At 33.7% G+C, this 144,179-nt stretch overlaps 4 protein-coding genes, 1 long non-coding RNA gene and 1 pseudogene across 15 annotated transcripts in view; 3 read left to right on the top strand and 3 right to left on the bottom strand.

The window, feature by feature from the left end:
* Positions 1–5,656: 5,656 nt before the first annotated feature.
* Positions 5,657–8,742, top strand: LOC136276532 (uncharacterized). Its single transcript, XR_010715021.1, has 3 exons — positions 5,657–5,881; positions 7,551–7,707; positions 8,318–8,742. It is a non-coding gene; the product is annotated as an uncharacterized lncRNA (long non-coding RNA).
* A 17,240-nt stretch (positions 8,743–25,982) lies between these two features.
* On the top strand, positions 25,983–26,644 carry LOC136276387 (uncharacterized; annotated as a pseudogene).
* A 47,150-nt stretch (positions 26,645–73,794) lies between these two features.
* On the bottom strand, positions 73,795–86,041 carry LOC105318921 (lipoxygenase homology domain-containing protein 1). Of its 3 annotated transcripts, XM_066088877.1 has the most exons (20): positions 85,669–86,041; positions 85,267–85,413; positions 84,875–84,945; positions 84,590–84,748; positions 84,218–84,367; positions 83,797–83,953; positions 83,413–83,614; positions 83,018–83,066; positions 82,743–82,878; positions 81,665–81,685; positions 80,483–80,652; positions 79,994–80,080; positions 79,275–79,587; positions 78,758–78,927; positions 78,388–78,474; positions 76,633–76,918; positions 76,175–76,347; positions 75,935–75,964; positions 75,070–75,156; positions 73,795–74,784 (listed from the first exon to the last, which is right to left on the bottom strand). In XM_066088877.1, the coding sequence occupies exons 1-20, from the start codon at positions 85,916–85,918 to the stop codon at positions 74,605–74,607; spliced, it is 2,925 nt and encodes a 974-aa protein (XP_065944949.1). In that variant the 5' UTR covers positions 85,919–86,041; the 3' UTR covers positions 73,795–74,604. The 3 variants fall into 3 exon arrangements, with proteins under 3 accessions (XP_065944949.1, XP_065944950.1, XP_011414541.3); XM_066088878.1 differs by lacking the exon at positions 75,935–75,964 and having other exon boundaries at positions 85,669–86,040; XM_011416239.4 differs by lacking the exon at positions 81,665–81,685 and having other exon boundaries at positions 85,669–86,040.
* A 221-nt stretch (positions 86,042–86,262) lies between these two features.
* Positions 86,263–134,383, top strand: LOC105318922 (steroid hormone receptor ERR2). Of its 8 annotated transcripts, XM_020063577.3 has the most exons (8): positions 86,263–86,390; positions 95,278–95,343; positions 113,514–114,050; positions 121,644–121,760; positions 128,083–128,205; positions 128,344–128,529; positions 128,705–128,977; positions 129,172–134,383. In XM_020063577.3, exons 3-8 carry the CDS (start codon positions 113,651–113,653, stop codon positions 129,411–129,413), a joined length of 1,341 nt encoding a protein of 446 aa, XP_019919136.1. In that variant the 5' UTR covers positions 86,263–86,390; positions 95,278–95,343; positions 113,514–113,650; the 3' UTR covers positions 129,414–134,383. The 8 variants fall into 8 exon arrangements, with proteins under 8 accessions (XP_019919136.1, XP_011414545.1, XP_034325410.1 ...); XM_011416243.4 differs by lacking the exons at positions 86,263–86,390; positions 95,278–95,343 and adding an exon at positions 101,677–101,917; XM_034469519.2 differs by lacking the exons at positions 86,263–86,390; positions 95,278–95,343 and adding an exon at positions 105,463–105,764.
* Positions 134,384–136,928: 2,545 nt separating this feature from the next.
* LOC105318924 (phytanoyl-CoA dioxygenase domain-containing protein 1) lies at positions 136,929–140,466 on the bottom strand. The gene is made up of 9 exons (XM_034469524.2): positions 140,248–140,466; positions 140,039–140,156; positions 139,834–139,934; positions 139,188–139,329; positions 138,799–138,893; positions 138,265–138,370; positions 137,921–138,005; positions 137,575–137,782; positions 136,929–137,356 (listed from the first exon to the last, which is right to left on the bottom strand). Exons 1-9 carry the CDS (start codon positions 140,392–140,394, stop codon positions 137,216–137,218), a joined length of 1,143 nt encoding a protein of 380 aa, XP_034325415.2. The 5' UTR covers positions 140,395–140,466; the 3' UTR covers positions 136,929–137,215.
* Positions 140,467–141,908: 1,442 nt separating this feature from the next.
* Positions 141,909–144,179, bottom strand: part of LOC105318925 (1-deoxypentalenic acid 11-beta-hydroxylase) — a 10,160-nt gene continuing 7,889 nt past the window's right edge. For both annotated transcript variants that reach the window (XM_011416248.4, XM_011416249.4), the window contains exons 9-10: positions 143,866–144,076; positions 141,909–143,296 (exon numbers count right to left, since the gene is read on the bottom strand). In XM_011416248.4, coding sequence (XP_011414550.3) covers positions 143,159–143,296; positions 143,866–144,076 — 349 coding nt within the window. In that variant the 3' untranslated portion in view covers positions 141,909–143,158. The remainder of the gene's footprint in view (positions 143,297–143,865; positions 144,077–144,179) is intronic.

Below are 144,179 nucleotides of genomic sequence, written 5' to 3'. Positions count from 1 at the left end.
CAACTCCTATCAGTTGGATATTTATATATCCAACACCTGCTGGTTGAATAATGAAAATAAACGTTGACTAAATACAATGGGTGACGTCATAGAAGTTTTTTAAATGAATTTTACAACGCCGTGAACACGCCGTGGGGACGCAGCTTGGTGTGACAGGGCCTTTAATTTCATACACAGCCATATGCTATGTTATTAACATCTGGTAAACTAATATAAAACCTAGTTAATTGAAAGTCACTGCAAGATGGCTTTTTATTAAAGTCTGAGAACCATTATATCAAAGGTAAAGACAAATTAAAAGAGTCCAGAGAAGGATTTTCCATTATGTGTCGTTTGACAAGGCACTTTATCTCCATTGTCTTAGTCCACCTAGCTAAAATTTGGTAGTACCGGCTTGTACTGGGACCAGGCTGAAGCTATCAGCCACTAAGCCCGTAGAAGCTAGCAGCCAATAAGGAAATTCATCAAACTACTGAGAATACTCAAACAGAAAATTATATTTTACTTTATCATCGACATATTTTAATTAATATCAAAATGATTAATGCTCAATAATTTGTACGAGCTTTGACGACTCCGGAGACAGTAATGCTTATTTGGACAAGACATATAAATGCGTCTTTGCTAAAAAGAAATCAAATCTATATTCACTTGACATTTGTCTATACGGGTAAACGTTATGAAAATAATTTTATCCTAAGCGTAGTCTTATTAATAAAATGGTAAAACTAAATGCATCTTATAAACTGATATGCGAAACGTATTATTTAATATAAACATGATAAATTAAAAGTAAAAAAGAAGGTAAGATGCTACAATTAAACGCGCTAGTCAAATCTCCGTACTGATTTTGCAGCATTCCAGCATCCATTAATTGCACAATTGTCTTTTTACATTCAAAATTTATATCAATAACCGATTAAACCACAGGGACCAAACCCGTTTAACATTAATTCCAATGTAACCATAAATAAATGAAGGGGTCGAACTCTGACCCAGATAAAAAAAACTACCAGCTCGTTTCAAAAGCCTAAATCAATTATTTTTTACAACACTTGCAATATGCATGTATGTTTCAAAAAAGTAATGTCTAAGATACACTCATGCCGAATTTCAAGTTGATGGGTCTTAAAATAGCGGAGATATACGTCATTATTCTCTCGAAGTTGCCAGTTTATTTCTACTCGGACATTTACCGGTCCAGGGCTCACGATCGGATTTTGCCTATGACAATGTCAAGGGGTAGCTTCTGTGCTACATTTGGGAACAATTAAGAACTCCAAGGCCTTTTGTGGAAACGACGCTTTAGATATTTATTGTTGTATTTGTGAATCAAATAAATCTTTCCACATGAACATCTAGGTGATCTATAATCATATACAATTATAATATTACTAAAACACTCTCTTTCTCTACATTCACTCATTAAATTTATCTTTAGTTAAATAATATTTAAATTACATATATTTGATTAAAATGACTCACCAAGTATAACAGGAAAATGAACTAATATATAGTCGGGTTGAAAAACTATGAAGTTAATATTTCAACCGTCTGTCTGGGTGGCGTCGTGATTCTGAATCAAAGTTCGTGCTCAAAGTTAGATTAAGCAACCAGACATGCGCACTCACTCACTCAAACCCGAACAAGTGAAAAGCTGTCAATGTGACAGCAAACCGGGTTTTCTTTTATGTGAACTGTATCCATGTCAACCCATATCCAGTGAAATGGTGTACCCTATATGCAATATTTTGCCAAAAAATGACTAAGTTCAAAAGCTGGTATTTTTTTCATAAATTATCAGAAATCAAAATCCTAGCCATATGCACACCTCTGATATATGTACAATTGATCTGCAAAAGAACAACTTCCTACTTTGAAAACTGTAGGAGGAGTTATCCGTACAATGAGGGTACCCTATATGCAAGATTTTGCCAAAAAATGACTAAGTTCAAAAGCTGGTATTTTTTTCATAAATTATCAGAAATCAAACTCCTAGCAATATGCATATCTTTAATATATGTACAATTGATCTGCAAAAGAACAACTTCCTATCTTGAAAACTGTAGGAGGAGTTATCCGTACAATGAGGGTACCCTATATGCCAGATTTTGCCAAAAAATGACTAAGTTCAAAAGCTGGTATTTTTTTTATAAATTATCAGAAATCAAAATCCTAGCAATATGCACACCTCTGATATATGTACAATTGATCTGCAAAAGAACAATTTCCTATCTTGAAAACTGTAGGAGAAGTTATCCCTACAATGAGGGTACCCTATATGCCAGATTTTGCCAAAAAATGACTAAGTTCAAAAGCTGGTATTTTTTTTATAAATTATCAGAAAACAAAATCCTAGCAATATGCACACCTCTGATATATGTACAATTGATCTGCAAAAGAACAACTTCCTATCTTGAAAACTGTAGGAGGAGTTATCCGTACAATGAGGGTACCCTATATGCCAGATTTTGCCAAAAAATGACTAAGTTCAAAAGCTGGTATTTTTTTCATAAATTATCAGAAATCAAAATCCTAGCAATATGCACACCTCTGATATATGTACAATTGATCTGCAAAAGAACAACTTCCTATCTTGAAAACTGTAGGAGGAGTTATCAGTACAATGAGGGTACCCTTTTGGCAGCCGCCCGCCCGCCCGCCCGCCATTTTCACCATTTTAATAACCGGATTTTTCCTTCGGAAAACCCGGTTAAAAACCAGTCTAACACACCCATTCATTCACTGATCCACCCGCCAAACGTAACCACGTGACCTCTCGTACTACTATCATACGATGAATGAATGAAGCGGTGTGAACGTAAACAAATGAACAATGGGAAATGAAAACATCATGAACGCAAATATGATTACTAATTAACTAAAATAATTAATCCTGTGACATTCTCCCCTGTCTGGAGAAAAAATATCTCCTGACATTTTGCTTCAGATCAATGTGGACACCAATTCTGAAAACAATATAGCGACTGAAAAATAATAAACAGAAAACTATACATTTTCTGTGACATTCTCCCTATGTCAGACATACCAAACTTCAACTGGCTGGGACCCCATAACCCATTCTCCGTATCTGTCAGGTTTATTTCTTCTCATGGACCTGCGTGGAATAAAAACATTAGTATCTGGCAACACATCATCATCTATATTTGGTAAAGACAAATTAGAATTATGTGATAAACCAGATCTGGATAAATCAACAGAATGGATAGGAAATCCATGATCTGATTCTACAGTCGAAGAATCGAACTGTGTTGTTATCGAGTTTCCACGACCAACGTCGATATTATCTGCGCCTGATATATCGAAATTATGATTGCCCGTTGCACCGAAAGATTCACTAGAATCATTCCCATGGTAAATACGTGAAGTATTAGGCGTACCCTTGGGTATATTTTCCTTACCTGACCTTTTCTTTACCATATAGGTAAACTCTGAATCATCATCATCATCCTCACTTGAATCAGATGATGTCGACTCTGATTCTATTAACACCTTTTGACGTCTGTCTCTCCTCTTATGTTGTCTGTCTGATTCTTTGGGAAATTCTGTATCTAAAGTATCTGAAATGGACATGAAAGGTAAAAGTAAATTTCTATGTAAAGTTCTTATTGCACCTTTTCTGGACTCTTTCTGCACCTTGTATACCGGAATGTCTAGATTGATTATGTCCACAATAACATATGGATCTCTTTCCCATTTGTCTGATAATTGGCTTCTACCGGTTTTGTGCAAAAGTCTTATCAAAACTATGTCCCCAATTTCTAATTTTGAATTTCTCACTCTAAAATCATAATGTCTTTTTGATCTTTCAGAATTCCTTTCTGTATTTGATCTTGCTACTTTGTAAGCATAGTCTAGTCTCTTTTTCAGTTTATCAACATTATTCTCTTTGTTCTTTGACTTCTCCTTAACTGTATGTATTCCGAGATAAGCATCAATGGCAAGCTTAGGGTGCCAACCAAACATAAGGTAATGAGGGGAATACCCTGTGGTATCTTGCTTGGTAGCATTATATGTTTGAACAAGAGGTGGCACATAGGACTTCCAGTCCTCTTGTTGGTGATACTCCAAAGTTCCCAACATCTTTATTAGTGTTTGGTTGAATCGCTCCACTACGCCATTTCCCATGGGGTGGTAGGGTGTCGTCCTACTCTTACTTACCCCAGCGACGTTACATTGCTCTTTGATCAGTCGACTCTCAAAATTCCGTCCCTGATCTGAGTGAATTCTCTCGGGAAAACCATAGTAGCAAATAAACTTTTCGTACAATGCTCTCGCTGTTGTTAATGCTTTCTGGTTCCGAGTAGGGATAGCTATTGCATACTTAGTAAAATGATCTGTAATTACTAGTATGTCTTCAATGTTGCCTTTGGACTTTTCAAGTGATAGGAAATCAATACAAATCAACTCCATTGGTCCGGATGTTACAATGTTGACAAGTTCTGATTAAGGATTTTCTCTGGTCTTGCTCCTTATACAACGACCACATTGCCCTACCTTGTCCTTGATATCTGCATCCATACCGACCCAGTAGAATCTTTGTTTCACAAGCCAACTGGTTTTCTCACGACCTTGATGACCTACATCATCAAGTAATCCTTTTAAAACTAAAGCTTTCATACTCTCAGGTAGTACTATTTGTTGTACCTTGATTCCATCAATCACAGTATTTCTGACTAGTATACCTTTCCTCAATTCAAAATTTTTCTTTTCTCTCCAAAACTTTTGAATCGCTAAACTTTCTTGCTGTAAACTATCAAAATCTATCTTGTAATCTGATTCAAGTAAAATCTTGAGCCTACCAATAACTGGATCATCATCTTGCTCTTGTTGCCAGTTGACTGTGGACAACTCTTGTGATTCTAGTTCAGGTAACTCTTCACCTAATTGTCCAGTATCTGTAATGACCAAACTCTCAGCAAGTGGCAGAATTTCCCGGTCAATCTGAGCTGCTTGACATACTGCTTTGACAGCCTCTGGAAATATCTGTAGATTGTATGGACGCCTGGACAATCCATCTGCGTCTTGATTTGATTTTCCAGATCTGTAATATATCTTAAAATTGTAATTGCTCAAAGCAGCAAGCCAGCGGTGACCTGTAGCATCGAGTTTTGCAGAAGTTGTGACATAAGTCAACGGATTATTGTCCGTTCTAACTTCAAAAGAATTGTTGTACAGATAGTCTTTAAACTTATCTACCACTGCCCACTTTAAACACAAAAACTCTAGTTTATGTGCTGGGTACAACTTTTCACTAGGTTTAAAACTACAACTGCCTTATGCAATTACATGCTCTAAACCATTCTGGTTCTGATAGAGAACAGCACCTAAACCTTCAGTGGAGGCATCAATATTCAAGATGAATGGTTTAGAAAAATCTGCATAGCTGAGAATAGGTGGATTGGTCAACTTACTGATAAGTGTCTCAAATGCACTTTGTTGCTCCTTATCCCATACCCAGGGTACGCAGCACAGTTAAGGCTGGAATTTGGAGGCGGGGCTTATTTTGATCAACTTTGAACTCATGAATATTCATTAGATATGTAATTTAACGTAAACATGGTAAATAGCATCTATTAATGGTAGTTGATTAGTTTTTGGATTTAATTTCTTGTTGAAGAGAGTTAAATCAAATATTAAACCCCTCATTGTGCAATAATGATCTTTATTTACTTATTTTCAATGAAAACATTAATTGTCGTTTGGTTCCGATCCGCTCCCTTCCGACGCTTGTATCGATCCGTGACGTGTCGACTATTTTTAGCTGGTAGCAAAATGGCAGACATGGATGTAAACATGTGCGCCGAGATGTTGTGGATTGATACTATGCGTGTGGATGTCGAACTATGCAGGAGATATGGTAAGTATTGGTCAAATCATTTCATAAACTAACGCAAACAGTATGATAAAGAATGTAAACGCAGTACTTATTGTGTGCTGAAACAACAAAGTGATGTACGGATCGATAACGTTATGTGTTTTCATACGACCACATGTTGTAAATAATTATGAAGTTTTATTACTTTTCAAAGCACTAGCATGTCATTTTGTTACACAAATGATTATGTATATCTATACTTTAATTGCATATAACTTATTATTTTAAAAAATATTTAAAGAGTATTTAAATCCAACTTGTTGAAAACGTCTTGGACAAATAAATGTCGATGGCGATTTATCAGCTTTTCCCCATGACATCAGATTTTACCTGAATGCACAACCTTCCAGTTCCACATTGATTATTTATCAGCGACGCCTTACATGTATCAATGTAGATGATAAGTAGTGCCACTGTTTTAGACTGTGTTGGTATATTTACATGGACTAGTATATAATCAATATTTTAATTTTTGCATGTGTACCAATTAATTAAAAGAAATCATTTTTACTCTGACAAATTGCCATAAAGTATCACCTCAGGCTTCAGGATCATGAAGGAATATTAGACTAAGTCAAAATTTCAGGCAACCATAATATTATTGTTCATCATAAAATATCGATTAAAATTTGTAATTGACAAATCTATATCAAGACAATGTTAGTAGCATTTCAATTTTGTCAGTGATTTCAATCTAGAGGCGTTAAGACAGTGTACAATTTTTGACTTAAGTCTAAGATTGCTTCATGATCCTGAAGCCTGACTGCTGATCCATGTGGCTTCAAATGAAAATGTCACTGCTTAGCTTGTTTACATTGAAATTAAATAGTCTTAATATTTATTTAGAATTAATTTCAATATAACAGTGTGTCATAATTTATATTACCAGTATATGTAAAATTATGGTCTAGAATAAAAAAAAAGATGATACAAGATAGGTTAATTGTTGTGAGAATTATTACCTCTGAGTCTCTAATATTGTATTGTTTTGCTGACCAGTCTTAACTATCAACATGATCATGCAGGTTGTTTAACATGTTTAATTTATCAGAACAATTTTAAATGAAAGGTGCGGGGTACCCGTGTCATCTTAAATATCAACATGATCAGGTTTTTTAACATCAGAACAATTTTTAAATGAAATTATTTGTCAGGCGCATTGACTGTCCTTGCAGACAATTAAAGATTTTTTTCAAAGCAATACAGTTATCTTTGTTAGGTAACATTACATTGTTAATAGCTACAACTAGATTGTCATCCCCTTCATTCAACTCGCATCATGCAATTACTGTACACCCTGCTTTCAATGACAGGGGTCAGTCAAAACATTTGGTTGAGACTTATCTGAAGTTAAGGCGGCTATGTCGATTCAAAGCTTTTATGTAGTGCACTGTAAAATTTTGACTTTATTTGTTTTAATTGACCGGAATACATAATCTAGAAAGAAAAAGAGTGATAGCCTTGAGGTTTCAAAATAAGAGGTGCTATTTTTTGTTTTTCACACTTTTATTAGCTGATCGCCAGCCTCAAAGACTTCATACTAATCAACTATTACTTGTATCGCTGCATAAAATTTGAGTTCAAGTCTAAATAACTGGTAATTTTTATGATTTCATTTACGCTGTACCTTATACATGTATTTCATTTGTAGACTCCTATACTACTTGTGTTGTGTAGAAGAGGTGAAAGATGCGGGGTACCTGTGTCATGGTGTTTGATTCCATATGATGTATGCTCCAGTGACTCATTACAATCAACTGCTTCAGCCCCTAAGTTGAATTTATCCAATTGCATTTAACATGTTTTTGGTAAGATTTAAAAATACAGTGCCTTACATATATATTTTCTGTGGGTGGAGACTACACTGTATGTATTTGTGTGTTTTCATTCTGCTGGAAATGTAATTAAACTTGCTTTGAGAGTATGCACTATATCGCAAACATTGATTGCTTAGCATTATCCCTTGACGATAAAGATTGTTTTAATAGGAGGGGGGGGGGGGGGGGTTCTTTCTGCTATTGTAAACATTTATATCTAAGTCATCTTGGAGTATTAAGTTCTCTTGATTTTATTTAGTATATTGGGAACATTTGTTAATTGCCACAAGAAAATCTGTAATGTTAATAATAATATATATTTATATTTAATATATAAAGAAATCAAAATTTAGGAAGAAAGAACATAAAATATATGTACATGTAAATGTCCAAGTGGCATTTCCAATTATTCTTCTATGTAACGGTGTGTTTTTTCACAGAGGCTACATGCAACTCTTTGCTCATAGGGTTGTATTTTATCAAAAAAGATTTCTCAGGGTGAAAGTTCATTTTTCGTCATTTGACATTGTTTAGTTTATACTGTTGTAAAGTGCAAGTGCTAAAATATATAATGTTAATACCGGTATGTTCAACTTTGTAGGCTTATGCGTGAGACCATCTGTATCAATTGGTGAATTGGCTGGTTCTACCTCCCTATGTTCCTGCCTGTTACCCAGCTTTTCCTATGTGGAGACCATCGGCATAATTTTGTATGAGGAAAACAATTATGTGCATTGATAACCTCCAAACAGAAATATCAACATGATTATATATGTTAATTATACATATACAAACCTAATCTTAGAACATGTATTTATATGTTGAATCTGAGCTAAGGATTTTGCAACTCTTGGTGTTTTTTTTAAAATTATTAGCAATGATATTTAAAACTTAAACAGTCAAAATTAATGTTCATATGCAAATATTATTTATTTAAACCATTATTTATTTGTTTACAGTTTCCTGACTATGAGTTATTTTTTCAATATTCCCTTGAAAAATGAATAATAAATGTTTGAAAATCTATGTATTTGTTGTTGTGATCAACACTCAAAATCTAGGAATTTACATTTTTGTTCATGTATTGTTGTTTGAGTATTTGTTTATTAAGAAGGGGGTGAGGGTAAGAGTTTTGTGCTTGTCCTTTCTTAAAAACTAACAGCAATGTTGAGGAATACTTTCAAAAAAATAAACAGCAATTTTGAAAGAGAATGTGTTTTAAAATATATTTCATTTACCAATTATTGATTTAGGTAAAAAATAAAATGAAAAAATGCACGGCTTTGATTGTCGCCGATTACATGCATGGATCTTTTTTTTTGGGGGGGGGGGTGTCAGCTAGGGGGATCCAGATCCCCCCTGCAAAATTCAAATTTATTTAAATTACATTACAAAATTATACCTTGGACCACCCCCTTCCTGGCAAACTCAAATAACTGTCGGACCCCCCCCCCCCCGGAAAAACTTTCTGGATCCGCGCATGGAATATTAAGAGGTAATGCATGTCGTAGTTATCTCTCATGTTTTTTTTCTTTTGATGAATTACTGACCCACGCTGTCACTTGAAATTTATAAATGTATAATATTTATTTCTACTAAAGTTACAATTTTGCCTCCAGCAATACAACCAAGGGAAAATATCGCAAAATGCTCGTAATGTAATTCACATTTCCCGCAACACTATATCCACAGAGTTATTTCCCTTAGCCGAAATCTAGATCGGCATTGCGTTTGAAAAGGGGGTTAAGTTAAGGAAAATACATGTACATCATCTTCAACGCATTTTCGCAAGGGCATAACCTGCATGGATACTTTTGATATTTTACACAGTGATCAAGAAGGTTTTGAGGTAACTGAAAAATGCTGCTGCTTTGTTTCATTCTCCGGATTTGTCTTATTCGTTGATGAAAAATGACGTGATATCCCCGTAAATGATGGATTGTCGAGTGTATTTTTGGAAATGGCGTTGTAATTAACTCGATTCCATTAAAGCAGCAGTGATTTTTGGGTGAAGGAAATCACATTTTACTTATACATGCAAAACAAATAAATGTACAACGGGGATATGCCCTTGCGATATTGAAAAATATGTGTGACATAGAAAAATGTCTATAAATATCGATGTCACGTGATAGGCACGTGATGACGGTAAATGCACATGTGTGTCGTAACACATGGGTCACTTGAGTTAAGCTAATATTATTATGGGAAAAGCTGTATGCGAGTTTTGATTAATACGACCATCATATTTGTAGCTCGTTTTTGATGACATATTTCTTGGTAATTTAAGCATATGCAACCTTAACAGTTACTGTTTCTCTGGTTCTTTCCTTTTGCTGTGGAGTGTCCTGCCAACAACTCTGTCAGAGGGTGAACAACGTAGTCTTTAATAAAACGCCTGTAAAAACCAGTGAAACCTAAAAAAGAGCGTAATTCTTTAATATTCCTTGGTACTGGCCATGACTTGAGTGCTTCAATTTTATCGGGGTCGGTTTTTACACCTTCTTCAGACACAATATGACCTAAGTATTTCACTTCACTCATAAAGAATTCACACTTGGATGGTTTAAGTTTTAAATTATGTTTTTCCAGTTTTTCAAACGCACCTTCCAATCTCTTCAAATGATCATCAAAAGATTGAGAAAAGACCAAAATGTCATCTAAAAATATAAGACACTCTCTGAGATGTAAATCACCCATACAAGTCTCCATTAACCGCTGAAACGTGGCAGGGGCATTGGTTAAGCCAAATGCCATACGGTTGCACTCATAAAACCCTAAAGGGCCTAAGAAAAAAGCCGTCTTATGCTTATCCTCTTCCTTTATCTCAACCTGCCAATAACCAGATCGTAAATCTAATTTTGTGAAATACTTACTGCCAATCAAAGTGTCAATTGTTTCTTCAACCCTTGGTAAAGTGTAAGCATCTTTGATAGTTTTGTTGTTAAGTTTCCTAAGATCAATACAGAATCTCAAAGACCCGTCAGATTTCTTAACTAGCACTACATTTGAACAGTAAGAACTCTGTGATTTTCTTATAGCAACAGCTTCCAACATTTCTTTTAGATGTTGCCTTACCTCTTCATACATTCCTGGTGGAATTCTTCTGTAGGGGGAATATTGTCTGTAAGCTTGATTTCATGCTTTACTAAGTTTGTTCTTCCTATATCAGTAAAGGATGTTGAGAAGATATGTTTCCACCTATTCAGTACCTCTGATGTTCTTACCAATTCATTCTCTGTCAGATTCTGTCTGTTTATTTTAGCACCAAGAGTTTCAACAAAAATATCCGAGTTCTCACCTTTTGTCACTGAGGACACCTCCTCTGTTTCAGGTTCCCATGAATCTATGACCTTTACAGGACTAACAGAGCATATAACAGATTTCGGGAGAATCTTAATTGACTGTGCTGATAGATTACACACTCTCACGGGGATTCTGGACACTTTCCCTACACTAGACTTAAGACGAATGACTCTAGAACAAATGACCAAACTCCCTGATTGTGAAGTATCTGACTGTTCAGTCAATGCTGTTTCTAAGTCATAAGATTTTCTGACCAAACCATGTAGAGTCTTAACCTCATTAGGACCAATGCTTATGGGAATGTTGACCTTACCTTCAAATCTTTCTTGCACATGCTCTTGAAAGCTAAGTTCCAAACTTCAGGAATGTTTGAACTACAGTCTAATTCACTTACCATTTCCTTGCAACTCCTTATAACATTGGTACCAATAATAACTGGTATTTCTGAGTCACTGTCACTGTTAGATAACTTTCTTACCAACACTGGAACAAAGAAAGGATTTTCTGTCAGACAGGGAATTCTAACTTCAGCTTCTATGTATCCTAAAAATGGAAGTACATTACCTCCAGCACCATAAACATTGAGCTGAAAGTCTTGTAAATGTCTAATCACAGGCTTATGTTCTAGTGATTCATAAAAATTTTCAGATATGCAAGTCACCATTGACCCTGTATCAATCAATGCATTTGTCTTTTGACCACATATATACAATACACAATCATTAGAATGCCCAACCATTCTTTTGAGTAAGTTTTCTGAGTTAGGACTACAAACATCACCCTCTCCTGTCCGTCCTACAACACGAGAGGTTACTCTTTTGGTTGAAACTTTTGAGATCTTTGACTCTGATCATATTGTGTCATCTGACCACTGCCTGAATTACATTGGCCTCTGAAATTGCCTTGACCTCTGTAATTGTTTTCCTGGAATCCTCTACCTTGGCTTCTCCTGAACCCTCTATATCTACCTCTAAAAGGTCTGTGTAACCCTCTTTCTACATTAGAAGGAACAGTATTCTCTTTGCTTTCTTGCAATTCAAAGTTATTTAACTTCCTTGTTAACTCTTGGTAATTGTACTGCTGAGAATTAATATTCTGTTCTAACCTGTCAATCTTGGACACTAATTCCTTCAATTCTTTCTTCCAGTCTTCATTTTCTGCTGTGTCAGCATTCGCCGCTGCCGCGCGCACTTTCGTTTTCTGTTGACCTTGGTCTTCCTGTTGAACCTTCCTGATTTCCTTCAGAAGAATTTGAAAATCTTTAATAGAATCATACAAATGTCTAGTCGAATTTTTCAAAGTTTGACTAGAGAGACCTGTCCAAAACTTATTTCTAAGCATTGCATCTTTTGCAACTTGATCAATAAAACCAAACTGAATAGCCTTAGAAATGGTTTCCTCTAATCTTGATGCATAAACAACAATAGATTCTGATTCTTTTTGATAATCGCTATAAAAAGCTTGCATTAAATTCTCATTAGTGGAAACACTTCCAAAGAACCCATCAAACTTATTAATGATATCTGTCAAACAAACATCTTCACCTAATGGTACCAACATAGATCTAGCTAATCCCTTAAGTGAATTCCTCACTGCTTGAAGAAGTGTATATTCAGGATATTGACCACTCTTTTTCAAACACTTCCAATTCAAAACTCCACACCTCATCAGGTACCTCACCTTTCTGGGGCTCATCCGTTCCACTAAATAAAGGTAATTTAGGGGGGTTGATTGGGTTTACGCAGGTACTCGTAGAAGTATTTAAATTAGGACTGGGAGTACTCAGGATTGGTCTTGAGTGTTCAACCTTTGGTGTTGTACCTGACAATGTGTTTAACAGAGTTTGCACTCTAGGTCCTATGTTTTTAATTGGAGAACCTAAAGCAAGTTTTGGTTTAGGGGGTTCTACTTTCTTAGGAGTACTGGACACTTGAAGTAACTTATTATACTCCTCTACTGTTAACACCATGTAACCAGGATATTTATTGACCTTGTCAATGTACTTAGAGATATCTGTCTCTTTCTTTTCTAACTCTTTCTTATCTAACACCTTCTTTTCTAACTCTTTCTTTCCTTCTTCCTCACCACCTGAGGCCATGATTGGGTTGTTAAAATACAGAGTAAAAATAATTGATATATACACAAATGCAATACTCACCATGTGCTGAAGATAACTGATGGATAATCTTTTGAAATAAGGCTACGGTAGATCGAACTGCAAACACCGCACGACAATACACAACACAGTTCGACTTTTTCTGTACCAGATGAAATAATAAATCATACACTGATTAACACTGGATACTTTGATACCTTGTAAGAAAATAAACAAAATAAATAAATGTCAATATTTTCTAAGCTATGAGATAAATTTCACTGAAATACAAACATATGAAATTATAAACACTTAAACAGTCTCTCTGGTATCACATTCCTAAATATCAAGTCAGAACTAAGAAATAATCTGAACAAGTCTGAAAAAAATGACAGGTAATTATTATTTCTGCTGAATTATATCCATCTACTCTTATGTCATGAGCATTACGCAGCGCATGGTAAATGATGATATGAATTCATAAAATGACAAAAAATGGAATGATAGAAAAACAATGATCGGCTTTCTTACTCCCGCTCGAATTTCCTCGCTGTCAATCTGCTATGCCAAAGGTTAGTATAAACAACTGAACAACATGCAGTGTAGCGGTTAGCAAGGACAAATGATGTCTTAAGGTCTTGAAATTTTACAAATTAAATAAACTTTGGAATGTTACGCAGGTTTAATACACTTACCAGTGTATCGATCACTTTCACACCATGCAACTCTACATGTATACAACAAACATATAAAACAATACAAATGAAATTGAACACATCAAGTATGAGTCACAAATGCACACTGGAGGTATCTGTTTAAGTATTCCTCGGATCCTAGTAATGTCAAGTTAATTGCATGCACTCTATAACGAATCGCGATAACGTTGGAGCTCACTGGAACTTCGTAAACATTACCACGGGCGCAGCCATTTTGATTGTGACGTCATCGAATCGGAAGTAGCTAAATAAGGAATTTCCACGGTGGCGTGATGAGGTTTCCGGATATATATTGGATCCGCTCCTGTCGAAAATTCTCCTCGCTAGGTGAATACTTTTCACAGGTCGCCTTGAGAATTCTTTTCACAGGTCGCTAGCTGAATTCTTCTCACAAATCACTAACTGAATATTTTACATAGGCTTTAAATAAACCCTCACACACAGGATAATACGATGTGCACAAATATATTAATAATTTATGGAAAATTTTGGCGGTATAGGAAATCACAACAGGCATACATTCATCACCGGAAATTTTTCCTAAACGGCGCTCTGGAGTCCCAACGTGGGCGCCATTGTCAAGGGGTAGCTGATATATTTTATATTCTGGGCTACATTTGGGAACAATTAAGAACTCCAAGGCCTTTAGTGGAAACGACGCTTTAGATATTTATTGTTGTATTTGTGAATCAAATAAATCTTTCCACATGAACATCTAGGTGATCTATAATCATATACAATTATAATATTACTAAAACACTCTCTTTCTCTACATTCACTCATTAAATTTATCTTTAGTTAAATAATATTTAAATTACATATATTTGATTAAAATGACTCACCAAGTATAACAGGAAAATGAACTAATATATAGTCGGGTTGAAAAACTATGAAGTTAATATTTCAACCGTCTGTCTGGGTGGCGTCGTGATTCTGAATTAAAGTTCGTGCTCAAAGTTAGATTAAGCAAACGGACATGCGCACTCACTCACTCAAACCCGAAAAACCAGTCTAACACACCCATTCATTCACTGATCCACCCGCCAAACGTAACCACGTGACCTCTCGTACTACTATCATACTATATATGAATGAAGCGGTGTGAACGTAAACAAATGAACAATGGGAAATGAAAACAACATGAACGCAAATATGATTACTAATTAACTAAAATAATTAATCCTGTGACAACAACACCAGTATTGCAACAAGTCGAGAAACATTCGGACCAATGTTTTAAAATCTCACATCAAACGCACGCTACTTACATCATTAAATTCCGATAAAATTCCTTAAATACTCTCCAAACTGAACTTTTATTCTGCAGCCACATTGACTTCTGACAGGGCCAGCCATTTTGACGTCTTCGAGAAAGACTGATTCTGATTGGACAATTAGAAATATTATCCTATGAAATTGAGTTTAACAATTTCTATCACAATGGCCGGTCTGGTCAGAAGTTGAATTTCTTTCTTTATTTATGGTTACATTGAAAGTAACGTTAAAACGGGCTTGGCCCCTGTGGATTAAACAAAAAAACGTTTATTATAACTATTTGTTTATACTGGTTAAATAGCGTGTACCTGCTCTAATGGAGAGATAACTTGTGTTACGAACGATAACTCAAGGTTATGAAAATCCCGAATAAAACACTAAAATAGAAAAATGAAATTTGACCAAAATCGTGACCATGCCCTTTTAAAACAACATTGTGCAATTATCTGTTTTCGTGTCTAGGATATCAAAGACTCGTTGATTTTTTGTCCCCCGCCGCAACGCGGAGCGGGGACATAGAAATGCCGGGCGTCCGTCCGTGTGTCCGTCCGTCACACTTTTTTGTAAGCGCTCTCATGCCTACAAATTTTGACGGATTTTCATTAAATTTATACCAAATGTTTATACCACTATTACCAAGGTCAAGTTCGAAAATCAGCATTGGTCAATATACTTTTTATTGGAGTTATGGGACTTTGACCACAATAATGACTCTGTTTTATCCAAAAATTGACCTTGTAAGCGCTCTCATGCCTACAAATTTTGACGGATTTTCATTAAATTTATACCAAATATTTATACTACTAATACTTTGGTCAAGTTCGAAAATCAGCATTGGTCGATACTCTTGGTTAGAGTTATGGGACTGTGACCACAATAATGACTCCGTTTTATCCAAAAATTGACCTTGTAAGCGCTCTCATGCCTACAAATTTTAACGGATTTTCATTAAATTTATACCAAATGTTTATACTACTAATACTTTGGTCAAGTTCGAAAATCAGCATTGGTCGATACTCTTGGTTGGAGTTATGGGACTTCGACCACAATAATGACTCTGTTTTATCCAAAAATTGACCTTGTAAGCGCTCTCATGCCTACAAATTTTGACGGATTTACATGAAATTTATACCAAATGTTTATACCACTAGTACCTTGGTCAAGTACCTAAATCAGCCTTGGTCGATAATAGTATACTGCTTGACCGGCGGGGGACCCAGGAATTCTATTCTTGTTAAAATTTAACTTAATGTTCAGATTCCTATATACAGTTGTGTACAGTTAACGTTGTCAATGGGCAGTCCGGAATACAGCGGCCAACCTCGGCCACGACCGATTCACCCGGAGTCTTGAGTCCGGATGCCACTACTGGCCATATCCGACTTGTTTGTAACATGACTGTTAAATTATTATGGTCATTGGTGCTTGTGCTGACATATAGACAGCTAGAGTTCAGCATCGACTGAGCCCCACGGAGTGGACGTATACTTGGCTATTTTTAAACCTGAAACTAAAACTATAGCATTTTTTGTTGATCCCCGAATCAATATCAAATTGTACGACTTTAATCAAGTCGATGTACTGTTTTTTTTTCAGTGCGGAACATGAAGGATAGGACTTTCGGATACGCTTAAAAGGGGAGTAGGATAACTGGTATTGAAATCTAAAGGGACCGCTATTGGTTAGCGTTAGCATACCTGACGTGGATGGAGATGCGTCGCTTTGATTCCCGGGGATGACCCAGAAGCAGAACTTGATGGGATCCCAGAGGCAGGAACATGTGAGAATCCTGAAGCAACGCTAGAGGGCGAGGATTGTGGCATTGGAACTACATTGGTTGCGTGGTCAAATAATGGCGCGGATCCTAAGGCAACCGCATGACGAGAGCCAGAGGCAACATTGGTGGGCCCTGTTTGCGTCGCTGTCACAGAACTAACTGGTTGCGGGAACGCTGGGTATTGTTACTGTTGCATTGTTGAAAGTGGGTCGGGTACCAAGCGCTCTGGACGGGCGGACATATGGCGACGTAGACTTTGCGTTTAGCTCTCAACATTATGTCTTAAGGGGAAAAAAACGGAAAATTAAATATTTTCCACGTACGTGTAACTGTTAATTTAATCTATTTATATCATTTATACTTTTATTATGTCAGTAAGTAAATTAGCGATTATTCAATTGTGCACGGCCGAGATTATAAAAATAAGATAGGCCTTAAATAAGCAGATATTGCATCGAGATTTTTGAGAGAAAAAATTACTCTATAAGTAAGGCAAATAAAAATACGCCAAATGAAAATATAAGAAAAAGAAATATGATATAAACTTAGAAATTGCCCTTAACTGATGATTCCGTTAGATTGGATAAGCGATCAGATTATGCGTCTTATCCCAACCAGTGAAAGCAGCAAAAGGAGGTCGTAAGGCGGATTATTTGTGCATGTTCTCACCGAAATTTCCTAATATGGACAAAAGGGTTATTACAAGGGTCCTAACAACATGAGTTATCTTTCCTGGACTGGCTTACTCTGTTTGTCTCCATAAAGGGACTTAACACATTGTGAGTTAAGTCTGATTAGTTCATAACAAATATTTGTTACGATTAATCGATCGCGATGAAAACTTTCAAATTGTTTTATAGCTTCTTATTCCTTTTATAACACGAAACTTTCGCTAATAAAACGGAAAACATCTGCGATTATATTGTAAGTTTAAAATATACGTGAACGTTCGCTACATATTGCAAAACTCTCGCGTTATATCGCTACAATTAAGCAATTTATTTACCATTCACTTAACAGCTTATTTCCAAAAACAATATATTAAAGATAAAAAGTCAAATTATTGCTGTTATTAATATCTTTTTATCACGTGCATACAAATAGTGTGTTAAAATTTCAAGCATCTGCGATAAATAGCTGCTGAGAAATCTTTGACGAATATTTGTTTGAAAATTTTTGCTAAAAATAAACAAAGTCTTAATTTAACAGGAAGTTGACATCCGATTGATACAAGAATATATCCCACAATATGACATACCAAAACAAATGGTGTTTTAAAATTTCAAGCATCTGCAATAAATAGTTGCTGAGAAATCTTTGACGGAAATTTGTTTGAAAATGTTGGCAAAAAATAAACAAAGTACTTATTAAACAGGAAGTTGACGTCCGATTGGTACAAAAATATATCCCACGATATAGCATGCCTATACAAATACTGTGTAAAAATTTCAAGCATCTGCGATAAACAGTTGCTGAGAATTCTTTGACAAAAATTTGTTTGAAAATGTTTGCTAAATATAAACAAAGTTTTCATTTAACAGGAAGTTGACGTCTGATTGGTACAAAAATATATCCCACGATATGGCAGGCCTATACAAATACTGTGTAAAAATTTCAAGCATCTGCGATAAACAGTTGCTGAGAATTCTTTGAGGAAAATTTTGGTTAAAAAATAAGCAAAGACGTCATTTAACAGGAAGTTGACGTCCGAGTGGTACAAAAATATATCCCACGATGTGGCATGCCTTAACAAACACTGTTAAAAATTTCAAGCATCTGCGATAAATAGTTGCTGAGATAAATGCGACAGAAATTTTTGTTACGGACAGACAGACAGACACACACACAAGGGTAAAACAGTATACCCCCTCTCCTTCGGAGCGGGGGTATAAATATAGGGAATTGGAAGTTAACAACTTATCAGTGTACCCCTACCAAATGTTTAGTTTTATATCTTGGATTTTCTTATTCTGGTAAAAAATAGTATTTCATGAAGGTACAATGTCAAAGATTACGTGTATGCAAAAATAAGTGTAAAATTCGAATACTTTACAATATTTATTTTTTGTTATTCTACCGAGGGACCATACGGCACAATATCTTTTGAACGCCCATTGTTGCTCAGGTGAGCGATGTGGCCCCATGGGCCTCTCGTTTTACGAGGCTTCATTAAGGTAGTTCTAATGGGCAGATTTGTATTGCATTTTCGAAGTAAAGCAGCCCAATAACAGAGCTTACAAATCTCTGTAATGTTGTTTTTGTGCACATTGCTTTAATAACTATTAACCGTTCCGTTTCAAGCAGATTTTATCAATTTGCTGGTTTGTTATGAACACGAAAAAAAAAGTTTGTAAGGTTTGCCTGAATTAATTTTGTAAACCTGTTTATTTTCTACTGAGCAATTAAAGTGGCTTAAGATGTGTTTACGTAACAAAGAGTTGAGGTCTGTTTCTCGCTCTAACTCGATGACAAACGCTCATATTTTGATATGTTTGACCATTAGAAAAACCCTAATGTAGCACTGTATAAATTTTTTAAAATGCAATTCTCATATCAAATCATCAAAATATCCCCTTGAATTATGATGGTTAAACCTAAACAAACAATAAATGCTTTAAATTGTGCTCAATTTTACATTACTTTCATATGTTTACATTATGTAACGATTGCCTAGATAAGTTGTTAGAAAGATCATGTCGATAACAAGTATTGTCTTTAAACTATCGAATTACGCATTTTTTAACATAAAAGAATGATTAATTGAACGTCTTTGTTGTTTTGCCTGAAGTGTTAAATTGTGTGAAAACTGGTTATGGCGTACTAAATAAGTTCGGAATCTTAGACACAGAAATGGTGACCACCGCAAACACGCATATTAAGTATTGGAATGTAGATAGAAATCAGAATTTTTTATCGGCTAATTAAGCTTTTTATCTCAATTCTCGATCAATTAACCGTTTAATTGAATCCAACAATCTTTTAACTTGAATTGTGGTTTTAATTTAACAGGTCATCTCTAACAACAAATCTCTTTTTTGATATATCGCCTATGTTTTGTGTGTATTTTATTAAATTGTAATTTAAAACAAAACTTCTGGACATCAGTGAGATTATGGCAATCCGATATTGCCCCGTTCTAATAAAGGGCAGAAGAGTGATGAACCTTTAAAAAGACTTGCTTAATCTTGGCCTACGGCTCATATATTTAATCGAAGAACATTATATATATTTACCCAACAAACACATACAGGGGTCTTTTACAAGGCAAAAGGGACTAAGAGGAGAAAAAAGTATAGTATAGACAAGGGTATCCCATTAACTTGAGAAATGGAATAAAACATTAATTCAAAATAACTGCAAAGCTTTTAAGAGTATGTATAGTCTTTCGGAAAAGTCCAATAATGCTTGGGCGAGGGATAGAAAAGATATTGTCAGAAGAAAGATTTTTCATTACATTTTACTATTTATGATGAGGTTTACAAGAAGTCAGTACATGTACATGTTTTTTTCATTAATCGGACAGGTTACATTGTACATATGCTATTTGGATTTAAAGCATAAGACGCCTACCCGTGATTTTTAAATTTGCTGAAAGGTTTGTTGTAAATGCAAAAAGTGGAGGGAAAACAAGTGTTATCAGCGTAAACGCAACATCAAGCGTCTTAAATAACATTTTGTCAGTATGACTTGCAGACCTATATTAAAACCAAAACTTTGTCAAATTTGACCCCGCAATTTCTGCTTGTCCAACAGATACTTTGAGAAGAATACCCATGATACTTGATTTTTTCTGAAAAGGAAACTAGAATCGCTGAATAGAAGTGGAACTGTTGATGGTGTAAGAGCAATATGTTGTGCCGTGAATGACTTGCTTTCAGCACTGCGTGCCTTGCAGACTTAACATATTTTGCAAATGTTTTCATGAAACAAAGAAAATTCTTAATGACGTTGTGGCTTCAAGAGTAGTAGGTATAAATGTTAGTTGGATCTCCAGTTAGAAAAAAGTAGAAAAATGCTCAACGGGAAAAGGTTTTTAATTTAAACAAAGAATCAATAGCTATATACTAAATCAATTGTAAACAAGGGCACCGCTAAGCGGAGCATCCCCTCGCAACATGACTTGTTGTAGGGGGAAATGCATTATTTAGGAAAATACAAGTAAATTTGTCAGATCAAAATAATTATGACACAAATTCTTTCTTAAAACCGCTTTGAATTCATAATATATATTTTATCCTAATCTCCAAGCTTTGTGGTGTATAAATTGGGGGAGGTGCTACATTTGCGTGGTTGCACAGTTTTCCTATTCCTAGCAGAAACTCAACACATATGCTTAATAGTTTAATAATTTAGATTCATTTAAAGATCTTTTAAGTTTTATAAAAGCATACATAAACGATCTGTAAACATTATGAAACATAGCTGAAGGTTTAGCGATCTGTAGTCTGCTCTGATGGACAATTCTAGTTGCTTGTCGTATGTCAACCCATAATAGTAGATATGCAACTATTACTAATATGAAACAATTTTCACGTGATAAATGTGCGATATCTGTCAAAGTCTCTTCTGAATTTTGGACTAGTTCTATTTTAAGTAATACGGGAAAATTTGTCCGAAAGTCGACTGCTTGTTTCGATGTAAATCGGATGACTTTAATTTCTTGACCGCTTCAACTTTTCACTCTTCTAACCATCCAATACCACAAACGTTTGTTTTTTACCTTATTATTTTATTAGATTTAAATTCCCAAAAATGTCAAGTTGTTGATTTGGATTGCATACAGTAACGATTTACTTCAAGTCGTACATAAAATTACCGGAAATGTCTATTGTCAAGTCGTACATAAAATTCCTGTTTTAGCTTCGGTTTTACGATAATATAAAAAATACTGAATAAATTGACTTGGAAATCAATAGGGTTTGTCCTTTTACCATGCCAAAGAAGTATACAAAGTTTAATGAATATTCATGCGATGGTTTTCTTTGAATTTTGCTAAAGAGCTGACAATGGACATGCCTACATACATACACACACACGCACGCACGGCAGCGATGTTTTATGCCCCTCGCAACAAGTTGCGCGAGGGGATAACAATTTTCAATGTATCGAAAATAAAAAAACGTGGGAATTTTATGCATGTATTGAAACAGACTCCTCCGCTGAACAGTAAAAGCATTTCAAATTTAACATCATAAATTGGCTGACAACATGTTTTATCATAATGACCATCTAAAGAAGTTTAAAACTGCTATCTTGCAAGCAGGCACGAAGCATCAGGGGGGCCTGCCCCACCCCCCACCCCCCCCCCCTCCTTTTTCTCGCAGCAACAAATTCTTTAAAATTTACATATAAAAAATTGAATAATAATGGAGTTGCCCCCCCCCCCCCACTTTTTTGGGAGTATGTAAAAAATTGATATGAAAATAAGTAAATGAGGAGTAAAATTGAAGTTATATACTACGCCAGCCCCCCCCCCCCCCCTCCCGCCCCCCCCCCCCCCCCCCCTTCAGAGTAGGATTTTGAAGATTTTGGGAAACATTAAATTTCCTTTTTTTATTTTTTGCTTGTCAAGATTTTTTGGATGAGTCTGGCCCCCCCCCCCCCCCCCCCCCCCGTCAAAAACGATGCTACGTGCCTGGCAAGCACATGTAAAAATACGATAAATATTTAACAAACTGCATAAAAGGAGAATCGGTAAAACCAAAACATGATCATGAATTGCTTAGGAAATTACTTGCATTTATTTCAAATTTGCTTTTTTTGCGTATCTTTTTTTGACAGATGACATAGTATCACAAGTGAAATCACGTGCTACTGAAGTGACGTCATTCCTTTTCTCCGTTTGAAGGTGAGAGCAGACAGCTGATCGAGAGGAAGGTAATATTAGTTTTTACATTTTATGCCGTTGGAGACTTGAGTGAAATTAATGGTTTCAAGATTGTTGGATATCTTGAGAGAACATTTGAGTTAGTGGGACTGTTGGATGTCGCAGATTTGAACTGGATTGAATTTGACAAAAATATGGTAGGGGCCATGACATGATATGAGATATGCCGTAAAGCGGCAATTTGTGTGAAATTTGAATATCTTAGCTGGGTTTTCATTCAAATGAATTTTATATATGATTAGAGAAGAAAGTGGATATTGACTGAAATGTAGGAAGCGTGAAATTATTCTTGACCTGTATATTTTCTACTTCGTTTATTATCCGGACTGTTAAGGTCGGATTGAGAATAAATGCCAACGTCATGATTGTTTATATTTAAGATGGTTCAGCCGGTAATTTAAAAGAAGAGACATAGTCTGAGGGGGCTTACTTTGTAGCCTGTGAAAGTAAAGAATGGGTGGTTAAAGAATGTGATGGAGTTGGCGAGGATAAGTGTTGGAAAGCGCACGGAAACGATACAGTTGAGGGATATCACCAAAGCAGTGATTGAGATTATAAGGAAACCTATGGTTTTAAATTAAGATGGTAGAATTTAATCCCATGAAAAAGTTCCTCGTTAGAAGGGAGAATGGGTAACAATCAGCGGTGGGACTCCTTCCCTTGCAACCCACCAACAAGTTAGTGCCGAATCTGTAATTGAAGGTTCTGATTTTGATATGAACCAACTGTGTTTAAAAGGAGTGGAGTGAATGAAGATACCATATTGGGTGTGAGGAAGTGGCTTACAAAGGGAGTGGATGTGACAGACTTTTTTACTTGTTGTAAAGGGAATTTTCGTGGAAAGTCGTTTGATTCTGAGTGGCCCCCAAGTGCTGTATTCCTTAACTCTGCTTTATGTAAAAAGTACCATGCTTTTATTTGTGATGTTTTGTATGAAAAGATAAGGTCAGGTGCTACTAGAGTGCTTGGTAAAGTCGGTGAGCGTGAGATGCCCCATAATTTTATGCCTTTGACAATTGAACCAAGTAAACCAAGACTTTGTCATTATGACAGATTTTTTAACCTCTGGGTGAAGGATCTTCCCTTTCAGTTGAAGACTTTGAGAGATGTTCATAGGCTTGAAGGGTGTAATGCATTTTTGATAGCAACTGATGAAAAATCTAGATATGACTCTCGGGGATATTTTGGGCTGATTTATGGTAATTATGTTATGGGGTATACGGTAATTCCTTTGGGTTAAAGGCATCACATTTTATTTACCAGACCATTGGGATGGTTGTTACGTCATACCTTCGGAGTCGGTCAATAAGTACCGTACAGTATATTGATGATAGGTTGGCTATTTAGTATGTCTCTGGTGCTGTATGTAGAAGGGTGTAAGGTCGCATACATATTAGTAGAAGTGTTGAAAAGGTTAGGTTATACTTTGTCCTTAGGGAAATGCTCGCTTGTTCCATCGACATGTGTCAAGTTTCTCGGTTTTTTGGTTGATTCCAAAAAACAAGCTTATATTTTGCCCAAGTGCAAGACGTTGAAAATTGCTGATTTGAGAGAAGTATTCTTGGTTCAAAAGAACTTACTGTGAAAACTCTTCAGCGATTTGCTGTTAAATGTATATCAATGGGCCTTGCATTTCCTGGTTGTAGGCTGTTTTGTAGGGAGTTTAACTAGAGCTGTGAAAAGCAGTAAGCATGTGTGTTTGACTGATGAGCTGAGGGAGGAATTAGAACATTGGGGTTTTCTAGATTCTTGGGAAGGTTGTTGTCAGTGGAGAAGTGAGTGAGTGTCATCAGCAGGTTACATGTATGTTGTCTTCAGATGCGTCCTTGTACAAGTACGGAGCATAGGTAGAACAGGGTAGGAATAGGTATGAGATAAGTGATTTTTGGGAAGAGAATGATCAAAGACCTATTCATTTAAAGGAGGCAGATGCTGTTTATAAGGTGTTATTGGCTCTTGGAGAGAACCTAGACGATCAGTGCACCTAGACGATCAGTGCACCCAACGACGCGAACTTCTATTTCAATAGTGACATTCCATCCGTATTGGAGGGGGGAGGCGTTAGAGTGCATTCTGATCCAAAACGACACGTGGCATGCGGCGAAGTCTATGGAGAGGGATATCAACAGAGTGGGGAAAGGACCTAGACGACAGCATAGACAAACATGGCATAAGGAAATATCCGATAAGATTCACTCCGTACGCGTCCATGTCTACTAAGCCATCAGAAACTGTTACAATGACCCGGATATTTTGCGACAAAAACTGGGCAATGTGGTGGAACATTACAAGAACTTTCGTGGAAATTGTTCCGAGAAAAGTAGGTGCCGACAGGATTCAAACTAGGAACTAAGTAAACTGCTGATCAGAGATTCCAGAGCCGGGGAACTTGAGGACGGCCATCAGAAAAACAGTCGTGTATTTTTCGGGAGTACTCTGTGCACGCTATGGACACATACTATGTCCTTCAACAATGTTCTGAGCATTTTCCTTGACAAACGCATCCTATTTGTGATGAGTCTTACAAGATGCAGACTTCGCTTGCCATTTGCCATTGGAATGAAAACGTGGATCGGCAAGCGACTATTACATATCAGTCCGTAACCGGCCGTTCGAAACGCACCTTTGGTCCAAGGACGTACAGCTACAGAAGGAGGATCTGGAGAAGATTTATTGATCTTTTCTTGTGTGAAGAGTATGTGAATGTCTTAATTCTTCTTGAATATATGTGTATATGAACGTGTGCACATGTAAATGTGTTTTATTATTCAATTGTTAAAAAACCAAAGAAACGAAAAAAAAAAGTGAAAAGAAAATAATTCAATGACATGACTCTACATTGAGGAGACCTCTACGTGGCTAGAGCTAGAAACATTGACAAATTATGCAGTAATTGAATATTATCAATGAATAAATCAGTAACTGCATGATTTGTCAATGGCTAACGTCCTCAACCTAAAAAATAAATAAAAATAGTTTGATATAAAATTTATTCAAAGTGATAATGATTTTACTATTTAGTTACGATAACCAATATTACGATTGCTTTTATTACAGGTAATATATTTTAACATTCTGTGTAACTATATAGCTTGAATCCACACTCGCGCGTGTTTCACTCGGGGCTTTTACGCCTGTATGAAATAAGCTCTGCCCTCACCTAAACTTACCTGAGGTAAACCACCCGGTTAAAAACCTCGGCCTTTAAGGATGAGTTCTGTGTCAGTTAGAGCGAGGTATATCTTATTGTGAGACCAGGCTTTGTTTAAATTGAAGTTTTTTGCTGGAGATAGGGCAGGAGATCTTGCAAATGTGGTGGCTCAAGAAGTTAAGTGGCTTAGAGATTATTCAGGTTTTGTGTTTAATCACACTTTTGGAAAGACTCTTCGATGAGGTAATAGGAAGAGTAATACATTTGTTGTAAAGAGGTGTGATGATAAGGCTATTTGTCCTGTAGACGGATTACATGATTTTGTTTCAGGATGTAAAGACTTAGGAGTTGATCTGTCTTATGGTTGTCTCTTTCGAATTGTTACAGAGGATACGCGGGTTTTGGATCAGCCTGTTTCCTATTCGGTTGTTTATGATATGTTGCGTGTGTGTTTGCGGAAACTTGGTGTTGATTAAGGTGAGACTCCACGCAGTTTCCGGGCAGGTTGTTCTGTTGCGTTGGCTATGTCAGACTCACTGAGTGAGGTGGGTCAGATAATGAGACACGTTGGTTGGTTTGAGGAAGGCAGTGCCGAGTATTATAGTAGACTCCAAGCCTTTGTAGAATCAGATTTTGTAGCTTGAAGATTGGTAACAAGTGTGACAAATGCGGGAATGATGGAAGAGAAGTATCGAGAGTGCATGCAGTATGATAGTCTTTTTTCGGCCTTTGTAGAGAGAGTGAGTGATGAGATAGAGATTTAATTGTACATCATGTATATGCACATGTTGTCTGAATATGATTTATGATTTTAATTACTTTTGATAACATATAAAGGGTTTGATGAGTTGTATATACTAGGTTAATGTGTTAAATGTTTATATATTTGATAGTAGTGAGTGTTGGGAAGAGGCACTAGATATTGAGATAAGAATCGAAAGTTGGATACCTAGATAAAGACTTTTACACCCAATACTTTATACTTTAGGAACTGAGGTTGAAATGTGATTCAACATGTGATATGGGAAAAACATAACAAGGCACCTTCAAACAGATACAGCAGAATGAGAGTTGTTACAGTTTGGTTTAATAAGTAAATTGTTCTCTAAGACCTGTTTAATCTTGCGATATATGCTTGCTGCATTCATTCACCATATGAAGAGAGTAACATATATGCATATAGGAACGATCTGCAATTCACTTAAAGATTACTTATCAAAATTTATTTGATCTTGCATATAGATTAAAGACTGAGTTTTCATTAAGATACTGATTTTGTTTCCTTCTATTGATGTAAAATCTGCCAATTCAAGCTAGCACATGTACCAACATCATATATAGTCCAGCTGTAATAAATCTCAAAATTCTATGGATTCACTGTTCATTCCCATAGCAACTTGAGCTCTCATGCGTTGCTGAAGTTTTTGCTAATTCACATATATTCCACAACTGCTATCATCAGTCTGCACAGGAAAGTCTGACCGTGTACAAAATTCTTCTTCTTCCAGTACAGTTCATCCCTCGGTCGGCCGAGTATTGTCGAGTATTATTCTACACATATCTAATCTAGCTTCATGCCATGCCTCATTTTGTATTTAAATGAAAGATATCGTGATATCTGCAGTAGAATCAACTGTGGATATTCGCCTTTTGGATCGCAGAAATACAGAACGTTGATTATTAATTAGCGAAGCTAAGTTGAGAAAAAATTAAAACAAATTGATAATCTTTAAGTACCAATGATGGTTAAAATATATAAAACAAAAGACAGTACTCTTCCGATTTATCGGTATTAAAGCCCAAAAATTCGAGTCCATAATTTTAATATAGTAGTATAGATTGCTCAGACGACGATTAGCCGTGTGTAAACATAATTATATTTGATATTATTCACATTAAAGACAGTATTAACATATCTTGCGATTAAAACACTTAGCTATAAATGTATACTGGACGACTCCATACCTGGTTTATAATGTTTAGGCCAGTTGGGCTATTGACTCAACAAGTCCAATTTCTAGACGATTATATATTCTAAGTTGGTATCAATATATACGGACAGTATTTGTAAAACACCGATACCCTGTTTGGCATCAGAGACTTGAAAAACATTTGAGTTTATGTTATTTATGTCTCTGTTGGCTTTTAATGCCAAGATTAGTCTTATAAATGTATACTGGACTCCAGGATCAATGTCATATTAAATATGTCTAAAGGTAAAAAATGTTATAGGTGATGTCCAAAGAAAATAAAAACAAAAGCTCTAACCGATCAAAGTTATAGCAAAACAAACAATATCCATTGTAAAATCATGAATTAAAAATGAAAATGAAAACAACTTTGGTTTGTGTCACTAAAGAATAAATCTGCGATTTATAAAAAAGCTGTACTAAGTACCGCCTACCGTTATAAAAGTGAATCAAAACTATTAGTCAAGGTAATTACTATCTGGGTCGAAATTTCTTGACATGACTGTAAGCGATAATCCTTTAAAATAAATTTGAGTGTTTTACTACGGGAAGATTTTACTTCGAATAAAAGAGACGAGATGGGCGCGCCGACGCGCTGAATACAATTAGCCCTTCTTGCATAGGCGTCGGAACTGGGGGGCTGAGCCCCCACTTTTTTTGCCAAATTAGACCTAACCATAAGGCACATAGCAGCATAGAGGGTTCAACCCCCCCCCCCCTCCCACACTTTTTCTGGCAGGAAATATAATTATTCCTAAAAAGGTTGGAATATGGAGAAGTTGAAGAGTCATAGGTAAACTAGCACCCCCCCCCCCCCCCCCCCCCCCACGGATTAGGAATTTCATGATTTGGGGGGGGGGGATTTGGTGGGTAAGATTTTTTTTAACTAATGGTATACCCCCCCCCCACCCCCCCCCCCCCCCAACCCCACCCCGGATTAGGATTTTCATGATTTTAGGAATTATTTTTTTTTCAATATTTCTAAGGATTAGTCAAGCCCCCCCCCCCCCACTTTCAATTTGCTTCCTACGCCAGTGTCTTGGATACAACTCTCCAGTACCATTCACACAGTGCTTTTGAAACACTTTGTCTGGTATACGCATCGGTAGATAGTCATTTCCAGTCAGTCTAATGTTTGTCATTACTTTTACAGAAGCAGCTTTTTGTTTCAAGTCGTAAAAGGCAGTCATGATATTGGTTTTTTCAGCATCTTTTAGGTTTGCCAGAGGGTTGTTTGAGCTTTCTGAGGAGCAATTTATTTTCCCTTTTATTTATTTTTTTCGTCTCTGACCAAAACGCATGGCACACAGTATTCCCTGCGTAACATTGGGAATGCTGACTTTATGCGTGTATCCAAGTCAAATATGACTAGACATTGTTGCTGTGGACACCGAATAATCGATTTAGGTAGGCAGCAATAAATGATTTTAAGAATGTAAAGATGGAGCTTTAAAATCCTCAATCTTTAAAAAGGGTCAAGAAAGCAATCAAATATATCTTCTTTTTTTTCAATTTTCCACAATTTATTTCAATTTTCAACAGCAATACAATATCAAATATAGCTTAAACAATAGTATTACACAAGGTATAACGTATATATATATACGATCTTTTCCACAAAGACGAGGGATTTACATACATAGTCCAATCCGTAGTCCATTGAACCCCTTGTCTTCCAACTAGAGGACTGTACCCCCCAGAATGTGGAATAAAAATTGATGAATGCATAAAGTTACATAATATAATTACTTAAAGTAAAGTACATATCATCAGTACATGTAATACTTCCAGCTTTTTTAAGAACACAATTTTCCACAATTAAGTTATTTTTCACAAAATGTTTTAAATTTTCTTTTGACATTCTTTCTTGATTTATTCTACAAGACATTTTGTATTTATAAATTAAAAAGGAGATAAATGACAAAATATTATTCAACCTTCTAGTTTTGACATTATTTTCATAATGGAACCCCAATACTATTATCTTCCATGATATTCCAAAATTAAAGAAATTTCCCACCTCTTGCCATATATGTTTTACTAATTTACAACTAAATAAAAGATGTTCACAGTCTTCGACTGTTTGACAACATTCACATTCGGCTGATACATCTTTGTTCCACTTACTAACACTTGAATTATTGTTAAGTACACTGTTTAATAACTTATAATTGAATTCAGCAACTTTCTTATCATACATGCATTTTATTTATTGATTATATATATTTTTCCAGATAATTCCAGCCGACATACCAAACAATTTGTTCCATCTGTTTTCATATACAGATCTCTTAAATTTCATATTCACAAAAATGGAATAATAAAAGTTACTCTTCAAACATTCTATATTTCTTCTAAGGCCATCTTTAAAGATAAACCTAGCATCTGTGGTATATTAAAGTATTTTGCATATGAACAATCAAATATTTCTATGTAATTCTTAAAACACGTTCTAAGCATAATATACTCACAAAAAATATTATTTTTCTTTTTCATGATGCTAGAAAAATAATTTATGTCATACAAATTCCCATCTGCATTAAAAATATCTTTCACATATAAAATACCACTTTTGATCCAATTTTCAAAGCACAATGGTTTTGATTTGTAAGTAAAAAGATTATTATTCCAGATAAATTTTGTTAAAAATTCATCTCTCTTCAGGTGATTTACTTGTCTCAATTTTTTACATTTGTTTAGAGCAATAAAAACTTCAACATAAAAGTGTGGAAGTTTTGTCATTATAAAAAAGTCTGATTTACTATGTTTACAATCACTTGTTTTTAATACATCATAGATTGAGAGATTTGTTTTATCAAGAATATCAGACAGGGTTCTGAATGTGATGCTTCTGTCGTCTAAAATACGTGAAATCCAAGATGCTTTAGCAGCTAGAAATTTACTCTCTTTATCTACAATCCCAATACCCCCTTCTTCAATTTCGCCAATAAGGGTGTTTCTTTTAATTCTATCTTTTTTCTTCCACAAAAAGTTGAAAATGAGTTTTGTCACATCTTTAAAAAAAAACATTATCTGGGTTAGATAATATAAAGGCATTATATACAAGTTTTGATATTGCTAATGTGTTAACAACTGTGCATTTACCAAATATTGTTAAATTTCTTCTTTTCCAAACGCTTAGAATTCGTTCTAGCTTTTCTAATTTGCTGGTCCAATTTTTTTCATAGCAATCTTTATAGTTATGACCAAGATATATTCCCAAAGACTTAACACAATTTTTTATTAATTTTAACTCCATGTATTGAATTATCATTCGAATATATTTCAATAAAAGACCCTGTTAAAAGACATTCCGTTTTTCCTAAGTTTAATTTCGGTCCAGCCATTTTACTGAGTTCATTTCAACATATTTGTGCAGTCGTCAGCGTGTTGAACTATTTTAATTATCTTACCACTATATTCATTAAATGTCAGACCATTTATATCTTCACATTTTCTAATCTGAGCAGCTAATATTTCAATAACAAGTACAAACAAAAGTGCTGACACAGGGCATCCCTGCCGAATGCCTCTTTGCATTTTACAAGATTTTGACAGCCATCCATTATTCTTTATCTTAAAAATAGGTTCATTGTATAGTGTTTTTATCATTTTAATAAACTGTTCTCCAAAGCAAATTTTTGTTTTAAACATAAAATTGTATTCAACGGAATCGAACGCCTTTTCAAAATCTAGAAAAAGTAAGATACCATCTAATTCGTTCTTCATATAATATTCAAATATATCTAGTATCAAGCGCGCATTTACGCCTATATATCTACCTTTAATGTACGCACTTAATTTGTTCTTGTCCAATTATTCTGTTACACACTTTTTGAAGACGCTTAGCTAACACATGAGCAAATATTTTATAATCAACGTTAGTAATAATAAGAGTTATAATAAAAGTTAGTTCTTTTTCGAGCTTTCGTTTGTTTAACATATCTATCTCAGAATGATGTGCTAGTTCTATAGATTTAAGCTGGGCTTCTATGAATTTAATTCGCTTTTTACTCTTCATTGTCTTTTGTTTTGAGTATTGAGAACAATAAGTCCTAATGGTCTTTTGATATGTTCCCATTTTTGTATAGGATCAAGGTTGTTCTGTTCCACATTTTCGTCTTTTATACGTTTTCTTAATTCGTCACAGAATGTTTTATCCAAAAGAAGAGATGTATTAAATTTCCAGTACCCATTACCTCTCAAATTTTCAGTTGTATTTATATCAAATCTTATTCCAATATGATCACTAAAACGTGTTTCTTCAACATTTGGCGCTCTGCGTAGAAAAATACTATCTAAAGGAAATAACATATTCTTTGTCATAAAAACATAGTCGATCCTGCTCTGAGGAATATTATCGCTATTACACCATGTAGATCCGTTGATATTATCTTTTTCGTCTTTATCCCAACAATCAATTAAGTTAAAATGTTTTAGGGCATTTCTTAGGACACGTATACTTTTGTCATTATTTAAAGAATCTAATTGACAATTAAAGTCACCACACATAATTAGACCATCAGTGTTTCAAGATTTCTGATTTATCCAAGTTAAGAGCTTCTTAAAAAATTCTATTCTTTGTTTTTCTTGATTTGGTGCATATATATTAACAATTGTGAAAATCTTATCGTTATAGCGTACATTTATCAATATCCTTCTACCATCTATTGATTGATGGTGGTTTAAAATTTCAATATTTACGTTTTGCTTAAATAGGACAGAAACTCCCCGGCTATAAACAGAATTAGAAAAACAATGAAATTTTTCACCATGCCATCTTGCATTATAAAACGCTTCTTGTTCTTTAACAAAATGTGTCTCTTGTAAACATATCACATCACAATTAGCATCTCGTAGCCAGTCAAATAATATTATACGCTTTTTACATGTATTCAACCCTCTAACATTCAATGAATAGAAAGAAATGTTTTTGTTTTCCATTGAACATTATTAAAGAGTTCCCTATTATTATATACTAGTAATAGCCACTACTTTCCGTCTTTTTTGTTTGTTTTCTTATTCTTCATTTCGCAGAGAAACTTATCGATTGTTTGTGGGTCTTCGGGTGTGTGTTGACCCCGCCTCGGAACTGACACACTTCTCAATCTCCTCTTGTATTTCTGTGCGACCTTTTTCACAATTTGACCCAATTTGTTTGATCCAGGCCATTTGTTAGGATCAGTGTGTTCCGTTATCTCTGGATCAAGACCGGTTCCCAAGAATACGTCGTGTGTAGCCTCAGCAAAAATTGAGTTGTTTTCGCACTTTTCAATTCGTTCGCGAAAGGCTTTCACTTGTTCTGCTTTTTCGGAGACGATTTCCTCCATCACTTCTAGCTTCTGGGTATCCCAATCATTTGGGTCCTTTATGGTGCTACCGAATCGTTTTGCTTCATGAGCAGATTTCGCATTCCGGATTTTCTCTGCCACATCCAGACTTCCAGCTCGGAGTGCCTTTGAAAGTTGGTAGGCATGCTCAGAGGATTGATGTTTTTCTCCAAATACTGTAATCTCACAGGCGTAAAAATTTCCACATAATGAGGGCAGTCAGCTGATCCAGGATCATGCCCAGGTGTCAGGCACACTCGGCAGCATTTTTTTTTCTTGCAGACACTAGCTTTGTGACCAGAGCCCCAACAATTATAGCACTGCATCTTGGCAGCTTCTGTTTTCTCTCCGTAGTGATAAATTCTACACTTGAGCCCCGCACATGAGACATTCCTCGGAAGTGTGCGATCATTCTCCAGCGGTGCAATATAAAGAAACCTATTGCCATTTAAGACATGTGAGTTACCGGGTGTCTAATATTCTCGTATTTGAGTTCACTTTTCATTTCAACTTCAAGACCGTGCAACATTTCAAAAACTGCGCTGTCATCAACAGAAAGCGGCAAACCAGAAATAGTCATTTTCAATACATTATCTTTGGGGTTTTTTGCTCCAGTTGAGTATGGGTTTGAATCATACACCTGTGCTGTGATATTTCTAATTTCAAACCCTTCTTGGAGCAGTGCTGCCCTACTGCCCATACATTTCAGGTAGACCCTCCATAGATCTCTTTCTAATTGTATGCAGTGAATAGTGTCCCCCACTTTTTCATGTATCGCCTCATACAGTTCAAAGTCAGTTATTTTACTATTTCTGTCAGTCTGAAGTTCTCTGTTCTTTATATATACAGGTTTGATCATTGGTTCCATTTTGATATTCAAAATATTTACAATCAATTTACATTCGATGCGAATCTGAACGCTTACCGTACAGTGAGCTGTAATCACTCGACAGGTAACTCAGGTATGTAAACACAACATTGGCATCGACAAAGTCTTTAAATACGAAAAGTCCACCAAAATCCACCAATACACTTAATAGTCCTTGAATGGAATTTGAGGGTAATGCATATGTACACAAAGAATTAAAGAAAAAACCACTGGTTTATGTCAAAATACGGAGCAGGTTCAAAACACGTCCGTCTACCCTGCCCGTCACGTGACTTTTTTCAATCAAATATATCAGATTCCGACAATGACAGCGGTTGCTAAATACAGTAATCCTGGTCGGTATTGATCTCTTGAAAACAGCAAGGACCTTGAAAACAGGACATTTTAACATTGCTTTAAAGATGAGCGTCATTAATAGAACCAAAGACATGTTGGAAAATAGCTTTGAGTATTTCAACAGAATTTTTCGATTTGCAATTAACAAATGAACTTTTCTGTAAAGTTGCTGCTTTATCTATATCCTCGTTTTTCAAAATGTTTGGTATATACATGTAGGTGTCGGCAGTTGCAAAACGTTTTTGCAAGTAAGAATCAGCTGTCATTGCTGATGTTGCACCAAAGCATTTCAACAATGGATTGACAACCGGATCCAAAAAATAATAATTCTGTAATAGAAAAGGACGTATGCGTTTTTCACTTTCACTTTCAGCCCCAATATTGATATTGGTATCGCTAACATTTATTAGCGATTCGTTATTATCAATATTGGTATTGCAATGACCAGGAAGTCACTTACCTACCGTGATGACATACAACGGTTTTTAAAAAATACCTTGAATTAGTGCACCTTTGACACATTCTGCAAAGTCTAATTCTCAGTCAACCGTAACTTTGTGTCAACTTTGGCGGTTGTTAATTTTAAAGGATTAAATTAAAGCCTATTTAATGTAAGAACAAAAGTGGATGGGATTTTGGCCAGGTTTTGTTGCAAATTTAACAAACCACCACAATTTTGACATTTCTAGCGAATTTCGGGCTCAAAGTACCATTTCAACACCGACTTTAGAGATACATGTACTTCCAATATTTGCTTTACTGGGATAGTGAGACTAAGTGATTTGACGTTGGACTCTTAAATAGTATTGCAATAGTTACAGAAAATGCAAGTACATATCTGTTCAATATGGAATTGTTCACCAACTTCCTCGACCAATGGTGATATAAGTTTGACAAAAAACTCATTTGCATCGTGTTGCTGCCCTACATCCCCCCAATTCGCCGTCATATTCAGCCAAATCTGAAAGACTTGGACGTAACAATTGCCTTTTGACTTTTGTTTTAATTTGCATATTTTCTGCTTTTTTAAGAAGGAAAATTAAAGAAGCTTTCGTTTTATTGAAAGAATCTCTTTCAACTTCGAATCTCTTTCAACTTCTACAATACTCATGCAACTTAACAAAACTTCTAACATACGGCATCCGCTCAAATTTTGTATTATTAAATTAAATTAGTAAGTAGATCCTGAATTATCGATTTGGCAAGCATAAGCTATCATCTCCACTTCTCTTCAGATTGATGCCGATTTTTCACATTGGGCACGGCTATGTTTTGGGGTGGCTTCTGAAAAACGACATTGTCTTGTATATCCACAGGTTTTTGCATCTTAAACAAAGACTCTTTTATGGTGGTAGTTGATCTCGTTCTTTTGACCTGACTCAGAGCTTTAAGTAAGTCTTTGACAACAAGACATCGTATAGCATCAGTATGCTTTTTTTAGCTCTTCTGAGAAATCGTCAATCGTTCTATTCTTTTTTATATTTGTTTCAAAATCCAAAATCTGTTTTCTATCGTTCCTTGGGTCGTACAAATTTCCCCATAATTAAATATTGAAACTTCTTCAAACTTGGTCTCTGTCGGCAATTTGAAAGACCCCCACAATTGAAACTTCAGCATGTACCTGCTTATAATTTGTTGGGAAAAAACACTTCTTAATAGTATGCATTTTTCAGTTTTCTTTCCTTTGATCGACAAGCACCTTTTCAGATACATTATACGTTCATTATTTAATGGAGCTAAAAACGTCTTCCTCTCTAGATCTGTTCAACCCGGGTTTGGCTTCATCCCACGCATTACCGGTATCGTCTTTATCGAAGAATTTGGTTACGCTAGTGGACAAAGCGTTTATTTTCTGGAGCAAACGGTCAAAAAACTTGTTTTCATTTGTAATAATTGTGAAAGCAAATCAACTGATATGTCATAAAAAATCTCAGCAGATGCGCTTAAATCCTTGTAATTTTACAATATACTGATGAAATAGAGACCGAATTTTAGATTTCGTTTGTAATGAAGAAATCTGAATTGTTTAACCTTTTGCGTGAAATAGCTTTTACATAGATGGACAATAGTTTTCTAATTTCGGATTTTTTGGTTCTTTTCCTAAAGCAATGTTCCAAGTTCGGAGCAAGAATCCCTTGAGTGTTTCGGTGTTAAACTCTTTAAGAGCAGCAATAATAAACACCCACAATTCATCGCTTATGAACAGTTTTGGTTGGCAAGTGTTGCTATAACCAAAGAGTTTCTTTTCAAAAATGTCTAAAGCCAGCTTTCCAATTCTGAGAAGAAGGTGGACTGTTAACATATCAGAAACTTGGATTCCCATTTTTCCCTTGACTGGCTGTCTCAGCGCTTGTTCATAATAAAGTAATCGTTTACCCTCCTCGCCTTTTCTTACAACCCTGCTAGTAGCATCCCAAAAAAGAACATCTTTCCCAGCTAAAGCATAATAAAGCCTCAAACCCTCCAGTACTGTAACGTATAAGGTCTAGCAGAATTTTTTTTAATAAAACCAAACCCTTATTCTTTTGTCAGCTTTCAAGGTTTTATCAAAGACTGAATTACGTCTTCATCTTTTCGGCCTTTTTGTCTACTTTCTGAAGAGATCTGTCTAAATACCTGGGTGTCTTTTCCGAGACTCTCTCGCTAAAAAATCTGATAGGCCGTGCATGCTAATCGGTAACCTTGTGTTTTAAATTACCGGAGTAATAAACATGTAATATTTAGGAAACTACCATCTTAAAGTATACTTTCATTGAACAATCTTTAAATTTACAATGGCCTTTGCATTTGAATAGAGGGGTGTTCTTTTTCTTTTTCCTTGCATGTGCACTGCTGATCTGATGCTAATCATACATAATAACGCAATGGTGGTTCGACTGAGCAATTCCATTGCTTAATATGTGTTGCCAATGACCTTTTTGTATAATACCTCCCATTCTGAGACATGTTCAAATGACGGACCTCTTCATTATATAACTTTAAATATTTTGGCAATTTAACATTTAGAATTTCTGCTAGGTCATTTAATTTCAAGTAATAGTGAGTCTCTTGGCCCCTAGATAATGGGGCCAGCCCCTTTTTCTTGATTTCACACGAAAGGTCTCACAAATACTAACTTTTCTTGTTTTTACACCCATCTGAAATTGTTGTTCATTTTTTAGATACAAATGATTGAATATTTTAGGGGTAAGCCCTGTAGATCCTAAATGGGGACAGACTTTAGTGTTTTGATTAATGGACTAGAATTAAATCATTTTTACAAGTATTTCCTCTTCTACAATGCTAAATGTGAGATGAAGGATTGTATATCATATTTTTTTTTAAATATTTTATATATAAGTTTAAAAACTCAAATAAAAAAAAGAGGATCCACTTGGGATTGAACCATGGTCGCTGGAATTGATGACCACTGTCTTGTCCAGTAGGCTACGGACGCTTCTGTAACAAGATGTGTTTTTTATTACATCATAATATCATAATACTGTTAGTTAATCTATAGGAAACTGGTTTGAACACATATGTGAATTAGTATTATTTTGATAATAGTCTAGTCCGATTTAGTCGAAAAAAAACTTTAAACGGCAAATAATTATTATTTGGTCCAGCATGGTTTTTAAACATACTTAAAGTGTGGATTCCAAAAAGATATGCTGGCCCTCATGAAAATGGCGTTAAGTGGCTCAAAATGGCGATTCAAAATGGCGGACAATCAAATTTTATATTTTTTTCTTAAAGTCTTTTTTATTATTTACAAACAATAATGAAATGATCTAGCTTAGTATTTTATCATATCTAAAGGGTGCTAAGTTTGAAAAAAATTGCTGACCTTCCCCAAAAAGCGTTAATAAGGTCAACATGGCGATTCAAAATGGCAGATATTCAGATTTTATAATTTTTTCGCTAAAAAATAAACTAGGGTAAACGCATATAAAACAATAATAATTCAATTCAACAAAGTTTTTTTTTTGCATATTAATTAATGCTTGATTAGTCTGAAAAATATGCTTGCTATGACAAAAATGGCGCTAATAGGTCAAAATGGCGGTCAAAATGGTCGACAGGCAAATTCTGTAATTCTCTTAAGTCTTAAAAATTGAGGTAACAAACGATTATTAATTGTTTCAGCACAGCATTTTATCATAACTAAGGTATGCTGAGTTCAACAAAATATGTTGATCGCGATAAATATTTAAAAATGGTGAACAGCCAGATTTCATCATTTTTCGTCTCACAGTCTCTTTCATGAAAAAAAAATAACAATACAAAATCACAAATTGGTCTAGCAAACATATTTATCATAATTAGGTTGTGCCAAGTTTGATGAAATGTGTTGGTCTTCACGAAAATGACGTTAATTTTGTCAGAATGGCAATTCAAATTGGTGTATACTAGTAGCCAAAATTTCATTTATATCTATATAGACTACTAAAGGCCTCTTAAATGGGGAAAATGTTTGAATATCATAATTCAATACTAATGATGTAACTGACAATCAAATTTGAACACTTGTATTAACAGAAAAAACTCCACCAGCTTTTTATTTGGAAAAAAATTTCTGTTTTCCTTTATTAAGCTACAGTATATAATTTTGTTATTTTTACAATTTTTTTTAATGATAAGATTGTGATTTGAAATTTGCAAATGTCTTTACCCGAGAAGTAGGCACGTTTACATTCACAGATAAAGGTTCTGCAACCTGTTGGGCAGTTGCAAGCTATCAAATCTAAGAAAGCTTTAGGTATAAGATCTTAAGGTCATTAGTTCCAGCAACAAACAACCAGCACTTAATTTTATTATCCAATCTCGGCTGGGCATGGTAATATGGGCATGCTTATATATGCATGTCTCCCTATCATTACCTTGGTGTGTGTTTGTTTCATAAGCAATGTAAGACAAATCCTACTTTGGGACATATTCCCGGGCTTTGATTTTAGGAAGAAAGCAAATTAAACCGTGTCAGTGGGCAATGTGTCTTGGTTATCCATATAACTAAAGAACTTCTGGAACTCTTTGATTTTCTGGTCAGTTAATTCCCCTTTTCATACTTGTTTCTGTTCACTTATTATGTCGATTTTCTCGATATGCTGTAGAAATAAGAAGTTGTGTCACACCATATCAGTGAATGAAATGAACCAAGTGCTAATTCAAAGCTCTATAAGAGGGGAACATTTTCTCTTCAACAACATTAACAGGGATGTTTATTGGCTTTAAAGAGGTTCATACATCCATCAGCAAACTTAGTTGTGAGAATATGTTGCAAATTAACACTGGCATGGTCTAGTATAAAAAGCCTCAACTTTTCCTCTGAATATGGACACGCATTGCTATACTTCCCTCCGCACATTTGGCCAAACACATCTAAATAATTTCGCAAGAGGTTCTTTTATCTTTAACAAAGACATAGACAGCTTGATTCCTTATACAATATATAAATTGTCCCTAGTAATGTTAATAAGAGTAATATTCTTTGGGTTGCCCAAAACATATTGCGCATACTTATTACTATATATAAAGCTGGACGGTATGTTTATCTCGGCTCATTTTGAATCACGAGCTTTTCCAGTGTATATGATGATATATTAGTTAGATTTATTTGCTGGAAAATTATTAAAGGAAGAGACAGATATATTATACTAGAATAGTTCTTCATGTACACTGTTCCAAAGTACCTGATTGTATCTCCGTTATCATATAAGCTTTTGACATCAATGTCTTTAAAGCCTAAAAACACCAGTTTTATAGTGCAGAAATATTTCTCCTCTCTCAAACTTTGCTTTGTAAGCATTTGTTGTATTTCAAGAACTTGCAGGTCGAAGAAATCGGTACATAAAGCATAATTTAAAAAACTCCAGAAAGGTTTAGGAACAAGACGGATATTGAAAAGCATGAACACAGAATGTTTAAATAAGATACGGCTATACACCTTAATAAGACAAAACGGAAAAAATGAACAATTTTTAGTAACATATGGAACTGTTCTGTTTCTTCGTTAAAGTGTTCCAATCTAATTTTTCATGTGCATATTTGTATAATGGAATACTTACACGTTTCATCCATGTAAACGGCTTTAAAAGAGAATTATGAATTCTGGCTGTCGGCCATTTTGAAACGCCTGTTTGACCAAAATAACACCATATTTGTAAAAGTAAGCATATATCGTCAAACTCAGTATACCCTAATTATGAATAAAAACTTTTTGCCGGATTGGACTATAATTGTTTTAATGCTTTGTTTCTTGTTAAAAACCTGATGAAAAGTGATGAAATCTGGCTGTATGCCATTTTAAATGGCCATTTTGACCTATTTTACGGAATTTCTGTCATAGCTAGCATATTTTCGAAGACTCAGCATGTCTTAGTTATATTGAGAAACTTTGCTGGCCCAAATTAAACTTGTTGGTCTAATGCTTTTTTCCGTTTTAGGTAACTTTAAAGAAAAAAATATGAAATCTGCCTGTCCGCCATTTTGACATAAAAAGCATCGCTTTAGTGGAAACCAGCATGATTCCTCAGACTTAGTACGTCTTATTTATGATTTGAAAATTTATTTTAAAAAATATAATTGTTTGTTTCTCGCTTTTTCACCATACAAGAAACTAAAGGGGGAAAATATAAAATCTTGAAGACCACCGTTATGAATCGCTATTTTCATTTTTTAGACAATTTACGACATTTTCTTGAAAATGGCATATTATTTCTGACTATCCACACCTAAGTTATAATTAAAAACTTAGCTGGACTGAATATTCATTGTTTGTCTCACGCTTTATGTCCATTTCAGAAATATAAGACGAATTAACAAAATATTCATTTTAAATCGCTACATTGACCCATATAACCACATTTGTGGAAAGCCAGCATAATTTGTAAGACTCAGCACACATTTGATATGATGAAATACTATTTTGGATCGATTAATTAGTGTTTCTCATTATTTTTTCCCGCAGAAGAGACTTTAAGAGAAAAATTTGAATATTGCCTCTCCGCCATTTTGAATCGCCATTTTGACATACTTAACGCCATTTTCGTTAAGGCCAGCATATTTGTTCAGATTCAGCATACTTTAATTATGATAAAAAAACCATGCTGGACCAAATAATAATTATTTGCCGTTAAAACATATTTCTAGAAATCTTTTTAGAAATTAGACTATAATGATAATTTAAGGTACTTTTCATATAGTGTACGGATATAAATAGTTTTTCTTGAAAGTAATTTTATAAAGAAATTGATTTTGTAAGATGTTCAATTATCATAGAGATTATAAATTTCGGACAATAGCCATTTTGTTTGTGACCATTGCTGAGGCCAGTTGTGAGTTGAGAACATTTTTAACCGGGTTTTCCAACGGAAAAATCCGGTTATTAAAATGGTGAAAATGGCGGGCGGACGGAGGGCTGCCAAAAGGGTACCCTCATTATACGGATAACTCCTCCTACAGTTTTCAAGATAGGACGTTGTTCATTTGCAGATCAATTTTACATATATCAGAAGTGTGCATATTGCTAGGATTTTGATTTCCGATAATTTATGAAAAAGTACCAGCTTTTGAACTTAGTCATTTTTTGGCAAAATATTGCATATAGGGTACCCTTATTGTACGGATAACTCCTCCTACAGTTTTCAAGAGGTGTGCATATTGTTAGGATTTTGATTTATGAAAAAAATACCAGCTTTTGAACTTAGTCTTTTTTTGGCAAAATATTGCATATAGGGTACTCCATTTCACTTGATACGGGATGACATGGATTTTGGATACAGTTCACATAAAAGAAAACCCGGTTTGCTGTCACATTGACAGCTTTTCACTTGTTGTAAGTAAAATAATTGTACTGCTACTATATTGTATTGAATGTGAAGTTAGTTTTATCAGTAATTATGTCAAAGTAATCATTGTATCACAGATGAGAGTATGTTTAAATTATTAAGAAGGTTTACAAAGTTTAAAGGTTTCACAGTGAATTGTACTCATAATTTGAATACAGACTAATGTTTGAAAAGGGTATAGTGATATTGATTTTACATATATTTTTATACAGTTATAAACATGCATATTTTGCATAGTTACATGTCTAAATGGTTTGTTTCAGATAGTACCTACCAGTGCATGTAAGTGTACAGTTGTGTATATACAGTTCCTTTCACCCTTATTTAGGCTAGATACTTGTGTATTTGAGAAATTATTGATTATGGCATTTACATTTTGTCAGAGTATATTTTTAATCTGCAATATTGCAGTATTCAATATTGTAATAGGGTTATTTCTTTTTATGACATCATTTATTAAATATAAGATAAGTAAAAAAACAATATATTGTAATTGAAAATATGTGTCATTATAGTAATTGTGATGCTTTATTATTGTGAAGTTCATATTTGTATTATGTTTTGTAGGAGCGTCACAATAATAATATTAACAATAGTTAATAAACGAAGTACATATACCATACTCGTTTGTTACAATGGTGTCAGAAGTGGGATTTCGATGATGGCTCACCGGACTTCTTCACTGATGTTAAGGAAAGGAACTTACAACATTGTAAGAAGAGCTGGGACATCGAATCAGGATAGAGATATGGTGACGTTGAGGAACATTTCATTACTAAAGTTTATAGTGTATGTGAAATCAGCGATGGATCCTGCAATTGAGGCCGAGTTTAAGAAAATGAATGAGAAGTTTACACTTATGGAGCTTGCCCAAAGTCAACCGAAGCAGAAACAGCCTACAGTATACATCAAATCTGAAAGAAAACTGAGTAAGTTTGCAGGAAGACCTGAAAACGACAGTGATCCGGATGTGGACGATTGGCTAATGGATATGAGAGAACATATACTGAGTATTCCATCAACAGAAGGAAAACTTGAATTCATCAATGACCACCTCATTGGATCTGCTAAAACAGAAGTTCGTCTAAGACCAGCAGAGCTGAAGAAAACCCCAGAGGCTATTCTTAAAATCATTGAAGACACTTATAAAGTGTAACTCAACTTCGTCATAAATTTTACGAGAGAAAACAGCACGGTGGTGAAACATTAGAAACATATTCTCTGGCTCTCATGAAATTAGCGTCATTGATTGCGAAGAATGAGGGTTGTGATATGAAAACCATGGACAAAGTTGTGACAGATAAATTCATAGATGGTATCATGGATTCACAGATCAAGAGAGAAGTGCGTCGATTTGCATTTGAAAACCCTAAATTACCGTTTATTGAATTCAACCAGAGGATGCTACAGTGGGTTGATGATACACCATCAGTTCAAGTCAACAAAGTATCAACTGAAACTCCGCTCAGCGAAGATCTGTTAGAACTTGTGAAATGTCAACAAAACATGTTAGAACATCAACAGAAACAAATAGATATGCTGATGTCCATGACAAAACAGAAACCAAACTATTCCCCAAGATACAGAGACCACAACTACAGGGGTTACTCTATTAGAAGAGGATATCATAAAAGCGGAAGAGGATATTATAATCGTGGAAAAGAAGAAGGACCAATGAATCACCCAAAAGGCACACCCTCTCAGTGGGGAGTCTAACTGATGAGGGGCCACTCAGGAAAGACTCTGAACAGATTTACAACAACAAAGCATTCAAAGTGAAATCAGTATTTCAAAGTGTCCAACAACAAAAGTAAAACTGAATGGACTAGTTAATGTAACATTTTATTAGACACGGGATCAGAAGTCTCTACATTGAGTGAAACTTTATATAGAAAATTCTTTCCAAATGTTGAACTTAGAGATACTCAAAGACTCCTGAAACTAGTTGCTGGAAATAATACTGTCATTCCATACCTAGGCTACGTAGAACTTGACATTGAACTTTTTGGTTGTGTATTTCATAATGTCGGATTTCTTGTATCCAAAAATACTAATTTCAGTTCTGTCCAAGGAATTCTGGGATGCAATATTCGGAAATATGTTAATCGTGTTTTGAAAACTGATAGCACTACACCTGTGTACATTAATAGAGAAGAACAAAACTGGAACAGAATATCAACAGTGTTTGATTTAATAAGGAACAGTGATCGGTTATCATTTGTGAAAGTGGCAGGAAAAGAAGACATTTTAATTCCAGCTTGTTCAATGAAAGTCGTCATTGATTCAACGCGTCAAAATCGGAGAGGAGAAGAAATGGTAGCAGCTGTTCAAGCGATTCAAGGAGCAAATGGATCATTGCCACGAAATATTTCTGTAATAGACACACTTAGTGAGGTAAAGAATGGAAAGATTCCTGTTCGTGTATTAAATTTAGAAAACGAAGATATTTGGCTAAAACCCAAAAGCAGAATTGGAACTTTGCATAAAGTAGAAATAGTAAAGTCAACAGAGGATCATTACGATATCGGTGAAAAAGCAGAAGACAATATGAATGTGAAATCTGATGTAGAATTCCACATTGGTGATGTAGATTTTACTAAAAACAGAAAGCACAGTTTGACGCTTTATTAAAGAAACATTCTGATGCAATTTGTCAAAATGATTCTGATTTGGGACATTCATCTCTTGTTAAACATTCGATCAAATTAACTGACGAAATACCCATTCGTTTGGAATATCTACTCCAGATCAAAACAGCATCGATAAGTATCTTTCCAACCACAAAGAGAGACTTAGAATTGCATTAAATCATGCACGGAAAAATTTAGAGGAAAACGCAGAGAGAAGACAAGAACACTATAATAAAAGTGCAAAAGAAAGTGTTATTCCTGTAGGAACCCGAATTTTAACCCGAAATCGTGTGCAAGGAAGGAATAAGATTCAAGATGTGTGGGACCCTACTCCTTATAAAGTCATTAGTGCATTAAGTGATAACGTATATTCTATTCAATAAGCAGATGGTTCAGGACCAGTGAAAAATGTGAACAGAAGAGAAATTCTTAACACTGGCGAAATTATTACAGAGGAACCAGATGTGAAAATTCTAGTTACAAATTCTGATGACTCCGATGAGGAAGATTCCTATTTTAAGGTGATGCATTTGCGACCAAAATGAAGATATCGAAGAAAAAACAGTAAATTACAGCAAGTGATAAAGAACAGCAAACTGTTCTGCCCAGACGTTACACGCGAGCTGGAAAACATTCGAATCCAAATCGTCTACCTAAATCTGCTGTGTCTGTACAAAGGACTCTGATTCAAGGACTCAGTGATGCAGTTGTTAATTTAGGTGCTGCATTGGCAATAAAGTTGAATGAAGCGTGGGAACAGTATTAATTAAGGTCTTCCGTTTCCAACGGAAGACCTTCTTGTAATTGCTTTGTTTCTTTTTCACTATTATTTTAATTGGGTTTTTTTTCTGTCACGTTTTCTCAAAAATGCTTCAGCCAATTTTCATGAAATTTTCAGATCTTATTCATGACGAAATTTGTAAGAAAAGTACACGGGCTTTTTTTGGTCGTCACTTCCGGTACCGAGCTATTAAAGATTTTACGTTTTTGCTTGTTCACGATTTTTCTCAAAAAGTATTTACGATAGAACCTTCAAATTTTCAGAGAAGGTAGAGAGTGAACGGCCGCAGTGCCCTTCGCATATCTGAACGTCCGCCGTCACTTCCGGTCATCACCGGAAGGAAATGAAAAACCTTAATTTTTCAAATTTTTAGATTTGAATTTTATTTATGTTTTTATTCGATAGAGAAGCTTAAAACACTTCAGAATATGAAATTCGTGTTAAGATCGATGCAGGCATTCCCGAGATTTTGAGTTCAAAAGTTCTGAAGCGAGAGTCCGCGTAGCTCAGTCGTTAGAGTGTTGGACTTGTGCCTAGGCGACCCGGGTTCCATCCCCGAGTGCCGATTATTTTTTCTTCCCTAATTTTGTTTTGTTTAACGATTTTACCTTTAAAATGATGTTTTTTATTGTTTCCGTTTTATTTTTATCATAAATAAAAATAATAACAGCTTATTTAGTACAAATATAGAGCTCGTTTTTGTCAGCAGTTCGCATCGCCGCCATCAAAGACATGCCGCCGAAGCGCCCCTGCAGTACGACCGCATTAGAGTTCACTGGGTCGCTTTGCCGGTGTAATGAAGAATAATGACCCCCTTAGAAAAATGACCGGGGGTCATTTTTCGACGTAGAATAATGACCCCCCTAGCTGAAGAATAATTGGATTTTTCTGAAGAAAAAAGACCCAGGGGTTATTTTTCTTCATGTTAAACATGAAGAAAAATGACCCCCCCCCCCCCCCCACGTAAACATGAATAGAAATTGGTTACACCGTATCCAAGATATGACTTTGAAATTTACTTAATTGTTCACTCTGATCAACTGATTTTGAAGTTATAAACACCGAATTTGTAAATAAATCGCTGTAGACAGTTTTTCATATCCGTAGCAGGCACACACAAAACACCTTTATATTGCCACAAATTGATTGTTAACAGTTACGTCACTTCTCTCATCGACATACGGCGGGAAATGACGCATATAAAGACAGATTCATACACAATGAGGATATTGTGTGATAATTAACGAACAATAATCATGAAAGAATAATTGTTGTAATAATATAAGCAATATTCACTGGTGAATGAATTGTCAATCTTAGAATGATACATGTATATATCTTGATGGAAAAAGACTAAGGGGACAAGTAACGTAGGAATATGAATTCTTCTTATTTACATTTCTTGAGGAAAGTGATTTTTAAAAAAACATTTTGTGTTAGTTTTGTTTTCTTCTACCTGATACATGAACATCAATATTCTAAACATTTGTTGTAATGTTGTTTTTGTGATCATGAATAGACTTTATTCTTTTAGAGCAATTGTGTGAAGAGTACCTGACTATAGTAAATCTTAATACATAATAAGCACTGATCGATTATAACAAGAAAAGATTGTTTCTAAAAGCGTTGATAAGGGGTTAGGGCCCATGTCAGGGGTTTATATCCCCCTTGATTTTGATCACACAATCTTTATTGTATCCAAAGGTACCAATGCTCAAACTATTGATGCATTAATCATCTTGATATTAACTAAACTTACTAAAGTATGCCGACGATAAAGGAAAATATATTTTCTGTACGAGTACTCTCAGTACTTTGACGATTTTCCTTATTGGCCGTTAACCTCTACTGGCGTAACGGCTGCTGTCAGTGCCTACTAACTTCAGCTTGGTTATAATGCCTAACAGTGGAGTAAACTTTTCATAATTTTGGTTTCATTAATTCTGCGTGATGCACTTGCATACCCAGCAGTTTGTAATAGTGGAAATCCTCAATGCAAGTATAATGCATGAACAATAGGAAGAATATAAAAGATGCGACGGCGAAGATGCGAAGACGAAAGTGCCAAGTTGCGAAGGCGAAGAAGTGATACTACTAGGAATCTTCGCGCTTTCGCCTTTTTAGCTCACCGAGACGAAGTCAAGGGGAATTTATGCTATACTCCCGGCGTTGGCGTCCGGAGCTGGTTAAAGTTTTTGGTGCAGGTCCTGTATTTAAGCTATAACTACTTCACCTAACCTGAATGGATGGTGAGTCTTATGATACAGATGCACCTGACAGGCATGGATGCTGCATCAGTGCCATAGGTTGGGGATGCTTGAGGAGGTAAAGGTTTTAATTGCTGGTGCCCTCTTATGATGATATCTTATTTATTACTGGTCCTAACTTCACCAAACTTACATGGATGGTGCATCTTATGATACTGATGCACCTGACAGGCTTGAATGCTGAATCTGAGCCGTGATGCTTGATGAGGTTTAGTTTTTCGGAACAGGTCACATGTTTTATAGATGATAGCTTGCATAGTTGATTTAACTATATTATAAATCACACGCAGAGGTTGCTTCAGATGCAGAGCCTAATCTCCATCATCAAAGATGCTAAAGAAATCTCCTACCTCACTCAAACCTGCTTGATAGATAGATGTAGTTGTTGTTAAATGATATAACATGATGCCTATGATATAGTATTGTATGATATGAGACACTATTGTTTAATAGGATACATATACTACCATATGTTATATTGTAAAACGTTATATGATACAATAAAATATTGTAACATTTTTTTATATTTTATGATATGATATTGTTCTGTATAATATAGTATATTACGACACAATATTGTATAATATTATATTGTTTTATTAATGAATTATTAAATCACATTATACTATTACATATGATATTGCAATATATAATATTGCATCCTATGATATAATATTGTATATTCTATGATGTTGTATCATACAGTATTATTAATATGATATTTGTTTCTGTAATATAGAATTATATCAAATGAAATTGTATATATGATATTGTAATAATATTATTATAAAATATCGTATTATACGATATTGTATAATGTGATATTGGTTTATATGATATATTATCATATTACATAAAATTGTATTTTATGATGTTGTAATATATATTATTGTATGATATGATACAATATGTATAATATTATTGTATTATATAATATTTTATTTAATCCCATGATATTGTATCATTTGATATGATACAATGTTGTATTTAGGTACTAACCACTGTATCATATAAAACAATATCATATTATTTATCAAATATGATACAGTATCATACAATACAATATCATACTATATTATACAATATGATAACACATGTTTCAATGTTATAATGTATCATTGCAATATGATATTGTTTCATATAATTCTTTATTGTATTATGTTTTATGATATAGTATTATTTGATCAAATACAATAATGTATAACACAATAAAATGTCATATTATACGTTACAATATCATATCTCACAATTTTTGTACGATATTTTATGGTATTATATGATATATATTGTAAGTATGATAGGGTGCAATTTTTAAATTTATTTTATTGTATTGATTAACATATGATCTTATGATTGTCATACAATTTTTTAACAGATGATATACGATAATGTGTCAAAACAGAATCCATGAATATTCAAGATCATAAAGGATGGTTTTCATATAATATGATAAATGTGTTCTCATAAAGGTGATGCCTTATAAAGGTGATGCCGCGTCTCGGTGATCTTCGTATTCTGTGAGTACCTATGTTTTATAATTGCGGAGCTCTCTATCGTATTGAATTATATTGAATTTTCCCGGGGGACGGACCCCCTCTCCCCCTCTAGATCCACCTATGAGCAAGGAGTGTCGCAGAATGAAATTAGAATGTTACTATATTTGGTCCACGGTAAACAGACGGCTGGTAAGTGATAGGAGTCTGGAAGTGCATACATGTATGTACACATTATGGTGGACATTAAATGTTGTGTGCAGTATATAATGATTAGGCATAGCCAGCACTGATAAACATATATGTCACATGAACACATTAAAATATTTATAAACATTCATAGTTAGCGCGATGGCCTAGCGCATGCGTACCAATAATAGCCTGGATTAATCTAAAACCGGTGCCTGCATTAAATTCTATGTAATCGACCGAGACTTGTTGAATGCAATAAAAAAAGGCGAAGGCGAAAGTGCGAAGATGCGAAGGCCAGAGTGCGAAGTTGGGAAGGAGCGATAGTAGTATCGCTCCTTCGCCTTCGCAATTTAGGCATCACATCTTCGCACTTCGTCGTCGCATCTTCGCACTTTTGCTCCTTCGCCTTCGCACTATCGCCTTTGCAACTTCGCCTTATATTAAGGTCGGAGTTGCCCTATCGGAACACCATAGATATATGTAAATGTAATTGTTAAAGGGGCATGGTCACGATTTTGGTCAAATTCTATTTTTCTGTTTTCATTATTTACAATGATTAAGGAAAGCATTTCTACTGATCAAATGAAATTTGAGGATCAGTTGTAAAGTTATAAGCAAGATACAGGGCTCACAATTCTTTGTCATGTAAACAAGGCTCGTGCCCTGTTGTTGTTTACAAGGGTTCAATATACCAGTAAAAAATATTTTTCAAGCTGATTTGTCTATCTTCGAATAACACTCAAATTTTGGTTGCCTATTAAAAATGCCTTACTAAAGCATTTGTGAACATTAAAGATCGGAAATTTTTGTTTGACTAAAATCGTGACCATGCCCGTTTAAGATGACAACCATACCCCGATGCAATACATCAGTGTCTTGTTATAACGGAAGGATTTTTATTTTCTAAGCTATACCCCTTCTTTCACTTTAAGTTTATTTGAATATGAATTATAATTTCTGTTACTTTCTGTAAACTGCAGCAGTAACAATTACAATAGTGTAAAGACTATTTCACAAATACTAAAAAATATACTGAAAAACCTTAATCTACAAGGGGGTCATTATTCTACAGGGGTCACTTTTCTTCATGTGGAGTGTGCTCATTTTTATGAAAATGACACTTATTCTTCAGGCAAAGGGGTCATTTTTCTACGTAGAATAATGACCGGGGGGTCATTTTTCTGCGTAGAATAATGACCGGGGGGTCATTATTCTACGTCGAAAAATGACCCCCGGTCATTATTCTACAGGGGTCATTATTCTTCATTACACCGGCATCAAAGAAATGCCGCCATCTCAATGACTGTATGCACACAACATTTAGCAATGCACCAACGTTATTCTACATGGCTTTAAAAGGAGGACTGATTAGTATTTGTTCACATATATAGATACACGCTTGCATATATGCATGCGTTTATTGACATACGTTGCTGATATACTGATTCCCTAAACACTACAAAAAACTAGAAAATCTCTCTCTCTCTCTCTCTCTCTCTCTCTCTCTCTCTCTCTCTCTCTCTCTCTCTCTCTCTAAAGTACATAAGAACTAAGTACAGGGAACATGCAGTAAATTGGATAGAGGCTAAATGTACATTGGCGTCCAAAAATTATACATGTATTTATATTTCAAGTTACGGGATAATGTCTATGGATTCAAATAATTTGAAATTCATTGTTTAATTATTGTCTTCTTACTGATTGGAAGTCAACGCTAAAAAGTCATTTTTATTAAAGATGGTGTACTTTTTCCTTTTTTGTGCATGTCTATATACTGATACTGTCTGGGATTAAGAAAAACCTCCGAAGTTTATACTCGTAACTATACAAACGAGCGGGTGACTGCAACAAGATTTGAAAACTGACCACCCGTTTATGAGTGTTTGAGCCTAAAAATAAACAGATATAAAAAAAAAATCAATAGTTACATCTTTCAAACAACGCTTATACATTGTTTTTAACATAGGTATTTTATTTAATACCACATATTGCAATATGTGATATTTAGAATTTAATATTCTACGATTAATATAGAAGTCACCGACCGACCCCCCCCCCCCCCCTCCAAATTCATAAAATCATTTAGTTTTTCTGGCCCGATTTTACTTGATCTTTGATCTTCGACCTTTAATTTCAACTAATTACCATTCTTGATTACTGTACTAATTACCAGACCAATTCGTTCATTATTAACAGAGTTATGAAGCTTTTGGCATTTGAGTTTTAGTTGTTGTGTTTGACATGTACTGTAAAAAAAAAATTCTAACTCCCAAGCCCTTCACTCAATCCTAATGAAAATTCGTGAAAATGAACCTCTGACCCCATTCTTATTGTCTGTCAAATATGCAGTGGATTGAACAATTAAGACGAAATTCCTGAGATTAAACGGCGCTTGTTGCCTATATGTGGAAATTAAATTTACACACTGTACACGCACCGACCCCACCCCCCCCCCCTTCCTATTCACAAAATCATTTAGTTTTTCTGGCCTTATTTTACTGGATCTTTCATCTTGAGTTTTTATTTTCAACCTAATTCAATTCTAGATTACTGTACTAATGACCAGACATATTCGTCCATTTTTAAGAGAGTTATATATTTTTGGGCATTTGAGTTTCGATTGGCGTGCTTGACATGACTGTAGAAAAAAACCTTGGACCCCATTCTTATTGTCTGCCAAATATGCAGCGGATTGAATAATTAAGAAGAAATTCCTGAGATCAAACAGCGAGTATAGCCTGTACGGAGACTTAAAATTTACACAGTACAAGGGATGTAAGCAGCCGCGTTATATTTCTGTTGCATGTATACTACTACTTATGAATGTTAGAACTGTGGAAATTACTGTCATCAAATTTTTACCGAATAAATTTACGTGTTACTGATTTCGTTATTTCTACATTAATTTTATAAAGATTTTATCAATCCTGCTGAAATAGAACAGTCAAACATAATAGTAAACGACACGAAAAAAAATCTCAACACTGAAATACATGGGTAAAATGTACCAGTCATTGTTTTAGGACTTCCCCTAATTGTTGTTAACCGAATCCGAGATCCACACCTCAAAATTCTATTTTCGATTTATTTAAGACGAAAATCAAGCTCGGGTCTTTTCAACCCCCTCCAGACACAAACACGCATCAATATTTCAAATGACCTCGCACTGTTACCAAACCTGAATGGTCAGACATCTTACACGTTTTTCATCTCATACAAAAACTCAGCTCCTCTTCCGGGCGAAAACGCCCCAAATTCAAAGACAAATTCGGGAATTATTTCGCGTCAGCCATGTTTTGAGACACCTGCAAAGGTTGTGTGTTCTAATCTCGCCGGAGTCAAGATTTGCTCTTTCTCTCTATTACTTTCTTTCCTTTTTATTTCTTTTTCTAACTAAAATATTCAACATAAAAGGGTTGTTGGACTGTAGTACAAGTCGAAAAACACTCTTCAATTAAGATTTAGACAAAAACAGTTTTTTTATTATTAGGGTCTTCCGTCTTCAGCGGAACACCCTTCTATTCTAATAGTTATTAGGGTCTTCCGGTTACAAAGGCAGACCCTCTTTTTTTCTTCCGTTTCTTTTTATTACAGGTCATTAGACCTGTTATTAGGTCAAAAGACCTCTTATTTAATATGAAATAAAATGGGGCTGGTCCTTTAAATTAGGGATCCAACGGGGTGTGTAATCCTTCATCCATCGCTCTTTTAGATCACATCTGCATTTCCTGATATGTTTCGTTGATGAAAATGAAAGGCAAGGTCAATTCCTCTTCTAAAAATCGGACGGAAGACCTCCTCGTTGCTCGCAACGAGATCGTGTCTAGTTGTGTATTACTTTTATACTGTTCCAAACTGTTCATATGTATGAATTTTTTTTATAACTAAATGGTAATTTTTTTTCTCACATCATAGTATATTCATCCAAATAAATATTTTATATATAAGTTTAAAAACACAATTAAAAAAGAGGTTCCACTGGGGATTGAATCCTAGTCGCTGGAATTGATGAACACTGTCTTATCCAGTAGGCTACGGACGCTTATGTAACAAGATGTGATTTTTAGCTCACCTGAACCTCAAGTGAGCTATTCTGATCACATATTGTCCGTTGTTCGTCTGTCCGTCCGTCTGTCCGTTAGGGCTGGGACGATACTTTACTGAGCCGATTCGGTACATATCACGATACATGAGATGCGATACGATACATATCACGATACATTGCAACTAAATGAAAACATGAATAAAGGTTTAAAATTTATTCAATCTGTCGATGTATTACCGCATGTCCAAAGTTATTTTGTTATATTTATAAAGAGCCTTGCACAATTTACAAATTACTTTAGTCTCATATACACTACTTTTTCATAAATTAGTAATCCAAAAGTTTTCCACATTCCATATTTAGCTTCCTAACTGTTTTGACAATTTACGAGGTTTTCCGCCATCTTTGTACTTTCATATTAGGCGCGCGGACTAAAAATAGCCGATATATGAAGCTCGGATATTTTTGGAAAATAAAAAAAAAGTTCGGTAAGGTATCGTTGTATTAATGGTAAATGTATCGATCCAAATATCGTCAAAATAAATACTGCGATGCATCGGTGGATCGTCCCATCCCTACTGTCCGTCTGTAAACTTTTTACATTTTGAACTTCTTCTCTAAAACCGTTTAACCAATTTCAACCAAATTTTGCACAGAGCATCTTTATGGGAGGGCGAATATAAATTGCAGAAATACAAGTCCTATCTGTATTCAAAGCGGAGAAAACCTTGAAACTGTAGAAAAAGGGGGGTGCATTTTTAAAAATCTTCTTCTCAAGAACTACTGTGTCCAATTCAACGTAGTTTAGCATAAATTATACTTATGGGAAGGGAAATATAAATTGCAAAAATTAAGGGCTAATTCTGTTTCAGATCTGAGTTATTACGAAAAATAATAATAAAGGAAAGGCGTGTTTCAATCAGTTTAATAGCTTCGGGTTCGGCATCCCTTAAAATCAGTAGCTAAGACTTGGCCTGGGCAAAACAAAAGATTGGCAGTTATTAATCTGCCAATCTCATTAAAATATCAGGATATTTGATGGACCAGTATATTTGTATTCGCTGTAACTATGGCTGCAAAAAAAATGCGTGTTTGGAATTGCCGATCTGCCCCGGCTTTAATTTTGCCACGGCCCGGGTTTGCATACCCATTTTACCAAGACTCGTATTCCATACTTCTAAAACGAGGTTCTTTGTTTAAAGCAGCCATGACATTTTACGAAAAAGGGTCGATCTGACTATGATGAATTTGCTTGTTGTGCAACAGTTCGCGTATGAAGGGAAATTTTGCAAAATATATTGTTGCCGATTTTGTGAAGTAAATTTTCACACATGACGTTGGTGTTAGCTTGTTCTGATTTTCGTTTCGTTTTCATTATTTCTGCTTTGTAACCTGGGAACTATCGTCTGTATTTCGTGATTTTTACGTATCAAATCAAACAGAGACTTCGGTAAATCAAACAGTTACCTGTTTACCTGCGCAAATAAAGCAAAATCTGATGTATCAAAAGAGTACTGAAATACAATTCATTCTATCGGTAATTCAGCATTATCTTTTGCGTAATGGTAGATTAATGCAATAGGTTTTGTTGCGATGCTCGGCATTTTTTCGAGTTTATTCAGTTTGAATAGAGTTTGATATCGCTGACGGAAATATGTAGGTATATACATGTATATATATGATTCATTTCGAAAAAATAAATTGTTTTCTTTATTTGTTATAGTGAATGTTTCTTGTGTTTAATTGTTTTCAATTTCTATTTACGAACCATATTTGAGTGTTAAGCTTCGAATTATAAGCAAGATACAGAGATTTGCTCACAATTCTATGTTTGTACACAGATCTTAAAAACTAAAGATTAAAAAAGTAAAAAATTTGTCAATATTTAGTTGGAAAATTTTCAAAGTCTGTTCTTCCAGAAACCAACTTTAACAACTTATTGTATTGTAAACTTAACCTTTTTTCGTCATTATTACTCCTACTGTACATGTGATCCTTAACTGTGTTTGTGTACATTTGTATAAACTGATTTTGAACCTCAAATACCAGTGAACTGGTCTTGAGTGAAGAAAAGAATTGAAAATCTTAGGCCATTCTTTTTTTCCATTTTAAATGCTGAAAAGGAAATACCAAGTTAAAATTCTTAAGCTGAATGTAATTAACTCATGTGAACAAAATATGACCCAAACTTAGGCGAACTGTGAGCTTTGTATCTTGCTTATAATTCTGCGATTGACGCTGAATTTTGGTTGAACATTAGAAATTCTATATGCATTAGAGTATGTTAAATACTTGTACAAACTAAATAAAACAATGATATTCTGTATATACCTACTCTCTGGGGCCCCCTCTTTATAAATAAATAATGTGAAATCTACATCAATTTTGATAGTTTTTCAGACACGAGTAAATAAAAACGACATCTTTAAAACAGTTTCCATAGTTCTGACACATTTCTGTTGCGGGGATAAAGTAATTATCGCTATTCCTAAGAAAATATCACAGCGGAAAATTATCCTGGTTTGTACGCGAAGTAAATAACAGTCATTTAATTATAATGTAGAAGACAAACAAAATTTTTGAATGTTTTTAATTTGAGGAATTGAGCATATTGGGGTACTATTTTCTTCTTTACAACTATACATGTATGATTTTTTAAATTAAAAACAATAACTGTTACATTCTTTTATAATACAATAACTAGTAAGTAGTTGATGAAAAAAATGTACCTATATGCTCTCATATATTTTGATCGCTTTACAAAGTGGGGGGGGGGGGGGGGGGGGGGCAGAACGAAAGTATAGGGAATTGGAAGTTAACAACTTCACAGGGTACCCCTACCAAATGTTTAGTTTTATATCTTGCGTAGGATTTTCTTATTCTGGTATAAATAAATTAATTATAATGTAATCAATAAATTACATTACAAGCGAGGCAACGTCTCCGCAGAGACCCTCAGGTTTATCGTCACCTTGGGTGCCAGGGGCCCCCTGTTATAGTTTTATACATACAGTTTTATATAGTTTTGTATTAACATTCAGTAAATGCATAGTTACAAATATATATATTTTAAATGTGTAGGAAATAAATTTATAAAATTAGTTAGTAGGGGACACAGAATAAAGTGTCCGTAGAGACCCCTATCAATTATGCTCCAAAGGCCGGGTCACCCTTGGATTATTACAACTTTCATACATTGTATTCAGAATTTGGAAATATATGTAGCAATAGTAATTCATATAAATATATATATATATATATATATATATATATATATATATATATATATATATATATATATATATATATATATATATATATATATTCAGTTTGAGTTATGTCATTAATACACGCATATAAAGAAAAATATTAATAGCTAGCGCAGCGCCGGCGCGAAGCGAGCTCTACCGGCAAGGCGTGTGTGAATAGAAAATTTGAACTAGTTGCACATTCATTCAACGGATTTTTTTGGCGTCAGTAAATCGGACCAGTAATGCCTTGTTTTAATCGTCCCAGTAATTCCCTGTAAATATGGTTTCCCATTTCACACTCTCACGAGAACAAGATAAAAGACTATGTACATCATGCATTGTAAATAAAATAAGTTCATTACATAAGACTAACAAAGTTGTCGTTCCTTCGAGTGAGGTCACAATGGATTTCTTGCACATTGATCCCACATAATTTTTCGGCGTCAGTAAATTTCGACCCACAATGCAATTTATCAATGTCGGACGATCTCACTAGACTTGATTCCTTCTCGCAAGAATCAAAGTAAAACTTTTGAGAAACAGATCAATTGTGTAATTTCATGAATATCATGCTTTTTAAGTAAACAAAGCAGTATATTTCACTTAGTTTTTTTTTCAGGGTTTTTTCAAAGAGACAGACGACACTTGACCGACGTCAACTTTGACGTCACAATAAGGGGAAATTACTCCTTAGTAGTTATTGTAAATCTGCTGGAATATAAATACCAAAATCTTCTCAAAATCTTGCAAAGCTAAAGAATGGGGACATCTTTTTTTTTTAAATAGGAAACAGTTGTAACTTGCTCTCATTTGGATGAATGCTCACATTTATTTTATTCACTATTTATTTACAGTAATTAATTTCCAGGAACGTTTTTTAAAAGGGGGCGCGGCAGCATCATTCAAAAAATATTTACAAGTAAAATGAAAAATAAATTCTCAAAATCAGGGAAATTCTAATCCGGGTGAGGAATGGTGAGTGCGTAGTATGCATTTAGCTCTTTAACTGCTCAATGGTATCTTTATTTTCACATTTATTACATCCTTCCGGGGGGGGGGGTCCAAAACCGATTTTCTTATATGATCAGCAATTTTTTTTATACGTAAATTATATTTTTTTTTTAAACGGGGGGGGGGGACTCTATGATAAGTCAATTTTATATATGTAAGTTTAAGAAAAATGTCTGCTGCAAGAAAAGAGGAAATAAACTGCAATAAACATTATGTTAAAATCGTTATTATTCAACAACATTGTAAAAACTGAGATAAATTCTATTTAAATAAATAAACAATCTTATAAAGTATGAAAAAATAGGCATGTTTATATTTTATTTTGCATTCAAATTCATTTACGTTGCGTTGATACTTTCATTTTTATTGATTTATCATAATTCATTATTTGATCAAATGCTGCGCTCGCCCCAACGGTCGCACCGTAAAACATATTAATGCACAGAAGTACATGTAGTAGTTTTTCTAAATCATCTCGTAGTATGACACATTTAAGTATTTATAATAGTAACAATAGAACAGAAAGAAAGATATATGATGTATGTTTGACATTTTAAGTATATTTGAAATACATATTATAGAAAATATAAAAATATACGTATATAACCGAAAAGACTATCTCATTTAAACAAATAGAATATGATGGATAATTTTCGTCCTTGAATTAAATAATGACGTTCATATAATGAAATACATATCTTTGCTGCCACAGGGGATATCATTACACATCTTACAGATTCCTCGTTTCCCCTATAGCAGTTCAACTGGAGAGAAAGAAACCCTCCAGTAGCGTAGAATATGAAATTAATTTATAATTGGGAAAAAATACATGCATAAGAAAAAAAAAGAAGATATATGAAGACTAGACATCCAGAGGATGTATACATATACATTTACTCATATTCAACATAAGCCCATATCAGTTTTGTGATACATTGTTAATCATAGTTCAAAAAGAACTATACAGCTTCTCAAATAAAAGCCTAAGCATATCTATGTTAAATTTACCATATTTTGATTTTTTCAGGGCTAAGTAAAACATTTTTGTGGACGTTATCACGTGCGAAATTATGTCTGTCTTCTGGTTTTTCAATATCATCATTTATTCTACACCACATCTTGTATTTATAAATTCTAAGTGCTACAAACGATATAACATTGTTATAAATGATAACTTTGTTATTGATTTCTTTATATACTAGTAGTCCAACAATTACATGTTTCCATGAAACAACAACATGTAAGATAATGCTAACAATATTCCATATTTTTTTAACATTTGTACAATCATATAGTAAATGTTTAATTGTTTCATTAGGGTGCTTACAAAACAAGCATGTACTAGAATCGTTTTTCCATCTACTGAGATAGTCTCTACTTATAAGTATGTTGTTTAATAGTTTATAGTTAAAATCTGCGATTTGTTTGTCAAACAAGTTAACGACTTTGTTTAGATAAATGGGTTTTTTTTATCCATCCTGATCCTTCAATATTAAGTTCCTTAAGTATTTTCGTGATATAGTATGGCTTTTCAAATTTGTGATCTCAAAAAATCTTATAGTAAAATTTACATTTCTTTTTATCACCTATCGATTCATATATGTTACCATGAAATAGAAACTGCGGTCTGTGAATAACAGTCGTATGTTTAGCCAGACCTAGGTCAAACTGTTTTTTAAATTTATGAAATACGTTTTTCATTATAAAATATTCACAAATTAAATTGTTCTTTTGGGCTAATATATTCCAAAGAGTTCGAGTGGTTTTAGCCCATTTTCGTCAACAATATCTTTGACATATTTCAAACCTTTATTAAACCAGTTTTGAAAATAAAGTGTTTTGTTTTTAAACATGAACATTTTATTGCCCCAAATATGCTGTTGTAAAAATTCAGGGGTTGACATAGCATTTGCCTCTTTAGTGGTTTTGGAATAACTAAATGCTTCAAATATCTCTCTGTAAAATAATGGTAGCTTTTTTAGGAGAAAGTGGTTTTGCAGATCTATTTATTTGCCTTTTTGGTGGTTTTGGAATAACTAAATGCTTCAAATATCTCTCTGTAAAATACTTGTAGCTTTTTATGAGAAAGTGGTTTTGCAGATCTATTTTATTTGTGTGTAATATATAAAGTATGTCATCATCTTTCAGTTTGAAATTTTCTAGAAAAAAGAGCAAGTTATTTTCACCGTTAAATATATAAGATATCCGAGATGATTTAATAGCTTTGAATTTTGATTTTATATCTATTATTCCTATTCCGCCATATTTTACATCTCCAATAAGTGTTTTTCGTTTTATTCGATCCTTTTTATTCCAGATAAAATTGAAAATCAATTTATTTATAGATTTAATAATATCAGAACTTGGGGATGGTAATATTGATATATTGTAGATCAATCTGGAGATAGCTAGACTATTAATAATTCATGTTTTCCGAATATAGTTAATTTTCTTTTTTTCCACGATTCAAAAAGTCTCTCTAGTTCTTTCAGTTTATTTCCCCAATTTTTTTCAATACAGTTTTCTTTGTTGTGTCCAATGTATGTACCTTGTACTTTTGTACAATCAAAGTTGATCTTAATTCCATGTATTGTGTTTTCTGTTCCTTTCAAATCACCAAGAAACATACATTCTGTTTTATCTATATTTAACGACATGCCAGATATCGTACCAAAACTATTTATACATTTTAGCGCAGCCTTTAGTGATTGTTTGTTTCTAAGCGGTAATGTAGCGTCGTCTGCATGTTGAATCAATTTTATTTCTTTTGTCATATATTGGGTTTTGAAACCAGCAATTTCTTTGTTTTCCATAATGGTTAAAGATAGTATTTCCGTTACAAAAAGTAATATTATAGCGGAGACAAGACATCCCTGCCTAATGCCTCTATTCATAGAGCATGTTTTTGTAATCCATCCGTTATTTTTTAATCTAAATTTTGGTTCGTTATAGAGTATGAATATCCAGCTGAGGAAGTTATCACCAAAGTTAAATTTTTTGAGAGTTTCAAAAATAAAATTCCATTCAACAGAATCAAATGCTTTTTTAAAATCAAGGAAAAGAAGAATTCCATTATAATTTTCATTTTCGCAAAAATCAAATATATCATGTATGGTTCGAGCATTTATCCCGATGTATCTACCTTTGATTGGTGTTTGGTGTTTACTTATAAGACGGTCTATTACTTTTTGAAGCCTATTTGCTAAGACAATAGCAATTATTTTATAATCCGTGTTTGTGAGACTAACAGGTCGATAATTTGCAAGATTCGTTTTGTCCCCCGTTTTAAATATAAGCGTAATTAAGGAGAGCTTTTGTGAAGAAGTCATAGTTTTATCATTAAAAGTTTAGAGCAGACAATTATAAAAGCGAGTTCTAAGTTCTGGCCAAGTTTTTCTTGAAAGTAATTATATAAAGAAATTGATTTTGAAAGATTTTCAATTATCATAGAGATTATAAATTTCGGACAATAGCCAATTTGTTTGTGACCATTGCTGAGGCCAGTTGTGAGTTGAGAACATTTTTAACCGGGTTTTCCAACGGAAAAATCCGGTTATTAAAACGGTGAAAATGGCGGGCGGGGGGAGGGCTGCCGAACTCTTCCTACAGTTTTCAAGATAGGAAGTTGTTCTTTTGCAGATCAATTGTACATATATTAGAGGTGTGCATATTGCTAGGATTTTGATTTCCGATTTTTGGCAAAATATTGCACATAGGGTACCCTCATTGTACGGATACCTCCTCCTACAGTTTTCAAAATAGGAAGTTGTTCTTTTGCAGATTAATTGTACATATATCAGAGGTGTGCATATTGCTAGGATTTTGATTTCTGATCAATAATGAAAAAAATACCAGCTTTTGAACTTAGTCTTTTTTTGGGGGCAAAATATTGTATATAGGGTACTCCATTTCACTTGATACGGGATGACATGGATTATGGATACAGTTCACATAAAAGAAAACCCGGTTTGCTGTCACATTGACAGCTTTTCACTTGTTGTAAGTAAAATAATTGTACTGCTACTATATTGTATTGAATGTGAAGTTAGTTTTTTATCAGTAATTATATCAAAGTAATCATTGTATCACAGATGAGAGTATGTTGAAATTATTAAGGTTTACAAAGTTTAAAGGTTTCACAGTGAATTGTACTCATGATTTGAATACAGACTAATGTTTGAAAAGGGTATAGTGATATTGATTTTACATATATTTTTATACAATTATAAACATGCATATTTTGCATAGTTACATGTCTAAATGGTTTGTTTCAGATAGTACCTACCTGTGCATGTAATTGTACAGTTGTGTATGTACAGTTCCTTTCACCCTTATTTAGGGTAGGTACTTGTGTACTTGAGAAATTATTGATTATGGCATTTACATTTTGTCAGAGTATATTTTTAATCTGCAACATTGCAGTATTCAATATTGTAAAAGGGCTATTTCTTTTTATGACATCATTTATTAAATATAAGATAAGTAGAAAAACAATTAATTGTAATTGAACATATGTGTAGTATATAGTAATAGTTATAGTAATTGTTATGCTTTATTATTGTGAAGTTCATATTTGTATTATGTTTTGTAGGAGCGTCACCATAATAATATTAACAATAGTTAATAAACGAAGTACATACATGTATACCATACTCGTTTGTTACATTAACAAAATATGTCGCCTTCATTATATATATTGGGTCAAAGTTTGAGAACTCTGGTCCCTAAAAATCCCTAATTATGCCATAAGTGAGCGTGGCAATAAGTTTTCCAAATAGATATTGTTACGATCAACAACTTTGCTTCTATTTAAGGAATGAATTCAATATTTTTTTGTTTTATACGATATAAAATGGTTTGGGGCAGTTTACGGTATATGTCTCTCAGTTAATTCGATATGCAAGGGCATGCTCTTCGTATGAACAGTTTCTAAGGCGAGGCAAGCTACTGACAAACAAGTTGATAAAACAGGACAAGAAGAAAGCATATATTGACGCAAGCGTCAAATGGGCCGCAGGAAATACTTATTGTATGAATCATCATTGATTGTTTACATAAAAACACACCAAAGAGAAGAAAATAACGAGTTGGTTTACTAATTTTTATGGTAAATTTTAATATATTTTCAGCAATATGTTTTGAAGTTTAACATTTTACTATTATTATTAAGAATCGAGTTCGTTAGCATTTCTAACGGTAATTGTATGACCATTGCCATAGTATGAAGTATAGGAGAACACATTGATTTGTATGTATTCTAATACAAAGTTCAACTCATCATTATTCTCTTATAGATTATGTATTTCAAATCATTTCTATTTTTTGTTGCATTGTTTTGAATTAAAACTATATGCATTAGGTTATATGATTTCCTAATAAAATAGGAATGGATTATTTTAAAGGTACGTGTAAAATCATAGGCTCATCCGGTAGAAACTGCACAATTTTAAGGGTAAAAATTAAGCCGGATAGTTTTTTTCCCTAAATGGAATTATAACTTCAGTTTATGAAGATAATCATGCGTAATTAATTGCACGAGGTTCTCAAAAGTATTTTAAAAATAAGGTCAGCTCAAATTTTCAGGACTTTCACATTTTTGCGTAAATAATTGATATTTCATGAATCAAATACATCATTTACAATGTATATAAAATATCATGTCATTCAGGTCTTTAGTATTTCAGGTCTTTAAGTATGTCCCGTATACCGATCCCGATACATTGTTTTGAAAGAATGAAAAACTCCGAAATTTTCCGAATAAATTATAGTCTCGATAAAAACGCAACTAACAAGACAGTCTATGACCTACTATACATTTACAAGTAAAACAAAAAATGTGTAATATTTTTTTAAGGAATAAAACATATTTCTACTTGCAAATTTACTTTAAATTCATTTAAAAATAAGCATTATATTAATTCTACAAAAAAAAAATATCCCGCAGAAACGCAGTTACAATATATAAATGTATATCAAATAACGGACCGCCTTCTGGCGGCCCGTAATCAACAGTCTTGAAGCCATCTTTTCGTAAGTTCTATGGTCGATACAACGACCTTGTCAGCAAATACAAATTTTCACTGAGTCGCATGCTGACAGGCGTTTTCCATACTAATTGTTAGACCATAATTAGTTATCTAATTGTATACGGACTTTTTCGGGTTTTTTCCCGACTACGACAAAGAGCACACGGCGGGTGTGACCGGTCAGCAGAGGATGCTCACTCCTCCTAGCCACCTGATCCTACCTCTATTTTTTTGGAGGTCCGCGTTGCTCTGCTTTATATTTGTATTTCGTTTTATGGATTTTTGAGAGGGTTGGCGGTTTGTTATTGTCTTTTTTCATCTTTACTTGAGTTATCAAGTAAAGAAATGTTTCTGTTTGTTGGAGACATCTATAAAATGTCCTTATTTTGAAGTTCTGTCACGGAGGGTGGTATGTTTTTGCTTGATTCGACTGATTTGTGCAATAAATTTATATTTCTTTCATCATTTGAACTATTTTGCACAACTTTTTTTTCTTATTATTAAATGAACAAATTGATTTTGTTAACAACACGTTTTCTTTTTTCTCTAAGATTTCCTAACCCAAATATACAGCCTTTGTCTAAATTTAATACATATACAGTGAGTTCTGATGCTTTTTTGAATTAAAAGGACTCCTTTGTACTAACAAAATATTCAAAACCCTCTGCAGATTCTGATGATTTGTTTTCTAGTTCTTGAATTTTTTATTCAGAGTGTGCTATTTTTTTGAAAATGTTTTCGTCTTTGTTGCAACATTCTGGGAAAACCTCTTTACCTTTTAACCTTGTACATAAAAACCCCTTCATTGCAAGATTTTTCTTTTTCTTTCTTAACTCTCTGGTTGATTTTGTTAAGAGTTTTGGGGAGGTCACTGTTTTTAGGGTTTTCATGAAACTCGTCATCCGAAATGAGATTTGATTGTTTTTCTCTGCTCAGAGAAAGCCTTTTTAAACATATTTTATAGACTTTTGTCAGTTTTGACCTCTATTTTGAACTCTATCGGCAGATACCTCTTTAACGTTGGCTTCATCATCAAGCAAATCAACCGTATTCTTATCTCTCTTTAAAGCGGGGCTTTTTTGGTTGTCCTTGACCTTGGAAGAATCTTTCCCATCCATCTGTAATAGGTCATGACTTTTCTTTGCTTAAGTTTTCAAGTATATTATTTTATTGTTCTCCTCCTATCTATTCTAAATTCTGAACATTTCCCCTATTAGAATCCCATATCAACTTTAAATATTTTTTTCTAGAATTTGACCAAACTATTACTTTTACCGTTTTGCCATATGGCCCATCTTCAGACAGGTCATTTGCATTAAAGCAAAAACCTTCTGAACGCTCTTCCCATTTCATTGTAATGTATTGTCTGAAAGCTCAAGTGAGCTATTCTGATCACATTTTGTCCGTCGTCCGTCTGTAAACTTTTTACATTTTGAACTTCTTCTCTAAAACCGCTTATCCAATTTCAACCATATTTGGCACAAAGCATCCTTATGGGAGGGCGAATATAAATTGCAAAAATACAAGTCCAATCTGTATTCAAAGCGGAGAAAACCTTGAAACTGTAGAAAAAGGGGGTGCATTTTTAAAGATCTTCGTCTCAAGAACTACTGATTCCAATTCAACGTAGTTTAACATGAATTATCCTAATGGGAAGGAAAATATAAATTGCAAAAATTAAGGGCTAATTCTGTTTCAAATCTGAGTAATTACGAAAATAATAATAAAGGAAAGGCGTGTTTCAATCAGTTTAATAGCTTCGGGTTCGGCATCCGGTAAAATGGGTAGGCAAGACTTGGCCTGGGCAAAACAAAGATTGGCAGTTATTAATCTGCCAATCTCATTAAAATTTCAGGATATTTGATGGACCAGTATATTTGTATTCGCTGTAAATATTGCTGCAAAATAATGCGTATTTGGAATTGACGATTGTCGATCTGCCTTGGCTTTTATTTTGTCACGGCCCGGGTTTGCATACCCATTTTACCAAGACTCGTATTCCATACTTCTAAAACGAGGTTCTTTGTTTAAAGCAGCCACGACATTATACGAAAAAGGGTCGATCTGACTATGATGAATTTGCTTGTTGTGCAACAGTTCGCGTATGAAGGGAAGTTTTTGAAACATGCAAAATATATTGTTGCCGATTTTGTGAAGTAAATTGAGGCTAAATATTTCAATGCGTTGACAGTTTTCACACATGACGTTGGTGTTAGCTTGTTCTGATTTTCGTTTCGTTTTCATTATTTCTGCTTTGTAACCTGGGAACTATCGTCTGTATTTTGTGATTTTTACGTATCAAATCAAACAGAGACTTCTGTAAATCAAACAGTTAACTGTTTACCTGCGCAAATTAAACAAAATCTAATGTATCAAAAAAGTACTGAAATACAATTCATTCTATCGGTAATTCGATCGGCATTATCTTTTGCGTAATGGTAGATTAATGCAATAGGTTTTGTTGCGATGCTCGGCATTTTCTTGAGTTTATTCAGTTTAAATAGAGTTTGATATCGCTGACGGAAATATGTAGGTATATACATGTATATATATGATTCATTTCGAAAAAATAAATTGTTTTCTTTATTTGTTATAGTGAATGTTTCTTGTGTTTAATTGTTTTCAATTTCTATTTACTAACCATATTTGAGTGTTAAGCTTCAAATTATAAGCAAGATACAGAGATTTACTTACAATTCTATGTTTGTACACAGATCTTAAAAACTAAAGATTAAAAAAGTAAAAAATTTGTCAATATTTAGTTGGAAAATTTTCAAAGTCTGTTCTTCCAGAAACCAACTTTAACATCTTATTGTATTGTAAACTTAACCTTTTTTCGTCATTATTACTCCTACTGTACATGTGATCCTTAACTGTGTTTGTGTACATTTGTATAAACTGATTTTGAACCTCAAATACCAGTGAACTGGTCTTGAGTGAATACAAGAATATAAAATCTTAGGCCATCCTTTTTTTTCCATTTTGAATGCTGAATAGGAAATACCAAGTTAAAAATCATAAGCTGAATGTAATTAACTCATGTGAACAAAATATGACTCAAACCTAGGCGAACTGTGAGCTCTGTATCTTGCTTATAATTCTACGATTGACGCTGAAATTTTGGTTGAACATTAGAAATTCTCTATGAATTAGAGTATGTTAAATACTTGTACAAACAAAATAAAAGAATGATATTCTGTATATACATGTACCTACCCTCTGGGGCCCCCTCTTTTTACAATATATAATGTGAAATCTACATCAATTTTGATTGTTTTTCAGACACGAGTAAATAAAAACGACATCTTTAAAACAGTTTCCATATTTCTGACACATTTCTGTTGCGGGGATAAAATAATTATCGCTATTCCTAAGAATATCACAGTGGAAAATTATCCTGGTTTGTACGCGAAGTAAATAACAGTCATTTAATTATAATGGAGAAGACAAATAGAATTTTTGAATGTTTTTAATTTGAGGAATTGAGCACATTGAGGTACAATTTTCTTCTTCACATCTATACATGTAGAATTTTTTAAATAAAAAACGATAACTATTATATATATATTTTTTAAATACAATAACTAGTAAGTAGTTGATGAAAAAAATGTATCTATATGCTCTCATATATTTTGATCGCTTTACAAAGTGGGGGGGGGGGGGCAGAACGAAAATATAGGGAATTGGAAGTTAACAACTTAACAGTGTACCCCTACAAATGTTTAGTTTTATATCTTGCGTAGGATTTTCTTATTCTGGTAAAAAATAGTATTTCATGAAGGTACAATGTCAAAGATTACGTGTATAATAAAATAAGTGTAAAATTCGAATACTTTACAATATTTATTTTTTGTTATTCTACCGAGGGACCATATGGCACAATATCTTTTGAACGCCCATTGTTGCTCAGGTGAACGATGCGGCCCCATGGGCCTCTTGTTTTAACTTTGCTCTCATTAGACCCTTGTTTCCCCAAATTATCAGCTATCCTATCTGTAAGCTTCGGGAAATATAATGCTTAAGGTAGCTCCGTACCGATAAAATCATGGGTTCAAAGTTAAAAACTGAACTTTTCTTTAACTTATTGGACTTGAATTTCATCAAAAAATAAATAAAATATATATGTATCCATACTATTTAAGATGTAAGGGAATAAAAACCAAAGGCTGAAATTATCATCTGAAAATCACACTTATTTGTTTAAAAATTAAATATAAGTGGATGGATACTAGTTTGTCTATTTAATTTTTATTGCTTACTATGCCAGAAAACTAAAATTAATTTAAAAAAAAGAAAAAATTGTTTACTTTAGAAAAATTATAGCATTTAGATATATCACTTAGAGAAAAGTAGAAAAGAGTTATTTCCCTTTGTCATTTTTGAATTATGTCGAATATAAGGATGAAAAACCCTTATCAAATATCTCCAAGTAAACAATTATTTGAGTTTTTGATGTGCACCTATGAAAACATAGAAATTACAAATCTACTTGCAAGAATTTTAATGAATTCATGGTTTATGTAAAATGTATGACGTCACAGGAGGGTGGATTTACTTTAAGGACGTTGTTTACCAGGATTTGAGTTGTTAAAAAGTTCATTGTCATGAATAAAATTTGTTCACATAAAGTATTTATGAAATGAATTAATTTTGAAGAAACATTCAAAATTTTTACTAAGTTACGCAATTAGGCTAAATAACAGTTTGATATTTAGCAAAACAGAGGAAATTCGGACTAAATTTTTCAGATTTTGTTTTCCACTAAAAAAAATTTGTACTTTAATATTTAAAACAATATGAGCTGTATTTATTAGAATTTTATTTTACTGAAAAAACCTGATAGCATGATAAGTCTGCATGTAAATTAAACTCTTATGATAGAAAATGTTTGAAAGAATCATTAATTTTCGTCAGAAGAAAGATTTCTCTTCTAAGGAATATATAGCAGATCAATAATTCAATTTTGCTTCATTTAAGGCTTCTTTACGGCTTTTCCAATAAAAATACGGCTAACAGAACTTTAAAAACCATGATATTTTTGTCATTTTAGTAGAAAATAACATTTTTCTTAAAAACAAATGTCAGCATAAAAATTGCAGCTCGTATTGCTTTAAAGTTAAGATTTTATTTGTTAGTCAACATAATTTTGCATATTTTCTGTTGGTTTTATCTCACTTTTTCGTTTAGATAATAGTATGGCATATACTACAAAAATATTGAAAAATGCTTAAAAATGATAAAAGACACCATAATTCAAAATGTTGATCATTGAACTCATATAAATTTTATACCAGCAGAGAAAGGTCAATATACTTAGTTTAATATTATAAATGTTTTAGCAATATCATCATTCAGTTTTTTGTTATACTGAATCAAAAATGGGTCAGGATTTAAAAACTGATAGAGGAAATTCGGACCTGAATATCTATAAAAGTTGTGAATGAAAACTTAAAACTGTCATTACCATTCATAAACTGTATTTCGTTTCTCACAGTTTAGCAATTTGTGTTATTTTCACAATTAAAAAAAATCTCAATCATAGTGTAAAATTTTTGGGATTTTGCTTACATTTTCAAAAAATATTCAATGGTCATTAACTCAAAAAGTAGGTCATTGACCTACTTTTTTGAAAGTGAAGATTAACACTACCATGTGAGTTCTATAACACACAATAGTTGGTTTTTCATTATCATTAGTGGAATTTTTAAGTCTCCTATAAAAAGAAGTTTGGAGACTTATATTGTTTTTGTACGGTTTCTTCTTCTTTTTCTTCTTTCCCGCTCTGAACTTGTCAGTCGCGTTTCTCAGAGATGGTAAAACAGAATTGTACAAAACTCTAGGATACGATAGGCCTGCATATCTAGATGTGCACGCTGGTTTGATTTTTCTGATTCGGGGTTGTCCAACCACTTTTCCCGGGGGGGGGGGGGGGGGGGGCAAAAAGTCGTGGGGTCTTACATTGAACATTATGGGGAAAATCTTAGACTCTATTGTAAATGGTTATAACTTGAAAACGGACAAGATAATAATATAGGGTTTTCAGAATCATATATTGGCTGTTACAGGCAATATATAGGGTTTATTAGATCTTACCCTTGGGGTCATCCCCACCCCCCAGGAATTGGAAGTGACCATATATCTCAGAAACTGTTAGAATCCTGACCCCTAAACCATATATATTCTTGTTCCATGTGTTAAGGGGCATCAAATGGTATGTAGGTCATAGGCCCTGGGAGTTGGTCCTTAAACAGGAAGTGCCCGAATATCTTGAAAACGGTTAAGATCCCCACCCCTAAACCATAAACCGGTATATTCATGGTCCATGCCTTTAGGGGCATCAAATGGTATGTAGGTCATGGGCCCGAGGGTTTGTCCTCAAACAGGAAGTGCCCGAATATCTTGAAAACGGTTAAGATCCCCACTCCTAAACCACATATATTCTTGTTCCTGGTGTCAAGGGGCATTAATGGTATGTAGGTCATTGGCCCGGGGGTGGTCCTGGCCCCCCTCAAACAGGAAGTGCCCAAATATCTTGAAAACGTTTAAGATCCCCACCCCTTAACCATATATATTCTTGTTCCTTGGGTCATGTTGGTTCACCTGATGTATAATAAAGGACCCCTGGGGAACATCATGAAACTTCAGAAATAAAAATAATCAAGTTCTAGATCTTTTTGTCTGTAAAGTTTGACCCATGTGGGTCATCCCTACTCCCAATGACGGCCTCGTTCTTTGGGAGACTTTATAATTGCCTCGATTGTAATTACATCTTGTTTTCATCCTAATGTGATTCGTGCTTGACCCATGAACATTTATCAAAGTCTGAAAGTAAGAAAATATTGATTGAGGTATCTGTCTTTCAAATTAACAAAATCAATGTATACGTCCAAGTGCAGTCTTTAAACTAGTCAGTCATTTCATTTTTTCTTTAGTTACATTTGTGAATTATATGTATTAGACCAAATCTTGATTCCATGATTCGTGCTATCTTCTTAACTGTGAAGAAAAATGGCTTTAACCTTAAGGTAGGGATCTAGTAAATGAAAGGTGCCTACAGGTTTATGAAATTCAATATATAAATTCTTTTAATGATGCTTCATAACAATGTCTTTGTTTCATATGATGTACCGGGGCTTAATTCTTTGGTAAACACAGTGAAAATCATGTTTATAAACAACCATTTTCTATGAAATATGAAGGATAAAAGTAACAAATCTCAACGTTTTGCCCATTTTTCTCCAAAAACGGCATTCAACAAGCTCTTGACCTCCTCTTTAAAATGATGTCAAATTGAATATAGGTACCAGGATTACTTTTCCCGTGATTATATATAGAATGTCAAAATATTGTTTTATTTTGTACATGTTTTAAAGCCGTTAAATACGGGAAAAGATTCATCAAGTCAATTATGACGTCATAATAGTTTTAGCACCAAAAAGACAGTCTTGATCATTTACTAGATCTTGACATTAACCTTTAAGAACATAATATTAGGCTATAATTCAATATTTAGCAATTTCACCTATTGTAAAATGAATTGCTCATTAAAATACAATTGTTAGCTCATTGTTTAGACAATAAACATTTGCAACAATAAGATCACATTTTTATAAAACGCTATAATATTACAATTTCAAACTGTTTGATGTCAAATTGGCAATCATTGAAACCAACAGTAGAATTGCGTTGTCATAAAATATGTGTGCTAACTCTACGTCATTATGACACATACTATATACTACGTCATACGATCTCATGCTACGCCATTTTTAGTCTTTTTAAAGGTCGGTTCGAGTCAAAATATTCCAAATGATCATTGGCAATAGAAACATTAGAAATTCATGGTCCTAACCGTGCTATCACCACCTTCTTGTAAAAAGGGGAAGTCTGCAGCCCCATCGGTCCTCATGGATTATCGTGCTATAATACCAGCTCCCCTGATAAAAGGGGCTGTGGGCAGTCCAATGGATTACAAAATTAATATAAAGTATGACAGGGTGAATAAATGGAACAAAATTATATTCCCCCTTTTGGGGCCAGGGATCCCGAGGGAACACCTCTGGCCCTAAGAATAAGGTGTCACATGTGTGGCACAAGTCCTACTTTTGGCGCTTGGGGTCCTGTTAAAAGATTTAGAGCCAATATATAACACTATGATTGGGTTAACGGAGCGCCCTGGTGCCAGAAATCGGTGGTAATATTGCCCCTTTTGGGACCAAGGATCCAGAGGAGACATCTCTGTCCCTAAGAATCCAGTGTCACTTGGGTGGCACAAGCCCTAGTTTGGGCACTAGCCGCCCTGTTAAGAGTCCTTATATAACACTATGATAGGGTCAACGTAGCACTCTGGCGCCAGATATTGGTGCTAATATTGCCTGTTTTGGGACCACGGATCCTGAGGGACACCTCTGCCCTTAAGAATCTGGTGTCACCTGGGTGCACAAGTCCTAGTTTGGGCACTAGGTGCCCTGTTTAGAGACCCTATCTATATCACTATAATACGGTCAACTCAGCGCTCTGGCGCCAGAAATCCGTGCTAATATCGTCTCTTTCGGGTCCGAAGATCCCGATGGAACACCCAAACATCTGATGTCACCTGATGGTACTACAAGTCCAAGTTCTGATGCTAGCCGCCCTGTCTAAAGTCCTTATATAACACTATGATAGGGGCAATTCAGCGCCCTGGCCCAGAAAATAGTGCTAATATTGCCCCTTTTAGGGCCAAGGATCCCAAGGGGACACACGAGCTCCCAAGAATCTGGTGACACCTTAGTGGCACAAGTCCTAGTTTGGGCATTAGGCGCCCAGTTTAGACTCCCTATTTATCACTATGGTAGGGTCAACTCGGCGTTCTGGCGCCAGAAATCAGTGCTAATTTTGCCCTCTGGGGCCCAGGCATTCCGACGGAGCACCTCTGCCCTTAAAAATCCGGTGTCACCTAATTTGGTCGCTAGGCCCTCTGTTTAGACACCCTCTTTACCTCTATGATAGGGTCAACTCTGCCCTCTGGGGCCAGATATCGGTGCTTATACCCCCCTTTTAGGGCGGCGGATCCTAAAGAGACACCCAAACCCCCAAAAATCTGGTGTCACCTAAGTGACACAAGTCCTAGTTTGGGCGTTTGTCGCCCTGTTTAGACTCCCTATTTAACACTATGATAGGGTCAACTTAGCGCTCTAGCACCAGAAATTGGTTCTAATATTGCCCCTTTTGGGGCCGGTGATTCCGAGGGGACACCTCTGCCATTAAGAATCTGGTGTCACCTGGGTGGCATAAGTCCTAGTTTGGACGCTAGGTGCCCTGTTTAGAGACCCTTTATATATCACTATGATAGGCCTAGGGTAAACGTAGCGCCCTGGCGCCACAAATCGGTGCTAATATTGCTATATTTGGGGCTGGGGATCTCAAGGGGACACCTTTGCCCTTAAGAATCCGGTGTCACCTTGGTGGCACAAGTCCTAGTTTGGTAGTACACTGTTCGAACATACAAGTCACCTAACTTTTCAGGAAATCAAGTTAATGGCTCATTACTAGCATTTGCGTAAAATTTTACCAGAATCTAAACTCCATTAAAATTATAGCAAACAGAAATTGCTTCATGTTGGTCCAATTGTTTCCAAATGTAAGAATCTCAAAATGGTTAATACAAACAAAGTTGGGTCAACCGTAAGCTAAATAATAAACCATGTATCATGCTGGTCCAAGGTAGTACTAGTCCTATTTTTTATAGCCAATAATTTGTGATTTGCCTCTATTAAAAAAAAAAGATGAGCTGATTGGCTGAGTGAAAACTGCAGATATTAAAGAGAAGAAAACTACATCACTTAAAAGGTTTGGAAATTTATTTTCTATAAAATATATTTTGTTCAAGAAACATTGACTAGATAAATTTATACAACTTTTAAATAGGATTTGACTTTGCATGAAAGCATGCATGACAAAATAAAAAAGGCAAAAGGAATTTTAAAATATTAGAAACCAAAACCTTAAATCTTCATAAAAATAGTAGTACAAACTATTGTTTAAGATAGAAAAACAATATAGCCAGTCTTCAGTATAAATGTACATATAGGTAACAAAAATGTTTGAAGAGAAAAAAAAAATTCATAACAACGCTAATTATCACAAAATATCTAAAAAAAAATATCACAGTTTGAAAATTGATAGGGAATTCTAAACGTAAAAAAATATCAATTGTACAAGAATAACCTATATATTAAAAATACTAGCAGTATACGAAAACACTTTCTTTACAGGTATAAACATGTTAAATTGAAAAAGATCTTTACTTCTTCTTCTAGGATAATCATTTCATTATGTTTATTAAAGACAATTAACAGCTGCACCAAATTAATTGAAATTGTTAATTCCATGTAGACTTGAACAATCATAAAGTTAATTCACAATTGAATTTCATTTCAGTATATGAGTATTGATTAAGGACAAGTATAAATGTTAAAAAAAATGTTCAATTCACAGTTGGGTTTTCCATATATATACATGTACAGGCCGGAATATATGTTTTACCCATGAAATATCTTGAGTAACATACTTTTATCATATTAATGTTACTACTAATTTTGAGTAGAAATTGTAAAGCTATCTAGCCTATATGTATCCATAAAAGTTTTCCATTAGTCAAAATGGAGGGTTCTTTGTTCACATTTCAGTTGTCTTTCGGTCTTTTTGTCATCATCACTACTGGAAAGCCAGCGCTTGCATGGGAAGGCACTCTCTTCATATAGAGGCTTCTGACGTCCACGCTTCACATATTCTTTGGCCTCATTCTTTTGAATGTACCTGCGAACCTTTACCTTTGGATGATAAAAAATTGCTTTTAAAAAACATTCTGGATTTTGAAAAGTCATAACTAGTCTTCATATCCCAAATATTTATCCCTTAATTGATTAAAATATGGTTTATATAAAATAATGCTTTTCTTATTTTAAAATCCAAACTTTTTTTGCCAGAAGTATATTTATTTTATCAGTGTATCAATGTAGTATGGTAAAATTGATCTTAATAGATATATTAGGTATCATTTAAATACACATGTAATTAATCAATTCTATTATTAAACGAATGAAGGCAGTTGATACCTCATCCAGGTACCAGCCTGCCCCAGGGCCGGAGTCATCGTGACCGATTGTTACATAGGATACAGGTCCAACATCCACAGACTCAATCTGATGAAGAAACAATGGATATGAAGCTTTGTGTGTGTATCAATTAATGAGTACATTTATGTAATCTTGCTGGCTTTGGGAATTTAAAACTTAAGACAAACTTACTTTTGATCTTTGTCTCACAGTAAACTCACTTTTGATCTCTGTCTCGCTTAGACAAAATTAAAGGAATACATATAGTAAAAAAGTGATACTGTGATCAAAGGTGAGCTAGTCTAAGTTTAATGACCCCTACTAAGGACAAGACTTTAACCTTACTTCAAATTACCATAGATCACATTTCATATTTGTCTGTTGGATTATATTCTCTTTTTCAATTATACAAAATAATCCCTTGAACATAAAAAATAATTTTTTTTATCAAAGTGTTTCCAATACATGACATGATAGCAGTAGACAAAGTACCAGTACATGTATATGTAGATACATGTGTATAGTTAAACCAGAGAATTCCAAGGGCAATAACTTTGCTGAAAGTAAAATTGTGAGAGATGACAACAGATGACAGGGGGTCACTGGAGTAACTTGGGTGGCCTATTTTATTTAGTTTTTTTTTTAAATTGAATACAGTTAGTGAGTAATTTCAATGAAGAGTAATTTGTATATGGGTACACTCTTGTAAACATCAAACACAGCAAAAGTTAATGTTACTTAAAACACCCAATACCAATCAACATAGAGGTTAAATTGGTGCAATTAAGTAAAAGTACAATTGATTGTACAATTCAATTCATTTTTTAAGACATCAAAAGTATTAAACACACTAGTGTAAACCTACAGTTAATATGACCGCATTTACATCCAGTCTCTGAAATAAACAGGCATTAGAATCTGTCAGCCAATGAACTCTAAGCTAACAAAGCAACTCAGCTCTTTTAACAAACTAGAACTTTACAAAAAGTTAAACATTTGGTTAACAGTTTGTAAATCTAAAAAATAAGCAAGTAAAAATTATGAATTGTTGTATGGATTACTTAAGCTTCACTGGTGTTACAAACTAACAACTCTGTCTGTATACCTTGAACACATCTATCTGTCCTTTTTCAAAGTTATTTTTCTCATCATCCAAAGGAAGTCTGGGGGTTTCTTGGCCCTTCCTTCCATGCAGTTGTATATATACGTTGGCATCTGTTCCAGCAAAGCTTTTGTTGCCCGTTGTCACAATGATCTGATACATTGTGCTGTGTTCTCCTGAATACCACAATTAAAGCATGACATTCATTTTACTATCAAATGAGAAAGAATTTTTGCATGCTTATTATCTTTACTCACAGGGTAGATAGGTATGTGCTAAAGAAATAAATTTAAATTATAATGATATCAAGTACGTAAAACGTCATGATGTAATATGTAATCCATATACATGTATGTAATACTGTATTTTTGAAATAACATACCACAAAAAATGGTTTTCGTCTTAAGTTTATCAAAGTAAACTGCCATGCATGTATATACTATGATATATTAAAAGCTTACCTTGATTGACACCTCCTTCATAATGAAGCTGTTTCTTCTTACACTTCAGCGTCCGTTCAATCTCCCCGTCTCCTTCTTTAGAATCCAACCATTTATTACAAGGGAAGTGGAACTCTTCATAATCAGGAGTCCTGATTGGAACCTCATCATCCTCATCCTCAGTATCAGATTCTTGTCTTTTCTTTTTCTGTTTTCCTTTTGCCTTCATCTGATCTTTAAATTTTTTCTTTTCTTTTTGTTTGTGTGCTTTGATTTCTTTCTGACTAAGATGCTTTCTAATTATCACCTGAGAAAATTGTCACAAAATTTGCAAAAAGGGTTAAATGTGTAACCTTATTTTAGTTGCATCAGTCATTTTTTTTTTAAGGTATCCAATCCATAATAGCCTCAGATTCAATGAATCTGGGTGCCTAACATATATGCATGGGCTTAATACTAAGTATACTTGGACATAATTTTCCTATTTAAGTATCAATATGCAAGTGTGGAATGTGTCCTAATTAATGACCTTTTCCTTTTTTGAAGAGTTGTGTCCCTTTGCTATTATTCTATAGAAATTAATTCTTTAAAAAATCTACACGGTATAAAATTTATTTTTAACAGTTTTTGTATTCCTAATGATAAAATACATCTTTCCACCAAAGCATTTTTTGATATTCGTAGTAATTACTTTTTTATCTTAAAAAATATGCTTGTCTCCATAGACCTTAATGCAATCTTCATTAATTAATTACTGCTTAGTTAATAATATTTTTGAAAATTTCTCTCGGTAAATCTTTTTCTACTCTTAATTGCTTTAAATGGATATCAAAGTATTAAATACATGATAGATATTCAAGATTGGAAAAATTTGGTCCTAATTAATATGGATCGGATACCTTAATTTAAAAACTTTTAAATAGCAAACAATAATGGATATAATTTTTGCATTCATTTTTAACCATTTTTGCAATGTAAAAGATCATAAAAAATCATAAGAAAGCTAAAAAAAATTAGATATTTTCAAAAATAATCATAGATGGTATATATTCAAGCATTCCAAGTATTGTTCTGGTATAACCAACTCACCAGGCAACATTGCAAATAAGTTATCTCCATTCATGAACATATTATATCTATGCATATTTAAAGAACAAGGCAACATTGCAAATAACTTAACTACATTCATGAATGTATATTTACATCTACCAGTTCATATACTGAGTATTATTTCCTCTATTTCTTATGGAAACTTATAGTTAATTCATGGCTCTATAGAAACAGCCAGACAGAAATCTACACGCCCCATTTATCAATCGGTCGAAATCTACAGCGGCTGAAACTGACAAGAAACTGACAGGAGTGAAATTGACATGCCCTGTTTATTGATTGGTCGAAACCTACAGCGACCTAAAAGAAAACTTACGGACTTCACGAAATAATCATGATGATGTCAGAATCAGTCTCATAAGAGACAATTTGGCTGTTTCTTTTAGCTAATGTACTTATGTACGTTAACAGTAATTAAGTAAATTTTACTTACTTTTGATAATCAATTTATTAATTAGTCAAAAGAAAGATGTAAATTTAAATAATAATATGTTTTCTTTGATGATTCATTTGGTTTATGAAGGTAGCGACATTGCAGAAAAAATTTACATAACCCGCTAACCCGGAATATGTATTTTTTCTGCAATGTCGCTACCTTCATATCCCGAATGAATCATCAAAGAAAGCATTTCATTGTTTGAATAATATATCTCCCTTATAACTTACATCATCCAGAAACCATCCAGCTCCCATTCCCGAGTCATCATGTCCAATCACAATGTGGGAAAGGGTACCAAGGTTAATGTCATCCAACTGAACAAATCAAATTATATAAAGCGAATATTGACATTATTATTAGTATTTCTCGTTATTCACAATATTATTACACTTTACATTTATTTACCACAGACAAGAAAAATCAAAATGTAACTATGATGCATATTATTTGTTCAAAAGTTCATGCGCTAGGAATTCCTACGAGATATGACTTTAATAAGCTAGGTTTTAATAAAATTCGCGTTCAAATTAACAGATAAGGTCTAAACTTTGAAATAAAAGATAAATATCAAAAAGAAAACTAAGGAATTCTATAAACCTCAAAAATGTCCTCCATCCCTTTTTCAAAGTTGTTTTTGGAATCGTCCAGTTTTGTCCGCCTGGAGCATCTGCCATTTTCTCCAAACATCTGGATGAACACATCTGCATCAGTGCCAGCAAACTTGACATTTCCAGTGTGCACAATTACTGTGTAATGAACTTTCTCTTCTAAAAAGATCAAAATTTAATCAGCTATATAGCCTTAGTAAGGGTTCTTTATGATGTGTATGTTAATATAATATATATTTTAATCATAATGATTATCATATCAATTACCAGTATATCACATTTAAATCTAATTACATGTATACAGTATATGAATCATCATATCTAAAAACAGACTTCTGTTGAATCAATAATATGTAAGTATATATCTGTATGAATTAAGCATTAATACAATTTCATTATCACTAAAGAACATTAGTGTAATTGCTGCATTTGTCATCACTGCTCCACAAGTTTATTTGACTTTGTCATCCATGACATCCTTTAATCCTTTAATCCTTATTCCCTACCTTGTTCATCCTCACTAAATCTCAGCATGCTGCTGGCACACTTCAATTCCTTCTCCACCAGTCCATCTCCTTCATCATTAGCCAGCCATTCATTGCATGGAAACACACACTCCTCATACAGGGGAGGAACTAGTTTCCTTCTGTTATCTTCCTCTTCTTCCTCACTGTCTTCATCTCTTCGCTTTTTTCGTTTTTGGTCAGGACTATTTTCTCTAGATTTCCTCAAAGCTTGTTCTTTCTTTTCTCTCTTTTTCTCCTCTTTCTTTACATATTTGTTGGCTTCTTTTTTCAAAATGTAGCGTTTGATTTTTACCTACATAAAGATGTGACACACTTAGGTTAAAGGTTATTTCAGCTCAAACTAAACATCAACAAAGAAGATAGGTTGCCACCCTACCCCCCCCCCCCCCCCCCCCCCAAAAAAAAAAAATATAAAAGTTTTATTATTAAGGCACACCACAACAATTGCTTTGCATACAAAAGTTAGTAAGCTTAATAGTACATGTAGATTTTACTTTAATATTGAAAAAATAAATTAATTAATTTTTTAACTGAGTTATCCCCCTCATAACATTTTGAAAATATAAATGATTTGATAGAATTAATAAAAAAAATTATTATTTTATACATGTATGTTGATTATGTGCCTCACAATTTTAAGCTTTAGTCGATAATTCAGAAACATTTTAGCTCTATATAACCCAGATACATATATATACCTCATCCAGAAACCATCCAGCCCCAGGACCAAAGTTGTCATGGCCAACAATAATGTGAGAAATAGTTCCAACATCTGGAGCTTCCAACTAAAATAAAACAAAGATTAGCCTGCATGAACATAAACAAACAGCATTAATTTCTAGACAGTATTCTTTCATTCGATTTTAACTATCGGTACCAAACTTTTTTGTTTAATAAGACCAGCTGTTGCAATACTCTACACAATCATATACATGCATTGGCGTCGGAAGAAAATTTAATGTGGGGGGGGGGGGGGGGGGGGGGGGGGGGCTAATATTATGAAAAATCTTGACAAGCCCCCCCAAAAAAGCCCCCAAAAAAATACTCATCAGGATCAGGTTATCATTATGGTTTATGTCTAACTTTGGGGGAAAAAAAGGGGGGGGGGGGCACTCTCCTGGGTTCTGTAGCCTATGACATGCATCTACATTGAATATGCTATAAAAATATAGAATTTGTTGAATTACTTTAAATTGTTCAGTAGCACCCCTTTCAAAATTGTTCCTGGCATCATCCAATTTGATTTTCCGTGTAGCTTTGCCATCTTTTCCACAAATCTGTATAAAAACATTTGCATCTGTTCCTGCGTATTTGACATCACCGGTTTGAACTGTCACCAGGTAGGTGGTCTTGGGACCTATGAAGACATTTTAACATACATTATTGAATTATATAATGCTTGAACTCTCTGGATTCTGTTTCACAAATTCATAAACTTTATCCTTATAAATTGCTTGTAGACATGTATGCTTCTGAAGTTTCTAAAACAACAATATGGGTTTGACCTTATTATACACTATTTTATCCATGCAGGCAAAAGAGTTAATATCATGCTATTAATTTATGAGTAACGTAAATTACCAATGATATTATTAATTAAAGCATGCACATCAACCTCATGCTTGGCATAACAAGTACATGTAAAAAATATGAGCCTTTTGGACATAATTAAAACACCATAACTGAAATCCTTATTCACGTTTTTAAAGTACTCACTACAGTACTCTAAAGCAAGCTGATCCAGAGCCAATGCTGGGTCCTCAAGTTTGAAGGGTTTTACGCTTACAAACATTTAATTCTTAATATCAGCACTTCGGAATCATGTATTGTCTCATTCTGAGTGAATTTAGGATCTCAGGAAATTGAGGGTGTATGAAGATTAAACATAAATACAAGGTTGTCCCCAAGTTCTAGCTCAACCACTAAGAAATTTTTTTGAAGACATGCATCCATGTATTATTCAAAAATGTGCATAAAAAAGAAAATTTTAATTCTGAAAAATGCATGCAACACAATGAAACATATCATTCATTTAACATATGAATTAAATTAACATAAAAAAGAAAATTTTAATTCTGAAAAATGCATGCAACACAATGAAACATATCATTCATTTAACATATGAATTAAATTAACTAAAGGAATTGTAAAAATGTTTGAGAGCAAAAGACATTATTCCAAAATAAAATTCAAGATTATATCATTCAATTTCAAATTTGATGCATTGATTGTTAATAAACATTACCAGTAATAAACATTGTCCCAGCAATCTAACAATACATATAAATATTACCAAATAAAAATTTACCAACCATGCAATAAAAATGGATCAAAACTAAACCAAATTAAACCACAAAATTCAATGTCACCTTTTGTAAGAACTGTGTACGCTGTAAATGTAGAATATACTACTCATAACAATAACTAATACATTATTGCAGAATCTGAGGAACATAAAAAATAAGGACATATGAGACGTTCCTTAATTTTACATAATTTTCCTTGATATATTCCTTATTTATTAACATTTAAACCTGTTAATTCCAAAAGATTCAGGGTACATCACCAGGCTTTTTTTCAAAGCTAGAATATTTAGAATTTTCTTTAAAATAGCATCCAAAATGCATTTGAATGCTCATAAATTATAAGTCATATTATACATTTTCAATTGAACACTTTATATCTAAATAAAAAAAAAAGTATCATATAAAATGAATATATAATTATGGAATTAATAAGTGCAAATCTTCACATTGTGGATATATATAGGAGAAAAAAATGGAAGCCTGACCTTAATCAGTACATAACTGCTGATTTTTCACCCCTTCAATTTCAGGTATATAAATCATGCCATAATTGACCACAGATATGGAGCTGATAGGAAATTAACACATACAGACTTTCTTATTTAGATATTTTTTTAAGTTTGTAGTTGTTTAAAAGTACATGTACTAGCATTTATTTTTGTAAACAAATAATGCAACTACGAAAAAATAAAAGGCTATGAACTAGCATTTATATACATGTACTCATCCTTGATTTTTAAGGTAGAAAACTATGATTTATATACCTAGCAAAATATAATGAGTTTCAATTTATTCAAGCAGTGTGAAATAGTTATAAAGCTACATATACCCTAACAAACTCAACAACCAAAGTTATATACTAGTAAACCAAATGAAATTATAACAAGTCACACATAGAAAAAAAACACAATTCATTCTATATACTTACCTTTTGTTTCTGAATTTCAAAACAATAATTTTTTTGTATACAAGTACTTGTAAATGTTTACGACAGCTTCTAAATTAGTATTCTTTACATGAACAACTAAAACCTACAACTGAATTATGGATTATCAAATGAATGAAAGGAATACACAACACAGTTTGGTGTTCACATCATCAGATGATGAAATATAAATGTTTACATGTCTACAATAGATACCTGTTGTCACTTCCTTTGGCAATGATTTTTTGGCAAAGATTTCTCGGTACAGGTGTCCTTTACCAACGTCCTTGCCAATGAAACCTCCATACAGGAAATAGTATATCTGCTTGGGAGCATTGGTTGTAATAGTAATCTGAAAAGATGTGTCAATATTGCATCCAATTAAACACAATTCATAATAAAAGAGCTCATGATGTTTAATCTAATTTGCAGCAAAACATCAAAAAATTGATCATTCCAAACTTTACAGCAGAAATAAAGGAAGATCTCACCTTCTCCAAATGCCATCCAGATGCTACACCTTTTCCATCATGTTCTATCCTGCAAAGTATCACAAATATAGTATACAGGAGTATGTTATGATTCGTCAGAAAACCAAAGAATTCAGAATAGTTATAATATACAGGTACATGTATATCAGTTAGAAGATAAATTTGAAACTCTCTCTCTCTCTCTCTCTCTCTCTCTCTCTCTCTCTCTCTCTCTCTCTCTCTCTCTCTGTACATCAGTTAGAAGATAAATTTGAAACTCTCTCTCTCTCTCTCTCTCTGCCTCTCTCTCCCTCTCTCTCTGTCCCTCTCTATGTCTCTATTTCTCTGTAAATCAGTAATTTGAAAAACTCTCTTTCTCTTCTCTCTCACTGCCTCTCTCTCTCTCTTTTTCTCACCTGATCTTCTTTAGCTCTCCTAAATCTCGCTGAGGTATCCTGAACCTGTCCACACCCCCTTTCTCAAAACATGTCTGTCCCTTAGAGGAGTCGACTAACAGAATCTTCTGACTCTGACCATTGGCACCATACATTGTCAGGGAAATGTTTGCATCTGTTCCACCAAAGGACTTGTTGCCAGTGTAAACAGTGATGTCATAGTCTAAAATACAGTCAGATGTTATTTGGTTTGATTTTATTTAATTTTGCTAACCAATTGAAAACTTAAAATGCACACGTTCATGATTGCTGATCCTTATTTTGAGGGTTTGTGAGAGATTGTATTTAAAATACATGATGATTGATTGGTCGTTTCACATACAAGTACTTAGTAACTATACTCACCTATGATTGGTTGTTCTTTCTCCTTGCCAATCAGATCCCGACTGTCAGAATTATCTAGCCAGTCCTGACATTTGAACACCCAAATCATTCCAGACTTCATGTCTGTAATCTCAACTCTATCCAAATACCAACGTAAATTCTTCTTCCCTCCTTCATGCTACAGGAAAGTTAACCAGCATTTAAGTAAAATAATCATTGAATCAAAAAGGCAGTCAAAGTTTTTAATATTATTAAAAAAAATTAAATTGACACCCTTCCCCCTTCAAAAAAACCCCAAAGAATATTGTCAACTGTCAAGACAAATACATGCATTGAAATATCAGCGAAAAACCATTAGCTGTCAGACTGTTGATGCTCATAATTATTCATCACATATGCCATGGTTCTCAGAAACTTCTGCAACTTTAAAATGCGTATATACCTCAATTGTGATGATTTCTAGATTCCCAAGCCTTGGTCCCTTTAGGAAAAATGACTCTTTTGTGTTTCTCATGAAGGAAAAATTTGAAGTTTTCTTTGCAAGTCTGGTTTTGTATAAAACATCCCTGCTCCCCTTCATTGTGATGTAAACCTGGAAAGATATGATATGGAAATACTCAAAACGTGAGATTATGAACATATGCACATGATTAATAATATCTAAGCATTTACATGTTCATCACACCTTTTCTGTGTTAGGATCAAAGAATTCATCTGTGATATTTATCTCTAATGCATCAAAATCAGTGTACATTTGTCTACAAAAGCACCTTCACTGTATCAAATGATTCAGTCACATCATAATAGCATTTACCTCTCCAGATGTCCCAGCATTCACTTTATCTCCAGTGTATATATCTACCCTATACAAACAATCTCCTATATTTGGCTCTACTTCTTCAATTTTCTTCTTTAATCGTGGTTTTGGTGCAACATATTCAATTCTTGGTTTTGCAGACACTGGTCGTTTTGGCTAAAAATACATTAAAGATCAGAGTCATACTGGTTCATGTTCAAGTTATTTAGTTACATAGCCTTGAAATGGTCTAGTTAAGTTTTATTGTTCATAAAAGTTGAAAAAACAGTATAAAAGAAATACCCTGTATTGTAACAGATGTCTCTGATGTTCTTCTAATGTTGAGCAAATGTAGCAGAAGGTAGTTTTGGGTCCTGAAATGATGAGATTTACAAGATTTACTTCTTAATTTGCATATATGAATAATAAGAAAACACTGAAGCAAACTTAATTGAGTTATACATCTAATATGTAGACATTGTGACTGTTGCACCGCCTGCCAAGTGCAGATTTTTGTTTTCAACTGAGACTGATTTTTTTTCAAAAGAGAGAACGTAAACAGTGAGATCTGCCTGCCAACCTAAATTGATCATCAACCAAAACTAAATGTCATACATGTATAAACATTTTTAAAATTATGTTTTTTTAATCCCATGTACAGTTTCACTAAATTCAAATTAATTACAATTCTATACCTGGTGTCATGGATAAGGAGTCTGACTCATTGTCTTCAGAAATATCTGTCACTGGTCTTCTCACATTATCAAAAATCCTGCTGTCAGCAAACATTGTGTTTGTATCATGCCATCTTACTACCTTTGGGTCAGGGGGAGTTGCATATGCTAAAATAAATATATAATTGTTTTTTTATCAATAGATCCCTTCATGGTTATATCAGAATCACTCTTATTTGGGGAAATAGAACATAAATGCAATTGTTTAAATTCCTTTCAAAGATAATCTTCCAAATAAGACTTCACCAGAATGTTGTCAATTAGCCATGCAAAAGAGCGTCATGGCCGTTACCAACTTACCGTGAATGGTTCCATAACTATTTCGGAGGAAATTCGAACGGAGCTGAGTTACTGCATACTTACATTTGGCTGAGTAAGCTGATTTTGGTCTGTCGTTGGGATGCCAGTGCTTTATTCCATACTGTAGACAAGGTTCCAATCGATCTGCCATGTTTGTTGATAATCTAGAGAGATTATCTTGAGTTTTTCTGCAGAGATTTTGAAGACCATCGCCATACAACTTCGGATTAATTTTGCCAACGCATGTTGGGACAGTTCCATTTTCAGGGTCAGTTATTCGGGTTCTTGAAATATATTTTCTTTCTCTGTTCATATTTGATCCATTGAATGTTTAAAACGTTAAATAAGTTGGAATACACTGTACACCTTGCATTAGAATCAAATATGTTTACATCGTAACCACAGGAACTTTGCCAACATGAGGTCCATATAAAGGAAGCAGGTGTCGTAAAAGTTCATTAAAGCGTACCAGGAATAATTCATATTGGATCATATAACATAATGTCTCTGTATGAAAATATTGAGCCATAAATAAAAAAGAAAGGTTTTCAGTTTCTGATATTTGGAATAGGGAATTATATAGAATAATATTTCACTTTCGACAAAATGAAATAAAAAACCAAATTAATGTAATTGAAAAATATCGGGTTCGGAGTTGGCGTTTTAACTGAACTTTGACCTCCCTCGGAAGCAGTCAGCAAAGCGTAGTAGATAAAAAAAAATTCGTTATTGCTGTGTATGTCAGTTTCGTCAATGAAATACCTGGTATATCAAGCGATAAGAAGGTAACTAAGATATCATTATTCGAAATTTTATATTCATTTGGAAACATATTGAAAAAATAGCCCACAAGGGAATGCAACGTGGAAGCCGCATGGAAGAGTTATTTTGTTGTTTCACGTGCACAAAAAAAGGATTTTAAAAATGACATTAGTTTGAAATTTTAAGGAAAATGAACATGAATTCTTTTTGGGGAGACCAATTTTCATATGTTAGTCCAATTTTCCAGAGATGACAATTTCTACAGTACAGATAAAAAGTTTGAGCTAAATATTTTGGTCTGGTTCAATGAGCCAAAGACAACCCCTGTTTGTTGGCTTTACTCTCATATGGTTGTAAAATACCTATATGGTACCCTCTTTTACCTACCAAACGGATGGCAAATGTTTTATAGGTAATTTATTAATCAGATTAAGCCTGTAATGGAATGGGAGAATACTGAATGACTAGACCAGAGGTGAGTTCAACAGAGCGAGCGCTCGCCAAAATTTGTGTTGCGGGTATAGGGAATTTTGGCGAGCGCTCGCGAACGCTCGCTCTGTTGAACAGGCCTCAGTAGTCAACTCTCCAGTGATTATAGGAGCTCTAACACGTTATCAATAGTGAGCTACATGCATGCCACTGGCATTCCAATTGGTCAGACCAACATATTCCTTCCCCTTTAAATGATCTTCACTGAGTTCACTCTTGTAGATCAACATCCCAAGGCTTCTCCCCCTTGCAGGAGTTAACCTATATATGTAGCTGTCAGCTTTAGGGGTTTGCACTCAATCAAATGTAATGGGATGAAAAAAAAAATGATAACAGATAACAGACAAGACCAGAATTCAAACCCAGGCCCCTTGACTTTTCTCTAGTCAGATGCTCCACCTTTTGAGCTATATCTGACACTGCATGGCATTTGCACTGATCTGACCATCACAAGCCACTTTGTTAGACCTTTAATTGCCAATTTTGGTCATTAGAGTAACGGTTACAAATCAATTTATTTTTTAGAAACCGATTCTCATGAAAAAAAAAAATAAGCTTTCATCCAATTTAAATACAATGCAGAATCTGTTTCTTAATAAAGATAGAAAATTTGAAGTAAATGAGAATTATTTTTATATTAATTGGCCGGGTTACATCAAACTTGAAAGGAGGAGGGATGATAGCAGCTTAGATTCTGGTTCTAGATAGTTGGAAGAGCACCTGATTGTCCAAAGACTCAGGAGGCCTTGGTTTAAATCCTTATCTGGCCTATTATTATTTCTCTTTATATCCAATTACACATGCAAGTCATCTATATTGGTAGAGAATTAACTCATGCAATCAGCCCAGAGTGAATGTGGAAATGCTCAGTCATTAAATCGTTTCAGACAATTTTATTGCTATCAAATTTCAAGGAAAAAACCAAAAGGTTGTCAACATCATCAGCAACAAGTTTACTTTCATGTTGGGCAAACTCTAATTTATATCTAATCATTCCATGTTGGGTTACTTTTAATCTTGTGCTATTATATCTTAAATTTTACAAGTATGTAGTACTATCAATTATATAGATGCAAGAATTTTCTTTCTTTAATTAAAAAATTTTCTGGGGGCAGTAAGAAAGGGGTAGATGTAAGGTTTAGGTAAATATACTTTATGAATTCTCTCTATCTTTCAGTTAGATCTTAATAAGAGTTTGAGATAATTGACTATAAGAGGTACAGTAATATATAGTTTTATGAATTGGCTGCCTGAGTTATCTTTCTTAACTCATTTTTTTTCTTATTCTAAGTGCAGATACGGTAATTGATAAATGTAAATTCTTTAAAATTTTGGGTGTGTAATCATGGTAATGGTTGCCTGTCTGTTAGCTTTTGAAATTGCCTAACCGGTGATTTTGATCATTGGGTTTTTTTTTTTTATTTATTGGTGGGGTCTCTGGAGGGTGTGTGTATATACCTTAATTACCTTTCCTCCAAAAGGCAGTTTTCCAATCAGGTGATATGTACATGAAAGTTAAAAAAAAGAAATAAGACAATATTCTGTAGGTACATAAATGTATATAATTATGAATCAATGTACACTTCCCGTTTTCTTTTGAAGTTGATTGATGAAGTTAAATGCTGCCTTTAAGTTGTTAGTACATGTACATGTATAGTACCAGTACATGCACTTATTGATCTTGATTATTAAATCTCTTAATAATAATGCTTTTCCATGCAGCATGCTGCAGTTACCATATTTGAATCTTTGTTGGTAGCATAAAGAATCTAAGATATGTTTGCAACAAAAAAATGGTTCATATATGCAACTGTGTTCATAAACTTTTGATTGCATTCATAACATCTTGGTATTTCTGGCAGCAGATATTCAATATACGTAAATGCGTATGTTTTTGATACATCCTCATTCCCTGACGTTTGTTATTGTTGTGTGTTGCTGTAGTATTTATGTATAAAGATTAGTGACCCGCTTTCGGGCTCTGTATTTACGCACGTCCTGAAAATAATCCATCTGCTTTTTTTTCTGCATTTCATGAATGTAATGCTTTTATTACTGTAATCAAAAAATCATATTGATAATAATTGAGGATTAAGAATAAAAATTGTATTTGTTTATAATTGATAAATCTAATTTATATATGCAATACTGGTAAATGTTTTACAAGAAAGAGGAATTATCAAGCCATTTATGTAACATGGAAGCCAGAGGGCCTAATTCTGAACATAACAGATATCCTGTTACAACCATAGTTGGTGGACAGTTTTCTTTATTTATGGTAGAAAATTTGGCTGTTAAAACATGAGTGTAAATCAAATTCATTAAATGGGTTTGTGATGATGCATTAAATTAATGCACATGAGTTAGAGTGTACGTGCATATGTTCTGGACCGCATGAGGTAACTTTCCAGTTCTGGTTATAATCAAATTGGAGGGAAAATTACTTCTTCTTTTTTTTACACTTGTTCCTACATGTATTTATATGCCATATTGTTTAAATTGTTTAAAAACCATGTTTTAATTTAATAAAAGAGACATTTAAAAAATAATTTTCTGTATAAAGTACTGACACAGTTTATTTAAAGAAAAATATAAACTTCATTAGAATACATCTACAAATTTATTATTTAACTGACTGTTGTTCATACTATTTGATTAATTTGGTTAGATCATGCAATATAGAGCACAGATCTGATCGCCTATAGTGGTTACTGTTGCATGGACTTTATCTCGACATAGAATCAGCTGCTGTTTCCAGTTGATTGTCATATTGTAACAGTTCTCATTTAAAAGACACAATGCCAGCAATCCACTGGAGTCATTCTGACAGATAGGAATCTCAAGAATAAACCATGTGTGTATATCTATAATGCACGTCCAAATTATGGTTCATGTTCAATTCATTTAAAAAAAGAAACGATGCCCCGGTTTTTTAAGAATATATGTATATAGTGCTAGTGGTAAAGTTGCCATTGTTTTTTATATCCTGAGGATTTAATCGCTGGCCTTGACAAAGATTCATGGACCCACGTACTCCAGATTGTATTTAATCCTTTTCAAGTCTCAACAGTTCCATGTTTTACTCAGCAGAGCCAATGCTATTTTGCCACTCAGATAGCCCATAGGTCTAAACTTGCATGCCACAGTTTAAATGTATATATTACATGCTATATTGATTTATTCTCTTGAGTTGCTTTTGTGCTACCTTTTATAATCCTATTTCCTGCATATTTGTTGTGCTGTGTATCAATGCACTTTTAAATGCCCTGTTCCAAATCTGATAGGGAAAAGACTATCTTCAAATGGCTTTATATTCATGCAGTTTGTTGTCACATATCTGTTTACTTTGCCAAAAATTGTATCTTGATATTGTGTCTTTTATTTGACAATATTTGATTTCCAAATGTTTACTGTTATGTTCAAGCATTATCTTATACTGGTGTATGTGTATAATCTAAAGTATGTGCATTTCCACCAATAAATAAAATGTCTTTCCTGCATGCTTGAGCATTAAAATTAATGTCAATTTTGTAAAAAGAAAAAAAAAATTTAATTAGTATTTTGGCATTTTGTATATATAAGTTAGTACATTAATAATGTAAGTTAATTTTATATGACACAATTAATCTAAGGAGTTACCACAGACATTTCAGTTGCAAACTTGCAACTAGATTTTTGAATTATGTATCACAAGCAAAGCGCAGCTAACATTTTCTATTTGGAAGTTATTTATAATTCAATTAATATATCGCTCACATGTTTAATGGGGTAATTACTTCATTTAACTTATCTTGGCTGACAATTTTATGAAGAGTTATTTTGAGTTGGTCTTCATTTTTTCAAGATTTGCTAAAGCCTTTTACTTCCTGGCAGAACTGTGCTAAATCGGACCTTTTAATAATCGGAGAGAAAGTGGAAATATTGATTAGATAAGAGCAGAGCCATACTCTATCCTCACTTAACTGTCCAGCCAAGGATATTAAACCAAAATCATGAAAATGAGTCCCAAAGCTTTTTGAATATTTCAGCAATTTTTATTTGTATTTAAAAAAAAAAGAATTTTGAAATAGACCAGGATATGTCTGATCATAAAATACACGCTCATTTTCAGCATAATATATCTTATATCCTAGCTTATATACATTCTCATCACTCACAAATAACAAGTTACTGGTACACCCCCCCCCCTTTTAAACATCCTCCAACTTGGGGTGATTCCCCATGGGATTTAACAGTGTCCAGTTAATATATTAGCCAAAGTATGACAGCTAGGGCACAGTCCTGTCTCCTAGCTGTTATCCATCATTTTAATGTTCATAAACAGAATGGAGACATTGTAAGGTTTTTACATGTATTTTATCAGAAGTAATTTCAACAAGAAAAATCACATCTACCGGTAGTTTATTTTTCTTACTGATTAGCACCCCCTCATAAACTTTTTTGAATAACCGATCTATGATGATAGATCTCAATGCATTTGTATAACCAGTATCATAGTTACATTTTTATAACATGCATGTGCTTGTCAATGAGCTATCTTTAGTTAAAAATTTTTTTATCGATGCACAGAACTTTGCATAATTACCTTAAAATTTTATTTAATTCCCAAATAGAAGATAATTTATTTAGCTTTCAATAATGTGTCTATAAAAGTTTTGTAAAATAAGAAAAAGACGTTCATTTATTGGGATTCCATTTGTTCAGATTAAATAATAAACCAAAAATAATTCAAATATCAATCTGTTTTGTGTGTTTTTATGTGTGTATTTTTATTCTTTAGTAAGTTTAGAATAGTTGAAGAGATGTAAATTTGTAGCCAAAAAATTCATAACAATTAAGTTACCAAGAGCATGAAGTACAGATATGAAGGTCAGTTACCTCAAGAGAGGTTAATTTGAATTTTATTCATCAACAATACCCTGCAATAAACAGCAAATTTTAAAAATACAGTCATGGTTATAGGGATATAAAATGTCAAAACAAGATTAGTCTTGTGAAATCTTACTTGAGATGTAAAGAGATACTGTAACAGTGTGTTGTCCTTTTGCCTCAAGGTTGTCAGTTATTCTGCATGTAAGTTTCTCAAAAACCAAGTTTTATCTGTGACATATCACTTTATTTTGCAATTCTCTAATGATAAACTTAATGATTCATGTGATTTACCCAGTTCTTTCATAATGGAGGCTTTTCAATAAAATACAAAGTTGGACACTGAATGACTCGTTTGTGATATTTGTGATGGTCAGGTTCTGATGAAAAATGCCAAATGTTCTCTATTTCAAATGAAAGCTACTTTTAATCAAAGTACAGTTATACATCAAAATCATGTCTAAAAAAATTAAGATGTTCAATTTTAACTGTTTCTGTGAAAAATAGGAACTTTGAATAGAAATTTTAGAACTGTGACAACTCAAACATATATTTAAATAATAAGGAATCAGCAAGCCTTTTCATTGTACATATTATTCCCGATGATCAAATATGTCTTTTTAAAAATTTCTCAAAAAGTTTTTCATTTTTCAGAATATCTACATCAGATCTTGATTGTGAAAATTTGTTGCAATGAACCTGTTTATCTCTAGTAAGTTGCAAAATAAAATTGTCGCGAAGAAAATATGGATTACAGTAGCTGCATATATATGCATTTCCATGTACATGTATATGAAACATGAGATGCGATGAAAGATGAAAGAGGGGTAAAAGGGAAAGAAAATGCCAGTGATATTAGAGACTGTTAATAATACATGTAATTTTCACATAATTTATTTAAATTCAAGGGAAGGAAATATGTTGGTACATATTGTATACTATTAAGAAACTACGTATCTACTTCATTTGACTAAAAACTTGTGACTTCATGCTCTGCGTATTACGTTCACAATTTCACCACAAAAAGAATACATTTTGAAATATGATTACCTCAGATGTATTTTAACTATATGTAGATTTCATAACATCTTCATTTTTTTTTTTATACCAGTTTTTGCTGGCTCACTTTATAAGGTGTCTGTGACGCCCAAATAGACTAAAGGTCACTTGGAGAATATCATATTCAGCATATATTTATATAATTGTTAAACTAGCTGAAGTAAATTGTAAAATTAACATTAATTTGAAATGCAAATCTCTTTATGAGTGATGCAATGTTTGCCTATTTTCGTGCCTCATGAAAAAATGTATAATATGCTAAGTAAAACCTCAAATGCCATGCAACTTTTTTTTTAACCCTGTTAGAATTTTTAAAGGATGTTTTATTTTAATCCAAATTTATTCAAGGCCATTTAAGTGTAATTACATACATTCATTTTTAAAGGGAACTATTGAAGATTATGAAAGAGAATTAATAACTTGTGTATTTGACGTACATATGGAGGTACTTACTGGTAATATATGCATTCTTTTTATGAGTTAAGGTTCCAACTGTGCATTTGAATTTCATTTTCCATTAATTTTGTTTGAAAAAAATGAATGTTCAAACATAGCATGATGATTTCAAACATGGTGATTTAATGTTGAAGATATTTTTTTGCAGACCTAGGCGAGTCAAATTTAAAAGGCTGTAATCAGCTTTTAAATAACCAATCAGCCAGGAAAGCTGAAACTTGTGTGAAAGCATCCTAATGTAGGGTAGATTCAAAGTTGTGAAAATTGTGAAAATTATGACACCCAGGGAAGGGTTGAGCCACAATGGGGGGGGGGGTTCAAATTTTTACAGAGGAATATATAGAGTAAATCTTTAAAAATCTTCTACCCAGAAACCAATTAGCCAGGCAAGCTGAAACTTGTGTGGAAGCATCCTCAGATAGGGTAAAATCAAATTTGTTCAAATCATGATCCCTGGAGGTAGGGTGGGGTCACAATGGGGGGGGGGACAAAAATTTTCATTGGAATATATAGAGAAAAATCTTAAAAATCATCTTTCTTAAAAACCATTTGCCTAGAAAAGCTAATTTTAGTGAAAGCAACCTTAGATGAAGTAAATTCAAATTTGTTAAAATATCAAAATCTTGACACGTGTGTGTGTGTGGGATGGGGGATTGGGGATCCAATTTTATGAAGGAAAACATTTTCACAAAAGCTTAGATGTTGTTCATGTATGGATTTACTTAAATGCAAGAATTTTGACATATTGCTGATTCTCTAAAGTTGTTTAGACTTTGGTCTCTGGACAATCCTTGGGCCTCACAAAGGCTTCAGAGTTTTGATGTAGGTTTATATCCCATATAATTTAAACAATTGTTTAGGATCTTTTTAAGAACTGCAATGCTCAGCATGTGATATAACTGTAAAATCATTCTGTTAGAAAAGGGACTTGATTATAATCATAAGAATATCCAGGGGAAAATGGATATTTATTTGTACAGGATATTATACATGAACTACATTGTTCAAATATTTTGTATCATATAACTCCATTTATCCTGCCTATCGTTGCTCAGCTGAGCTATGTGGCCCATGGGCCTCTTATTTTATTAAAACTTCAAGTAATATCCTGTAAGCTTACATTGCTTGTATGTGCAATATAGCCCTTGGTTAAACAATTGCATAATTATCATAATGAATATATGAAATGAGATGCACTTGTACCAAGAAAGAGGGGTACATACAAAAGTCTTGATTTCTAACTAATATCAATACAAGTGCACTCTGGAAGTATCAATGATCAATTTATAATGTGTCTTTAATCTTTGATAGGAAATATTGCCAATTGGCCATGTATTAAAATAAATACATAATTGGGGAGTATATTTATATCGGCTTATCAAGATGTTTTTGCTCTATGTGCCCGAGTGATTACCTATACAAGATTAACGGGACTACCTGAGTTCTAACGGGGCCCCATGCGAGCTCAGACTGAATGTTTTTCCATGGTGAATTCATTTGTAAAAGATTAAATTTCTATACATAAATTTTCCAGCCCAAGTCATTGAGATAGCCCCCATAGTATTGCCTGAATAGTAATAAATATGGAAATGATTCCTTGTGAATGGTATTGCTGGTGTGTCTATAAATACAAGTATTGGTACATGTAAGTGTTGTGTATGTGTTTTGTCGGTACAAAATATAGGGTTGGTTTGGAGGTGGGATACAATATAGCTTTAGTGTTTGATTCCCATGACATAATCATCAAAGGTTGTTGACTGCTGTAAATATTTAACCACCATGCAATTATGATTAACATTGTAAACTTTAAATATTATATTTTATCATTTAAAGAGCTATGTGCCAACCTTAATCTGAAACAATTGTAGTTCAGACATCAGATAATTCAAGATTTAGCCCAAGTCTAAGGGCGTCTGAAATACAGTGATGTTTGTATTTATCATTGAATACTTAATTATCTATATACTGTAGCATTCAAAAGGAAAAAAATCTCATTAAAATGATGTATATTTAAATCTAACATGTTTGTTTTCTCAGATGATATCCTGATACTATCTTCATGCATTGCAGAGCTTAGACCGACACCAACACATTTGGAAAAATGTAAGTACATTTCCTTCTGGAAGTAGATTATTTTGAATACATGTATAATCATTTGTAATGTTTATCATGGGAACTGAGTATATTATGAAGAGTGAAAACACTGTCCTACATTATTTCTAAAAGTGGATTAGATTCATGCATATTTGTTCTAATTTCCATTAAAACAATTGAATTTTGTACAAGATCATATGTACATGCAATATTCTCTAACAGGAAAAACTGCAACACCAGTATAACAAACTCACAGCTGCATGTTTTTGCATGAGAATAATGGTACAATTATGTCATAAAGCAATATATTTACAGACATTTCCATGCTTTTAATGCCAGATTAACATAGTCACAAGTACATGTAGGTACTAGCTATAGCTGAACCGAACTGGGTACCCGTACTAGTTGGTGACAGCTTAATGTAACTGAACCCAATGAATGCTCTCGAGCATTGAATGTTGAAAAAAGTCTGTTCTGAATTTAATTTGTCCAGAAATAGGTCTATTTATATCTGCCCATCAGCAGGTTTGTTGCTGTCTGTTTTAATTTCAAGGTCGTAGGTACTGCAAACATCTAAATTCGGAAGTCAGGAGATAGGAAACTGTTGTAACTATATAGAATTTGAAAGTTTGGGGGGAAACTTCTACTAGGTAAATTGCTGATAGGGAGTAAAAAGAGACATTTATTTTACCTTGGGTGCACTAACACTACTTAGTTACAAGTATGTCAAACTATTTGGGTCATTAGAAAAACATCCTAGTGATTTTTTCACCTAATTTCTTTCCTTGCAAAGAGAACCACTTACCAGTAAAAAACATTTGTAATTATGTCACAATTAACAGTCTATAATGGTGTGTCTTATTGGTCAGTCAGCTGCAGATAGTGAGCCTCAGTTAGAACTTAATTTTATTGAGGAAAAGAAATAGAAGATGTTATTTTATATTTACAGTCAAACTTCGTTATCTCGAACTAGATGGGACCATTTAAAAACTTATATCAGAGTATTCAAGATAACGAGGGTAAAATATTTAAAAAATAAGTGGTTGGGACTTACAAATTACTTTGACATATCCATTCATGATTCTATATCAACGAGATATCAGTGTTTGAGATATCGAAGTGCAAATGTATAAAGTTTTTGTTCGGCTTTTCTGATTTATTTTCTAATTTTTTCCAACTAAACTCATATTGCTTAATTTAAACTTATTAAAAACTTATGAGTTATGATGGAGATCCCTATTATGTTAAGTCGAATTGTACCCCCACTAGTCAGAATAAATCTTTAATTTCTTTTGATAAGTTTGGGGAAACAAATAAAACACCTTCTAATACATATTCTTATCTACTAGACCCTGCATGGGTACATGCTTCCAATTTCTTAGAATACACAATTCCATGCAATCAACAAGCTATTACTGTACAGCAAGATATATTGAAAAAATACTGGTAATGTTTCTTTGAATTGTAGGTATTGTGCAATAGTGAAGGATCCAGTAGTCTTATGTTAAAATATTAAAATAAAGAATGTTGAGTACATGGAAATTCAGAACTTTAAATTTACAATTTTAGTCATTGGTTTTTTGTCATGGGATTTTAAATTAACACTCCCAGAAAAACAAGCCCATGCACTGTGTCAGGACAGGTTAAAAATTCGACTATGTTTGACTTCTGGCTGAACCAAGCTCCTAAAATTTAAGTTTGTTTTTCAACTTTTCCTTTTAAAAAATATTGGTAAAGTTTATACACCATAATAAATGCATATATAATTTTCAGTACTTTTTGTGATATGAGACAAAAATTCTTTCACTTTCAATTAAGGTGGGTCCCTACACAGACGCGTCATCAATTTAGCAGATATAATAAGCTTTAAAATCGAAAACAATATTTGTTCAGATTTACCGTTTTTTGCCCTAATTTTTAATGTTTAATTGATAATTCTGAATATGATAGAAGCAGTCAAGTGTAAATAATGTCTACAAGTACATAAAGGTTTTGATCTTATTGAGTCCAAAAGTTGGAAATCGTGAATTTTAATTGTACTGAGATTTTAGTACGTTTGTGTTTATATATGCAGAGGAAAGGTACCGTTAATCCAAAAAATTGATTTGTACTCAATACATGTAGTTTTGAAAGAAGAATTTTAGGGTTTATCAAAGCAAAGAAATAAAATGCTGTTTTCTGATGTATTTTTAAATTGTGTTCGTGACACTTTTTTAGCTGCATTTGATAAGGGGGTATGTGTGTTCTAACGGTCGTAGAAAAAATAGAAGCATGTGAAGTCCTATATTTTTTTTGCTTTTTAGTTGCAGTAGACATAAATCTAATATTTTAAAGTTTAAAAAATGGTGTTTAACCATAAATTTATGAAGATAAGTTAAAAAATGTGAAATTATGTAAAAATTTTGAAATAGCATTTTTGTAACATTTCATTTTAAAATTCAATTTTGATAATCAAATAATGATAATCACACTTGTTATTACTTTCTTACATATTTAATGATTAATTAAAAAACATTTGAATCTTTGTTTTGCAGTGATATTTTTTTAATATGATACAAATAATGATTTTGGTTGGAATCATGTGATTGAAGAAGGGGGTATGCATCTTCTGGAGACTCTAGCGATAAAAGTAAATAGTTAAGGCATGTATTTTTGGGGCTTTTTTATTACGTAAGGTATTATTCTACTTCATTAATGAAAAAAACCATCACTTTAACCACAAAAATCCTGAGTAGGGACCTACCTTAAGTGGCACATAGTCAATTGGATATGAAAAAAAATGAAGAGAGAGAGAGAGAGAGAGAGAGAGAGAGAGAGAGAGAGAGAGGTTTCTTTGAATGAATTGTCTCCCTTATCTGAAAGACATGACACCATAATACATGTAATCAATGAAAGCCTATAGTGTGATATATCTTTCTTTAAGACTTGACATAGGTCAATTTTGAGAAAGAGCAGCTCCAAGTCTACAAGCTGCATAGAGGCTTAGACAAGAAGTAAGGACAGACTCCAGATTTGGCTGCAATAAAGGTCAGCAATGTGAATAATGCAGAATCCCAGAATAAACACATGCTGCTTCTGAGCTCAACGGCCTTCTTATAAATGATGGAGGCTTCACGAATTCTCATCTAAACCCCCAAATCAGCATAGATCTATATTGACAAAAACTCTGACTTCTTCAGAGAGTGCTGGCTTCAAGATATATTGTTGTTTTATTGAGCGTATTGTCTGATAAAATTGTCGGTCTTCATTATGGGTATCAAAGCTTCTTGTTTTCATCAAGACACCAGTAAAAAGGATTGATATCGCTGGTAACGACTACCTTCAGATAGTATTTACCCTTTCCTCTGCTGTCTTTTGGCCCTCATCTTCTAGTTTATTGATTGAAGCAACTGCAAAGTTGTGGGATGTTCCAAGATGTGCATGTTTTAATGCATCAAGGCTCTGTTTGCTAGTTATTGACTGGTAATTAATTATGATAGTGTTAACAGATTCTGTATCTTTCATTCTATTTTTTGTCTCCCAAGGAATGATCCACATTGGCAGAGAGGTTCCCTCTCTAATATAAACACATTTCATAAGCACAAGTGTATGACATAGTTCACCTAATGCTGTAGGAATTATAGATCCTCATCACGAATCCTTGCTTTTTTATGCAAGTGTATTGATCTCGTCTCCATGAGGAAAAGATGTTTTCTGTTTTGTATTGTGAGACATTGGGAGACTTGGAAGTCATCAAGCCACAACAACATGCTATAGAATGATATTTTAACTGAATTTCTTTGACAGATGCCATATCAGGATTGATCTTTGAAGACTGATAGAATTTGTCGTAATCAAATAACGCTTCATTGTCGGCCTCATCGGTTGTTCTACTGGTGATCACAGAGACTTCAATTTTGCAATTGTCCAAGACATTTGATGTTTTTGGAATTGCTTCCTTTTCTATGGTTTTATGCAATATTTTACTCAGCCAAAGATACAAATTTTTGCTTCCTGGTGTCTGCTTACTTTAATTTTTATTTTCAAATTACTATCAAATGAATAAAACTTTATGGTAAATCTATATTTTCAGTACTGTATACATAAAGCGCATATTCAATGTGAATCAATTTAACTGTTGTATCAAAATTCAGATAGAACAATAAACAATCAAGACCTATTAATGTTTGCTTCATTAGCGTGGGTTATGTAGGAAGTCGCCATAATGATTAATTGATTACTTTTCCTCCTGTTTACCCTACTTGATATTTTAAGGATAAAGTAAAATGAAAAAAAGATTTTTTGTTATTGCTCTATTAATAATTCTCACAGCAGATGGGGTACCCGTATCTGTACCAGTAATTATATGATTACAACTTAGTATCAAGTGCTGTTGGTTCGGAATTAAATTATGATTAAGAGTTGCAACTTTATCGGTAATCTTTATTAAAAGTGAGATGGATTTAGGGTCATTGGATGTCCTTTATTTTATGAGATTTCTCACTGAGACTAGCATTGAGGGCTTGATATTGATTATGTGGCGATTTCCTTGCTAATGACTCTTGTCCATCAATATCCAATCTTCCTGCTATGATCAGGAAAGACTTGATTAAATTCTGGTTTCTTTTAACCATACAATTAGAGCTTTGGCTTTAAAGAGCATTTCAAAATGGTTTAATTCAATTTTTCATGCAGTATGACTTTCATTAGGTTGTTTACCCTCTCACAGTGGGTCCTAAACAACTCGATCTTTTGCAGATTTATTTCTAAATGTATTTTAAGCTGACTAGTTTTGGCATGTGTCGCAGACTTAGCTTCTGACTCTCAATTCTGGATTTTTCTGCCAGGTGCTTTTTTTTTTTTTGCTTTTGCTCATCTTGCATTATCATAACAAATGCAAAAATATTCATTTGCAAACCAATTCATGCGTTTAATATTATTTGTATTATCATCTGTTTAGAAATAGCAAAAATCAAATGCACTTTGATATTTGTAATCAAAAAGTCTTAAAATTCGCACTGGCAGAAAAAAATTGAATGCATATGGATTTACATTTCTATCATTCTCTTTATCTCATCATGCAAGTTATTGCAGAGGGGATCTGGCATCACTGTTTGTATTTGTTTATGTTATTGTGTTAACATGTTGGTGAACAATTTAAGTTTGAGTGCAGATTAAAAGAGAAAATTAGGACTTGTCTGGTAATAGCATTTTCAAAGTTTACATACATTGTACTTCTGTGCCATTTTAATAAGACAAACTGTATTTATTTCCAATTTATATGCGAGTATCAATTAATACAGGGAGCTTAATTACCATGCTACAAATATGGACATTTGATATTGAGCCAAATGTAGTTAATTACTGCAACAATTTTTAGGGGAAAAAATAAAACAATTCTGCAATACAAAAAGTGCAACAGCTAACTCCTAAATTTGAGAATTTCACCAATAGTGATTCCTTATCTTTATGTGTGACATTTCCTTTGCTTGAAGGTTGCAGTGGTTTACTCAATACTCATAAAATAAAGTCTTTATTTCATATGTGTTCTATCAGTCGAGTTGAGATAGCTGTTTTAATGCTTGGACAGTTGTAAACTATACTTTTGCTTTAGCTAGTGCACCATTAATCTTGTGATACTGGATCCCAGACCTTAATATTACAATAGATAAAATGTATAAGCTCCTGTGTTGGTGTAGCCCACAATTTAACAGTACCTGTATTTATCATAAAGCTTTGTTCGATGTTGATACCAAAGCTAAGTTTTCATATACCTGGACACAACAAATAAAAAAATCTTTCTTCTTACACATTCGAAAGTAAAAATGCCCTGTTACATTAGATACTATGTCTGATAGGGAGGTCTGACTTCAAGTGCCATTGATTTTGTTTAGCCTTTCTTTACACCCTAGGGTTTTTTGCGCCCTTTTTTTGACTGAGCTGATATTGCCTTCTTTGATTTGTTACAATTTTCATACCCTTGAAGAGATAACTATCGGAAACATTTTGTCATCTGTATGGAATTCTAGTTTGAAAAAAGTTTTCGAAGCATGAAAAGTGTTGATAGAGATTTAAACCTTATACTTCTCTGCACTCTGCCATTAAGATAAGAAAATAATTGTTTGGGTTCTTTTTTATTCTCTGAAACAACTGCTACCCGTATTAAATGTTTCATTTAAACGCTAGGAACTGAGACCTTTAGATAAATGAATTGGGGTGTAAATTACCGGAATCACAGGAACAATAAAAAATCCTCTTAAAATATATAACAACTGATTAAATGAAAAAAAGGCCTGTATGAGGCATTCGCCTCTGACTTGCTGAGCGAAAAGAATTGGCGTTAGCAGACTAGGATAGACGTCACTAGCCGTTATAGAGCATGAGGTTTAAAACCGGCAAGCTTGCAGAGTATTGAGTTGTAGTGCCAGAGATTTTACAGGTACCAGCACGCGTTACACAAGCCCACCTGAGACAGCTGATATAAACACTTACCTGACAATTACTTAATTTTCAATCATTTGGCATTCTGGGAATTTATTGTTGATGAATACTTAATTTTGCATTTTGTTAATTCTGGAAGACTGGAGAAAAAAATTATTTGCAGGTAAGGTTTACTGTTACAAATCTTATTTTACTTCTCCCAAATGCTCAATACTGGGATGTTCAATTTTTCATATATATACCTACATTTACTTATGTAAATGTGATGGGCATTTATGGTTCCTATAAAGTGCACTTGAGGCTTATACCAGTAGTGAGAGCATGAGTTGACAGCTTGGTTCTGTGAAAAGTACAGGTGGAGTACTATTATTCCCCCCATTGTGTATAACAAATGGAAAGTACACAAGAGATGTCAGGCCAATTTGTCTACAGAGAACTGTGTATTGTGTGCAAGAACAAACAAAACCAACTATAAATGATTCCATTGTTCTCTCAAGAAATTAAAATTGCTTATCATATGCATGTGCAACATTTGATGGAATTCACAATTTAAATTTATGATAGCGTCTAGACATCTTGTTTGTCACTTTCTATTTACTGTAATTAACTAACGAATATTGACAATAATGGAATTTTTCATAAATTCAACATTACTGCAGTAGTTTTCAAGCAAGTGAGAGATAATTATTTGAACTTTAGAGCTTCTGCTTTTCTAGGGACTTTTACCTTCAGCATGTTGGCTATTACCAGCATCTGGTAGGTGCTGACTATTTGTTTTAATCAGAACTCCTCAGTAGGAGCAGGGATTTTTGGTGTCTGAGAGTAAAGTAACACCCACGAAATATTGGATCATAATCTGGGGAAGAAGATTTAGTGGGAAATGGAATGAAGAGATTGTGATAAGAGTGAGTTTAGCAGGGTTAATAAACTTAGTTTATTAAACTATTATGTTGCAAGAGTATATGCAGTGCAGAATTTTCAGTCATCTTTGGAATTCTTTGGTTTGTTTCTTTAAATTGCAATTACAACTGCTGAAGCAATGCATTGGAGTTTACATGTTAATTTTTCCATTAGTTAATGAAGAATTTACGAAACATAAGCACTTCTGCTGATTGTACAAGTTTGTGGCTGGTGGCCCTTTGGACTAATGCCAGAGTCAGGTCTGAGCTGTTCAATGCTATTAGCACATTAATTAACAGAGTGTAGTGTATTGATTGGAAAAGCAGGTTCACAACACTGATTCCCTAGGTCACTGTCCTAAAGGAAACCCCCAGATTTTATGAAAGATTTCAGTGTCAAAACAAGGATCACTAACATCATCTTTGAAAAAAAAAAAACCCATGTTATCTGTTTTATATAAATACGAAAGGCCTTAATTTAAAAACAAGCTATGAATTCCATATGATAATAAGTATCATGAATTTTCCTGTTGCATTCATTATGCACCGTATACCACATACAGACTTTCATTAGACCTAAGTAAGTAATACATGTAGGTATAAGAACTAGTCTTGCTTAAATGTTGCAAAATCTTTCTATGGTGCGCCTAAAATACAAGTTACCAGGTATACATTAATATACTAGTATACATGTACTGAAACAGTATATATGTTTGCAGTTGTAAATGGACTTTTGAATACAGCTCATTATGACCTGTAAGTGTAAACTAACTGAAAAATGATAGAACATGTCTTACTGTAAAGTTTACTTGCTAGCACCTTGCTCAAAAATCTCAGTGCCTTTTGCCCCCCTGTGTTTGTTTAGTGGGGTATGAATCGATTTCAGGAAGTTTTCCACTATCGCTCAAATTATAGATTTACTCATACTTGTCAAGGCCAATCGTAATACTCTGCTTAGGGTAATACTCTGTTTTAAACTACTGGTATTGTAGGGTCAAAGAATGAGTAATGCTTGATTTGGGGGTTTAAATCGTAAAGAAAAAATTCCTTCTTTTTTATCTGTCTTTGCAAAATTACCTTTTAAAATTTTGGTCAGTTAAATCAATTCAGGTAATTGAATAGGGTTTTTATGGTCTATACACCTAGCATTTTTTCTGCTGACGTATGAATAGCAACACGAAAAACCTTTCAAGTTCCTACACATGCGACTTTGACAGTATACTACTGCAAGAAGAAGCATGATTAACTCAGTTTCCTAATCAGAATGGCCAATATTTTTCAGCAGGTATTAGCTGGAGATTCAATCACTCGCTTTATTTTCCCACATGAGTTCAGAAGACATGGCCAAAGGAGCTGCTGTATAGGGATATTGATGAATTGAATTTAATTATTTGCGTTTGTGAAAGTCTCTGCCAACTGCATCAGCTAGCTTTACAGAAATCATTTTACTTAATGAAACTTCTTTTGGCAGTATAAGAGACTTTTATAGTCTATCACTGCTGTTTCTAAAGACGAATTAGAATCTCCAAAGACTATGGATGATGTTTTTGTGATCTAGCTGTGCAGAACTTGTATTTTGCATCTCTGTTTAACTAATAAAATGTATGGGAATGGGCGACAAAGAAATAACATAAGAGAGGATTATGAGTATCCTGGGTGCTGTAAATTGATGGCCATATGCTGCTAGCATAGAAATCTAATGCCTATAATGCTGAAACTGTGTGACAGACGTTGATCTCAAAGCTTACGCTGCAAATACTGGTATGTCTGTTGTGAATATTTAACTATTCAGTCTTCCATTATATATACCAAATATTCATAAGGATTCATTGTTTTAGTAAATTGACAGTGGTAAAGATGCAGACCCCGCCTGTGAGATGACATTTTTACCCAAATTGTTTATCTTGACAATGCTGGAATGATGATGACCAGCCTAGTATTTATAGTAGATGAGATAAGACTATCAATCTTAACAGACCATTGTTTACTCTGGCCATGTAACAGTATGACCTCGCTCTGATCTGGGCAGTTTACAGGTAAACAGTCCTTGAACTTTGTAAATCATGACCCATACTGATCTTTCTCAGGTTACATGGGTGCAGAAAATTGCCACTAGAAGAGGAAACAAACAATGGTTGACCTTTAAATCGATAAACTTGGATGAATACTGACCAGACCTTGTGAAGTTACCATTTATCATCCCGACATGTATGACGTCTGGCTTCTTATAATAAATGACAAAATTTCGTCATGTTTTGATATTTTGCTGCATTGTGACATCATTCTGACCTATATCATTTCTTCATCTTTTTTCTGTTTTTCATTTATCATAGTATATATTTTTCTTCTTTTGATATTAAACTTATGTGAAGTCTCTGTGAAAGAACAATGATCACTCTTAAAGTATGTTTAAAAATACAGGAGTACTTTTATCTACCAGGGATGTATTCTAGTATGACTTCTGTCTAAAATCAAACTTCCAAGTGTGTAGTATGATTCTAATTGGCATAGGTGCTAAGTCTGGAGATCCAGTGAAAGAACTGCATTATTTGCAATGAGATGTTCAATCATGTTTCATGTTCCATACATATATGCTCTCTTCTACAAAGCTTATTCCTCCCTATAACCCTGTCCGCTATCTGATGATCATTAATTGGAAACAGCAGAACTCATTTCCAATTGTTTGCAATCCAGCATCATTGATGGAGTGTGATGCCCATTGATTCCCTTGGTGCTATTTCAAAACTCAGGAATTTTACCCAGTGGTCATTAGCTAGCAGACAGCAAAAGCTGTTACAAACTGCGTAGAGGATTTGGTGTATTGGCATGCCCCATTGGAAGGATTAAGAAGAATTTGTCTCCAAATAAAGCACAAGAACATTACATGTTATTTAGTTATTGGAAGTTTTATTTCAGACAGATTCCCATAGATTCTACGTCAGCCGGAGTTGAGTACAGGCTATTTGTAGATGATGGTGGTGGAATTTATGCTGTGTTTTGTGAATGCGTAGAGAGTACATTCTTTACGAGTAGGCATTGACGTAAAACTGGGTTTCATCTTCGGGAGGCGATATTTATTAGCATATCTCATAATCAGAGCAACCACTTCAGGTAGGTATAAAAACCATGGCAATTGGTGCATGTAGATAGAAGAACCCTCTGTCACCTGACATCAGATCATTTATTCATTTTAGCCACTTACCTTTCAACAAACTAACCAATCATCACTCATCGGAGCACGCAACTTTTCTGCGTCACTTTTAATTGTTCTGTCCAAGGCCACTCGGAGGTTTCAAGATGAATTCATTTATATATTAGCTAGAACATTGCACTGGTTATGCAGGAATTAGAGTTGTCTATAGATAGTGAAATGTAAAACTTTGGTGCATCCTTGGATCATAAAATAAAAAATATAGTACTTGGAATATTTGCAGTAATAATCCATATGAAGTGACACTTTTGGTGTCATATATGACAATGTTCCTTAAATAACTCACAATGAATAGAATCTGAATATATTCTATTTTAAGTGTGCCATTTTCAGCATGACAATTAATATTTCTGACACATTCAACACTAACTCATGTATTGTTAATAGGAAAACAATTTGTCAGTTAATATTGGATTAAATTGTTGCACACCAAAAAATAAAATTGATAGTGAGAGATAGAGGAAGTTGAAGTTAAAGATTAAAGAGAGAGAGATTAAAAGATGAGATAAAGTACATGTTCAGTTCATAGTAGCTAGGATTTACTGAAGCATACATTAAGATGTCATAGGGGAACTGAGAAGTCATTAATTTATTGTCTTGACATAATATTTATGTCCTAGAATGTTTATTAAGAGGAAACCATAGGACAGAAAGTGTATGAATTCTCTGTTGAAATTAAAATGTCCAAGAAAAAATGGAAAAAAGTCATTTTGGATGCAAATTAGATGCAACTGGGACTAGAATGTAATGTGTCGTTTGTAAATTTATCGCACTTTTTTCTCAGCTTGGTGTGACAGTAATTGTTGCAGTCTGCTTTCTGTAACTTTTGAGGTATTGGACAAGGGGTTGCCTTCTGTCACTTTCGAGTTCATTGTCTGTCAGCTGAATTCTTCAACAAATATCACCCACTAATTGAGCAAATTCACTGTACACAGCAGTATTTGTCAGCTAATGAAGTCAAAAGGGTATTGCTTTACAAAAGAACATACCGGAATGACAATAGCTCATTATTTATAAATTAACAAATCGGTCATTATTTATAAACTAACAAATTAATGTTTCATTCCTGACTACATGATTATTTTTGAAATACATGTAGTCAGGAATGTCTGGCTTTATATAAATTTTGTCTATTGAGGTCTAGACATTATGTAATATGTCATGAGTTCTCTTGTGAAGCACACCTCTGGATTTTGGGGTGTAGTTTCATGGGTCTTTTTGGTATAATAGTAAGAACACATATTCAGTTTTTGGGGATGGAAATTTGTCTGTATAAATGGTATAAATTTAAAATAATCACAAAATCCAAATACTAATTGTAATGTAATGTAATCAATTTGTGAATGATAAAGTCTGAATAAGTGACCTGTACAGCCGATATGGTGTACTCTAAAAGATCTTACATTATAGATAATAATTCAACATTAGTCCATTTATGCATACAGACATACAGTACACATAATTAAGTCACTTAGGTTGCTTTATCATTACACAGTGGTTGTACTATATAGGTAAGTATGTATGCTGAGTGGTTGCTCTGCTGTTATTGCTGTCTGTTTTTATAATTAACAATTTAATTTGCAAAAATGTTCCTGAAAGATTTCCCTAAATATATATCATAAATCTAAAAATTATTTCCTTTTAATGAGTATGAGAAAAGTCGATCAGCATTGCTATGTTGCACTGAATGGAAGTGGGTTAGATGATGTGAACACCCTAATCTTAGGTGGACAGATAATTAATTGCAGATTTCTGATCTAGATTTCTATTGCCACCAGTACATGCACCTAAAACAGTGCAGTCTGAGGTATCACTGGATAGAAAAGATTTCCCTTTAAAGCATTTATTTTTTCAATACTGCTGGAAGAGATCAAGAAATTAGGGAAGAAGTTTATAAGTACAACTGTACATTTTCTGGTAGTCTGTTATGAAGGCTGAGAAATGAGTTTTGATAATTTCGGTAGAAACTGTTTCGATACTGAAGAGTATCCATAGTTTTCTTGTCAGAAAAAAGGTCAAGCCAGATGACCTACTGAAATTCAATGTGTGCATGTGCATGCATACATGCAGATACAAGATATAAGATAAATTTCAGAGATTGTAGCCCATGAAATAGAGTACAAATGATTGAAGAATGGAGCAGTCTTATCTGTGCAGGGATTGTTTTATATCAAATATGACACTCAGGATCCAGAAATTATGATAATTTTTTATTTTATTGTTTCTATGCAAAAATTTTTATCTTTCCATGTTCAAGTGAAACGGATTTTTAGGAGTCTGAGAGACATTGAAGATGTGCCCTTGAGAAGAAAATTGATTTTTCTACAAAAACCCTGGACTCTCCACAGGCCATTTTATCTATACTTTTACTTCATTAGAGCAACAATTAGGAGTTGTCTGTGCTTTATCTTGGCATTATTGATAGGGCTCTATCACAAATATGCTTACTGAGGAAATGGTGCCAGAAGATGGCTTATGAAATGCACAACAAAGTAAGAGTGTCATTGATCGAATGGTGTATGGCACCGAATCACTGTAAATGCCAGGGTTTAACATGCATGAACTCCCAAAGTTGGCATCACATTTTTCTGTACGGGTACTCATCATAACTTGATTATTTGGAAAGATCAAGATCATTCTGTACAAAGAAAGTTTTTAGTTGCATAAATAAAAAACCAGTATCTGTTTTGTAATGAATTGCATATTTTAATGTTATATAAAAGATAGGGAAATGTTTAGATTTTCTTTGGTTTTGATTTAAAGTATGAATATATGTAAGATACATGGATGTGGTTTATAATTCCTATCATAATGACTTGTTGCAAAAAATCATCAAATTTTTAGCATGCGCAGTCAACCATTAATTGCATGAGGAACTATGTAGACTAATTTTTCATTGTATTAATAAATACAAAATGTAGCAGCAAGCTGTCATAAGTTCAACTTGGCTACATATGTAGTTTAGATGTTTCTAAGTTTAAATGGTAGGTCGACGACTGCAATTCTGTTTAACATTTATATACAGTCATCTGAAACTTTTTTTCATTCCTTTAGGCAATCTTTAAATAAATTTACATACATCAGAGCAAGAAGTCATTTGGTGTACACTTCCTGAAAAAGTCATTACATAACGCACTGGCCTGAACACGAAGGAAATTCATCATAATGTACATTTTATGCATGTCCTTTTTTGAACAAAGTCCTATATGGTCCAAAGTCCACCTTAGAGGAACATCTTGGCATAGCCAGCAGTATGATAACCCAATCAAGGGCTGACAAATACCTGAATTACACTTACTTGAAGGTTCCATGTAAACAAGTCGACTGACTCGATCCTGTTCAAATTTTCAACATGTATGAAATTGTTGATTCGCTTCAATATCAAAATGAGGTATGATGGCCTAATTTTGAAAATTTGTTTACCCCAAAATGCACATTAATTCTACGAAAGAAAAATAATATTTGATGTCCATGTAAAATGACTTCCAAAACATGCATCTTTGACTTTCTATCACTATAGGTCATGGCCACTGCCAATATTCTTTACATGGAAGATTTTCATACAATTGTATTTTATTGTGACAGTTTTGGCATTGATTCCTCAATAAAGTGATGCAATACATTAATATAATTTTGACCTACTGCATGTATTTTTAGACTGGTTGTAAAGGAATCCTTTAATTGTGTGCCAAGCAATTCATTAAGCTGTCTTCATTTAAGGGATTGTATTGATTTGGGCTATATTTGGAGTGGTGAAGGAGTGTTGCATACTGCAAGACTACCCATGTTGCAGAGTAAGCCTCTTTTGCCTGTTTATGAACTGATGCTGATTACAATTCATTTTGGTACCACCATAATAAACACCTATGTTTTTCTAAGCTGATCAAGGGCGAGTGATTGGAACAAGATATGTGTTGCCCTCTACATTGGCAGTTACAAAAAATTAAGATATAATATATAAAGATATAATAATAATGTTAGCTACAAATATGAGATAATGTTGGACAATATGTAGATACAATATAGGTTACCCAGTCTCTGAGAGAATTGTGTTTTCTTTTTAAACAAAAAGAAAAAAACAGGGACAAGAGTCATAAAATTAACAATGTATTAAAATAAGAGATCATACCGGTATACTAATTGTAGATGGACTTAAAAAAAATTCTATTATGCTTGGTTTGAAATTACTAGTTTCAATATCTGATAGCTGATTTGTAGTTGGAATAATTGCTTCTATTGAAGTGAAATTTTAGAAACCATGCTGAAAAGATATTTTGGTAAGAAATGATCAACATATTAATTTCATTATAACTGTCTCTCAAATTTCGTCTGAGTTTCTTTCTGTCGTCTGATAGCACAAATATTTATTATGATTAAATATTGGATGTCATCTACTTGACTACTTAATGTCTTTTAAGAGAGTCACTCAATCCTTTAATTCAACCTGTTAGATACTATATATAAAAACCTGTCATATCAATAAACAGAAAATTAATCCAGCATTTAATTCCACTGGCTTGTACATCAATATGACAGATATATAGCGTGTTATCTTTTTAAAATTCACACCTCCATAGAGCAGTCATTAGATTTTCTCCCCTGCTCATTAATTCTTAGAGGGAGAGTTTTTCCAAGGCCAGAAATACCCTCTGTACAATTGACTCGCCTTGAGTACTTTGCTAGCTGTCACTCCCATGATGTATTTGTTAAAAGCATTTAGTATTAAATGCTGAATAGTTCGTATATTCCAAAACGAAATATATGCCTTTTTAAAAGGCAGGATGTGTCACCACCTGCTAATTAATATACATGTACTATGAAATATTGCTGTGCACCTGTAATTTATTAGAAAAAAAAATCTTTAAGACAGACAGATATTGTTTCCTTGAGAACAAGGTTTTGTCTGCAGTTACCAGCAATGGCAGCATCAATAATTTAAACTCTGAATTGGTATGATCCAGCGGTTTTAAGTTCATTTGTATTTTTTTTTTAATATATTTATTTTTAAAGTTGTTATGCTCTTGACTCATGAGCAGCATCTGTTGCATAGCCAATCCCATCGGAAGATTTTCATTGATGTAACATCCGTGAATGGGTGATCCACGTGGTATGGAAAACAATCCCTCATTGCTGATATTTCATGAAGTATTTATAAATGGGTCCGAGTTGGAAGAAATATCAGACTTCTGAATGGTAGTAATTCTGATGGGTGAAATATTACTAAAAGATTAATGACTGACGGCTTTGGTAATATTTTAATAATGTAAGTTACTGGAGCAACATCTATTCTTATTACATGTTACTTAAGAGATTTTTTTCGTAAATACATTTAAATTAGATTGACAGATAGGCAAGAGTTGGTGTGAAGTATTCAAAGTGATCTGTAATAAAAATGCAGGAAAAAGTTCCATCTCAACCACCCAGGTGTAAACTTGCTTCAAAACAAGATACACCTGATCGATATCTGTCTTGTTTACCTGTCCCAGTATTGACACTGAGGGAAAAAACAACATATTGCATACCTGAAACATTAGATGTTAGGGTAAATGCAAAAACAAGAGAGGGGGGAGTTGTTTTTTCAGTATGTGTGAATTTATTTTTGAGATCTTGTTTATGGACTAAAATCCTTTAGATTAAGTACAATACAGTATTTACAGAGGTGAATAAACAAATCTCTCTGATTACCACCTTTTGTCAGAATCTTGATGTTTTCTCTGTTCTTATTCTGGCCACTACCTGAAATCACCACATTTAAATTCATGTGACACAGAATGAAATATGTTGTAAGTGTTAGCGGAGATAGGCCGTCACTCAGCTGTGCACTTGATAATCCTCCACACTAGAGCGAAGGTAAAGCGCGAGAGAGCAGGAAACCGGCACACTATACCGGCTAGACCACATGGTGAAGAAGCCGGCTTTGTGCTAGCTAGCTTTGTGTGAGCTTCTATTTTCTTTTGTTTCATGTAAAATACCCCCAAAAGGGATCTAAAATTATAGTGATTTGGAAATACTCTGGCTTGATTAAGGTTAGTAGGTAATTTTTGATAAGAAAAAGTTTACAGTCAGGTGAAAAATCACAGGTGAAACATGTGATCAGCTGGGAACCAGCTGATTCTATTGTGGGTCAGGTTTTTTATGCATGGTGGAATGATATTCCTTAGCATTTATCGTTTTTCTACTAAGTTTCTTTCTCTCATGATGCAGCTCAATTAATAGAATCTAAATGGGTTTTTTTACAGTAATATTTTCTCTTTTCCCCATACGTGTGAATGATAGAAAGCTAGAATTGTTGTTTCCATTTTTGAAAATGTACTGATTTTACATTGATATCATTTATAAGGCATAAAGTACATACATAAGCATACAGTAAACTGAAATTTTCCGGTGCATAATACAGACATCAAAACATCCTGGATAGACTGTATTAGTAGTGTTAGTATTAATGCACTCATGATATGATGAAATTCTTCTGCTTAACCGGGTCACGTTTGCGCCATGCTTGAAATGAAAAAGAGATATTGCGCAAGACTCGCATGGCACAAAAATGGGGATCAATAGATAGTTTAGCATTACAGTTCATGAATCTTGTTGGATAGCTAGCTAGAGGTAGGGTCTTTTCAAGATTTTCTTTTCATGATTAATAAGATGAACAATTCTCAATCTACCTGTGCTTGAGGTGGCATGTGTACTTTTGAGATAATTGAATGGGTAAGCGTTATTGAGAAATGCCGGCAGAATAGCAGTGTAGATTTTCTTCATGATGAACTGGAAAATCTGAATTCTTTTTAAAGTAGAGTAGAGTCATGCACTGCATCACTCCACCATAAATTTAATATTATACTGTAAAATTATCGTATTATAAGTACAGTGAAACTAAGACTAATACTTGTAGTTGTTGACGGGAGTAATCTATATAAGGACATTGACTGCATGGTTAACCACTTGATTAGCAATTTCACTTGAAAATGTGTCATAAAATAGGGAACAAAAATATGAAAGATAATTTGCTACAGAATCTCATTCTGTGCAGGAAAAATGTTGGCTTAAAACTATGTCTTATATCTGTAGGAACAGTGGTTCTTGCGTCATTGGATGTTCTAGTAGGGGGTGGCAAAGTAGAGCAGTGTATAAAAAGCATATTCTGGGATGGGGGAGCATGCTGTTTGATCTCTATCTGACATATATTCATTATATTGTCTGTTCTAGACTCCTTGATAGCAAAACTCTTCTTCTTCTTGTAAGAAAATAGAATATAAGCATGATAAAGGAAAAATTTTATTGTAAGCCCAGGGTTTGCTAGATTCAGAGTAAAGTGAAAGGTTGTATTTGATATTCAAACTGTTCAGTAGAGCTGTTTGAAGGTGGCTTTTGTATAGGAATTCATTCATTCAATTCAAATACCGGTTATCATCGTTTTCTGCTGAAAGAGCAGACCAAGGCTTGTACACTGGTCTACACTAATACTACGACTACGTCATTTGTATTCGATTGATTCGATGTTAATCTATAGAGTCTGCCTATTGACTCCCCCAACAATAATGCTCTCACAATGTCTACTGACGCAAATACAAATGTTTGAAAATCAATTTTACTATCATTGTTAGGTTGCATTCATTTAAAAAAAACTCCTTCCTTTTATATCTTTTCAGTGATTAAAGACTCGAAGAAAATCAGCTGAAAAGAGGAATTCACTGGTCTAAAAGTCTGTGACACAAGCATCTGGGACCTTTTTTTAATAGGCGTGCAACATTTATTTAAACTGTTTCCAAACTTCAAGGACTTCAAGATGGATGTCGATATCATAAAGATGGAGCCAGGGAGCCCCTTAGGTCTCAGTCGCTGCGGCCACTCCCTGTCCCTGGAAGAAAGCTTCGGACGTGATGTCTTTGCAGACTACAACAATGACGATTACGGATCTGATGGTTCTTACCAAGGCAACAGTGCCGACAACAGTGGCAACATATCCCCCTGCAGCATTGATGACAGTTCATCTCCTATTGACACAAGCAAATTAGACTTCATTAACAATATTGCAACTTCCATCACAAACTCCATTAATTGTGATCAGGAGAACATTGAACTGCCTAAGAGACTTTGTTTGGTGTGCGGTGATGTGGCATCAGGCTACCACTATGGGGTGTCTTCGTGTGAGGCTTGCAAAGCTTTCTTCAAAAGAACCATCCAAGGTAAATCTATGTTATGTGTTAAGTCATACTGCTACTCAAGTTGCTAACTGCTACATGTATCTTGTCATCACGCTGTACATAAGTGGTGCTAAAACATCCTTTACCTTTCAATCATAGGTATACAAAGATGATTGTGGGTGATTATTTTACTGAAAGCATGTTGTACTAGTTTCTCTTTTGTTCCATGAAAAAGCAAAATACCATTTTAATACCTGTATGCTTTGTGTCCGATTTCATGATGACAGGTATAAATTACATTGCCGCCAAATACCTGGTGTAGTTAAAAGATAAAATATGGTCTCAGGTAGGCATTCTGGTTTAGGAAAATGAAATTTGAGGTTATCACTACTTAGCAAGACTCTCAAGTACAGAAATGAGGAGACTGAAGACCTTAGGGGACAGCTTTGACACACTGACCTATATAGTAGGTTATGAACCATTTGCTGTGATAAAATAGATTCAACATTTAGACAAAATCATTGACCCTTAAATGAGATGACAATAAATTTGTGGCTGAAAGCTTAAAATAGCAGCAGAAGTGCTGAAAAAGGATTCATCTTCTAGCCATAGGGTCATATTTTGACCACTGGCATCAAAGACCTTAATTGTCTTTTTTTTTTAAATACCCCAGACATTTAGGCTGTGTAAGGTCTTATCTGAACAGTAGTGACATTAATTTTGAAATTAATGAAATTTTGATGATAATTTATTTCTTTGATTGGTCCTTGATGCTGACAGTGTACTTGTACTTGTAGATAATAATTTGTAATAGCTTGATCTAGACAAAATGTAATTCTTTAACTGAGGATGATTTAGTAAAGAGGAAGTTTTAGCTCATCCTGTTTATTGACTTATAAAGGGAATAGCTGATAACAGAGAAAAAGAATCATGATAGATGTACTGGTACTTAAGTGTTTGTCAGCTTAAGAGAAGATAAAAGCACTTTTGTTAGAAAATAGATTGATAAAACTGCTTGGTCAAAACAATGACAGTCATCTTAGGCAAACTTCATAGCCGTCACAAAAACATGATTGTTACTTTTCAGCTTAAAATATGGGGTTTTTGGGGTGGAATACAATGAATAATACATAAATACTTTTAAAAATAGAAATCAAAGTATGAAACTCATTTTATTAGTAAGTTTTACTCTGGATTGCAAATCTCAAGGCTGTTTGAGCTAGACTTTATGAAAATTAAATCCTTAATATGTCATGAGTATGGTCTGGGCATGTTGGGTCTAGATTAGAACACCTTATCAAATGTTATTTTTTGTACAGAATTTGTTATTCACAGAGCCTTAATTCGACTCAAAGACTCTAAAGAATTCTGATAGCCTTAAAGATTGTTACCCAGATTAAAATTTATGAAAACAGCCCACGTCACCCGCTCTTGTTAAGTAAGTTTGGACGTAGGCTGAGCTAGGTAGGGGTCTTGCAGGCATTGTAACTGTGTTAGTTAATTACACTGAACCAAATAGTGTAGCTCAAGACAATGAGTTAAAATGACGTGGTTAACCATATTAACATATTAATACAGGGGGAATAATTTCGTCAACCATGACCAATTAACGTAAAAAAAATTGTTTTTGTGCCAAAAAGTTTCTAGGTCTTACGATAGTTCTATATACTTATGTTCTGCTTATGATAAGGTTTTTTAAAATCTAGGTCATTACTTATGCCTCAATTCATTCAATCAATTTAAATTGACAGATTACAAATACATGTATATATGCGACAATTCTATGGTGCTTTACGTAAATGATTTGTGAACTCTCGTACTCTATGTACCAAGAATGTAAAGAAGTGAAATCTAGGAAGTGAATTGCTTATAAGCACCCAGTCAGATTCAAGTAGAGTCCCATAGTCTTACCTTTTGTACTCAAACTGCAGGTCTGGTTCATTTTGGTATAATTTTTATATGTCTTGAAGATAGGATAAGAGAGAGAGAGAGAGAGAGAGAGAGAGAGAGTTAGTTTAACTGGTTTTAATATGTGATGGTACACATGTACCAACTAGTCAAGTCCATGTCAAGCAATAAGGTTCAAAATCCAGAGATCTGCTTCCCTGGTGGCCACTGGGGCTAGTTAGGGCATTCTAGGCGTATGGAAAGTTGTCTAAGTATTAATGCGCTCACCATAAATTAAACTGCGATGAAGCTACTTAAAATTCAAATAGGTGGCATAAATATGAATGAGTGTTTTGTTTTATTGTTTTATTTATGACACTGTATAATCTATTGCTTTACATTATTCTCATCAAATGTCAGTGGTACTAGTGTCGGAAATAACAAATCCCAATATGAAAATCACCTGAAAATATTTCTCCAAAATTACAAGTTAGATAATGTTCATTAATAATTTTCTGGCTCACTGGGGGGAGGGGATGTGTTATTTTTTTTCAATTTTAATCAGGTGTGGTGCTTATTGAACATTTTCATATCACAATTGTGGGGTTTTTAAAAATCTTTTTATCAAATCCATCCTGATGTCTCAATTTTTATTGCATCTAGTTATATACCAAGATGTACCGTACATATATTGTCCCCCTGAGGTTAGGCAAATAATAGTCAATAGTGTTTGTCTAAAAGCTAGCTAGATTTCAATGGACTCTTTGTCAGTCTTTAAACCTTCACACTCCACACTATTCCAAAAACCAAAATCCAGACCTTTTTTAGGTCAACCCACAATGTCCACATGTAACATGACTAAATGTTTGTATAGGGTATTTTCTTGAAGAGAAGTCGATGATAACAATAATACATTTTGTAATCTCGCTATGTCCTGAAGTCTCCCTCAGTTAGCAGTTATGTAAATTTTGTTTGCAAAACGAGTCCAAGAAACACTGGCTTCCTGCAAAACTAGTTTAAAGCATAATTAAAATCAACTTAGCATGTCCTCTGTTTCATACATTGATGGTCCACTGGCGGTTATTATGTGGAAAGTAAATGCATGTAATAGCAAGAACAGAAGAGCTCTAAAAGCATCATTTAGTAGTTATTCTGCTATGGGATAAGGTTGTCACAAATGGATGCAATGGCAGCAATCTGATGAACAACAGCAATTTCCTGTTCGTACAAGAAATCTTCATTTGATCAAGTATCCAAATGTTAAGGTTCAGAATTAATAGTTCTATCTACAGACTTTTCACGATAGACTATTTCATGTAGCTCATGATCAATATATCAGTACGCAAGAACCTAAGCTGAGTTCTCTGAATTGCTGTACAGGTAAAGATATACCTTGGCTTGGTTTAATATGAGTAAAAGTCTGAATAGTTACCCCTTGTCAGCCAATTACAGGCAAAATTGACATTGATATATTGATCATTCGGTGCACGGTCAAGGCAAATGTCCTCAGATCTATTCAATCAAATTTGGCTGTTTTTTAACTGGTAACTTTATTTGAAAGAGGAACAAAGAGTAAAAGGAATGATTTGAATTTCTGGGTTGCTTGAGATTGTATTCACTATTGGGGTTACTAGATAAATAGTCCAAAGTTTGTATAAATGTGTAATTAAGACTGATAAAGCCAAGATAAGTGTAAATATAAAGAGTTCCGAAAGTTCAATACTTCTGACATAGAAATTCGCTTGAGAACAGGCAGCATTGTTCATTTCAAAAAAACTGCACTAACTTGCACGGAGGTTAGATACCTACTTGTATATTCAGATTGTATCTGAATAGCCATTGTGGCTTTGTAGCAAGAGAAAGAAAATTCCCATTGCTATAAAATCATTGTGAGATACTTCATCAGCCACAGATGCATCTTCCTTACAGCAAAGAATTTCTTGAGATGAAGCCAATACTAATTCATACCACTTAAGATGTGTTATTTTGAATTTATTTGTGGTAATTGGTGCTTTTCATTGCTCATTAAAACCTGAGTAGATGTGCAATGCAGTGGGCTTCTGTTCTTTTCTATTGCCTATCTACACAGTATGTGTAAACAATTCCACTCATTTGGTAGTGCTGCACCAGGGGCTTTCAACAGAAGATGCGAATACCAGGCAGTGTTTTTGACTGTTTCCTACATGCTCCAACTGTTTAATGATGCTCCAATATCCCTGACACCTCGATCCTCTGGATCCATGGCTCGCAGTATTATCGCTCTCCAGAACCATAAACTTGTTTACGTCTCTCAGAGTGTTCAACCCTAATGCAGATCTAGATACATTGATCTAGATACATTGTATGTTACCTAGGCATGAAAAGTTAATTCTTTAAAATGTAATTTCTGATAAATATGTACTGTGAAAAAGTTGATTTTCTTCTTTTCTATGTTCTTATTTATTTTTTATTATATTTTATTCTTTGTGATGGAAATGTAATAGATTCACTATTATCATGGTATAAAAACTATATGATATATATAAATATAGGTTAATTTTTCAGCTCTTAATTGCATCGTGTAAATTGCATCAAAAAAATAATATTAATAAAAGACATTTAAAAAAAAAAGATAAGAACTAAGAGAAAGAATCAAATCACTGCTATTTCCCCATTCCCAGGTTGTTGATTTTAGAATGTCAGAGGTCAGATTTCTTTTACTATACAGATATGTTATTGTATGATCACAGGGACCTTAAAACTATGACCTAACTTACTGTGTGTGACTTTAAAAATGTGATTCGTGTTGATATTTTTTCAAAATTCCAGTGCGAATAATTTAATGCCTGATTTAGTCTAACATGATTTTTTAAGTCCAATTTGATTAAATGTAATATGTTTCAATGATTTATTTTTTTGAAGTAAAGATATTTTTAGCAGAAATTTTAAGATGGTGTACATATCGATAAATCTCAATCTCAAGAGGGAAAAAAGTAAATACATTAAAATATGTAGGGAAATCGGCCAAGCAAGAATTGTAAACATGAAAAATCTGAATGAGAATCCATTCTTTGATAAAAAATAAAAAAAAATAAACAAGTGTTCAATTATAGTATCTGTTTTCTTCAGTGACAGATCAGACCATAGATAGATTCCTCTCTGTACCGTCATCAATTACAGAGGAGCTTTTCTTGCTCATCTTGTCATAATGAAAGGCTGCTGAACTTAGCCTGACCCCCTGAGGGCCTCACTGCAAAGAGCCTTGATATCGATTGAGGGGGAGCTTTTGTTGGTAAATCAGTATCCAAAGTTGGTGCACTGGGCCTCATTAACTGTATTTCAGTAAATTATTCCTAAAACTTTAAAACAAATATTTCAATGAAATGAAGTTAGCAAAAAACAGCTATTCAAGTAACGTTTTTAGCATCTATGAGGTTTTTTAAAGCGCAGAAGAACAAAAATCAATACTACTGGTAATTTGTTTTGCAAGTCAGCAGAACTTACGAGCAGTGATTGGGATTGCAGGTCATAGAGAGTAATATTCTTAACACCGCTGATATATATTCCCTGGATACATGATGTTAAAGAATCCAAGTAGATTCGCCAATTGGTTGGGAGGAGTTGTCGATTTGGACATTTCTAAAAAGACTGTATAATTTTTTTAATGAAAGTACTGAATGACTCTCTATAACTACGCTGTAAGTCTAGGATCTAAAAAAGTTTTGTTTAAAATGTTGGGGGAGAGATATGCTATGTCAGTGCATGCCTTGAATTCTATGTTGATGGATTTGGCAAACAACTCTTAAAGTTGTGGGAAGTTATAATGCAGTACTCCTTCTGTTTGTTGAGATTGGGTATCCTGCCTTTATGAAATGCAACTGTGAGATACAGAGGTTTTGTGTTGGTAGGTTCCAGTTATCTCCAAGGGGGCGATTCTATGACATTTTGATACTAATTGGTGGTGTGTAATTTTGGCAGATACGCATAATCAGGAGTTCATATGTCCCTTTCTGGTTTGTTTGATAGTTCATTCAGACTGCAGTCGAATGTGTGACGTAAAACATCAGGTTGGAAAAATAACCATCGTACAATGTGTACGCAACGCATGTGCGTATGTTGGTTATAATAGGAACTGCCTCATGCGTAAATCACCCATTTAACATGTGAGGATTATATTTAGGTTTTAGCTTATTATTATTTAGTTTCTTACGATTGTAAACATATTAAATGTTTGTCGTTTTTAAATCAGGATCTGGACACAAGCAAAAAACTAATAAAGTGTGTGTGATTATACAAAAAATAATTATCAACTCTTACAAAATCTTCAGCATGCATGCTTGCACTTTTTTAATTACTTAAATTTACTGATTAGGTTCCAAATTAATCCCCTTTTTTCTTTCTTTTAATTCAAAACTAGCATGCAGGAAAACCATATGTGTATTAAACCTTGATCCTATTTTAGAATACACAAATACTAAAATCTTATTACAAATATTTTGGCAGATTTATACTTTATAAAACTGTCAATTTTATTTCTGTCGGAGTGTTTCTAAATATAGACTTTAAGGTCTCTAATATAAACCGGCTTCATCCCCCATGAATAAGATAGGTAGTATTTCTTCCTTGCAAGTCTTTGCGGTATATTGGTAGAACACTTATAACAGTTATGGTGCTATGATGACACCTTGTCATACGACGAGACAGATTGACAAATGATGGATTTGGGTCGAGATGTCTGTATATTGATTGTACCAGCATAAACCACCAAGTCTTACTGACTTTCATTATATGCTGTCCTTAGACAATCAATTCCACTGACTGGAGATTTCTAAATTGAAGACTCCATTTACATAAGTAGATTTTATGCAATATAAGTCAGCTTGATTTTGAAGGCTATTCACAAAACTGAAGCCTGTAATTAGCAAGGAAGTGCATTCATATGCATTCATTAATGTCACTCTGTTGATATAGAGGCACATAAATGTAATTTTTGTGCAGTTAAGTGAATTCAGTACTAGTTCTTCAACACATTATCCTCTTACTTTTGGGTTGTTTCAAACTCCTTTGTCATCTTTGTAAGTATGTGTGCAAATTAATTCTCCAGTTTTGAACTAGGTTACCTCTAGGTCACCAATTCTTTGTTCGCATTAATAGAATATATGGGACGGGTGCATTAAGATTTTATATCTAACCAACACAATAGTAGCTTAGCATTCATTTATCAAGAGTAGTATTTCTATCTGTCATCAAAGAAGACAGTATGTGGCGACAAGATAGCAACTTGCTTAGTTTACATAGAAAAAGTGGCCCTGATTTTTGACAGTATGAATTGCCTTTTATTGTGTACACTTGCTTGAATTACGCATCATAAATATGATTAAAATTCATGTGATAAAATATCAGTTAGCTCAAGTAATGCAATTGGATTACTACTTTGTTACTTCTGAATTCTTACTCTACGACCTTTGGTTATTTATGAAGGATTAATCATTTATATCTGAGAATTTAGATATGCTTGACTTAATATATTATTCTGAAAATGTTTCATACACTGAGTGAGACTCAATATAAAGTGTATCCTACATATCCATTTGTATTTTCAAAAAATGAAGAGATCTTTGTACTTAATAAGTACAATGAAATTGAAATGATTCACTTCTAAGTGCTACATGTAATTCATCCGCAATGTCAATTCCCATAGATGAAATGATAACTTCGTGTTGGGAGGTGATTACACATTTAATTAATATTTTTGAATTTTCATTGCAGGAAACATTGAATATTCTTGCCCTGCCAATGGAGACTGTGAAATTACTAAAAGAAGACGAAAGGCCTGTCAAGCATGTCGGTTCCAGAAATGTCTGCGAGTGGGCATGCTCAGAGAAGGTATGTAAGAAATGACCCAGTAGCCTCTGTCTTCACAAGAAATTCCGCACATTCACTAGCTATTTTGGACCAAGGGACACATGTATCTATTAACCCGCAGAAGGCTTCTGAAATTTTCTTGCAATGAATTCGAAATTGTTAAATTTTTTCTAAAAATGCATATCAATCTTCAGCTCCGTGATAAAGCTCAAAAAGCCTCAAGAAGTCATTAATTATGAACCAGACAAACAATATCCTGTTATAACGTTAGGTGTGTTAACGAGTTTTTTTTTTTTTATGTTCCTCATTAAATTAAGAGTTGTGCCTAGACACTGGCTGTAAATTATTGTTGTTTTGGTGCGTCATCTTGTGGAATTATTTGTCTCATGGACGTCAAATATTTTCAAAATTGTTAGAATTCATTAATTAATGATAGATAAAAAATATGAATGCATAAATAATGTCCCAACATGAACGTTTTCGGAATATTTGTGCATATCAACAAGTCAGGTGTTGAAACTTGGAAATTGGAAAATTGATATAAGATTACATACACAAATATATATATTGCATTTATGCATGTAAATACGATGGGTTTCTTACATTGGGAATCAAACTAGGGAAAATCCAATGCCTCTGAGTAATGAGTAAATAAAATTCACTAGCTTTAACATATTTAGTGGGAACTTTGAGTCCACTAAATACATGTATATGGTGGTTTCTGGCAATGAATCAAAGCAGATTGACACCTTTCTAATTTTCCCTCTTTGGAGACAGTATATTTCAAATCGAAGGCCAAACCTGTTTTCAGAAAACCAATTAAGATTTCTGATTTGGCTTTGAGAATCGAATGATGATTAAATCCCAAAACTCCGTTGAAGAATGGCATTGCATAGATAGAGTTCTAATTTGGTGATTTTTATTGATTCCCTCTGTTGGACTGCTGTGATTTTGATATACACAATGCATGGGATAAGTAATGATATGCAGAATTGAATAAATAAAAGTCAATGTCTTTTTCTAGATATTTATAGAATGAAAAGGTGTTGATGATTTTATTTGACAAATAAGAGAACTCATGCTAAGCTGAGTGGATACGTATTCATGCAGTGATGCATTCAGTCCCCAAAGAAACTAGATAATGGTTTAAGGTCTTTAACTTTTAAGTTACTGAGAAGGATGAATGAACCAATGCAATCCTGACACAAAGCTAGATTTTACAAAATATGTATGTGTTACTATTCATGGTATAGAAGACTAATCTTCTTCATCAAAGCATTCAATTCTTCAATAGTGAGGGGAAAATGTTTCCCCATCTGGTTTATTCTATTTAGCAAAGTCATAATCCATTTTATATACTGGCGTTGTCTAAAGACAAGATGTCGAAAGGTTTAATCAATCTAATCCCAAGACAATAAATAACTGATGAAATAGACCCCTTCCCTCGATCAGCCCATAGGTTTCCTGAGTAGCCTATAGCTCCCTATAATCCTCTTTCTCCATAATCTACTTGTCATCTTATTTATGTTTATACTAATCCGTACGCTCTTACTACCTAAATTTATAGGGTTTCAGTCAAATTTTTTTAAACCACAGTTCATTTTTCTGATTTTGTTATTTTTCCATCAAACTTTTATTAATGAGCTAGGATGAAACCCTCTTAAAATGATATTCCAATTTTTGTTTATAGAATTGAGGAACATTATTTTCCTCCCTATATTCTGAAATTTCAATTTGCCTTTTTCCATTCTATCCTTTATCAATTTACTGGAGTAATTCTTGCATAGATAGTTGGCAATTTTTGCTGGAATGGGTGTAGTTGGTTGGCAATAGCATACCATGCTTTCATTAATCTGTACGTAACAAGGATAGGAGCAGCAGGGAAATGTATTTTGCATGCTTGACTTTAGGTTATTTGGGGACCATGATGGGTGTCAATAACTTGCACATGGGTAAATATGTGTCCTTGGTCTTCTTGCCAAATATTTGGGGAGGTGATGTCAATAAAAACAGAATTTACGCATTGAAGAGGCAACTTCCGACAACTTATGAAACACACACTTCATCACTGATCGTTATGAGATCAGCAGCTAGGCTTTAATATGACAAAAAGATTTCCCCTATGAAAGGTTAAACAATTGTGTTGATCCTGAAGATCTAGATGTGATGCAAATGATTGAACAACGCGCTGAAAGTTGTTTGAAGAAGAATAAAAAACAAAATCTTCAACAACTTTGCTGCTGTAGGATAATATATTAAAAGACAGATAGAAGGCATAAAGAAAGGAAGGAATGAATTAAGCAGACAGAACCCAATTAACACCTGCCAATACAAATAACAGATTCTCAGAGATTGGTTTTCCATTAGTTCCTCTGTGTCAAGCTATGAACATTCTTGCTGGTACATCCAGACTATAGGACTGATGCCTCCGCAGTGCAAAGAGGGGTCAATGGCAGATATCCCAATCACACACAAAAACACCCACACTAACAGAAACCAACCCTTCTACATGCTCTAAGGCTCTGCCAGATTATCTGGTGTTCTCCTCATATCTACCATGATTTGGTGGTTTGCAGAATGCTCTGCACTGTTGCAGTATGTATACAGCAACTGTTTACATCTTTTGCACCTTGTCCTCATATAAGTTGAAGATGTTTCACCTGATCTGAACAAAATAGTCAAGCTGTAGAACCACATATTGTCTGAAGAAACCAAGCCAGGATGTCTGCTGCTTTTCTCAAAACCATTTGGAAGCTGTTGCTCCTGCAATTGTTTGATAACAGACCCATTGTCTGCTTAAAGCAGGTGGAATATGTGGGAGGAAAAAGTCAGAATATTGCTGAAAGTTTCCAAACACAGATGACGGGAACTTGATTTGTTTATTGTGCTAGGTTCATATTGCAGGGAAAATCGGGAAAACTGGTTATTTGATGCATGGAAAGTCATCAAGAAAACAGAACTTCCTGAAAATCTGTCTTTCAGTCATCCTTGCAAATATACCATTCTGGTATAGAAATATCATTCTGGTATAGAACTATCATAATTTTGTTGACAAAATATCGACTATTGTATTTGACTTGCTTTGTTTGATTTCTCTAAGTCTATATCAATTGGTTCTTATGTGAAGATTAATCAATGATTTTTTTTAAATACAAGCTCAAATATTAAAGCTAGAGATTGATATCTTTTCAAAATCATTTTATATGTATATATAGGTATTTTTAAAAGGATGCAAAATTGTACATTATCTTTTTTGTTGAAAATAAATCTGCAAAATTGGTTAAGGAAAATAGAAAGAAGTACAGAGTTTCATAATTTCAAGGTTCATTCCATTTCTTCTTTTTGGGGTTTTCACCCAAAAAATGTCCTTTGAGATAAAATTTCAGTAATTACAATGCAGTCTACTGTAAGTTATACCATTTTTGTCCATGACACACTTTCTTTGTCTAATATGAGCCATAGTTATTGTTACTACATGTATTGTATTATTATTGAATACACGCAGAGTAGAAAATTATTACACATATAGAATTACAAATGTGCATTCCCTGCATAAAAATTTAACTTGTTCTGAAATAACCCACATGAAATTTTAATTTGTAAAACATTGCTCATGAAACATTGACTACATAAACACAGTTGAAGTTTAGTGTCAGATTAAACTAAGTAGGTCCTGGCCAAGCTACATGTAAGATAACGGATGATTGTGTATTGAATGATAGGTCATGCTTTCCCACACGTGAGGGTAAATTTGATTACCAGTACGCATGAGGCTGTCACTGTGGCCTTGGCTGGTATGGTCATCGGGAAATTGTCACGCTTGCCTGATTTTGTGGGACTGGGTAGTCACCTGTATCGGTCACCAGGCGGTGACAAAGTTCAGCCAGCTATTTGAGGTAACCCCTCTCATACCAGTGGTCAACTCTTACAGTGGTCATGTCCAGTTTTCTCCAGATATATAGTTACCTCTTTTGTCCTGAGAGGCCGGTTGTTCACACATGAATTTGTACCAGTTAGTATATGTGTAGATAATGGACCACATACACTTCCTCAGGGGGTAGGCCATTACACCTGACACAACCTTGACATATATATATTGAATTAAGATACCAGAAATAGAAAAATATATGCTGAATTGGTAAATTTAGAAACTTTTAAGGGCCAGCAGGGGTGGGGTATAGAAATTGTATATATATACGGTAATTATCCAAATACTGGTTTATTTCATGCATTAGTAATTAATTCTGTACTTTTAGATATTCCTGAATTATTTTAGAACTTTTGCAAATATTTGATCTGATCTTCAGTTTAAATATCAAGTTTTAAGTACAAACACTGACTCATTTAAATAAAATCAAGTTTCTATTATTACACATTAATTGTACTAGCCACTTAAGCCTTATAAATGTAAAATTTCTCTATTGTAAATTACACTTTGGATGGTGTCCACAACCTTGATTAACCATTGTGACACAAAAATATGCATAGAATGACAACCAATTTACATCTCAATTTGCATTGATGCAATTGCTTAAGACAAACATGATGGCAAAGACCTGCAAAAGGTGAAGGGGCAGACAAAGGCTTCTGACTGGTGATAATAAAGGTCAAAAATGAAGGTGGAGGAAAGCTGTATACTTAATTGTCTTCAGCGAAATAATATCTCATGGTTACAGCAGAGCCACACATTAGGAAAAGGTGTGGGGGGGGGGGGGGGGGGCTCGAATGGGGGAAATGGGAAGGGGATTCACAGAAAAATAATGCATAGAAAATGGCCGGGTCTCCCTTTTCAAAAAGTGGTTTCTGTTACAATCATCCACTCCACAAGTGAGAGGAAATAGAGAGATAGATCAAGGGAAATGTTGTACCAGCAGAATGACAGACATGTTCATCTGTCCTGTCCAATAAAATTAAGGAGGAAAAGTGCATAAGTTTTAGGTTGAGTAATTATGTCAGCTGTACTATTTTCTACCTGAGAGAGAAAAAGAGGGAGAGAACAAAGTCTGTTTGTCAGGACAAGTTACTCGCTCTCTCCAGAACAACAAGGTTATGGATTAGACACTTTATATATGACTACACTGACACAAGTAGAGATCCAGAGATGCTACATGTAAATGCATACAACTTGTACAACATCAGATTGATGGATGAGATTGGACCTTTTCACCATGAACCCAAGCAATAATTTTCAATAAGGATCAAGCATCAGGACAACCAGATGAATTGATTAATTAAAGATGGGGCATGACAAATATATCAAAGCAGGGGAGAGAAACCTGATATATTTGTTGGTAAAGGGAAAAGATTAGGGATCAGTTAATGTTTCTATAGGTTGCAGAGAGTTGATATTCAAAAATTCAGATTTAATCAATTGTATAATAGAATTTACACTGTTTTATGGTTTGATTTATGAAATGCTAATGAAATTTCTAGACTGACGTCCTAAAGTGGCCAAATGTTTTTTGGGGGTTTGTACCGAATGAATTAATGAAAACACTTGGTATGCTTGGCAATTGATTTTCCAGTTTTTGTATGGCATCTACAAGTATAATTGATCCATCAATGCATATACAAATTAGTTTTTCTTAGACCGCAGTCATCATTTTGCAGAAATGCCATCTAGTCATAAATTGTGTTTTATTCTGGAGAAAGTGCCAATATTGTGCCAAAAACATACCGTGTGTGAACTGTGGAAGGGTTCAAAAGAGAATTAAATCAATGTTCAGAAAATCTAATCAATCTGTCTCTTTGAGGTGAAGGTGGGAAAGGTGCCAAGGGAGAAATTCTAATATATTTACTTGCATTAGGGAATAAGAAGAATAAAAGAACTGCCTAAATAAAAGGGATTTATTTTCTATATTCAGTTTCATGTTTATGCATATAAACAGATAAATCTGTGAGAATTCCTATTTTATGGGTTTTTTTATGTCTCTCATTTCATCTTATCCAAACCTGTTAAAAAATTATTCAATTCCCCCTGTATGTAACAAAAGAAGCATGCATGTCTACAGCATTAAATATTGATATGGAGTAAATGTTTTCTCAACGAATGCCATCTTGTTCACCTCAATTCATTGTTAAGTTCTTCCTGTAAGAAGAATACATGACCAATCTTAACAAAAGTTTATTTTGAATTACCAGTAAACAGAATTTTAAAAAATGCAATATATTTATAATGCATTTTTAACAGTCAAGTTTTCTGAAGTTACGTGAATGTAAATAATGCACAATACAACCAGATGTTCTTTTTTAAACAATGAAACACTGGTACAAAGGCTCAATTAGAAAGTATTATCCCTGAATGGAATGAATTTGTAATGTTCTTTTTTTCTATATTGTGTAGGTGTCCGTCTCGATAGAGTTCGTGGAGGCCGCCAAAAATACAAGCGCACAGTCGACTCTGGCCCCATTGTGCAGCAGATTTTCCCAATGATCAAGAAAGCCTGTGTAGAAAGCACCAAATCAGGTATTAATCCCAAAACTGCAAAGAGTTCAGCCCAAAACATCATGCTGCATCCTCATCTGTACTTCAAATAGCAGTAATCTGTGAATCTTCAAACTTCATTGTGACATGCATCCATTTACAACTGTTTTTGCACTGTAGATTTCTCTTCAGATAACAAAATTTTGACACAACTCATAAGCATCGAGCAGCAGCTAGACAAACTGTATGTCAACACAGAGTCAGAGATTCTGGAGGGCGGGGAGGAGGTGCGCTTTCTTGCCACTGTGTCCGATCTAGCAGACAGGGAGTTAGTCATCACCATTAGCTGGGCCAAACAGGTTCCAGGTAACGGTCACGAAAATTTTCCAAGAGTAATCTGAAAAAAAGGTTTTGCATAACTTAATGCAGATTTTGAATACCTGTACCCTAACCCTTGTTTTAATGCTGTATAGAATGAAAATATTCTCAAGACAGAAATGAGTACACTTAGAAGAGGCTTCATTGGTTAATCATTTTACAGGATTTTGCACCCTATCCCTCAGTGATCAGATGAACCTATTGCAGCATTCATGGTTGGAAATCCTATGTTTAAATCTTGTATTCCGTTCCTGTCCCTACAATGGCTACCTCAAATTTGCCGAGGACCTTCAACTCTCTGTGGATGAATGTAAACTCTGCCACTGTTCCCCAGAACTGGATGGGATCTCACGAAAACTTGCCAAGAAATTCACAGACATGGAGGTCACCAAGGAAGAGTATCTTCTGCTGAAAGCCATGACTTTATGCAATATAGGTACAGTACTCTTTCTGACATTGATCTGTTAAATTATTGACAATGCAATTGTTAAATTTAGTATGAATGCTAAGAGATGATAATATAGTACAGGCAAATAGATACCAATCTTATTACTGAAAAGCAATTTATGCAGTGAAACAAAGTGACCATAAAAAGCAGATTGAAGTACATGGGTAATCATCTGATTTTAGATGTGGCTATTGAGAATAGTGAAGCAGTGAGGCAGCTCCAGGACAAATTACAAGACTCCCTGATCGAATACGTCAAATACCGCTATGTTGGAAATCTACGGCGCTTGGGGCATCTATACATGCTTCTCCCAGCTCTCAATCACATGAAATTGCTGGCTAAGCAGTACTGGTTTGATGTAAAGAAAGACGGAAGGATCATGATGCATAAGCTGTTTCTGGAAATGTTGGAGGCAGACTCTTGACGATGCTTACTAAGGAAGATAACTCTTACATAGTGTTAAGTTTTTTCTTTGCAAGCATGTGATATATTTTGTAATTAGCTTTCACAGAGGAAGTCTAGAAAACAGATGCAGTTCACGGTATATTTTTAGTATAATTATGCAAATTTAGATTTGTGTAAGGTTTTTGTTGTTTGTTTTTTCTTGTTAAAGCATTTTTCTTATGTATATAAATATATACCTTATGTATATATCATGACATTTGTGTGAAGTGCATAGAATACATAGACATTTTAACTGTGTGATGTAATAGTATGTGCAAGAGTCGGAAAAAATGTTGTTATACTTACCCAGATCTCAAAGCTACCATATTAAGATTTGTTTATCCCCTGAGGAATTTTTTGAAGCATTAACTATCACAGAATCTTTTCTTGCAAGTTTTTGCTGGTTTGGAGTTTTGAGAGGAAATACCCATTCATATGTGATCTAAGAAGGGGTAAAACTTTTTATGCAAAGAAATATATGTCGGTGTGCACTCATAAATCAGACATGGAACAGTATATCCTACCGAACCATAATGAAACTTGTAAGCAAATGATTTTCCCCCAAGGTTAGCATCAGTAGTGCTAAACATTGTGCCAAATCTACAAACCTTGTTTTCACCCACAGTAGACCAGGCTATATATAGTATCCCGTTTTTATGTTGAATCAACTCCATTCATTCCAATATTTTGCCATTTTCCACTGTAGTTATTGGCCCCTAGTCAGAAGGCAGCAGTAGCAAATACGGAGTTTCCCTGAACAAATCCTTTGACCTCTACCTAATAGGATCCCCTTTTGTAGTTTTTAACCGTTTAGAAGATGGCTCCTCACCACTTGTTGATGGTGTGGACCATTTAATTGGAGACCCCTCAAGGTGTTTTTGGTTTTTGTTGCGAGGGAGTAGGAGAGGTGTCTGATCATTCCCACCTGCCTGTTGTGTATATTTTTACCAATCCATGTATCATCAATATGCTCTGACAGATAGAATGAAAACTGGACTGAATGAAATTATCAGAAGATAAATGATAAGAATTCTTTGGTATTTCCCATTAAGATAAAAAGAAAGTTTGGTAGCTTCTTATCTTTTTTTTTTTTTTTTTGTATTCTGTGATTGGATGTAAATGGACCAATTATCATGATGCAAACTACTAGTCATATTTAATAAAATGTCTGCTCCTGTAGGCTCCGCGATAATGTCCGTCCACAATTTTCTGATATGTCTCTTCTGTACCGCAAATTTAATTTGGCAGATGCATGCAAAGTTTTGATTAGTAAATAATATCTGAACTCAAAATTTTTTTTATAATATCACAAAAAAGGATTTTTAACACAGATTACAAAAAAACAGTGGGAAAAGAAGAGTCGAAGTGATAATTGGTTGAATGGTTGTAAAGTGGTGCATGAGGTTTCTTTAAAGCTTTGATTTTGAAACTGTAATTGTATATAGATATATATATGTATGCATCAAATCTGTACATAGGACGTGTTGATATTGATGTTACGGATTTTTAAACAGAGTGTTATTACATATATTCCTAGATAAGTATGATCACATGTAGAGCTGCGTTTTATGACGTGTGATAGGTATATTAGAGTTTCGTCATCAAGTAGTGCCGGGTGGCTTGTTTTCCAGTTGTTAACGTTTTATTTCTCCAAGTACCTATACAAGTATGCCATATATATACCATGTATGTTTGTTGGTTTGTGTTTGTTTTTGATTTTTTTTTTGTCGGTGCATTTAAATTGGAAGAGAAGCTAATAATCTGACAGATCTGCTTTGTATGAGGCTTTCTATTGTATTGTGTTAAATGTATTAGTACCAACTGACTGTATAGATGGGTGATGTTACAGAGAGGGTTAGGATTAAGGTCCGCAATGACTGGTATTTATATGCAAGAAATGTGTATTTATGTAACAGATAAAAGGTCAAACTGTGCTTTGGTGGGAAGCCAGCTAATCAGGTAGCACTCTGCAATGGGAAGCCAAGGTCGCAGCTTGTTTTCAGTTTTCTCAGGAGTTCCAAAATTTCCTCAGGTTTTATTTTGTAGTTCGTGATATTGAAGACTGTTTTCATAGGCATACTTACAGTGATTATGTAATAATTCAATATTCAAACTTTATTTATATATCAACAAAGTTCTGTGATGATGAAAAAAAATTTCCTATGTACTTTATGAAAAACTGGTGCACAAATAGAATGTAAAACAATTAGAATTAGGTGATGCATTTTCTGCATGAAGTCATGCATTACTGTATCTATGATCTATGTAAATTTTTTTCTCACGGGTTGCAATGGTTGAGCTGTATTTCACACTTGAACTTTTTTCATCAATGAACATAGATTCATATGTAGTACCTTTGTTACCCCGCCATGGTTTCATCAGCATTCTGTGTGTCAGTATGTATAGGGTTTTACACAACAATGGCCAACTTCTTTCAAATGAAAATTTTGGAATGTAAATCTTAAATAATGCAGTCTCTGTGGATTACTTTATTTTAGCCAAAGTGTATAACAAGCAGTACTGACGCTAGACAAATATTGATGAAACCATAGTACTTTTACCTGAAGAAAACTGAGAATGACCTATGGTGGTCTTGAAGGATTCAGAAGAAAATTTTATTGTACCATATTATTTATTATAACATTACATCATTAATCAGACCTCAGAGCTCATATAGGAAGAGAACAATAGATCGCGTTCTATCACTGTAAACCATTGAACTAGAATTGTACATAGTTTATTTATATATATATATTAAGTTATATTTAATCTTATATTTCCAATCTTGACTTTGGTTTGAGATGTTGGGGAGAAGGATTCTGATTTATGAAATTCTTTGTAACCATTCAACTTAAACCAATATTTATTCTAAAGTAAACAATGCCTCTGCATGGAATTCAATATGTTTGAAAGAAAAACATCCATAGCAGTTAAAAACTCAAAAATTAAAAAAAAAAAAAAAAAATTATTCAAAATAAAAAATACAAAAAAAATGTTAAAAGCAACAGCGAAAACAAAAACAAAAAAAAGGAAAAAAGAAATGAAAAAAAAAAAAAAAAAAATTGAGAAAAAAGACCAAAAAAATGAAAATAATCATGCCTTACTTACCTTTATCAAAAAAAAACATCTAAAATACCAAACCAGAAAAAAAAAGTAAAAAAAGAGAAAAGCAAAAAAAAAAAAAAAAAAATTAAATTATCAAAACAAAAAAAAAAAATTAAAAATTATGAAAAAAATTAAAAATTAGACGCTTATCATCCTTCAGTGAGATGATCGGTGAATACAAAAAAAAGTTTAAAAAATAAAAAAGATTAAAAAAAAAAACCCGAAAAGTGATGTACAGAAACAGATTTTAATCATGCTTTCACGGTATCATTTCCACACGAGTAGTTGTTAGATTTACATGTAGTTAAGTTCATGGTTTACAGTGAAAGATACACCAATTATATCATTCCATTCACAACGGCTTCATCCATCATTAGAAAACATTTTGTTTTTTACGTTTTGAACAAGATTATATATTATATATTATACATATTATATTCTTTATTGGAGGATTTTATAATGATGGAAATCCCAAATACTTTATATATTTGTTCGACAGAATCATTTTCATGTAAAACATATCACAATTGAAGCTAAGCATTTACTTTCTCAAGAGGAATTTAGGCAATCTTTGGATGAAAAAAAGTTGATGTCTAATTCTCTATTTGGGTTTTAACATATATTATTTTTTTATTAAGGTCTTATTATTAATGTTCACAATATTGATATCATTTTTGGAGTAAATTTTAACGATTTATTATTTTAGAAAATTGTAAAACTTTCTGGAAATTTTTATGGAATCTTTAGAACTATTGAGGAGGAACAGCGTTATGTTAAGGTCATTTACATTTTGATAGTTCAGTTTTCTGTTAAAAATCTTATCTATTCAAAAGAATTTAAATTTTTGTTTAGTATTTTTTCAATAAATGATTATTTATTTTTATGTTTACCAAGAATAAAATGTGGCTGGTTTACTTGAAAATGATAAATGTTGTTGGTAGGTTTTAAATGTCTTTGAATTTAGAACTGGCAACTTATTTTCTTCTTCTTGAATAAAATTGCAACAACAAAAATATAAATTTAAAATTTTTAAAACCCTTTTTCTGTTCTATCTGTTAAAAAGCTTCATGAATTCTTCCTTATTAAATTTAGCCCTGATAAAAATCCTTCCCACTTATTTTCAAACAATGAAATTAAAGAAAAATACTGCAAGGTGCTGTTTACAAATAGATTCTTCATTACTTCTTTCATCTATTTTTTACAAACATTCATATCACAGTCCTTATGATCCAGATATATCTTGTCTAAAAAAGAAATCCTTGCTCTCTCCCTTTGCATTTTACTGTCTAGTTAGAAAGCATGTTTCCCCCTACAACTTTGAAAACCTGGATTTGCTTGGTTTAAAATGTAGGTACACTGGCTCTACAAACGGCCACACTATTGCAGATTCTTAAATGAATTCTATGACACAAATTATAAAAGAAAACATTTTCCAACAACTTTCTTTAAAAAAAAAAACAATTTCAGAACTATTTAAACGGAGAAAGAAACTTTTTCTATACTTTTTTTTAAATATTCCAATCTCTTGATTAAGGTTGCTTATCAATCAGCAAAGTTCTACAACTTTTGATGAAACAATGTACATTTCAAGAATTCCAAACTGTTCAATTAACGAAAGGTAGATTTGATTTGAATTTACTGTAATGTTTAAGTTTTGTTACTGACTTTTTAGACCCCTTTAATGTGTTACAACTTGGGACTTTGCTGATATATTTGCCCTTATGAAAAGGATTCATTCAAATGTTATAATGTTATATCCGAGATATACCTTGTTACTGTTCTTAAGACAAAAAAGTGTATTTTCTTAGAAGTTATCTTCAAAAATAAAGCCAGTATTGAATGTGACTTAGTGTTTTTGTTATATGTATAGAAGCAAGTAATATACTTAACAGTAGAAAAGAGTGAGAGTTGGTAAAATCTACAATTCAGGAAAGAAGATGAGGAATTAAAAAAAATTTAATTTAGTCAAAAGGTATTCTTAAGCATACAAAGAAACATAAATGAAGCAAAAAAGTGAAATTTATCACAGAGGAAAAAGAATGATGAATCATTGAATCTTTACAATGGTTGAAAGAGACCTAAATACACCATCTCAGCAATGCCCTTGTCAATTATTATTAGAAATAAGTCAAAGCCATGCTTATCATCAATTTTAAATAGGAATCTTGCATCACTATGATCAGCAGAATCATATCCCACCAGCAGTACTCAAGGACTACCAATGTAGGAAAAAAGAGTGAAGGAGCAGGAGGATTTTAAATTCGTGAAGAGCCCAAAAGTATGCATAGCCCAACAGTTTAGTTAGAAGCCCACTTGCTTTCATTTACCATAAATACTTCTTTGATGTCTATGAAGAAAAGATTTTCATGCATTTTGAATAGATATTCATATCTCTTAAAAGTTGTACAGACATTGTTGGTTCTATCAAAATTTGTAGTCTGGTTAGAAGCCCACTTGCTTTCATTTACCATATACATACTTCTATGATGTCTAGTAAGAAGAGATTTTCACGCAGTTTGAATAGATATTTATATCCCTTAAAGTTTGTATAGACATTGATTGCTCTATCAAAATTTTGAATAACACAAAGACTCAATTACTTTGAATAATAGTATATGTAGTCTGAAAAAGCCCCATCTTATTTTGTGAACTCGCTTGTAAAAGAAACTTCCTATTTATTTACTTACACCTAGGAATAAATGAATCTTGTACACGGACAGAGTAACAGCCTTGATGTACAATATCATCGATTTAAACCATTAGGTTTGTTCAAACGTTTCAGAATTACGTTAAGATCTTCGACATATCTTTTCTAATTCCCATCGGTTTGCACTCTCGAAACTTGACCAGTGGAGTAAGTGTCTAATTTCTATATAAGACCCAAAGGCATGACGAGGTCTCTGTCAGCAAAGCCAGCAATTGCAAACTGGAAGTATAATCCGCAAAATATCTAGTTTAGATCATACGGAAATTTGAATTTCGTTTAAGCAAAATAATGCCGTTGCCGGATGTCAGTTAAAAGAACAATGGACAAAGTGCATTTTTCTTCCTTCTGTGTGGAATCATGCAATTCAGAACCAGCCTTGCCCCATTTGAACTGAACAGGTAACTATGTCCTTGACTACATCAGTACCCGCACAAAATTACCCAACCACATGCATTTGAACCTTAGATGAAATCTAAGTGTTCTATAAAGTTATGAGATAGATTTGGCAACATCTTTTGACGTTATATGTCGTTATATTTAAATCTTTAGATTTAACTTTTTTTTTACAATCAGTTTATAAATTTGTGAAAAGAAAGAAAGTTAAATCTTGAAAAATAGCTTATAAAATGTCTTCCTCGGCATATTTATGATGTATCATGCATGTGTTAAAATAGCAAAATCGAGAGAGGTCTACTTTTCATACTTTGTCCTTTGTGCATATCTTTAAAATCGTTTGAAATACCTGAATGTAAGTGTATAGCAAATTTCACCATAACCAGTTTTCTAGTATCGCCAGCCCCTATTATTTTAGATGTTCCGCCCACACGTCAAGACCATTTCACCCTAAGATATATTTCTGTGCAATACCAAATCGTTACTTGGCTACCCTTTCTTTCCTGACATCACACTTTAGGAATGATCGAGACCTCTCATATATGTTAAATTGAAACTTTGAATAAGTTTTCACAAATTAAAAGGGCAATACTCAGTACCCTGGATATTAGGAAAGATGATTTTGGTAAATATCAACGGTATATGACCTAAACTACATGAAAAGTGCTGCTAGAATCCTGTGCTTTGTTGTTTTAAACGAAAAATACGTATCATTTTCAATGAAATTTTAGAAGTTGAGAGGGTTTCCGATAAATTTTACAATATTTATTTTATGCGATGAACAATAGGATTCTAGCAGTAATACTAATAAACATGAACTAATTCCCAATCGAATTATTGTAGAAAACATACAAATGAACTTCGGGGTAGTGTTACACTTTTTGATTTTTTGTTAAGGTAAAAAAGTGATCTATTTTTAACTGTCACGTGATACCATGGCTCGGCAGCTTCAAAGATTGATTCGATTCCGAAGTAGAAAAATAATATCTTGGTGAACTCTTCCACTTGGTATTAATATCCAGCGCTGTTTTCATAAAAATAAACTTTATTTAAATTTATCATAATTTTGACGGTCATTAAACTATGAGTTGCCTTAACCTACCCGCGTACAATTAATCTCAAAAACTGTAACTAATATTACAGTATATGGTATTAATAACATTCAAGAATTTTGACATTTGTTGATTCTTAATTGTTGATTTATCTTCTTGATCTTGATTTTCTTCAGAACTGCAATGCTCAATATATAATATGACGAAGAAATCATCCAAGTACAAAAGGGGCTCAGTGTTATTCAGGATCTATTTTACTACATTGTTCAGATATTTTGTATATGACTCCATAAAGCTGATTTTATCATGACTGTCTTTGCTCATGTGATCGATGAGGCAAATGGTCTCTTGTTTTAATTACAATTAATCAATACATCAGCTAAATTAAATGAAAACACTGACTATAACATATATGATTGGAATCAACTGAAACAGTAGCATTGGAATCAAAATGAAATCGTTAGGTTAACATCTTGTCTATAGAGGAGTCGTAAGGGTATAGACGAGTAGCTGACAGTCAGGGATTCAGGCCTTGACTTGTTGACCATGCCATGTACTTTTCACATCATCATCCATTTTTGCAGTATGAGTGTTGTGGTTCACAAGATCCCATTTCTTCATCCATGGTCCCTGAATAGTCGTGTCAAAATCTTTATCTTCGGCATTCTGCAATAGCCAATTGTAAAAAGGGTCATATTTGATCAAAATTATAAAAAATAATCTGTAAGTCATAATTGCATAGAACATATATATACACTCCAAACTACAAAAGCTAGGAATGTAAATGAAATTGTAATTAAACAGGAAGCATCTCTACCTTTATATTATATGTAGTTTAATAATACATAAAAAAATTGACCAAGGCAGTAAAATCATTGACCCACCGGAAGTACATCCAGGTCGTTGACGTACTCCTTCTGTATGTCCCATCGGTTGTCGCCCTCAAAGCTTGACCAGTCAATCTTGTAGCCGGGGTCTCTGGACGTACGGAACAGCAGGTGCTCGCGGATTCCGTAAAATCCGGCAGGTTTTTCTGGCTTCTGCCATCGGAGATCCAGACTCCAACGGATTTGCTTCGATAAATTTGGTAAACTGCAAAATAAATCATTATATTAAATCTCGATCATTTTTCACAAGAGAGTACATATATATTAAAAATATTTCTTAACGCCATTATAGTGCATTTAGTTACTAAATTAGTCAAACTATAGTATACATGTACGTTCCTACCTTCTATGGGGGATCATATTGTTTAGAAGAAGCATTCCTCCATAAGGAACTGGACAGGTAATGATGTCTTTTTCCAAATCTATGCCTAGAGTTTACGATAAAAAACGTGAAGATTTGTTTAAGGAAAAAGGGATGATTCTTTGATTTGTCTTGGGTGATCATTACAGTCACGTGATCAAGTCCAGTTAGTGCAAAGCAACTGTGGTGTTGTTGAACTAATTCACTGTAGACAATTCTTGCCAATGATGTAATCATTTTTTTTAAAAATCGACAACTGACATGTAGTTTTATTACAAAATATACAGAGAAACGTAATCCTTTTATTCTACAACGATAACGCTTACCGAGAGATTTGGCCATCTCTTTCTCCTCCAGCATGACATACCACGTGTTACCATAGCAACATTGATGAGTGGCCACTTTTCCTGTTTTATGACCTCTGTGTGCGACCTACCGGTACAATAAGAATTAAACAATATTTCACCGTGACCTTATTATCATACATATTCATACATATACAAGGCCAATTGATAAGTTAGTTTTATCTACAATATATTCGTCATATCATAGCGATTCAGTATAATTTATTACAAACACACCAATAAACCAATGCATGCACATAGCGAATATAATTGTTATAACGTATGTGTATCATAGCGTACGCTATTATTTTTAACAAATATACTATAATACGCCTATACCCGCACATAGCCAATTTATTTGTTTTTATCATATTCAGCGCGTACGTTAGTATTTATTAACAAATACACCGATTATACATTGTAACTCTATACCTGCACATAGACAATTTTTGTCCATAATAACCACAGCATTAACTATAGTATATATATTACTTATATACACTTATACACCTTTACCTGCATACATCCATTTTGTTGGTCAGTGTCCAGCAGGGGTATCCAGGCCGTGGGTTGGAGTACTGTGTAGGAGTCACGGTCCAAGTAAGCGCTGTCTGAACATAATTATAAACATTTCAAACTACAAAAACTAGGAATGTTTATTGTGGATGCAGAGAGACCATTACAGTTATCTATGAATGTAAGTGTATTTCAACACGTACATGTATATATCTAACTTCAAACGAACTATATAGTAGAACTAGTCCATATCAAACAAAACGTGTAAAATATTTACCACTCATAAATACTTGTAATTAAAGACAAGTTCTCAATTTAATTTGGGTATTATATTTTTCAGAATCTCTAACATCTGATTTTCACATCATAAATGAAATTAGCAAGACGACCTTGGTGCCAAGGGACAGTTGTAGCCTCGTTTTGAGGTGTCTTTGTACGTAGATTCCAGACAGGATGTCCCGCGATATCTGGACCAATCAGCTGCTCCACAACGTTAAGCAAACGGTCATTGGTCCAGAGGTTTTTAAATGCCTAAGATATAAAATTTGCAAAGTTCTTCAGGTGGCTCGATACTAAACTATAGTTTTGGTTTGACTTAAAAAGCTTAGAGTAATTCATACTGGATTGATGTCGAAGACAGTTAGATGGTAGACCCATCTTTATATAATTTTATGTTTTGTATAAAGTGTATTTATGTATATATACAAGTTGAATAAATACACATTGTTTTTTTTTTTCAAAACGTCAAATATTGTTAGAATCCAAAACATGATTTTACGCGGCACGAATTTGGGTTTAAAAAATATGTCACGAGAAGATAATCCGTGATCCGCGTATACGTGTCAGACAGTTCAAGTATATGCAGATAAAACGATTCATGCCATCGATATTACAATACTAAACTCATCTCTGCATATCGCCCTACAAACAATCTTAATATCAAATATTTGATAACCAAACACTATTTGAAGGTCGGTTAAGCTGCTTGAACATTCGTTCATCGATAAGTTTAGGGTAAATGTTGTGTGTTGATACCTGTGGAAGAACTCCATATTTGTGAAGAATTATGTTAGCTCCAGGAAATTCCTCCTCAATCTTTGAGAGACGCTCAAAAAATCCATATTCTTTATACAAATCTGGAAAACCGGGTAACTATAATTAATCATAAAGCTACAAAGATTTGCCTTTAATTTGTCCTATTTTTTCACACTCTACATGGAATTAATGTGTAAATATAGACCTTTGATTTTTCCAGCCCCGTGTAATTTCTGCGCCAGTTGATCCACAAATTTTTCGATCGCCACTCTGCAAGGTTCTAGTTCTTCTTTAGTGAAAAAGTTTTCCACCATAACGTAACCCTAATCATTGTAAAGCATGGTTATATATATATATATATATATATAGTATTAAACAATCTCAAAACAGAAGTAATGAATTCGCAATATTTACATCTTCAAAGAATTTCCGAATCGTTTCGTCCGGCAGCTGTCCTGGTTTCTTTTCCCTGATTTCCGGTCTTGCAGACAAGTTGAAAATTTCCGGATTACATTCTCCAGTATACCCTGGTTGAACTTCTTTGGGTTTATTCGCAGCCATTGTCAAAAAAGCCTCTCAAACGTTGTTCACTCGAAACATTTACTTTATCACTGGCTACGTAGAGGCCAGTGATAAGATCAAGGCCCGAAATGTCAATAAAACATGCATGCAGACAAAACATCCACTAAATAGCGTCTCCATTGTTTTAGGGTAATTTATATATGTGCCTTAATAAGTGTACATTTTGGTAGGAATGAATGAATAGTTTTTAGCTGTTTTGATTGTAAGTACTCTGTAAATTATAATTCAGTCGTTATGTATTCTACGGGATGGACATGACGGTTTCTCCAACATCACGTGAGGTCTTTTTAGATTGTCCCATCAGTTCACGTACATGTAGGTTATCACACATGCGCAGATCCATCATAAATATCAATCGTATAAAGATACATGTACATGTATGTGTACATGTATGAAATGCAGTGCTCCGTGAAATGATTTGTTTAAGGTGGCTCTATACACCCACAGTTTATTCCAATTTTCAATAGAAGACCACAAAACATATACTTATCAAATATTAAAATGATGATAGGGATACTATAGGTATTTTTAAAGAATGTTTTAATGTTTTTTCGTGTTTTTGTAAAATATTTTTTAAAAAGACAGCTATTGACAAATTGAGAGAATTTTTTTCATCATACGATGGATATTTCCTTCGGACACATAAAAAAAATTAACCATTCTAATCATTCAAAAATGTTATTATTGCAATTTTTTTTAGTATTTCCCCAAAACATAATTTTTCATATTTTCTTACTCTGTTAACAAATCATCTGAAAAAGTTGCGTGATGTTATAAGAAAATGAATTTTAATAAATTTGACAGAAAAGATGAAACTCATTGCAAATAAACACAAACAAAATTTTAAATTTTATTTGGTATGAAAGTTCCTGGGGTAAGGGTTATCGTTCCTAAGTCCCAAGGTCCAAACACCTTGGGGACTTTTTCATTTCTGAGTTGTAGAAAATATCCTAATTATAATGTTGGAAAGATAAATACATCTAACTTCATTATATGCCTTTATAAGTGAATATATTTGCTTCAATGCAAAACTAAGTCAAACAAATAAAGGGGAAAATTGACTAGGCTAATAGGATTTATGTATCCCAACCTGAGAGAAATTCAAACCAACCCTCCCATCCCCTTCAGGTGTCGATATTAATGTGCATTAAGGTATATAATAATGGAAATATATTCACCGGTTTAGAATTTTCTTTCACAGTATTCAACCAAAAATACCTTGTAGAAAATTTTGGAAAGTTAAAAAATTTATTGTTTTCAACGGGAATCGAACTCATGACCTACAAGTTTGTAGTGTACCCACTAACCCACTGCGCTACGGTGTAACATAACAATGATGAAACTATTTAAAAAAGTATACTTGATTTTATTATTTATTTCGATAAATAATACCACACAACGTGAAGGTGTCACATACCACACTACTGGTAAGTAATGAATTTTCTAATTATCAAATTAAATCTAATCATTTCACAAATTTTTCAAAAGAGCGGTCCCCATACAATTCGCCTCAGTTTAAATCAGCCAGTACCGGAATTGCATGCTTCCAGATTTACTTTTTTGCGTACTGCGTCATCAAAAAGTGGTGTATAGAGCCACCTTAATTAACAGTATTTTCAGAATAAGATAATTTACACATTGTAAATATTTGGGTTTTGCAATGGAGAAAACTACGGTTTTCAACGTGCAACTGCTTTTCAAAGTGAGAACCCGCTAAAGCTTTTTTAGATTATCTATTTATTTTTTTTCACATGTTGTAAATACATGTATAAATTTAGATTCTTTTTTAAAAATCAATTACACTGTTTATGAAATATCTCCTCAAATACAAAAATTGCTAAATATTATGTACAAATTAATTTCAATCCATTATCTAATGAAATAAAATATAATCATACCTGTTAAATACGCAAGGCAAAATAAAATTGGGGCCCAGCATATTTTGATGATTTTGAAGCTATTCCAAAAGTTTGCTTTTTTTGCAATTTACATGTAGCCGTCTGTCATTTGAATATATGTAACTTGTGTTCCTTTCACTATAAAGACCTGAAATTTAAACACAATTAACACCAGTGTTCAAACTTCAAGGTCATATTAACAGGTCAAAAGATCAAACATGATACCGTCATCTAGAAATGTTATTAATTTTCACCATTTTTTTAGACGATGTGTGGAAAAAAATGTACGGTCAGATTAAAAAAAATAAAACAATAATAGACTTCATTCCAAAAAAAACCAAAATATCAAATTTTCCGAAAGATTAAGCTGATCTGTTTTGTACTACCTTAAATTTAAGTAAGAATATTATCATAGTAAGAATATTATCATAGTAAGCCACATGTATAACTTGACCTAATTGATTTATTTTATGAAAAAAAATTCTGTCATCACTTATTTGACATCGAAAACATGTTTTCAGATAAAAATTTTTTTTAGATATTACACATACAGAGCAATCAACGTTTATTCTCATTTCACAGTAAGATTAACGTTGGCTTTATTTTCAAGAGCTGTTAAAATCAAAATTTACCTATAGATACATTTGTCAGTTAATCTTAATATAATACAATGATAATAATATAGGTTTTCTCTCACAACACAGATTTCGCATAGCCTATGTTTGTCTTAATATGACAAGCAAAATGTCTGTCTTTTACAGACGCCTAATCCTGAGTTTGAGGTAAAGCTCTAGGTACTCTATATCGCTGAAACAAGTGCCTGTGCTGTCTATGGCCACTTGCTCCTAAGCCTTCGTTGGCGCATGCCAGGACAACTGTTTGCCGTCTGTAAGTTTTGCCGTGTGCTGGTTGTGATGAACGAGGTCCCATTTCTTCATCCAGGGACCCTGAATAGTGGTGTCAAAATCGGCGTCTTCTGCATTCTATAAGTGTGTGAGAAAATCGGTAAATTAAAACGTACATATACAGTAAAGCATGAATTATGTCTGATTATTTGAAGAAACCCCCTCTTAATTACTATGGATAATTCACTTTACAGAAAAAAGTTTGTCTGTTTGATTTAATGAATTAGGGATAGCACTTCAGCACGATAATCTCCTTAAGTCAAGATTTAAATTCTCTGTAAAATTTCGTGTTACTTGCAAAAGTAAATACTTCTTTTTTCCGACAAAATATCATGGTAATTTAACTAGAGGTTTATTGTGGACTGGGCTTGGATGGTCTGGACATTTTTAGACTAAATTGAACACACTGACAAAAGTTCTGTGTGAAGATGTAGGAAAATACTAAAATATTTAAATTAAATACATTGGGAATTTTCCTGTACTATAAAATACATGTAGTTTATGACTAAAAAAAATGATACCCAAAATTTTAAGATAGATCTGAATGGTATTTTTGTTGACTATTCAACCTCCTTTCAAGCTATAAAGATTTTAACTTTATCTAAGATGCTTAATGGCTGTGAGGCCGAATCTGCTCAGTATTTTACCGGCAGTACATCCTGTAGATCCTTGACCGAGTCTTTCTGTTTAGACCAGCGGTCATCCCCGTCAAACCCAGTCCAGTCAATCGTGTGATCGGGATCTTTGGAGGTCCGGAAAAGCAGGTGATCCTTCATTCCGTAAAAGCCAGCGGAGTGATCCGGTGTCTGCCATCGAAGGTCCAGACTCCAGCGGATCTGTTTGGACATGTTTGGCAAACTACAATTTCGGTGTTTTAAATGAATCAGTTTTGCTTTTGATGTATATGTTCATTTAATAAAGAGAATAATTATTAATATAAGGTGTAATACTCGTAATCTTT

Source organism: Magallana gigas, chromosome 6, assembly GCF_963853765.1.
Source record: "Magallana gigas chromosome 6, xbMagGiga1.1, whole genome shotgun sequence".
NCBI classification, from domain to species: domain Eukaryota; kingdom Metazoa; phylum Mollusca; class Bivalvia; order Ostreida; family Ostreidae; genus Magallana; species Magallana gigas.
This window is presented reverse-complemented; position numbering and strand designations above follow the sequence as displayed.

Coding starts and splice junctions, on each gene's coding strand:
- LOC105318921 (XM_066088877.1), bottom strand. CDS start 85,918: ATGAACAGAGAAAGAAAATATATTTCAAGAACCCGAATAACTGACCCT. Junction 83,954..84,217: donor TAGAAATCATCACAATTGAG/GTATATACGCAT, acceptor ACTTTCCTGTAG/CATGAAGGAGGGAAGAAGAA. Junction 74,785..75,069: donor CAGGCTGGTACCTGGATGAG/GTATCAACTGCC, acceptor TATCATCCAAAG/GTAAAGGTTCGCAGGTACAT.
- LOC105318922 (XM_020063577.3), top strand. CDS start 113,651: ATGGATGTCGATATCATAAAGATGGAGCCAGGGAGCCCCTTAGGTCTC. Junction 121,761..128,082: donor AGTGGGCATGCTCAGAGAAG/GTATGTAAGAAA, acceptor TATATTGTGTAG/GTGTCCGTCTCGATAGAGTT. Junction 128,978..129,171: donor CATGACTTTATGCAATATAG/GTACAGTACTCT, acceptor ATCTGATTTTAG/ATGTGGCTATTGAGAATAGT.
- LOC105318924 (XM_034469524.2), bottom strand. CDS start 140,394: ATGGCTGCGAATAAACCCAAAGAAGTTCAACCAGGGTATACTGGAGAA. Junction 140,157..140,247: donor TTCGGAAATTCTTTGAAGAT/GTAAATATTGCG, acceptor TACAATGATTAG/GGTTACGTTATGGTGGAAAA. Junction 138,006..138,264: donor AGAGATGGCCAAATCTCTCG/GTAAGCGTTATC, acceptor CGTAAACTCTAG/GCATAGATTTGGAAAAAGAC.